This window comes from Oryza sativa, chromosome 11, assembly GCF_034140825.1.
Source record: "Oryza sativa Japonica Group chromosome 11, ASM3414082v1".
Classification (NCBI taxonomy): Eukaryota; Viridiplantae; Streptophyta; class Magnoliopsida; order Poales; family Poaceae; genus Oryza; species Oryza sativa.
The window spans coordinates 18,910,821-19,026,566 of record NC_089045.1 but is presented as its reverse complement, the minus strand read 5'-3'; the positions used below and the strand labels follow the sequence as shown (position 1 = coordinate 19,026,566).

The 115,746-nt window shown below is 41.5% G+C and overlaps 9 protein-coding genes and 2 long non-coding RNA genes across 15 annotated transcripts; 5 read left to right on the top strand and 6 right to left on the bottom strand.

The window, feature by feature from the left end:
* The first annotated feature begins 2,940 nt into the window (after window positions 1-2,940).
* On the top strand, window positions 2,941-4,719 carry LOC107279483 (uncharacterized). Its single transcript, XR_001541346.3, has 3 exons — window positions 2,941-3,187; window positions 4,368-4,408; window positions 4,507-4,719. It is a non-coding gene; the product is annotated as an uncharacterized lncRNA (long non-coding RNA).
* Window positions 4,720-7,493: 2,774 nt separating this feature from the next.
* Window positions 7,494-9,805, top strand: LOC4350529 (uncharacterized). The gene is made up of 6 exons (XM_015761298.2): window positions 7,494-7,635; window positions 8,191-8,242; window positions 8,341-8,533; window positions 8,606-8,980; window positions 9,061-9,171; window positions 9,479-9,805. The coding sequence occupies exons 2-6, from the start codon at window positions 8,202-8,204 to the stop codon at window positions 9,569-9,571; spliced, it is 813 nt and encodes a 270-aa protein (XP_015616784.1). The 5' UTR covers window positions 7,494-7,635; window positions 8,191-8,201; the 3' UTR covers window positions 9,572-9,805.
* A 16,267-nt stretch (window positions 9,806-26,072) lies between these two features.
* Window positions 26,073-27,516, top strand: LOC107277424 (uncharacterized). The gene is made up of 2 exons (XM_015761186.3): window positions 26,073-26,495; window positions 27,287-27,516. Exons 1-2 carry the CDS (start codon window positions 26,147-26,149, stop codon window positions 27,313-27,315), a joined length of 378 nt encoding a protein of 125 aa, XP_015616672.1. The 5' UTR covers window positions 26,073-26,146; the 3' UTR covers window positions 27,316-27,516.
* Window positions 27,517-32,149: 4,633 nt separating this feature from the next.
* Window positions 32,150-41,637, bottom strand: LOC107279510 (uncharacterized). 3 transcript variants are annotated; one of them, XR_010737382.1, is made up of 6 exons: window positions 39,317-41,637; window positions 39,125-39,184; window positions 36,927-37,014; window positions 33,432-33,877; window positions 32,876-33,357; window positions 32,150-32,588 (listed from the first exon to the last, which is right to left on the bottom strand). It is a non-coding gene; the product is annotated as an uncharacterized lncRNA (long non-coding RNA). The 3 variants fall into 3 exon arrangements; XR_003239551.2 differs by lacking the exons at window positions 39,125-39,184; window positions 39,317-41,637 and having other exon boundaries at window positions 33,432-34,127; window positions 36,927-39,105; XR_010737383.1 differs by lacking the exons at window positions 36,927-37,014; window positions 39,125-39,184; window positions 39,317-41,637 and having other exon boundaries at window positions 32,876-33,094; window positions 33,432-36,915.
* On the bottom strand, window positions 41,255-43,144 carry LOC4350528 (6-phosphogluconate dehydrogenase, decarboxylating 2, chloroplastic-like). The gene has a single exon (NM_001404464.2). The coding sequence runs from the start codon at window positions 43,071-43,073 to the stop codon at window positions 41,547-41,549; it is 1,527 nt and encodes a 508-aa protein (NP_001391393.1). The 5' UTR covers window positions 43,074-43,144; the 3' UTR covers window positions 41,255-41,546.
* A 3,115-nt stretch (window positions 43,145-46,259) lies between these two features.
* On the bottom strand, window positions 46,260-53,515 carry LOC4350527 (bifunctional dihydrofolate reductase-thymidylate synthase). 2 transcript variants are annotated; one of them, XM_066305489.1, is made up of 13 exons: window positions 53,249-53,515; window positions 52,203-52,275; window positions 51,315-51,841; window positions 50,812-51,211; window positions 50,661-50,705; window positions 49,818-49,883; window positions 49,134-49,195; window positions 48,961-49,035; window positions 48,701-48,866; window positions 48,350-48,473; window positions 47,241-47,347; window positions 46,978-47,092; window positions 46,260-46,679 (listed from the first exon to the last, which is right to left on the bottom strand). In XM_066305489.1, the coding sequence occupies exons 2-12, from the start codon at window positions 52,266-52,268 to the stop codon at window positions 46,982-46,984; spliced, it is 1,749 nt and encodes a 582-aa protein (XP_066161586.1). In that variant the 5' UTR covers window positions 52,269-52,275; window positions 53,249-53,515; the 3' UTR covers window positions 46,260-46,679; window positions 46,978-46,981. The 2 variants fall into 2 exon arrangements, with proteins under 2 accessions (XP_066161586.1, XP_015615085.1); XM_015759599.3 differs by lacking the exon at window positions 52,203-52,275.
* A 1,109-nt stretch (window positions 53,516-54,624) lies between these two features.
* Window positions 54,625-60,590, bottom strand: LOC4350526 (DNA replication licensing factor MCM2-like). The gene is made up of 18 exons (NM_001423386.1): window positions 60,505-60,590; window positions 60,173-60,420; window positions 59,272-59,459; window positions 58,595-58,791; window positions 58,316-58,505; window positions 58,000-58,219; window positions 57,708-57,915; window positions 57,442-57,576; window positions 57,168-57,359; window positions 56,913-57,085; window positions 56,630-56,818; window positions 56,429-56,545; window positions 56,266-56,350; window positions 56,032-56,184; window positions 55,824-55,949; window positions 55,511-55,693; window positions 55,100-55,261; window positions 54,625-54,986 (listed from the first exon to the last, which is right to left on the bottom strand). The coding sequence occupies exons 1-18, from the start codon at window positions 60,505-60,507 to the stop codon at window positions 54,870-54,872; spliced, it is 2,886 nt and encodes a 961-aa protein (NP_001410315.1). The 5' UTR covers window positions 60,508-60,590; the 3' UTR covers window positions 54,625-54,869.
* A 2,853-nt stretch (window positions 60,591-63,443) lies between these two features.
* On the top strand, window positions 63,444-70,722 carry LOC4350524 (probable bifunctional methylthioribulose-1-phosphate dehydratase/enolase-phosphatase E1). Its single transcript, NM_001423380.1, has 12 exons — window positions 63,444-63,758; window positions 65,520-65,656; window positions 65,740-65,835; window positions 66,887-67,006; window positions 67,520-67,609; window positions 68,445-68,606; window positions 68,808-68,963; window positions 69,304-69,453; window positions 69,539-69,640; window positions 69,877-69,986; window positions 70,072-70,190; window positions 70,382-70,722. The coding sequence occupies exons 1-12, from the start codon at window positions 63,536-63,538 to the stop codon at window positions 70,471-70,473; spliced, it is 1,557 nt and encodes a 518-aa protein (NP_001410309.1). The 5' UTR covers window positions 63,444-63,535; the 3' UTR covers window positions 70,474-70,722.
* Window positions 70,723-73,376: 2,654 nt separating this feature from the next.
* LOC9268243 (pentatricopeptide repeat-containing protein At5g66520) lies at window positions 73,377-75,331 on the top strand. Its single transcript, XM_015762449.3, has one exon. The coding sequence runs from the start codon at window positions 73,424-73,426 to the stop codon at window positions 74,858-74,860; it is 1,437 nt and encodes a 478-aa protein (XP_015617935.1). The 5' UTR covers window positions 73,377-73,423; the 3' UTR covers window positions 74,861-75,331.
* Window positions 75,007-79,407, bottom strand: LOC4350523 (uncharacterized). 2 transcript variants are annotated; one of them, XM_015762450.3, is made up of 9 exons: window positions 79,067-79,407; window positions 77,096-77,205; window positions 76,644-76,712; window positions 76,203-76,318; window positions 76,055-76,109; window positions 75,832-75,952; window positions 75,704-75,751; window positions 75,523-75,617; window positions 75,007-75,430 (listed from the first exon to the last, which is right to left on the bottom strand). In XM_015762450.3, exons 1-9 carry the CDS (start codon window positions 79,209-79,211, stop codon window positions 75,332-75,334), a joined length of 858 nt encoding a protein of 285 aa, XP_015617936.1. In that variant the 5' UTR covers window positions 79,212-79,407; the 3' UTR covers window positions 75,007-75,331. The 2 variants fall into 2 exon arrangements, with proteins under 2 accessions (XP_015617936.1, XP_015617937.1); XM_015762451.3 differs by lacking the exon at window positions 79,067-79,407 and adding an exon at window positions 77,465-77,755.
* A 12,262-nt stretch (window positions 79,408-91,669) lies between these two features.
* Window positions 91,670-97,526, bottom strand: LOC4350522 (protein LOWER TEMPERATURE 1). The gene is made up of 7 exons (XM_015759724.2): window positions 97,300-97,526; window positions 96,905-97,147; window positions 96,715-96,760; window positions 95,676-95,817; window positions 93,599-93,678; window positions 92,788-92,891; window positions 91,670-92,044 (listed from the first exon to the last, which is right to left on the bottom strand). The coding sequence occupies exons 1-7, from the start codon at window positions 97,447-97,449 to the stop codon at window positions 92,006-92,008; spliced, it is 804 nt and encodes a 267-aa protein (XP_015615210.1). The 5' UTR covers window positions 97,450-97,526; the 3' UTR covers window positions 91,670-92,005.
* Window positions 97,527-115,746: the final 18,220 nt, after the last annotated feature.

The window sequence follows — 115,746 nt, the reverse complement described above, 5'->3', positions numbered from 1 at the left end:
ATTATGAGAACAGGATAAAAAATAAATTAGAAACAGAAAACTCTAAATTCTTATAAGCTCGCTAACAATTCCTCGTAATCTTAAACTCCCATATTGAACCAAAGGCCGTCCAATATGCACCACGAGTTGTGGAAAAGTTCACCTTAGGTCCCTTATTTGTCCGTGAGTTCCAAAGTCTTCTCTGAACCTAAAAATATAATCCATCCGCTAACTTTTAAAATTGGGTCATTTTGAGTTCTAAGGTACTTTGTTCCCGGTTTTAGCTGACGTGATGGCTGAGTCAGCGTGAGACCTACATTTTCAGTGCATTTTAAATGAAAAAATAAAAATTAGTGAACACCACATGTCAATATGACACAAACTCTCCTACTTCTCCCTTTGTTTCACTTTCCCCTTTCCCTTTTCAATGCTGCAGAGAGGTAGCCCCGGCAGGAGTGGAGGAGGCCCACAGGCGGTGAGGCGCCACCACCCTCATCGATGACATGGAGAGCACGACTCCAGAGAGCGAGGTTGATGCGGGCGAAGCGGCGCCTGTCCCCGGCGTGAAAAGAAGCCATTCCCTAGATGGACTTGTCATTCTCCCACGCTAGTGACAAGGACGATGGCGTAGGCGGAGGCGCCATTGACACAGCAGCCAGGGTGGGCGCGTGGCGAAGCAGGAATCTTGCATGGAAAAGGTGCCCAACATTGACGGACTTGCTGGTGGGGATGGTTGCGTGTGATGGCGCGGTGCTCGAAGAAGTTGCCCGTGAGGCCGAAGCAGCCAAGGCCGCCATGGATCGCGGCACTGCGGAGCCATCGTAGGCGGAACGGACGAGATACCAAGACACTGAGAAGCCATAGTAGCAATAGTGGGATCTCGCTCTCACATCACATCCTGCTCGATGAGCAGGCGACACGGCATCAGATGCTCGATCTCATGTGTAGGCCGCCGAATCCCCCGCCACCGTCCTCACCGCCACATCCCAGCCACTGTCCTTGTCGCCGCATCTCAAGAGGCCACCGTATCCCCCGTCACCTGTCCCTGCTACCGCATCCCAAGCACCTCGGCTTGAGGGTGTCCTGGAGTGGAAGATCCGGTGCTGGATCCACGTGGCATCTTTGTGAGCGAACGCTGCCTCTGCTTCCTCATCTTTGATCGGCTCAGCATCGTTGTCTTCGCCAGCGAGCACCGCTGCCGCCAGTGAGTGCCACTGCCGACCGCTGCACGCCTCTCCCGCCGAGCGCCACCCTCCTCCGGTTATCTCCTTCGGTCGCTGGCCACCTGGAATCTTGGATTGAGATGGGAAGAGAGGGGATAGAGGTGGAAGATTGAGGTGCTAACATGTGGGAGCCACATAGGTCTCACGCTGACTCAACCGTCACGCTAGCCAAAATTAACCGGGAACAATACCGTCTTAGTATCTAAAGTGATCCAGTTTTGTAAGTTAAGGGATAAGTTGTGTCTAATTTTTTAGTTCATGGACGATCTTGTAACTCGGCGACGACATGAGAGACCTCTAGTGAACTTTTTCCTACGCTTGTACATGGATACGCTCGGCCCAGCCAAAGCAGCGGGCATGTGCATAGATGTCTACCCGGGCCGGGCCTGCGAACCCCGAGGCCGAATTCCCTTTTATATCTTTTTGGAATAAGTTCACCGGAGGTCCCTCAACTTAACAGCGGGATTTTTTTGAGGTCCCTCAACCAGAAATGTTCGGCCCTAAACTCATTTAAACCGTTCACAGAAGGTCCCTTGGAAGTATAGGTGGGTGGTTTCGCTTACGTGGCATCCTAGTCAGCAAAAAAAAAAATAAAAAAATTTCATGGGGCCCACATGTCAGCTGCACTTTATTTTTTCTTCTCTTTTCTCTCCTCTTCTCTTTCCTCTCCTCCCTCTTTGCCGGCGGCGGGCGGCGATGGGCGAGCGCACGACTGGAGTAGGTGGAGGGGCGGCGTCAGCGCGCTAGAGCAGGCGGAGCGGCGGTGTCTCTGGGTGAGTGCGGCTGCGGCGACGGCAAGCGGCGGGTGAGCGTGATGGCGGGCAAGCGGCGGCTCCGAGTGTGGGCGGTGTGCGGCCGGAGCAGGTGGAGCGGCGGCGAGGTGTCGCCTCTTTCCCCCTCTCCCGTCGGCCTCATCTCCCCTAACTTTGTCCGCTCCCGCCGTTGCGGCGCGCCACCACGCCGGGCTCCTCCGATAAGTGCGACAGCGGCGGCGGGAACCAGCGGCAAGAACAACGTGCTCATTCGCTCTGTCCGCTTTGCGCGCCGCTCTCGCCACTGCCGACGACGCGAATGGCGGAGTAGGCCGCCACGCTCCTCCTTCGGCCACCTCCGCCATTGCGGCCCCTCATCCGCCTGAAGTGCTCATCTGCTCGCCCGACGCCCGCCGTCCGCTTTGCCCGCCGCCGTCCAACGCCGCTCCGCGTGCCGCCGCGCCGCCCGCCTCCGTTCTGCCCACAGACCCCGCTCGGTGGACAGCGGGCTCAAGGATGACCTCGTGTTCGGGGACCCTAACGCGCCGCGGTTCCGCCGCCACCTCCGGATCCCGCCCCCACCTCCCACCGCGGTTGCCCGCAGTCCGCCGCTGCTCTTGCCAGCCGTCGCCCCGCTCCTGCCTGCTTCGCCTACCGCGGCCACGCTCGCTCTCCGTCTCCGCTGCTGCTCTCGCTGGCCGTCGCCCTGCTCCTGCCTGCTTCGCCTGCCGCGGCTGCGCTCACCTTCCGCCGCCGCCGCCGCCGCTCTCGCCGGCCGTCACCCTGCCCGTCTCGGCTTGTCGAAGAAGACGAGAGGAGAGAAGAAAGGGGAAAAAGGAAGGGATGTGGGCCCGCACCGTTTTCTCACTTACATGTGGTCCCCACGTACTTTATTTATTTATTTTTGCTTACTAGGATACCACGTCAGCAAAACCACCCACCTATACTGCCAAGGGACCTCATGTGAACGGTTTGAATGAATTTAGGGGCGAACATTTCTGGTTTTGTGGTTGAGAGACCTCAAAAAATCTCGCAGTTAAGTTGAGGGACCTCCGGTGAACTTATTCCTATCTTTTTCGCTTGAAACGGACATTGCTCTCGGCGCGCGTATCATCATCGGGCTCCAGTGCTCCAAGGCCCGGCCACGCGTGCATCCCAACGCCATCTCCCGTGCGCGCGCGCGTCGTCGCAGCAGCCTTTGGTTCTGGATCGCTTGCCGACGTCCCGTCCCCGGTAAGTACCTGCACCACCGGTGATTGATCACTTGTTTAACTCGATCCTAGCAATCAGGCTAGGCACCGAAGCAGTCAACTGGACACCGAATTTGTTGCCCTTTTGTTTTTTTTTTAATTGACGCACACCAAATGTTCGATCTTTTGCCAAAGAGTAGTTAACAGGTAACCCTGAAAGAGGCATTTCGTTGGATTGCAAACAGCTGCAACATGACTAAGTGATTGATTAATTAGTAGCTATCACTCCTTCCTGGTGTAGTGGTGTCATATTATACTTTTCTGCTAAATCTGGTTCTGTGACTCATTGAATTAACTAATCATTGATCAATTCCAAAGTTGGATGGTTCATCGATCTCTGCTGGTCCTTAAATTGGTCCATTTGGATTTGTGCGGTACAATCTGTACTGTTAATTTTGGTTTCATAAGTTGTTAAACATGTAGCATGGCCCAAAGCCTATCATCTCTTAGGATTATGTAACACTAGCCTCAAATGTATACGGGGGCCATCATAATCAAACAAGGCCAACTACACAACGATTGACTTAAATGTTCACTTAATATTCTATACTACATTGCCATCTAAACTCGTTAATGGTTGACATTGCTGCACCTTAATTATGCAAGAAAATAGCTATGAAATTGGGAAGAACATTAAGGTAGTAGTGATGTGCACATTGCAAATGGATAGTTGGTATGGTGCTGATTGGTTAATTTAAGAAATTTCCGGAACTACTGGATAATCACTTAATTTTTCTTATTGAGACCAGATTGGTGGAATTGCACAATGAAGGAGATAGTACATGGCTGAACTTTGTGATGGTCTTGTATGCATTGTGGGATGATAGGACAAAGCTAGTGCCTTGTCACGGATGACCACATATGTGATAGGTTGAACTGGATGTTGTTACAGATGAGGCCTTGGGCCGAGGCCCATCGTAGGTGACTCCCTACCTAAAATGTGCACCCAACAAAAGGTCCTTTGTAAGGCGTACATGGTGCCCATTACAAGATGACTTTTCACCTGTGACAGGTACCAAGGTAGCTAGCAACCCATTAAAGATGACTAATACTCATTTCAGACCGATTTATCCACTTACCCATTAGAGGTGTCTTACCCCCTATATATACCTCTATCATATAACTGTTTGTCATTCCAACCCTCTGCATTGTTCACATTTTAGGTGCAAGGACTATGGGGCGTTTCTTCGTTGAAAATTTGGAGGTATAAAGAAAAAGATACCTTTGATAATTGCTATCTTGTCTTATACTTTTATAATGTATTTTGTATTTTTCTGATAATTACTATCTTATTAATTGTAGATGGATTGAAGTTGGATATACGTGTATTTCTCGTTGGAGCCCAAAAGTATAGGAATAATGGGGTTGCTGAATTCCTGAATGTCGCGGAGAATGATAAGAGAACTAGAATGAGTGAATATTATGGGCCTCCTATTTTTAACATGGGAAACTCTACATGTTACAACACCATTCTCTGTAATAATAGATGATAAACATGGGCAGATTACAGTATAATGGCCAGCGTCAGGCGATACTGATGACTTTCGGCTAAAACTATAGCGAAACTGCTTATCCATATATTAGAACACCATGATCTAAGTATAATTAGCATATTATGACACCGATAGACACGTTATGACACCAACAAATCGATTTTCTAGATCCATCACTGATGGTAAACATATGATTGACTGCATGTAAAATATAGTTGCATATCATATACTTCATCCGTTTAACAATGTAAGTCATTCTAGCATTTCCCACATTCATATTGATGTTAATGAATCTAGATAGATATATATGTCTAGATTCATTAACATCAATATCAATATAGAAAATGATAGAATGACTTACATTGTGAAATGGAGGGAGTAGCTGACATTGTTATAAAGGTACATATTGTAAATATTCTCTATAATTTTAGCATGGAAAATATTAAGGCCGTATATATTGTATATGACAATAGACTGCATGTAAATATAGTTGCAGTCAATTGTCACGTACAATATATACAACCTTTTATTTTCCATGCTAAAATTAAGCTTAGTGTTTTAATATTATTGTTACATTAATATAGTTGATACCTCCTCTTAGGGCCGTACATACATAAATAAGAAGCCCCAACGCCAGCTTAACCTATAATGAGACATGCATTGTTCTCAGGAAATGTCATTAAACAAAAGAATATATTTCACTTTAGACTAAGACCAGAGGCTTTGCTTAGTTCACTTCAAACTTTCAATTTTTCCGTTACATCAATTGCGAGATGAATCTTTTGATTACGCCATGATTTAACAATGTGGTACTACAGTAAACATTTGCTAATAACGGATTAATTAGACCTAATAGATTCGTATCGTAGTTTACATGCGGAATATATAATTTGTTTTATTATTAGTATATGTTTAATACTTTAAATGTGTGTCCGTATACTTCATAAAAAATTTGAAAAGTACTTAACTAAACACGACCAGAGTTCCATAAGAAACTACAATAACTGGCTATAAACCTTTCATATCAACTAGAAGCTACAATAACTGGTTATAAACCTTTCATATCAACTATAGCAGTGACGTGGAGGTGAGAGAAAGCACCATTGAGCAGAGTTCCATATTATCGCCAGCGCTTTGTGTGCTCCTATGCAGATGAGCAACTCACTGCCAATCAAGTCAGGAGAGATAATATAATGTGACAAAAAAGTATTTTTAAAGAACAATGCATAGATCGAGTAGTTTATAAATTATATTTAAACAATAGTTTTTGCTGTTGTGTTTGTTTTAGAGTAAGCAGTTAGCTCTAAGAGCATCTCCAATAGCCTCTCCATTTCACTCTCTAAGCCAAAATTTAACCATTCTAGCCAAAAGAAACGTCCTCCAACATTCTCTCCAACCGAATGGCTAAGAGCATCTCCAACAGTCTCTCCAAATCTCACTCTCCAAATGTCTATTTGGCCAACTCTCTATCTAATTTGTCAAGTTAAATTCGTTGTTTACTCCAACATCCTCTCCATTCACCCCCACTACTAGAATCCTAAGATTTGCCAAGCGTCCAAGCAAAAAATCCTACAGACCGTCAGGAAGATTTAGGTGGCCGACCATTTGAAATTTTAATGAGGATAGTTACGAGAACATTCGGCTATTTAGCATGTGGCTGACGGGATATATCAGTGAGTGAGAGTTATAAGATACCACTCGGAAATGGTTATAAGTGGCCGACAGGGTATATTAGTAACCGAGGGGTTTAATTTAACTCTCGGAAATTATTATTAGTGGCCGACGGGGTATATTAATAACCGAGGGGTTTAATTTAACTCTCGGAAATTATTATTAGTGGCCGACAGGGTATATTAGTAACCGAGGGGTTTAATCTAACTCTCGGAAATGATTACTAGTGGCCGATGGGGTATATTAGTAACCGAGGGGTTTAATATAACTCTCGGAAATTATTATTAGTGACCGACGGGGTATATTAGTAACCGAGGGGTATATTAATGGACTCTCTAGTCTTTACCATATTAACCACATAGTTGTTATCTTCAATTTGATTGGTTTCATATATAAGACATCTTGTGCTTAGCATCAAAGATAGTATATATGCTTATCCATCTTATTCTCATATATCCTCTTCGTGCGAGTTATTCTCATAGTCAATTTTCTCCTTTTTCATTTCATTCTTCTCGGCCCCCTGCCCAGTGTATGTACCCGCTTCATGGCACCTTTGTAGTTGCGACCCAATCTCATAAATTATTATCTCGTTTCTTTACAAATGCAATGGTATAAGATTATTTTTCACATGATTAAACCATGCATGCTCATGTATGTTTGCATTAAAAGAGTTTATAACTTTGACCAGATAAGTAGTTTATGAAACGGCATGCATATACGTCAAATTGAAGAGAACATTATTCAATAGTATTAAAATTGTGCCAAAAAAAATCAACAGCATAAAAATGTGGCCATATTTTATTAATATTATCTACTATTTTGTAAGCATGATGTAATATATACAATCCAAAATTTTAAAAAATATATGTCAAATCTTGGGTTTGAACTCAAGACCTCCAACACATAAATAATGGTTCCAAACCATCTAAGCTCAGCCTTGTACAATGAACAAAGAGGCACCAAAATATTAAAGAACGCGTTAGCGACCTAAAAATTTCCAATTCGCAGAGTGTGGCCGACAGTTTCCTTTTTCGCGACCACTTCCGATCTCCTAAAATAATACGCGCGCAAATTAGCCGCCCACGCGATAAGTATATACTCCTACTCTTGCGTCTTTTCTCCTTCGAAATAGTTGGAAGCAAAACTGATTCATTAGATTGAATCTGTGAATTCCCTTCCTCTCCGTACGTCATCGCTGGTTCCTCTCCTCTCCCCACCGGCGGAATTTGTTCGCCGGGCACACGCGAGGGCACCACTCCACGTCAAGGTATGGTCATCTCTCCCTCCCTCAAAGTTTTCTTCCTGCAATGGCCTTATTCTCTACATTAATCTGATTTTCGATTTTTGTTGAGTGCATTTTTCTAGCAACGATCTGTAGTGGATGAACAACTATGTGTTAAATTCAGATAATTAGCAAAGATCTGTAGTGGATGCTGTTGTCCTGTGGCCTCTGCCCTTCGCCTAGGTGGCCCAGTGCTTGCTCTATCCTAAAAATTCTGAATTTACTCCTCTTCTCAAATCTCCCAATCCACTTCCCCCTTTTATCTAGGGATATAGCGAACTTCCTCTTCACTTCACAGTATCCCCATATTACTTGCACACTGGCTGGCACACTGTAGAATTCTTCAAGACATGTACTTTTTTTTCATTTAGTTTACTTCCCTTGCAGATTGTCCATTTTTTTTCTGTTCGGAATCTATACACTGTCATTCTTCGCTGCACAATCATGCCCATGGCTGTTGAATCTAGAAAACTCCCATATATACTTATTTTTTAACTTCTGGATTAATATAGTATATAAAATTTTGAATGACACTCTCAGGCAACCTGCTAATGGAGGAGGATGATCGTCCTAGAATAGTCCCAGCTGGCGAGTAAGTTTTAAATAAATTTCATTTTGACTTCTTCAAGTGTATGCTTAACAAAAAGCTTTATTTGTGGATATACTAATAATTTACTTTTCTGTTTGTAGCGCTTTTGAAGTGTATCCTCATATCTCATCTCGTAGACCATCGACAGTGCAAGGTGCACTGTTGCATAGGTTCTATCCTGGTGCTATTGGTCTCCCAGAATGCAGGACACCTGCACTTACTTGGAGGGACTACAAGAGGTCTACAAATGAAAGAATGATGTCACCAGCTGACCGAGTTCTTAAAGGATTTTGGGTAAGATTTCCTCAGATTTGTGATAGTCTCAACAGTGTGGAAAAATAATATTATTCTTGCTTGATTTGGCAGTATTGTTTTAAATGTGATCCCACTGACAAAGTGGAAGCTGATAAAGTCTTGGAGCAAAATTTCAAGAAGAATGTGCCACAAATGTTGTTCGAAGAGAAGAAAAGAGCTACTAATAAGTTATATAAAAAATGCAAAGTACCAGCAGAGGATGTTGATGAGGATGGTAACCATTGGCCTACTGTGCAAGCTTTGGTTTCTGCTAAACCAAATGATTTTTCAGTTACTGAAGAGGGTTGGCATTTACTTTGTGAGCACTGGAGTACACCTGAATTTAGGAAGAAATCTTTATATAGGAAGAGAAACAGGTTTGCTGGAGGTGATACTGTATACCAATGCGGCGGGTCGCGAGGCTTGGTTGCCACGAAGCAGTCCCTAGTACTTTGTTAATTTGTAGCAATCCATAGAGCTTGTTCCTATATAAAAAAGTTGCATATACTAATTTATTTGTAATGTAGCAACATAAAAAAGGTGGGCAACAAGGACTTGCTGCTGCTTGGCAGCACACACACAGAATGCAACAAGGAAATAATGAACAGCTATGCAACCAGAGGGCAGAAGAAGCTTGGGTAAGCTCTGTAATTTTACTTTTTAAAGACTGCTGCTTAATTATGAGAGCCAAATCCTCGGCAATGTTGAACCTCTAATGATAAATTACTAGCTTAAGTTTGGACTTAGACATAGATGCTACTTGCCTCCTAGATTTGGAAATTTTCATCAGGAACTCCCCCATGTGTGCCAATTTAGAAACCCTCCAAAATAAGTTTCTTTCAAAGTATTCTTGTGATAGCGAATACAAGTTTGCTCTAGTGCAGTACCTAACATTATCTAAATAAAGTGCAATACCTAATGTGTAAGATACAATCATATATGCAGAGTGATTTTGATCAAGAGGGAGGAAATCAGATTGATGATGATGAAGGCAATGATTTTGATCTTGAGGAAGGAAATGAGATTCCTGAAGAATAGGGCAATAGAAGATGGACCACCCTTGTAGTTTAGAGATTTTTCTTCTCAATCTATCTTATTTTAAATGTTACAGACTTGTTTCAATTAAAGTCTTTCATGCAAGACATGTCATGAATTACTTAGTTTTGCTATGGTGATGGATGATAAATATTTTGAACAATTTGGTTATTTATATCTATGGTTGAACTTCCCGTGGATCTGTTTATAGATTAATTAAGCTGAAATTTGTTATGATGTGACTATGTGCAGTAAGTTACTTTTATAAGATTAATTAAAAATGGGTACAATTTAAATTTGCATTTTTTTTTTCAGAAAATATCAAATTACCGAGGGTTTTATTTACTTTTCCAAGTACCTAAATAACCTCTCAGCTATACTATTTCCGAGGGTAATGAATGGATGACGGTATATAAAAACCTATGGCAAATACTATTTCCGAAGGGTAATGAATGGATGACGGTATATAAAAACCTCTCGGTGAGAATAAGAATAACCGACGGTATACGCTCGGGAAATGTGGTCGGCAAGAAAGAACCATGCGTGGTCTCTGAAAAAAAGACCGACCATAAACCCTCGGGACGAAACCCTCGGGTACATGGTTACCGAGGTACCCTCGGTAATATGATCAATTACCGACCACATGTGGCTGAAAGGGATTTGCCGACGGTACCCACTCAGTAATATGTAAGGCCGACAGTTTTAATAAGTGGCCGACGGTTTAAACCCCCTTGGTAAAAGTTAGGAATCTTGTAGTCCTCCCTACTAGGAGTCTACGACAGTAGTACCCACATGTCAGCCTCTGCAATCCTTTCTTCTTCCTCATATTTCTTCCTTTTCCCTACGCTTCATCCTCTCATGCGGAACAAAATATGGCGATGGCGACGATGGATCCGTTCCTCGCCGGCCTCCTCCTCCCCGACAGGCGTGCCTCGTCGAGCCTCCCTCGCCGCCGCGCCCTCCTTACAGCACCGAACAGGAAAATTTAGATAATCATCTTTTACCCTCTTAATTTAACTACAAGGTTGCATATCCACTTTAAGCCCCATTTGGAACACAGGAATTTCACGACATCTTTTTGCAGAAATTTCAATTGGAAACAGTTTGAATAGCAGGAACAAAAGAATGTCCGGGTTCGAAATAAGTCCCTATGCTGAATATGTGATTGAACTATTGAAGTTTGTGAAACAACTTTTTAAAATTATCGTATCAATCGAAGATTGCTTCAGATTTGTCGAAACAAGATTTCGGCAATACTAAAAGGGGGTGGCTATCAAGCTGGAAAAGTGGATGGGTTGAGAGATAATGAATTTTATACAGGTTCAGGCCTTCTTAACAAGTAGTAATACCCTACTCCTGTCCGAGGATTAATCCGCCGAGTATGTTATTGATCGTATGATTTGGGAGAAAATCGTGCCCCAAGAGGCACCCGGACCCCTCCTTATATAGAGGAAGGAGTCCGTATTACAAAGTACAACCCATATCCCTAACGGAATAGGTAGTTATAGATATGATGTAATCGTAACCGACTAGGATCCTGGGTATTTCCTTGACATACAAGTTTGGAATTTAACCCGAGTCCCTTTTAAGATATTCTATCTATACATGGCACCCCATACTCAATCGGATATATATGCCGTGTAGGTATGGGGTACCATAATCTCCACAGTAGCCCCTGAGACCTTTACAGTCGACAAAATAGTCTTCTCTCATAATTCAAAACAATAATCCGAGTACTTCAACTTACTCTGCCTCGATCTCCCGAGTACCAAATTCAAAGACTGTGAAGGGCTGAAAATAGAGAAAATCAGGTGCATCGAATTCATCTGAGTGGTTTTACAACCGAATCGTCCAAGGTATCATATAGCTAAGCATATGCGACATTTAATAAAACATTCAGTCGACTACTTTAGCTTTAATACACAAAAAAGGAGATATAAAAAGGCCCGAGTGAGAAACACTCCAAAGGTCTATAAATCAACACATATGATAAGAATCCGAGTAAAAACTCTGAAAAAGATCCATCAAATGTGGTATAAAGCATGACAAACGATGAGTCTAAATAGCCTAAGCTATGACTCACGCCACGATCAAAATAAGCATATAACATGCTAAGAGAATGACTATTCAAAAACCAGTCATCTCAACAAAACCCGAACAGCTTTGTAGCCTAAAAAGGCCTATAAAATTAGTATAACACTTTTCTGTTGGGCACCTTTTTATGTGCATTGTAGTAATCCCAAAGAATTATCTAACTGCGTCAAAAAGGATTTTAACAGCATTGAGCTATACTGTCGTGAGCAAGTGTTGCCAAAGCAAAAACAAATGCCTAAGTTCCTAAGGATCACAACTAGCCACGCCGATAGCAAAATTGGGTTGAAGTACTATTTAGGCCCAGGCCCATTAGTACTCTCGATACCCTAGCGAAATAAACGCCGAGAACAAACCGTCGTTTCGTCTTCCCCGCCGAAACTCTTGCCACTTTCCCCACTCTCTGCTATAGTATGAAGCCACACCGGCGAAAGCTAGGGTTCACAAATCCACTCCAATCCGTCCTCCAGAGCTCCACTAAAATCTTCCGCGCAACCACCGCATCGATCTCCCATCCATTCCCGGCCAATTTCACACCAAATCGCATCATCCAATTCGTATCCATGGCGGAGGAGAGAGAAAGCTTCGAGAGTCAATGGGCGCCTTCTGATGTTACAGAGGAAAATTTGAAGGAGATGGTGGCGCACGGTGTTCTTCCGGCGAAGGAGATCATCGAGTAGCATCCGGCATGCGGCGAAGCGTTTCCGACCCCTGACACACATGAAGTCATGGTATTCTCTCATTTCTTATACGGTGGGTTTTCTCTCCCAACCTCGAGATTCTTCCAAGGGATTCTGGAGTTTTATGGTATCAGTTTGCATCACCTAAACCCCAATTCCATAGTCCATATTGCAAACTTCATCCATGCTTGCGAAGCTTTCGTGGGCATCAGACCACATTTTGCTCTATTCCGCCGCATCTTCTTCCTCAAGCCCCAGCCGAACAAGAGTAAACCGTGCGTTGTTGGGGGAGCCAGTTTTCAACTAAGGGGAACTTTAAGCCAAAAGTACTTCTCCATGCCTTTCAAAACCTCGAACAAGGGTTGGCATGCAAATTGGTTCTATGTGCAAAACCCCGAGCCCGCACTTCCCGAGTACTCCTGTCTTTCTCCAGTTTATCAGGACACCTGGAACTCGCTTCCCATGGGAGATGAGGCTGCTCAAGCACTTGCCCTGATGGATCATATGCTGAAGCTCAAAGAACAGGGGCTTCAAGGGGAACAGATCACCCGACATTTTATCAAGAGCCGGCTAGCACCAATTAAGGAGAGATCTCGCACAGCCTTCGAATTTGATGGCAAGCATGACCCTAACCGTGAAGATCCAGAATATCTTGAATTCAAAATCATGAAGGAGAGTGTATAAAATCTTCTCAAATGCTATCGTAGTCAGCTACTCGCACTTGCTGCCAGTTGTGCCATACAACGCTTTCAACCCTTCTCCACCGGTATGTACCATACATCTCAGCCTTCCTCAAAAACATGCTTTTATCTTCTACAAGGTTGATTGAAAACTTGGAATATCATGCACAGGAATTTGCCTTGATGAAGTCAGATCCTCCGATTGCTCAACGCCGCTCACCCTGTCGGCAAACCGGTCAGGCTAGTGGAGGCCAAAAATCCGGTCCGATACTCAACCTAACACCTCACAGTCAACTAACCAGTCAGACTCCCGTAAGAGGAAATTGATTCTGAGTGACGATGCTGAAAAGGCTGGCAAGAAAGGGGTGACTGGGAAACAGCCAAGACAAGCTAACCTGAAGAAGAAAACGTCCAGTCGTCCTATACCAAAAATTAGGAAGTCATCCAGGTACAAGTCATTTAGCAATTTCCCCTGTTTCGCTGGTCACTCACTATTGAAGTAGTGTTGATAGCATATTTCAAATTTGCAGGAAGCCATCTGACATCGATCCTTCTGGAAAAGACCTTGAGCCGACTGGCGTGGAGACTGGTCCTACAACGGAAATCGGGCTGACTGCCGAAGATCGCCCGAGTAGTAATCAACCAGCAACCGACAATGTAGAGGCCAGCAACGAACCCCCGACTGGAAACCAGTCAGCCGAAGTTGGAGTCGGTGCTGATTAGGAGCCCCCGACTGGAAACCAATCGGGTACAGAACAAAATGAAGACATCCCGGAAGTGGAGGCTCAAACTAGCAGCCCTCCTCAAAAGGATGCCAGCACCGATCCGGGATCGAGCTCTCCTGTTAGGGTGGAAGGGCCTGCTCGTCCCCAACCAGAAGTCATAACAGGTAAGCAATTCTTCTAAATCCACTCTGATCCAACAAACTTTCTTCAATTGCTTCATCATTGTTCATGAATGTATAAGGCCCAATGGTTGGTGATGAAGAAGAAGTCCTCCGGATACGGTCGGCTGAAGATTCTCGCCCACCCATATTAGTTAAATGGTGGGATGACGAAATGCAACCACAAGGAATTGTGATAAATAAACAAAAGGAAGACGAGGAAGTATGTCTGCTGAAGAAGACACTCAGTCAGGCCACTCGTCTTGTAAATGTATGTCTCTTCACACACAGCCTCAATCATCTTGTCGGCCACTTTACTTAAGCAAAGATAAATTTGTGGTGCAGAGAATCCATCTTAGGAATGAGGCAAAGACTGAAACTCTCGAGAGATTGGTCCCCCATCTTGGAACCCTGGAAGCAACCAGAGACCAACTTCGTGAAGCTAAGGAGCTTGCCAGAAAGACTGAGTATGAACTTAGGGACCGGATTGCCGAGCTTCAAGACTCCAACTTTGAGCTGAGTGGTTCATCCAAAGGTAACTCTTATTCTTGTCTGACTTGTTTCGCGCTGCTATCCATATGTGATTAATCAGTGGAAAGCAATACAGTGCAAGCTGCCAAGATATCCGAGCTAGAAAAGCGAATCAAGGCTCTGGAGAAAGACAAGGGCGAACTGACGAAGCAAAGGGACTCGGTTCTGAAAGATGTCGAAGGTACTTGTAGCTGAAACTTTGAAACCATTCTCATCTTCTTGCTCATTCGTTGATGTGAATCTATTTGTGCAAATCGCAAAATCAAATCCCAGTCTCAATTCGACGTCTTGGTCAGCAAAATCAAGAGGCTTGAAGGAGCTAGAGATGAAGTCGCCAATGCTACTACACCACTCGTCCAAGCCATGTTTTTCAATAACAATGGTCCAAGTTCATTTGATGCTGCCGAAATCTTTGACAAGCTGAGAATTGCTCCGGATACATATTTTAAGAACATCAAAGAAGCTGGAAGTATGGGAGCGAGTCTGGCGTTGGCGATGACCAAGTCCTTGTACCCGAAGATTGACATTGATGCTGTTGATGGCTTTGCAGACGGGACAAGTGAAGAAGCCGCCCTTGACCTCATCAATGATGCGCAAAAAGCTGCTGACAAGATAGCCGTTGATGTAGTTGAGAGGTTCCAGGACAACGACCTAAGGCCGATTGGGTCTGATAACTCTGATGATGAAAAAACTGAAACTGATTGATTTTGTATTCTGATGATGATAATGGAGGCACAATTTGTACAATACTGATGAATTTATGCTGTGCTTGATGATTTAAACTCAGCTCCTGATTTCTTAGAAGTTTTATCAAACCTTATTGAGCCTAAAAACCACAAAAGTTCTTAAAAACTTTCAGTCCTCACTGACTAAGCCAAAAAATCGAACAGAGCAATGATAGATCCAGTAAGCAAATTGAATTGATAAAAATCACACTCCATTATTATTATAGTAGCCCCCGACTGATAACTCAAGGAGTAACTTGATGTTAGCATTCAAAGAGGAAGATACAAAAGTAATGCCTAAGCATAAAAACGATGAAGGTGTTCAATATTCCACGAGTTGTTAATATGAGTACCGTCTTCACGCTTAAGTCAGTAAGAACCTGGCCAAGTAACTTCAGAAATTATGAACGGTCCTTCCCACAAGGGAGATAACTTGTGCTGATCTCATGTAGTTTGAATTTTCCTCAAAACCAGGTCTCCGACTAAAAATGCTCGTGATCGAACATTGCGGTTGTGATAACGTCGCATCCCTTGTAAATACCGAGCCGACTGGATTAAGGCTGCTTCACGGGCTTCCTCCAGTCGGTTGAGATCATCCACTCGGTCTTCCTCGTAGCGCTCCTCCCTGAAGTTACGAAATCGCAAAGATTCGAATTCTACCTCACTTGGCAACATTGCTTCCGCGCCATAGACCAGAAAAAACGGTGACTGGCCCGTAGCCCGACTGGGTGTTGTGCGCAGGGACCAAAGTACAGATGGCAGCTGATCTACCCATTTGCCAGCATAGGGATGCAGTCGGTCGAAAACTCGTGCTTTTATTCATTGAAGTACCATATCATTGGCGCGTTCGACTTGTCTATTGCTCATAGGATGCGCTACGGAGACATAACAAATTTTGATGCCGAAGTCTTTACAGAAATCTTTAAATACTCCGCTAGTGAATTGAGTGCCATTATCAGTGACGGCTTAAAATATGAACAGCATCTTCGGCTTTTTTGGCTTTTGCAGTGATAGCATCTTCGGCTTTTGCGTACTCATTGGCTTTTTCAAACATCTGCTTGACCGTCCTGGGAGGCTTACGGCCAAATTTGCCGACTAAGAGATCATGGCGAATGCCCTTGGTGAAGGCGGCGATGATGACGTCGTCGGTGATGTCGGAGATCTTGTTGCGTTGCTCGGAAAAACGTCGGATGTAATCTCGAAGGGATTCTCCGGACTACTAGACAACGTTGTAGAGATCAAATTGGGTGCCAGGACATTCAAAGGTGCCCTGGAAGTTGGCGATGAAGTGGTCGCAAAGCTCTGCCCAAGATCCGATTGTGCCACGGGGTAATCTGTGAAGCCAGGACCGGGTAGAATCCGCTAAGGCCACAGGCAGATAGTTTGCCATGGCTTTGCTGTCTCCTCCTGCTGCGCGGATTGCAACACTGTAGACGGTAAGCCAAGACTCAGGGTTTGTCGTGCCGTCATACTTCTCGATTCTAGTCGGCTTGAAGCCGGCCGGCCAATCCACTCGACGCAGGTCGCTTGTGAAGGCAGCAACTCCATCCACATCGTCGTCGTAACGATCTGGTGAATGGTGGGGGATGTAGCCTCTTGCCGCGCGACGCTGGTTGATAGTTTCGCGAAGATCGACGGGACGCCTGCGATGTGGGGAGTGGGGATGTTCGGCTCGATGCTCCCTGCGTCGGTCAGGAGGCGAGTGGACAGATCGTTCACCGTGATCCCTGCTCCTGTGATTGGATCCTGCGCCGACGACACTGACGCTTGGTTGGTGATAGTCTTGAGATCGAAGAGGCGGAACTCGGCTGCCAGTCGGCGTATGGACGCTTGCGGGGTTGACCGGGACCGAAGCGGCGATCATGGTCTTAGTCTGGTTCAAGATGTTGACGACGTGATTGGCCTGATTGAGTGCGTCTTCCTTGAGAAGGGTGTCGAGAAGGGTGATCGCTGCAACCGCGTTCTGCTGGGGGGTGCGAAAAACCGCCGTCCCCTCGACGTCTTGTTGGCCGATGAGTTCTCGTGCTCGTCGCCCGGCCTCCAAGGCGCGCTGTCGCCGGTCCTCGGCCTCCTTTGCAGCCCGTTCGCGCTCCTGTTGCTCACGCTACAGTCGTTCTCGCTCTTGTGTTTGACGCTCCTCCTCCAGTCGGCGACGTTCAGCTTCTTGTCGCACGCGCTATTCTTCTGCTTCTCAGGCTTGGCGTTGTTCTTCCGTCTCGTTGTCGGCCATGAAAATGCCGAAGTAGAGAGGCATGTAGTTATCTTTGTAGCCTTCGTCGAAGTCGTCGAGGTTGCGGTAGTCGTAGCGGTAGCCGAAGTCGTCGTACTCTACGATCTTTGTCGGTCGGGAGTCGACACCGGGGGAGCTGAGGTAGCCGTCCAATTGTTCCGTCGAAACCGTGCCGAGAGGCTGGAGTATGACGCCGACTTCCCTGGAGCTAGACTGGATCGGGGCCGAGGCCAGATCCCGCCTAGGCCTCGGGGAGAGGACGCCCTTGTGGTGAAGACGGCAGCCAAGTCATCGGGGAGTTTCATTAGGATTAAGGGATAAGCTCTATTGTCTTGATCGGGTCGTGTTGGAGTAGATTGGATCTCGTCCGAGTGGTTTGGAGCTAACTCGGTTGAGATGATCGCGGAGTAGATCTCGGCCGAGTTCGGGATACCGAACGGGGCGGAAACCTGGCCTCTTCCCGACTGGTTCGAATCCGAGTCGAGGAGAGAAATCTTGCCGAAGTTGTTGGTGATGAAGTCGAGGCTGCCGAACCGGAACGCCTGCCCGGGAGGGAAGACAAAGTTGTCGATGCCGGAGACGAAACCCATCGCACTAATCAATGAAGAACTTGACGCTACCCCTACTTGGCGCGCCAACTGTTGAAACAAGATTTCGGCAATACTAAAAGGGGGTGGCTATCAAGCTAGAAAAGTGGATGGGTTGAGAGACAAGGAATTTTATACAGGTTCAGGCCTTGTTAACAAGAAGTAATACCCTACTCCTGTCCGGGGATTGATCCGCCGAGTATGTTATTGATCGTATGATCTGGGAGAAAATCGTGCCCCAAGAGGCACCCGGACCCCTCCTTATATAGGGGAAGGAGTCCGTATTACAAAGTACAGCCCATATCTCTAACGGAATAGGTAGTTACAGATATGATGTAATCGTAACCGACTAGGATCCCGGGTATTTCCTTGACATACAAGTTTGGAATTTAACCCGAGTCCCTTTTAAGATATTCTATCTATACATGGCACCACATACTCAATCGGATGTACATGCTGTGTAGGTATGGGGTACCCATAATCTCCACAAGATTAGGAGTATAGCACAACGAGGAAAACAATCTTTGTTTTTATTATAAATTCTCCACTTGATTGAATAAAATATGCTCTGCTCCCAGTATGTTTAGTAATTAGTACTTTTGTTGTTTGAATGTCACTGTAGCCTTCCTCGCCAGCGCCGTCGCTGGAGCGCGGGGACGGGACGGGCGGCTGCTTCCAGATGGCCGGCGACAACGCCGGGCATGGCGAGCTGCCCCTCACTCTTCTCAGGAAGAACTCGAGCAGGAAGCAGCCGTCGAGCACCAGCATCTCGGCGAACTCGTCGGCGCCCATGGAGTAGAGGGATTGGGAGGAGGCGCGCGGCGGTCACACTCTTCACTGCTGGTCTCCCATCCCGCCGCCGACGAAGCAGAGGCACTCCTTCCGTGGCGGCGGCAGGCACGGGTGAGGAAGGAGGGGCGCAGCAGCAATAGGCTGAGGGAGGGAGAGCACGAGCAGGGGATGTGCGGATGGTGGGGAAAGAGAAGGGAAAAAGATAGTCGGGCCCACATATGGCTAGTTGCTGAGGATGGCTAACGGCTTGCCAAATTTGACTAGCTTGAGCCCATCTTTGGCCATTGCTATTTTTTGGCTAGGGGATAGTCATTCTGTTGGAGTGCATTTTTTATCCAAAGTTGCTAAAATTTGGCTTGGAGGGTGGGATGGAGAGGCTGTTGGAGATGCTCTAAGCCATCTAGCTTGTCAAAATCTTCCCTCCACTAGCCAAACTTGGCCAACCGTGGGCCCCACACACATTTTTCTCCCCATCTCCTCTAGTTGGTGATGGACTTGCAAGTTTGTGTTGCAGTAATCCTAACTCCTCCCCATCTCCGGCGGCTTACCCCGCTGGATCGGCCGAGGCTCCTAACCACTCCATCAATGCCATCCACAGCCGCCCACTGGCTGTCCTCGAGGGCTCGTGCACGCCGGGCTGGAGCTCATGCTGCGGCGGCGGCGGCGTGCCTTGGGCAGAGGACGAGGAGACGCGCCGCCTCAGGGAGACCATACACCGACGAGATCCTGCAGTACATGGGCAGGTCGTGCAAGCAGGAGCACGAGCTCACCTCGCCGCAGGCCAGCGGCGGCGGCAGCAGCAGGCCGGCGTCAAGGTATCTCCGGCCAATCGACATCGTGCTCGACGGCCACGGCTTGATGAAACTGCCGCCACTCGAGAGCCCGTCGGCGGCCACAACGCTCTCGTCTACTCCAAGCACGGCTGCGATGCGGCCTCGTCGACCACCGCCGCCGACCACCTGCTGCTCCACTACCACCACCACACGGACTGGGCCATGATGGACCGCCTCGTCGCGTCGCACACCTCAACGGCTACCCCGACGCTCTTGACGACCAGGTCTGCTTCGACGCCGCCGCCGCCGCCACCGATGCCTCAGCAGCCGACGGCCTCGCTTACTACTCCGCCACTGCCACGAGGCTGCTCGGCGGTGCCATCGGCGGCGACGACGACCTGTGGAGCTTCGCACGGTCGGCTGCACCGCTGCTGCCGCCATCGGTGGCCACGCCAGAGCACCTCAGCCACATCAGTGGCACACCATGGGCGGAGGACGCAGAGAGACGGCGTCAAATGGAAAATGCGACGGAGTGGCATGGATCCAATTTCCTAAAATTGCAGTGGCACGTGAATAATAGTGATATTTTTTTAATTTGGCATATTTGTAGTGGCATGGATCCAATTGATTGAATGATGGTTGGAATAGTAAATATGATATGATATCTTGATTGTATTATTGTCCAATTGACTACCTGATTAATTAGATAGCATTTAGATGGGGTGGTGATTAATGGCGTTGTTTAATTGGTGAGGAAGTAGAGGGGACTTTTATCTAACGGCTAATACTCGAAAGAATTATCAATCTAACGGTTGAAACTATTTTTGATGACGTGGCTAAACGTGGTGTCTGTTTGTGGTCTCACTTATATAGAAAGCATAGATGAAGAAAAACATGTTTGTTTAGCGAGATTTAGTGAAGGAGTAGTAGTAGCGGAAGTAAACAAAATGATAAGAATGTCATCAAACATACCAAAACACACATTCCGTTGGAATTGAAAACTAAAATATATATGAGGGCCCTGTCCATCTACGGGCCTGCCCTCTCTTCTCTTTTTAGGTCAGTGTTCGGCCAGATCGATCAGCCGGCAGCTAGCTTGGGGAATGCAATGATCCCTTGGTCTGTTGATCAGCTCCATTTGCATGACGAATTCAAAGTACGTACCTACGGTACGGTCGATCAAATTAATTACTACCTCTATATTTAAATATATGACGCCGTTGACTTTTTTTCAACGTTTGACCATTCGTCTTATTCAAAAAATTTATGTAATTATCATTTATTTTATTGTGGCTTGATTCGTCATCAAATATTTTTTAAGCATGACATAAATATTTTGGTATTTACATAAAAATTTTGAATAAAACGAATAGTCAAACGTTGGTTGAAAAGTCAACGGCGTTATACATTAAAATACGGAGGGAGTATATCCGAGAGTGATCTGATAGTAGCTAGATCTGGAGCTAATTAATTAATTTGTAATTTAGAGCCAATTAGCTCTTTGCATATTGCGCATGTGCGCACCGACTCTGCATATTGCATGCAGCTGATGCATGGACGTACGCACGCAATTACGTATACGTAGCACCCGGTTTCCGCTAATTCCACGCGCTCAATTGCAATTTGCAAACGCAAATGCATGCATGCTACACGCCGATCGATCGAACACAGCGCTTGATTTTGACGAGAAATTTGTGTGTTAAGTTCAAGATCCGGTTTGTTCCTTGGTTAACTGACCAGATTCATCACCTCACTGTACGGTCGATGCTGGTTGTCCGGCTGTAAGTGGTGCATCCTCTGATTTGGTTAAGTTTTGTTTTTGGACATGAGGAGGTGCGGTGGCCGAGTCACGCACATATAGAAGAGGTGTATAGGGTTACAATTTGTCTGACCATTTCAATGGTACGATAGATTGACAAATGGCCAGCTAATTTGTATGCACTATATTAGAGAAAAAGGGTTTTTTTTCCATATGGTTAGATCATATTTTCGCAGGCGGAGGTGGCAACCGCCGGCGCCCAGTGGCTGCGAAAACCATATTTTTGCATGCGGGTAGAGCAACCCATATGAAAATTCAATTTCCGCATGTGGACACTTAAGCCATCCGATAACGAAAAGGAAAAAATGCAAAAAAAAATCGGAAAACAAAAACCTATCCCCGAAACCCTAACCCTAGAATCCAGAAGCCACCAGCGCCACTGCCGTCGTTGTCGTCCTTGTCGCTCGAAGCCGCCGACAGATCCTCACGCAAGGCGGGGTGGAGAGGCGCCGGGATCCGCGAGGGAAGGGGAGGGGGCGCTGGATCCGACTCTCCCATTGCCGCCGCCGGCGAGATCCCTCTTGCTCGAGCCCGCAGCCTCTACTCTAACTTGAGCCCGCCGTTGAAGCCTGTTGCTCTCACCCTCAATAACCGCCCTCGCTCGTAGTTGGGAAGAGAGGGAGTATAAGGAGACAGGAGATGAGTGGTGAAGTTGGAGAGGGAGTGTTAAGAGTGGGGAGATGATTGAGTGTGAGGAGTGGGGAGAGTGAACGAGTGGGATGGATGGGAAACACTGCTGGAGAAACCGTTTCTACTCCTGGTTGGTAACACTCTTTAGTCCCGGGTTTCCAACCAGAGCTAGGAATCCAGGACTAAAGATGCCCATCTTTAGTCCCGATTGAAATAACCGTGACTAAAGATCCATCTTTAGTCCTGGTTGGTAACACCAACCGAAACTAAAAAGAGGGTATCTTTAGTACCAACTGGGACTAAAGAGAGGGTAGCAGCGGTCCTAGTTGGTGCCCTTTTCTTTTTTTTTCATTGTTTCTTTGGCCAGAGTTAATCCCTGTATTTTCTCCCAAATCGAGTGCTATGCATATCCCCAAATCAAAGTAACATCCCAAAACATTCACATCACAAATCTTAAGTTAATTATACACACAAATCAAATACATTACAAATACTAAAAAAAATTACACACAAATCAAGTACTACTACATCACATATTATACATCTCAATGAATCACAAATTATCAAAAAAAAAGAGAGAGAAAGGACGCCGGCAGAGGAGAGGGTGCTTGGCTGTCGCCTGCCGCCGCTCGCCACTCGCCCCATGCGCGGCCCCGCCGGCCGCCTGCTGCCGCTCGCCACGGCCGGCGCCTGCGGCCCCGTGCGCGGCCCCGCTGGCCACCACCGCGCATGGCCCCACCGGATAGGAAGGGAGGAAAGGGGAGGAGGAGGGGGAGGAGGGGGAGGAGAGGGAGGAGGAGGAGGGGAGGAGGAAGGGGATATGTGAGGAAGTGGCTGCGATTGTGGAGGAGAGGATAAGTGCGAGGGATATTATATCAATCAGGACTAAAGATCTAGATCATCTTTAGTCTACCAACCGGGACTAAAGTGATGATCTCTGAAGATCCTTGGCACCCTGACAGGCCACTGACAAGGGATGAACCGAGAGTAAACACCGTAGAATGGCTGTGGGGTTTTCAACCAGGGCTAAAGATCATTTTTTGTCTCGGTTCATTTTGGAACCAGGACTATTGTGGTTTTGGGTCGACCCAGCAAAGATCAGTTCTCTAGTAGTGAGAGGATGTAGTGGGAGATAGAGAGGAGGGGAGAAAAAAAATTGAGAAGAGAGAGAGAGAGGGGTGGTATTTTCGCACACAGGCCTGTTAAGAGACCAGCTTGTGAAAATAGATTTTTGTACGTGGTCCCTGAATTGCGCATGGGGGATCAATTTTTGCAGGTGTGAGCAGTTATGGTCCTCCTGCAATCTAAAGGGGTCTCGTCCGGAAAAATCCATTTTGTAGTAGTGTTACATGGGTGATAGTAGCTAGGGTTGTTCCTTAAGACTCGACTTGACACACATATGCTTGTTAATATTAATGAATTAATAGCCAAATTTAGTTTGTACTGGGTTAAGCTTGTTAACGAGCACTATCTTGAATAAATTCAATTTGATGAAAAACTTAGCTTAGACCGCTATGTTATTTAAATACTTGGACTATATTCAATTTAATGATCTTTATTCACTTAACTGTTTATAGAAGAAATTATTTGCTATATTTGAATCACCATGTCCATCAAGAAGTCCACCTCGCCTTATATTGTGATAGATAAAGATATGTTCATCAGTCTTAATGACAAGGTGAAACCGATGATGATTTCCAATCAAGAAAGGGACAATGATGACTAGCTCGGATATGACCATGGCTACCTTATGTATTCATCAACCAAATATGCATGTTTTCTATGTAAGATTTATATATTACTCCCTCCGTATTTTAATGTATGACGCCGTTGACTTTTCGACCAACGTTTGACCATTCGTTTTACTCAAAATTTTTGTGTAAATATCAAAATATTTATGTCATGCTTAAAGAATATTTGATGACGAATCAAGCCACAATAAAATAAATAATAATTACATAAATTTTTTGAATAAGACAAATGGTCAAACGTTGAACAAAAAGTCAACGGCGTCGTACATTTAAATATGGAGGTAGTATATATTTGAACAAACGTTACTACACTATGAGTTTTGTGTGTTCTTGTTTGAAGATATACTTGTTTGGGTGAAGGGAAAGAGATCGAGCACAAGGATTGCATGGATGATCAATGAAGTTTATTTGGGACCATGTGAAGTCCTTCCCCAAGTGTAACACCCCAGCCCGTTTGAAGCCTAGTAGTGTGTGTTTGGCCCATGTGGTGTTTGGCCCATATGGCCCTGAAGTGGATGTGTAGTGGTGGTTTAGTACCACCTTGGAAGTTTAGGTGGGTGAGGGCCTGCTTATAAGCCTTGGTGCTCCAACCATGGTATCCCCGGGTTAACCCTTTTACACGAAGCGAGGACGAAAGTGTAAGCGGGATACCATGCGTACGTGGGTCCGCTCAACGTGTAGAGCGGACTAATGCGGATTTTGGAGGCATGGTGTTACAGTTGGTATCAGAGCATAAACCTCCGCTGTATGATGTATGTGCTTTGGGCCATGGTCTGCACCGGAGGGGGTTCTGGGCCTCTGCCGTGTAAACGGTGAGCTGCCGGGGCGTCAGCCCTTAAGGGGGGGTGAATGTAACACCCCAGCCCGTTTGAAGCCTAGTAGTGTGTGTTTGGCCCATGTGGCCTAGAAGTGGATGTGTAGTGGTGGTTTAGTACCACCTTGGAAGTTTAGGTGGGTGAGGGCCTGCTTATAAGCCTTGGTGCTCCAACCATGGTATCCCCGGGTTATCCTTTTTACACGAGGCGAGGACGAAAGTGTAAGCGGGATACCATGCGAACGTGGGTCCGCTCAACGTGTAGAGCGGACTAATGCGGATTTTGGAGGCAAGGTGTTACACCAAGTTTACTGCTAGAAGTCAAGAGATGAAGTTTTGCATGTTTTGAATTTGAATTTGAATTTGGACCTCATAACAACATCAACTTCAAATGAATCTGGCCGCTGATCTAGAAGGGCTTTTGGGCCCATGAGTACTAGTTGGAAAGGTAATGGATTCTATTTTAAGATGATACTAGTTCCACATAAAAACTCATTCTTAGCAGTCAGAGATCACAAGTCACGTATATCTTTTAGTTCGAGTCTGATTTGGATCTTGAGCCTTGTTATTGTGCCGTGTACTAAGCCCAAGGAGGTGAGCGCCCTAGGCCTAACCCTAGGATGTTACTACCCATATTTATTCAGTAGTCATCATCGTTTAGAGCTGAACTTTGCTTAGATTATTTCTGTCATTGTAGTTTCGCCGCTAGCTAGATCGTTTTGTGGAACCCCCAACTTTGAGTTCTTAATAATTTATCTACAATTGTCTTCTAATCTTTCTTGTTCTTGTTTGTATTCTTCGATGGGCATGGAGGGGTTAGCCTTCTCGGCGAGGTCAATCGAGTTTTGGCATGGTTGAGAACCAGAGGAAACATGTTACTGTGGTTGCAGAGTTTGGATCGTGTTGATTGAAAGCTGGACCGTGTGTCTCAGGTGTCCGCCAAATTAATAGTTATCTTCACCTGACGGACGATCGTGCACCCCCATTGCCATCAAACTGTGGCTAGAAAAAGGGACTATCACTAGCTGAACCAAAACATAAAGAAAGTGTGGCACGTAGAAGTTGTAAGAACAAACCAAACATTAGCAACATTTGGTTAGACTCATCTACTTCATCCCATAACATAAGGAATTATGTTTATCCTATAATATAAGAGATTTTATGATCCCAAGATCATACTTTATGTCTCATATATAAACTCTTGTACTATTTATAGCATAATCCCTTATATTATAAGATGGAGTATCTCAAGTGTGGTAAAACGTGGCACCAACCAAACAAGCTCGAAATACATCATGTGATTTTAAGGAACGCCTAAACAATTAATTGCTGTAGGACAGAGCTAGTAACATGCCATATCAAACATGGATTAATTAATTAAATCAGTTTACTAGAAGTGGGTAGGCATTGAACAAACTAATTTAACTAGTCAGTTAATTATCAAGGAAGACGCATATGCATGGAGAGGCAACTTGCACAAAACTTCCATGCTAATCTCTCCATAAATACAGCCCCCATTCGGCCATTCCAAAGCACTCACAAACACCACTCAGCAACCAAATCTTGCTTAACTAGCTAATTTCCTTTCAGCCATGGCGAGGCTAATTGCATCATCGTCTTCATCAGCTGCCGTGTGCTTCGTCGTCCTCCTGATCATCGCCATGGCCATGGCGGCGGCGGCGACGGTGTCGCCGTCGGCGGCGGACAAGTGCGAGAAGGACCTGGACCTGCTGATGGGGAGCTGCGAGGGGTACCTGCGGTTCCCGGCGGAGGCGAAGGCGGCGCCGTCGAGGGCGTGCTGCGGCGCGGTGAGGAGGGTGGACGTGGGGTGCCTGTGCGGAATGGTGACGCCGGAGGTGGAGCAGTACGTGTGCATGGACAAGGCCGTCTACGTCGCCGCCTACTGCCACCGCCCACTCCTCCCTGGCTCCTACTGCGGCAGTAAGCTTGTGTGACATGCATTGCACAATATATACTTCTATATATATATATATCAGAGTAAATGTTCGATTTCTTTTAAAAAAATTTCGTGGCATTTGTTAACTGGTGTGCACGCGAATCTTGTGCACATATATATGATATGTTCCATGTATCAGTTGTTACATACGTAATTAGGTCAGGAGACACTTGAAGAAAAAAACATCGGCAACACCCATATTTATTTTTACAGATGGACCACAAAAGAGCCATATGTAGAAACACACCGTGGGTGCTGATGATGATATTCAGATAAGGTCACTTAATTAGGTTAATCGTATGTAAAAATCGATTCCTATATGCGATAGTGTATCCACCATATATAGAAGTTTAGATCCAGATGATGTCAGCTGAAAAATAGTTTTTGTGGTAGTGAAAATTAATCAACAACTATGCATGCCCCAAAAACATATGTTGTATACATGTTCCGTGCTTAATTAGTTGGATCTCGATAATATATTTTTGGTTCGAAGCCACATTTGTAATCTGTAAAACAAAGATAAGAGAAACATATTTTTCCTAGATTTCGAGAGAGAAAAAAAAAATGTCTGCAAATATTGTGTAAGCTTTAGTAAATATTGGCAACAAACTAAGTGTCTGCAAATGCTATCTAATTAAGTTGCCAACTATTTGGTAGGGCAGGCATCAAATTAGCCAAAACCGCCCATAGTATTCATTTCCTATATATACAGATCTTCTCTTTCTGGAAATTTCTGTTGATCAGTTGTAATGCGTACGTTATTATTATTTTTCAGGTTATCACGTTCCCGGTCCGGTCGTGTAAAATCAATAAAGATGCGTTCATTGCTGCTGATGATCGAAGATCGAGCATGAAAATGCTGTTTGGGAGCCCGTCAATTTCGAATTTCATCATCCAATTGATATTTCGTTCTGATTAGTTTGTTTCATCTCAATTGTCGTTGTTGAATAATCCTCCGTCCATGCTTATGAGTACGGCTCCATGTATGTTTTTAATAAATAAAAAGGATGGCTCCCCATATATTGATTAAAGAGTAAAGTGCAATGCCCGTCCCTAAACATGTTCAACCGTGTCATACAGCACCCCCAAACACTTAAATTGCATTTTCGATCCTCGAACTTGTCTAAATATGATATTCCGGTTTCAAACGGCCACAACTCCGAGATCATACGTGGAGCTCACGTGGTATGTCACATGGATGCTGACTCATTTTCTTTTGTTACTCCCCTATTTCTTCTGTTATTTGTTTCCGTCGGTGTGAGAAAAAGAAAAAAAAGGAAAACGTAGAGGGGAAGAAAAAGAAAATATGGGACTGGAATGTTTATGTGGCGTGTCACTTTAGTGTCCACGTAACATGCCACGTAAATGGCCATGGCAATATGAAACCGGAATAATCAATAAGTTTAGAGATATGAGAGTTTGGCAATCTAGATGACATAAACGAACAAGTTAAATTAAGGAACCGCAGCAATACACTTTACTCTTGATTAAATAAGAATAACTACGCCTGCAATTTTAGAATAACACTAATGCTCTCCATCAGTTGTTTAATTCGCCTTCAAATTTCTCATCCGATTCTAATGAGTTAATAGCCCTTTTATCATTTGAATTGATCGTACCGTAAATGTACTTGAGTTGCTTTTTTAATTTCCTTATCACGTAACGTTGTATGGGACAATATGTAATATGAACCTATGACTATAGGCAAATTTTGCTACATAACATCGCGACTCTATGGTTTTAGCTATAGGATACCATAAACTCACTCTTGGGGAAAACTTTCTCTAAACGTGGTTATTTGCTGCTAGACACCGCACACATTAAAATATTAATTTCCAGTTGAATATGAGAGATAAAGAGCATGAAAGGTCAAAAATATCCCTCGACCCACTTGTCATATTCTCTTGTTCCTCCTTATTTCCCCTTTCTAATGTCATGGCCGCGGCTGCTCGGCTTCTAGATGCCGCCAGTGGTGATGAACTCTCTGGTGAAGGCAGCGCTCCATCGCGTCGTGGGTGCGCTCCGGCGCGGCGGCATTCGGCGGAGACAACGCTCGGCGGCATCTGCGAGTGGCAGCACTGGCATGAGGAGACAGAGGCGGACTCATGGCGTGGCACCGAGCTCCGAAACGGTGGGAAGGCGGCGCTCGACGACGGGCGGCATCTGTCGGAGTTGAGGAAGAGAGAGAGAGGGGGGGGGGAAGCGACAACGCGAAAAGAGAAGGCTTCTGCCTCGGAGCTCACCGGTGGCGGCGGCCGCGCGGGAAGGACGTGGCGGCGATGACGTCGCAGCTCGAGGTGATGGCATGAAGTAGTAGCGGCGTGGCTTGCTTGTGCTGAGGTATTATGCATGAAAAAATGTTTTTGAGAATGTAGGCTATGTTTGGATAATTGGAAATGAGAGGTGGGATTGGAATTGGAAAATAAATGTAGGGTTAGGATTAAATGAAAGAGGGAGAATGAATGGTTAATTAGGATTTAAAGATGTTTTGGTGGGTGGAAAATCATTTCCCTAACCCATTAGCCAAACAAATGCTTATGGTTACAAACAGTTTTGTGTTTGGATATAGCTTCCATGCGTAGTATATTTCTCTAGTGTTATTTGCTTTGGAAGTAAAATTTACTTTTGGTATATATGTATGCAAGTCTTTTTCTTACTTTTTAAAGGTAGATCGTAGCAGATACCGCACCGACTGTAAGTTATCCATGATTTCTTATCGACTAAGTCGCCTCTTGATTTTATTTAACCTTGTCATTTCATTCAGTTTTGAAATAGAAAAATGGATATTGGGTACTACAGATGACCTAAATGACCAATTTTCATATCAACACACTGTATTGTTTAGTTGAAGGATGCATGTGCGTATCTTATATGTAATTAAACATTAATTAGTAATTAACTGCTGCTATTTCATGGTTGACACAGCATGTTTTCTATAGGTTGCTGCTTAATTATGTAGAGGGTCCTTGGAGGATTTGAGAGAAAGGTGATTACAACAATGTGGGCTATGGCCATATGGTAATAAAATGATGAGGTTGTACACATAAGGGAGCATCATGACAACTGACAAGAGGATACCAGGCTGCTTGAGCTGTGGGCAGAACAGAGTATGCTGTCACATAGAACCCCCAACTAGAAGTGGTGGAATTAATAGCTAGCTAGAGTGAGGTTGAATCATAGTTCTCATGTTTTTTTAAAAAAAACTTTTTGGCACCCTTTTTGAGTTAAAAGTTGGTTTTTCAATATTTTTTTATTTTATTGTTATAATATAATATTATAAACTTTAGTGAATTTATAAAATTGATGGTCAGAGTTTTAAAACTTTGAGTGAATACTATCATAGATATCAAATATTTATAATTAGAGAAGGGACAGATAAGTTATGCGCTTTCAATTTACCCTACTAGTTGCCGATAGTCCAGTCATTACGTGCCAATAATTGGCCGATGTTAGAAGTGCGGTATTGCCACATGAAAGATAATGAAATTATTTTTTTTTCTTTTTGCTAATATGATTATGATATTACCTTTATACAGCTAAAGATACATGGATGAGAACCACAAAAGAGGTGAAGCACATCAGAGTCGACAACCCTGTTACAGCACTGTAAGTTGCTGCTCCAACTTGGTTAAATTTGTCCGCTACTGATAATGTTGACCTCAAGACATGCAACTTACATTAGCTGATGGAAACCTTTGGCATCCATGCAAGGGGTCAACTGTGATCAATTCCCCACTGTTGTGCACAACCGCTACCTCCACATATAAATGTACACAATTTTATATTAGGAAGTGATTTTGTAGGTTTAGAGTTTTTACAGGTATATTCTAACAGGCATTTTGTAATAAAAAATGGTACTCCCTCCGTTCCATAATATAATAAGTTTTAGAGTTAGACATGGTTACTAAGAAAGTATGTAGAAGTGAAAGGTGTAGGATTATGATTAGATTAGTGAAGGTAAGTGGGAAAAGTGAATGGTCAACGGTTATGATTGGTTGGGAAGAGAATATTGGTAAAGAAGTTATATTTTGGGATAAATCCTTAGAGCTAAATGTAGTTATATTTTGGGACGGAGTGAGTACTTTTTCGTTCTCATAAGAACCGTTGGCACGAAGTGACGGTCCATATACTATTCCATTTGTTGACAGTGGCAGAGATAAGCATAGGGTAATTAGATCTGGTCTCCTTAAACCCTTTCAAATTATGTAATAAGTCTATGAAACATTGAAGACATAACAGAGAGCTTGAGTTCAGCATTACGCGTAGTCAATTTTCATGGCTCTCGGCTGACTCGGCCCTGATTGTTAGGGATGGTTTTACAAAAGTCAAGTTCTAACAAAAGGAATTAGTATGTCCATGTAAATGAATGATCTCACTAAAAGAATTGTTATACTCAACCGCTCTATGCTCATTCTCAATGTCTTTTGGACCAGCAAACAATGGCTCAAGACTCAGCATAAAAGCAACAAACATTTTTGAGTTTCTTTTTTTAAGAATTAAGCATGCTTTCTCAACTTGCCTTTTGGCAAAGATTAAAAGCCGCCTTGCCACTGCAAGCCAATCCATACAAATTCTTTTTTTCGTCTCCTTTGGAACAAATGGTTTATGAAGTGAACTTGCAGAATTTAAATCCTAGGAAAAAAATGTTTCCTATTTAGTCCTTGAAACAGGAGATTGTATCTACAAAATTGTATAAACTTCCTTTGGATTGACTAATTAATGTAATGGAAACGTTGGAGGAAAGTTAGCATTGAATCCAATCTTTTGAAATTTTCCCTCGAGTCTCTTTCTCTCATCTAATTCCATGGTTTCCTTACATTATGCTTATTTTTTTCTTATGTTTTAAGATCCAATATCCCGTATATACATTCAGAACAAAATCATGTGTATTTCTTATCCTTATGTTTTATCGTTCCTGCCTTTCAAAGGTTTTTTTTTAATGTAGGTTTGGACATCAGTTGTTTTATTTTTCAGGGAGCTCACTTAATTCTCAAAAGAGTAAACTTTATTTAAAAAAAAACTAAGTTTTAGAGCATCCATGATACAAAATATCTGGTTTTGCAATTTATTTCAAAGAAAATAGGTAGCAACTCTAAAATGTTCCATAAAACCATATACTTTTATAGCATTCATTTGGCACTTAGGGTAAAAACAAAATGTCTACAGCCGTGTCTTTTAATTTCTGTTCGTTCACTTCAAAGTTTTATTTGGTCTCGGACTGTCCATGTACATAAAAAGATCAAAATCACAAAGTTGTATGGAAATTTAAAAACGATGTACAAAATTCCAAAAAGAAAACTATAACATCATTCAAGTTTTGAAACACTTTGTATGTAATCCCAGACAGACATACATGTAGGGATGAAAACATGACAGAAATTTTCCAACCATACTGCTATCATTTCCGTAAAGAAAATAAAAAAAAATTGTTTCCAATTGCTTCTAACTGTAAAAATTTAGTATTTCTAATTGCTATCTGCACCTTATTAAAGTTGCCACTAAGAAGGTAAATTCATAAATATGAAAAAAAATAACCGTATCAATACCGTTTCAATAAAAATAATAAGAATACTAGGCATATCGTTTCCATTCCAACCGTTTTCATCCCTACACATGTACTTCCACACAAAGTAGCCCATAGAACCTCAGAATATCTAGAGATTTTTCAACAATAAGCTAGCTAGTCATCCATGAAAAACCAAGGATGGCAACATACAAGCCAGGCTTATAGTCCAGGACAAGCCAATAAGTTTTTATACATAAGCAACTTAATACATAGGCCTGACTAGAGCGAGGGATCTAAGATGAAGCCGAAGCTCCTAACAAAACGGCCAATTAATATTGTATAAATATGTTGTCGTGTAATGTAGGCTGTATTGTCTAAAAACCATGACATATTCAACCTAGAAAGGCTATTAGAAAATATAGAGTGCTGCCAATGATCAAACCAATTGAAACCTAACATCAAAATCAGAGCATTTTTTCAAACCTAGAAAACAATTTTCAGCAGAAATGTTCCCTACGGTTGCACTTGCACTGCACCCACCAGGCCACCATGCTTGAAATGCTTGTCCATTCTGGCAGGGGACAAAGAAAAAGGATCAGGAAGGAATAGCAAGACATCAGTGGTACGCTAATATATTAGTGAATTATTATGCAAAGTTGCTGAAAAATCACATGGTTATTATGGCCAAAAATCGCATGCACGCGCGGCACAAAAAGCGGATCAAGAAAAGCTCTAGTTAGTAGGTTAATAGTCAATAGAGCGTGGAAAAGGACCCATCACCCACTACCACCATCACATCTTAGAGCTCCAGGGGACTGCATTTGCAGCAGACACCATCTATCAACCAGGTTTACTCACCAGATTTATCGGTAATCCGGCCTCGGATTTGCTGGGTCGGCCATTACAGTCATGATTAAGGCCCATAAGCATGAAAAAAAACAGTGTGCCACTCCTCCTAGGCGCCCAGCGCGACGAACTCACGGTCGACATCAGAGGCCCCTGGATAAGGTTCAGCCGCTGGCAGAATACAGCTCATTGCCCAATCTCCGTGGTGAAAAATGCCTCCCTTGGTTGCATCTACACAAAGTCACCGAAGGTACATCAGTTCTTGTCACTTGTATCGTTTCATTTCAAAGAAAGCAGGATTAGCACTGATGGTACTTGCATGACAGAAACAGTTAGGCTAATATCAATCTTATGGAGAATTTGTATCATAGTCCAGCACGACTCCGAGTTCATCATAGAGGTCAACGATTATCCCATGCACCGTAAATTAATAATGAGTGCAGGAGATTTTTTTTTTCGCAGCTCTAAATTGTAATTAGATCCAATGGATCCCCCTGCAAAGGAAAATTTTCAGTTTCATCGAGTATTGTCTTCAATAATTGACATTTCATTAACATGAGTGGATTACCTGTTCCTGATCTTGGTTCCAGTCCATTTCCTCGGAGTACAATTTGATCATGAGTGGCATGATGAGATTCACACCAGTGACTGTAGGCAGAAGCACAAACAACCAAGTGCAGCCACCTTTGGCATGTATGATCCATCTTCTCAACCAAAACAAGATGGTGTATCCTTGACTAAATCTTGCACCTTGATTGCAGAAAACACTACAGCAGAGGGGAATGATTCAGCTTTCCAGCAGCACCAGTAGCAGGTCTTGAGACAAAGGTTTGAAAAGGCAAGGACCAAAGGTTGTGAAGATTGTGGCTCAAGTCCTCCTGGTCTTCACAGTGTGGAAATTCCCAGGAGCAATTTCAGTGCGCCGAGTCCCTTTCTGGTAGCCGGGTGTCGCGGTCCTTGTAATGCCCAGCTGCTGTCTTGATTCATGAAGGTCGTCCAATTCGAAATTTGCACCTGTGTCATGAAATGACTGCATCAAAGCTGCGTTAACGGCACGCCTCCATGGAAAATCAACAGGGATAGGAATTCCCGACGGAGATTGACTTGCATGGTAGATAACAAAAGCTCACTCCGGAATCTGGTGTCCAGATTATCCTTCAGAAAACCATGGTAACAAACCAAACCTGGGTTTCACTCCAGTTCTATCTAGAATCAACATGTAGCAGACTGCTTGGCCTGGATCCATCAGATTTAAGAATGTACTCTGTTTTACAATATTGAGTTATGGATTTGTCAAAATGTCAGATAACATTCAAGTATTCAACACACATTGGTCACAAAACATAAATTGATGATGCAAACTGAGGACATCCAAAAGGTAGTTAGCACAACAGCACTACTAAGCAATGCCCACCTAATAAAATCTGATCAAAGACTTCTTTTTTTCCAAAAATTAAAAATCTCAACAATCGAGACATTGTACAGAGTGATATTGGCTGCAAGTAGCAGGATGTAACCATCAGATGGCCACAAAAAAAGTATCTACTTCATTATCATCTAGGTGTCCAGCGCTGACATTCATGGATGCATGCTTGATGTGACCTATCAATATCAAGGTTATGAATACCGGTTTTGGCAAAAATATCAGAAGCATTGCCAGTGAGGTTACTGGCCGGTTACCGGTTTTTACCAGAAAAGTGTTCAAATCCAAATTTTTAATTCAAAAACTCATGGTCGCCTGGCTGGTGGCTACTGGCTAGAAGAATTGGGCACGGCTAAAGCGCAATTTTTCATAGATCTGAATGGATATAACACATAAGTCATTAATATATCACAAATTGATCAATATAATCATCCACAGAGTAGGGGGATAACAACAAAGAATATGGGCTGAATGGAATAATCCGAGGAGAGTTTGTTTTTCTTTTTTTACTTATTTTCTGAAGTGCCAGAGAGTAGATATAATGCAATTTACAAGTTCAAATTTAAACTATACTGGCCAGGAACCACCAGGTTCTAAACACTGGCCAAGATAGACACATGTAGGATACGAGAAACGGATGGTGACTAGCTGCCACCAGTAACAGCTTGTTTTATTATACTGGTTAGACTGGAGTGCGCTATGCCAGATTGCATCATCATATACTTCACACGAATAAAGAATATAAACCCCCATATGAAAAGCAAGCACGATGATTTCACTGATAGCAATCCTGATAGTGGTCTGATGGACTTCAGCCAACTCCTACTGATCTATATACACTAGGTTAGACTAATTTTGCTCAAGTTTGTGTTGGTCTGTCACACAGGTAAAGTTGTTAGTTGACTGTGTTATACTGTTATGTATTCAAGGATAAAAGGAAAACAAGAAATCATGAAAATACTAATAAGATCAAGGCCAGTACCACTACCAGATGTTGGTCAGTGATCATCGTGCCTGGCTTTTACGATATCCCAATTTGATGTTAATAATTAGTAGTTTCTACCTGTACTTGGTTGCCAATATTGATGGTTTTCAGAATAAAGCTTCAGCTCTCTTTCTTTCCAGAAGAAAAGAATACCTTTGTTACTGAGAAATAACAACCAGTGCTGAGAACTCTAAAACAACAGCAAATGAGGCCTTGAATACCAAATTGATATTGACTGCTAATTCAGAAGTCAGAACTTTGTGCTAAAATACCACAATTCAAACTGCACTGTTTAACTTCCAAATATTTTGTCAAAACTAAATTCCGTCTACCTCAATGGTGTTCTGCCAAGCATTTTCGCTTCGAAGCTTAACACCAAAAAAACATGTCAGTATAGATAAGCTTTGCTGTGTGCAATTTATCATGCTCTAACTATTATAGGGGTTTTCATGACTTGTTTGTGTGTAATAGTAATAGTGCAAGAGTAGCTTGTCAAGTATTAGTATTTCAATCCAATTAACAGTCTCCAAAGCCTCAAGTAGGGAAAGACAGTGATCTCCTATCCTCAATTAATTTGCTTGACGAATTATACTTCCCAACAAATAAAAACTATTATGTTTTTTTTTAAATCAGAGAATAAATCTTGTAACTAATTGGTGTTCAGATCATTATGCTACAATTTGGAAAACATTTTTGTGTGCATCTCTGTACAGGATATCTGAAACCATTGCGGGGCTGCCGTGTTGTAAGAAGCTGCATTAAGTAGATTGAATACAAGTAAACCTAACCCTCCATGAGAAAAGGCGTGCCCTAGCTAGTGTGGATATTTGCAAAAACAGTAGCCGTCATTAGTAACACACGGATGTTCATCTCTTGATCAATCTTTAATCCAAAAATAAAAGAAACACAATGGATGTTCACATCAAAGAGTAATCTGGACCAAAATATAACAAAATTGTTCCAGTAACTTCCTTTGGAGTCCATATCACCTCACAGTAAAAGTCAAGGACTCGAGGTTGATTTCTTATGGAACTTAAAAGAATCATTAGAGATAATGGCGAGCATGAAAAAGTATGTGCACACGCTTGCTTGACGAATCAATTGTGCAGGCCAAAAGAAACTTTAATCAATCATCATCGTACAAGCCAACGAATTAGTACAAACCTAATTGGTTCTTCTGTCCTCCATTTATTTCATCTTCCACAAGGTGCAAAAGTTGCTTCTCTTTTGCACATAAAAAATATATATATCAAGTAAGATAATTACAAGTATGGTTTATATATGGACCTAAGAAAGCTAGCTTCTTAGACTCAGAGTGGGAAGTGATGATCTCTAGCTCTTTATGAGCACAGACCCACTCAACAAATGGCTTCCTGTTCTTTTATGTTAAAGTCTGTTGATGAGATTCACTTCCACTAATAGAAAAGTCTAGCCAACTAAGGCCTGTGTGGCTGATACTCTTCCACCACCACATCACATTATAAGAATAAACAGAAGAAGAATCCAGTGAAAGGACAAACCTTAAAAAATAAATCTACCGTATAATACAGCGTTACCACGACATTGTACTAAAGGTGAACTAACACCAAGCAGCATCAGAAGGAACTGAATAATAATCATATCATAATGTAATAGTGACCAGCAGTCGATGTTACCTTTGTTTCCAGCAAGACGCTGATCATCTGGGGCCCTCACCGACAAGTGATTCACGAGGTCACTGCCACTGCACTCCCACGTGTGAATCTGAAAGGGAAAGAACCAGCTCCACCATTGTGAGGACCACCAACAAAAGGAGATTCTAGGTGTAAATGGATATCCTTTTCCTTTCAAAGGGCTAGGTAGCCCTGCTGTCTCTTGATCAGGCTGTAGCTGACTAGCTGTGGTTGTTGAGTTCAGCATAGCAAGAATGTAAACATGCACACCAGCAACTGAGAGAAGAATTATGTACATGTCGTGGGAGTACAGTGCTCTACTGCTGTTGGTCAATGAACAAATAGGAATGATCTAGTGGTCACTCATCCTGTGAGACATGGAAAATGTGATGCAGCTTGAGACATAATTATGCAAGCACAGACACAATCAATGTTCATATAACTACTATACTGAGGGCTGAGGCAAATAAGAATTACTTAGTGACACATCCTGCTCTATCCATTTATCATCACAATAATAATTCGTCTAGTATTGATTAAGTCACTCTCAGATAGCATGGCATGGTGACAATAGAGATGATCCCCTTTTTGTTCTTAAACATACAACACATTGCAGAATAACTTGTTCATAGCAACAACCTTACTAGCTCAGATCAGTAATTTGTGATAAGTAGAAACAAGATCACCTAACCGTAACACCAAAATTTTCCTCGTTCAAAGCAGTTAATGACTGTAAGAAAACAAGATGCAGTTAATAACCCGCTGATTGAAATCTATCCACAGATTCCCAAACCCTGCCAACAGATATAGCGATAAATAAATAAATGCGCTAATGTACTATAATTGTTTTTGTGGTCACATCCCAGGCACAGTACCAGATAACTCAAAACTAAGCAAGAAGCCAAACTCCTAATATAATGGTAGAGATGGCACGCATTGAATAAAGTATGAGACTCAAACCAAAACTCAAAACCACACTATTGATAAGCAACTAAAATTATGTACTGTTTAGATTATACAAAATTTGGAGGTCCGAAGACAATAAACCTAAGGGTCAAACAGTTAGTTATGTGGTATGCATCGGTATAGAGGCCTCACCATAGTAATTTACTGATAGAAAAAAGAAAACGAATTAAGATAGAACACCAACCAAAAAAGGAAAAAAATAAACAGACCATAAATGCATAATAATAGATCACAGGAAAGAATTAGGAAAGCCAAATTTGCAAGGATATAAGAAAGGATTCAATCTTACAAAAATGTGAATCATTTGTTAAAAATATATGTATGCCAATATGTGCATTGCAAACTGTGAATGCCTTGTATTAGATCCAAAAACTTGTAGAAGCACGATGCAGAGAACCTCTGGTTGAAAACCTCCGAATATTCAGGAAGGATGAAGGACAACCAACTCTAAGGAAACAATAATAAAAAGTTCTCTTAAAAATTATGTGTTTCAGGCAGTTTTGTGAACCCATCTCACCCGGATTGGGAGCCAATGTTTGGCTACTGATCTTACAAAAGGAAACAAAAACAAATGAAAATAGTTTTGAGTAAAAATGGCTGTCATGCAAAAGCAAGATTATGCATTCTAATTGGTCTCCACCACTTTCTCCACATCGATTGACTCCATTAGCCATTTCAAGAGTCCCATAGGATCATGTGCCTTTCATTCTTTTAGAAACCAAACCATCCAATAGTGACTTTTCTGGTATCAACAGAATGTTACCATGCCTAAAAACTATCCTATAAAATCATCAAATGAAGAGCCATCATTAATGGTGCATGAAGTAGTCTACAATCTGGTCAGGAACAAAACACTAGTGATAGAAAAGGAAACATAACCTAACTATCCAATATAGCTTTACTGTTTTGACCAAGAACCTGAAACCAATCCACTCCACAGCCAACCAAACTTCAGACACACAAGCCCATGCTCACCCCGGGACAAAGATAAAAAACCAACCCCCTCTCCCCAAGGCCTAGAGTCCCACAGTCCACAGACCTCTCCCACCCAATCCTACCATTACTTCTTTTTTTTGGCACTGACGATCCTACCATTAGATAAGCCATCATGCCTTCCACAATCATAAAATAATCATTTCGAACAGTTTAACAAATGGCAAATGCTTTCATTTATTTATTTATTTTTTGAAAAGATAAATCTTGAGAAAAAGCATAAGTGGGTTATCAGTTATCACCTGCTTATGGGAAATACAAGTAAACCAGACTCCATGTGTTTTTGTCAACATCTCCACAGGCTAAAGTAAATGAATGGATGCGTTAGCTGTTACATCCCCAAAATCATATCTTTCAGAGGCAAACCAAATCACGACAATTAGCCTTTCTTTTGATCATATCATACAAAGTGAAAAAAAAAAAAGTTGCAGCACCTCCATAATTGGACTGCAGTAGTTAGCTCCATACCATTAAAGCCACTGAAATCAGAATAAACAATCTCTGTTGTGTATTACTGTATTCCAATTCAATTGGAGTCATACAATTGACAATATTGTGTAGCTCCTCCTGGAGAGAAAAGAGCGATTAGATAATCTGTCATCATCAGTACACAAACCATGTGGAAACCACATGATAACAAAATAAAAGTGCAGCAGAGATTTGAGAACTTATCTTTGCCTCTGTGGTACCATATAATCCTATTATTAGCATTCAAGAATGTTGACCATGTTGCAGCACTAGAATCAAAATAAGAGTTGAGACCAAAATAAACTGCAAAAGAAAATTTTCTTATTGATTGTTTCGTCATCTAGAAAGGAAAAAAAAAAGGAAAACAATAAACTGAGAATCATGCAAGCTTCATATTTCCATGTAAGAATCATGCAAATGTGGAGTGCTATAGGCCCATTAGCCCAACTAGGTTCTTTATCTGGCACATCCTTATATATGTTGCACAACAGTGGGCTGGCCAATTTCATCATGTGACACGAGGACCAATTTGAGGCCCAAATCTAACCCAAGGTTTCAATTTCATCTGTACTTAATTAACATCGCACTCAACTTCTATATCCTAATATACTCAAGTTCAGTCTTATATGAAATGCACGATGTTAACCAGAAGATAAATGATAATATTACAATATCATGTCAACCTGTGCATCAAATGGAGTTGGAGCAACAATACGAGATTAAAGAAAAAAAATACAGTCAAAATCTTAATGGCAATAAAAAAATGACAACAAATTGACTAGCCAGAAACTGTAAGCAATGATTGAAGCAAGCTTTGCGTGACAGCTATGCTAGTGCTAACCACGGTTCTCAATGAGCAGAAAAGGTCAACCTAACCTCGAATTGGAACTTCTAAAGTTCTAATATGAAAAATGTGCAAAGGACTTTGTTCGACGCATTTTGTTGATTTTGTATCACTTAGTTTGCAGAACTATGGCATTAGGGAATGTTTCAATCACTTGCTGATTGATGCAAGAATTTAGCCTAACATTCATTAACTCCGCTCCTGGAAAACTGAAATGAGCTTACTGTTAGTTTTGCATCAGGGAATGCCATAAACACCATGTTGTCTCCACACCATTTTCTGTGTTAACCAGTTATACAATACAAATGGCAACAATAGCTCTAAATAGGTTCACCATAATGCTGCTGGAGGTGACCATGCAAATGAATTTGTTAAGAGTACAATTTCAACCATACGATAGAGAAAACTGACATGAGAACTTAGCTAGCTCAAGATTGCATGAACCAATTTGACCAAACCACCCTGATGGAAAAACTAGGCAATATTATCCAGGTTCATTAAGGAAAGCACTAAAACCTGACAGCATGACATGATGAACCCTATTCCACACAACCCATTGACAGCTCTAGTATAAATGAGTATGTCATTTCATTCATGAGGAGTGCTTCTACTTTACAGGGAGTACAAAACAGATCACGGCAGGGTTACCAACCAACCAATAAAGAGGAAAAATATCAGGCTCAATGTAAAAAAAATAACTTACCACTGAGACCAAGAACTTAACGTCACAAATTAACAATTAGATCTCCTACAGATGACATAAATGCTTATATACATATATAAGTCAGCACTACTAATAATCAAAGATATGTGTTCAATACCAGGAACAGTGCAGGAAAGCATATAAATGTATCACCCTTTGGCTTCACGTCACTCATATTTTTGTACAGAAAGTGAGAAAATAAATAAGCGCAGAACATTGATTTAGAGAGAGATTCCATCATGCCCAAGCAATCCGGTATTCAGGTCTTCCACTGCTACTTTCTGGAGAGACGCTGTTTGACTTATCATGCAATTTTTGAGGTATACCTTCAACATTCTACCACAGATTCATAAAGGTGGCCAAACATCACGTGTCTTACTAGCTATAATGACACATGCCAGATCAAAATTACAGGGATTTGATAAGAGGGTAAAACCATTGCATTCCAAATTTATGAGAAAACTGAATGGGTGCACCTAGACCATATAAAAGCACAAGCTACATGAATGTTCCTTCCATGCATACCGCACATGACACTTCATTATTCAAAGTACAGAATTCAGACCTAGAATCATAAAGACAACAGTAGTGAATTCAAAGAGAACCCACAAAGAGACACCACACAGAGTTACTGATACCATTCAAGTCCTCAAATGGCCGCACCATTACTCTTTCTCGCCAGCTTAGTCCACTCTGTGTGGAACGAACCTGGACGGTCAATGCGCTCATAGGTGTGTGCCCCAAACAAGTCTCTCTGTGCTTGGATCAGATTTGCAGGCAGCCGACTACACCTGTAGGTGTCAAAGTATGAAAGGCTAGCAGACATCCCTGGAGTGCTAATCCCAGCCTCCACAGCACGAGCCACAACCCACCGCCATGCATTCTGCCGCTGAACCATCTCCCTTGCAAACTCCCTGTCCACGATCAGATTGGCCAGCTCAGGGTTCCTGTCATACGCCTTCTTGATCCTATCAAGAAACTTCGCCCGGATAATGCACCCGCCCTTCCAAATCCTTGCAAGCTCTGCGAGGTTAAGATTCCACCCCTTCTCCACACTCTTTGCTCGCAGAAGGTTCATCCCCTGCGCGTAGCTGCAAATCTTTGACGCATACAGAGCTTGCCTCACCCTGTCAACTAGCATCTTCTTATCAACATTAATCGTCTCGAGTAGCCCTGATGGCATCCCCTCCGCCTCTAGAACCCCTGCGGCCGCCACACGCTCGTCCTTCAACCCAGACAAGTACCTCCCATCCAGTGATGCTGCAATCGTGGGCGCAGCAATCGCAAGCTCTGCTGCCTGCTGCACCGTCCACTTCCCGGTTCCCTTCATCCCCGTCTTGTCAAGAATCTTGTCCACCAGCCCACCGCCGCCGCTGCCATCAAGCGGGTCGGCCACCGTGAATATATCGGCAGTAATCTCAACCAAGAAACTCTCCAATTCCCCCCGGTTCCACTCCGCGAAGACGTCAGCGATCTCCGAGTTGGACAGGCCGCCGACGCGGCGGAGCACGTCGTAGGCCTCGGCGATGAGCTGCATGTCGCCGTACTCGATCCCGTTGTGCACCATCTTAACGAAGTTGCCCGCGCCGCCGGGGCCGACGAAGGTGACGCACGCCCCATCCTCCGTCTGCGCGGCGGCCTTCTCGAGGATGTCCCTGATGTTGTTGTAGGCGTCGATGTGGCCCCCCGGCATCAGCGAGGGCCCGTTCCGCGCGCCCTCCTCGCCGCCGGAGACCCCCATCCCGAGGTAGAGTATCCCCCTCGCGGCGGCCTCCTCGATCCGCCGCTCCGTGTTCTGGTACCACTCGTTCCCGCCGTCGACGATGGCGTCCCCGGCGTCGAGGTAGGGGACGAGCGCGTCGATGGTGGCGTCGACGGCGCGCCCGGCCTGGACGAGCAGCACGACGGTGCGGGGCCTGGAGAGGGAGAGGACGAAGCCCCGCGGGTCGCGGTGGCCGAGCACCGGGAGCGCGCCCTCGGCCTCGGCGCGGGACACGGTGGCGTCGACCTTGGCGGCGGTGCGGTTGTAGACGGAGATCGGGAAGCCCTTCTCGGCGATGTTGAGGGCGAGGTTCTGGCCCATGGTGGCGAGCCCCGCGAGGCCGATGCGCGGCGGCGGGGCGGACCCCGCCGCGGAGGAGGAGGCCGCGGGCGGCGCCGGCGCCGGGGAGGCCATCGGGTTCGGCGGCGGCGGAGGAGGAGGAGGTGGAGATGGGGGGGGGGGGGGGTTGAGAATGGTGAAGAGATAGAGGAGAGAGAGAGGTTGAGGGGATATAGAAATATGGTTTGGGGTTTTGGATGGGGTCCCTTGAGTTTTAGGTAATTTTGAAAATGGACCTTTGTGCAAAATTATTTTTGAAGAAAACCTTTGTGCAAACTTTATGGTTCCATCGGTTGGCGTAATAATCTAAAGCAAAAGCTAAAATTTAAATTTTGAAACTTAATTTTAATGTTGATTTTAAGATATTTTAATGTGGTTTCTTTTTCAATATTAACTTTTAAATCCCTAAAAATAAATATATAAAAGTCTTATCTAATTATTAGGGTATATGAGCAACCGATGAAGACATTAATCGGGAGGAGCGATTCGTGGTATTCATCGAAACAATTATGTTTGGATTTAAACTAGAGATTTAGCTATGACGATAGTGGTAAAATGAGTAAAATGTGCGGTTGTTTTTTTACGAAGACGAGGACTTGATACTCGAGCCATTTGGTTGGGAAATAGAATGATAAAGGCGTGCATTCCGTTGTGAAACATATGGTGCTGAGTGCTCATCTTGAATCCAACAACTAACAACCATCCTCTAACATATACTAATAGCGACGAAGAAATATCCCGTTGAAATTCCGATGAATCAAATGAGACTAAAGTATCCCAGGTGAAGTTCCTCGTGCATTTTCAAAACAAGTTCTTACACACTGCAATAAAAAGGTCTCGCAAACAATAATAACACAAAGTTGCTCTTGGGACTTTTAGAGCTACGGTTACATTGATTTTTCAGAGAGAGAACCTAGGTCGAGAGGCTAAGAGTGTGTTAGAGAAGGAGGGGATTGAGGATATTGATAAGATACGTAAAACGAAGTGAGCTATTAGCACATGATTAATTGAGTATTAATTATTTTAAACTTTAAAAATGGATTAATATGATTTTTTAAAGCAATTTTCCTATAAAATTTTTTTGCAAAAAGAACATAGTTTAATACTTCGGGAAGCGTGCGCGTGGAAAACGAAACAATCTTTCTCTCTTTCTCCTGCGCTCGAACGCAGCCTAAAAGTAGAGAAACCAGAGAACTCCAGGGGGGTCTCCGCAAAAAACGTCTTGCCTCGTCGGTTTTGCCCGCTGGCTGCTGGCTGGCCGCTCCGTGACGGGACGGGGCGGACTCGTCGAGGCGGCCAAAGGGTGAGGGGTTATTTAGCACTCCAGCCCCTCAAAAACTTTAATATTATAATTTGTTAAGAGGAGAGGCTCTCCCTGGCTCCCTGCTGTCCTGGCCGCTCGGTTTGTCCAAGAGCCGGCGGCCGTTGGATCCAATCGAGTGGATCAGTCTCTACTCTCTAGTCTCAAGTAATTTGCCCTCCGGCTCCAACAAGAGGTCAGAGCAATCAGCAAGCATGTATTTATGTTCTGCCTCTCCAGCCAACAAGGGGCGGTTGCAAAATAGGAGTTGACACCTCCTCCCTCCTACTAGTGGTTCTCCCAACGTTTCAAAATAAGTACAATTTTGACACTGTTTATATCCAATGTTTGATCGTTCGTCTTATTTTAAAAAAAATATGATTAGTATTTTTATTGTTATTACATAATAAAACATGAATAATATTTTATGTGTGACTATTTTTTTAATTTTTTTATAAATTTTTCAAATAATACGAACGGTCAAAACGCTAAACGCGGATATCTATAGCTGCACTTTTTTTTGGGATGGAGGTAGTAGTATATATCTGGAATTCTGGATCCTTGGACAGTCCTACCGACCACATTCAGGCCTTGTTCAGGTAATAATAAGGCCATGTTTAGTTTTAGGGGTCACATCGAATATACGGATATATATATTTAAAGTATTAAACGTAGACTAATAATAAAATAAATTATAGATTTCGTCTGTAAGCTGCGAGATAAATTTATTAAGCCTAATTAATTTGTCATTAGCAAATGTTTGCTGTAGCATCACATTGTCAAATTATAGAGCAATTAGGCCTAAAAGATTCGTCTCGCAATTTACATGCAATCTATGTCCAAAACATTCGATGTGACACGATGAAAAGTTTTTGCATGGAAAACATGGCCTAATACCTTTTACCTTTAGCATGAAGATTGAGGTTATGTTTGTTTGGACATGATGGTTGGGGACTTCTTTCCCTCGAAAAAAAATGGGATAGCTCGTCAACACATGATTAATTAAATATTAATTTAAAAGAAGTTTAAAGAATACATGTTAATATGATGTTTTAAAGCAATATTTTTGTAGCAATTCTTTTCTTAAAAAAAAGCATGTCGTTTAGTAATTTGTGAAGCGTACAGACAAAAAAAAAAGGGTAATAGGAGTTGAGGTCAGAGTAAAGAACATTTTGAGATAATAAAGATATGGAATTAATCGTCCTCAATTTCTTTCTTTCCGTTGGGAATCAACCCAATAAGTTCTCAAATGAAAACATGGTAGTCCGTCGTCCAGCCATGAGTGTTCAGAATGTGATTTCGACCATTACTGTTTGTTGCTACTCCATCCGTTTCACAATGTAAGTCATTTTAGCATTTTTCATATTCATATTGATGTAAATGAATCTAGACATATATATATATATATATATATATATATATATATATATATATATATATATATCTATTTAGATTCATTAACATCAATATAAATATGAGAAATGCTAAAATGACTTATATTGTGAAACGGAGAAAGTACATTTTATTTTTATTACACGATATAATTCAAAATATCTACTGTGTATATGATTTTCCATGCATCTGATTAAAGATATGGGATGTGTTCGGAAAGCCACACTGGTTGTTTTATCTGCCGCTTGCGGCACTGTTGCCGTTGGCTGCGCCAAAGTCGCAGACCGCAGGTCTGTTCTCTATAGAACACCGTTGGCTTGCCTTCACTTGCAGCCTGGCAACGTGGACCGTGGTTGCCCCGATTTTTTTTTTAAGAAAAAAAAACAAGGTTAACGTCAATGTCAAAAGATCTCATTTTCAGTCCTTGCTGCAAGCGCCGCCACCAAGCGCAATTTCCAAGCACGCAACACAACTCATTTCACAAACATCAGAAAAAGTGCCAACATATGCTGAACAACTCCAAATCCACAGGTCAGCATCATCACCCATCATCTGGTGTTCCAAACATGTGGAAAGAAAAATCTCAGATGGAGACAATTAGTAGGTGTCGTCCAGCAACACCAGAGGCACTCCGAAGCTTCACCAAAATGACCAAAATGTGTGTCGCAGTCAGGGTACATGACATCCATCGCCGAGCTACACATAACGCCCGGTTGGCCTCTTCCAACATGGTGTCAACTCGAAACAAGCTCTAACATCATTCACTGGGTCCAAATAAAAGGGGGAGCCAGTGACCGGTGTTTTCGTAGGGTTTAGATCGGCGACCGAGATAAAAGTACAATCGCGGATAAATGGAGAACATAGGTCCAAATGAACATCCAGCACCACCACTAAAAAAAAAAAAGTAAGCTAGTGCGATGTTCGCATAAGGTTTTCCTGCTTAAGTTTCTCCAAGCTCACATAGTGACTGGGGGTCCCAGCTTAGCCACCTGCAAAATTATGGACACGAGTCAGAGGGAAAGCAATATTATGCACAAAAACCCCACTTGTCATCCGTTGCAGCTCAGTAATCATATGTTTATCTAGTTAGCATGGACATAAAAGAGAGCAGTATTGCAACAGAAAGGTTGTATCATGGACACCAGAACAATGTTGAAAACTGATGGGCGAGCTCTATCAACAGTACAGCGTGCATCATAAGTACTGGTACCATAATCTTCTATCAGACAGCAAGCAAATATTGAAACATGAAAAGCGTCAGTACGAGTATAAATGCTAGAGGAATACCAAATTATATTGCCATTTTCATTTCAATCTTCTGGTGAGGATCATAACCGACCAGCTTGAAGTCTGATGCCACGAAAGAATCTATATCCTTCTTCAAAGGGTTAATCTTCAAAACCTGCACATAGTATTCATATAATTAAACGGATTTATAGACATCACCATTGATAAGTAAGGTGAATCATCACAAAACTCAGGAGTGCTGTTTCATATCTGAATGTTCCATGCTTTTGAATGAAATAAATTTAAATTATTGAGTTGCTTACTGGAAATGGTTTAGGTAGCTTCTGGATTTGCTCCTCCAGAGCTCGCACATGTGTTCTATAGACATGGGCATCACCAATAACATGGACAAACTCTCCAGGAGAAAGACCTGAATTTAGACAAACGATTGATATGCCTCAGGAGTCATGTCAGAATGGAAAAGGATGTTCAGCATCTTCAAATTAATGATGGTACTGTTCCATAATGGAGATATTTCTAACTACTGATTAACTGAAAAGTACTGTATGAACTGAAGGGCATTAATTTCTTGCATCAAATAAATGTTCCCATAATACATTCTAGATAATCACAAGGCACAGCCAATTTATTTTACAGTACAGGAAACAGCATGGTTCATGAAGATTTATGTGTAACTGCATAAAAAAAGAAGAGTAAAGTACACGGCCGGTCCTTAAAGTTGGAGCGAGGTGTCACTTAGGTCCATGATCTAGGAAAATCGTCATTCGGGTCCGCGATCTTGTTTAAGTGAATCATTTAGGTCCAAAGCGCCTCTGACTGGGTTGACTGGCTTACGTGGCCGTCCATGGTGGCAGTATATTTGCATTTTAGCCCCCCCATCTTGGCTTCCCCTTGTCTCTATCTCATTTCTCTATCTCCACATGCTGCTAGCTACTGACCATCACCCGTGCATGCATGAGCCATGCATGGGGCGGCGGGCAAGCAGCTCGCACCACCTTACCAAGAACCGTCGCCGCCATTGTTGCTACCGTTGCCAAGATGTGGGGGGGCTAAAATGCAAATATGCTGCCACCGTGGACGGCCACGTAAGCCAGTCAACCCGGTCAGAGACGCTTTGGACCTAAATGATTCACTTAAATAAGATCGCGGACCCGAATGACGATTTTCCTAGATCATGGATCTAAGTGACACCTCGCTCCAACTTTAAGGACCGGCAATGTATTTTACTCAAAAAAGAATAATGGGAAGTCCTCGGAGAAATGTTTCCTGGCACTTTTTCTGAGTGACAGAATTTTAGCAAATTGTCATTCAATACAACATCAACAACAAACAGTCTTACGCTGAACAATACATCAATAAGGTTAGACCTTTGGGATTATCCAGTCACATAGCAGGGTAGAAGATAACATACCGCAAACATGAGCAATCATGTATGTCAGAAGAGAATATGATGCAATGTTGAATGGAACACCAAGTCCCATATCAGCAGAGCGTTGATACATCTGGCACGATAGCTCCCCGCTCTCAACATAAAACTGGAAGAAGAAAATTATTGTAAGCAAGAAACTATCTACAAGAAAATATTTGTATATCATTTTACTGTAATTCTACACATGGAGAGAGAGAGAGAGAGAAAGGCTCCAAAGTTCAACTATGCAATGAGGATGCATTATATTATATTGTATTATATCAAGTAAAAGGTTCCAATAGCAAGACAATTATTCTCAAATTTTGTTAAAAAAAATAGAGGCACTATACTAACTTGTGCAAACATGTGGCAAGGAGGAAGGGCCATCTTCTTGAGATCTGAAGGATTCCACGCAGATAGGATAATTCGCCTATCGTCAGGATTATTCTTGATCTTGTCAATCACATCCATTAGCTGATCAAAGCCTTTACCAGTATAGTCAGCATGCATGTCGGTATATCTGTTACAAATAGTTAGTCCTTAGTCCTTAGAGACCTAGATGGACAGATAGATTGGTACATCGATAGGTATGTAGGGGCGAGAGAAAAACTTACTCAGCACCAAAGTGTCGCCATTGAAATCCATAAACTGGACCTAGATCACCTTCTTCCCTATGTGCTAAGCCAACACTAGAACACAGTAAAATTTTGCCAAATGGATCAGAGCACGAGAACCAAGAACAGCAATATCCATTGTTTCTCGACTAGTGTGGATCCAAGATAAATACCTGTCAAGATACTCTCTCGAAGCATTGCCATCCCAAATATGAATGCCTTTCTCTTGTAAAACCTGAAGGTAGAAAAATGTATCATTGTACCAAAGTGGTAAGCATGGGAGCTCATGTGAAGAAACTAAAATCTAACAATATTCACTTATGCCTCATCTGCTGCAATAGTTAATGGATACACCCAACATAACTGATGCAGAAAGTAGTTACATAACAGAAAAAGAAAAGAAAACTGTGATTTAAGTATGGTCAACGCTCAAAAAATTGAAAAGAAAAGTTTTCCACCCCACAGAAAATATTCATATATCTAGGGACAACATAAACTTCCATCAGGCTTTTGCCAAGCTTGTAATTGAGGCCCTTCTGAATAAATAGACCAGACTGCACAGGTAAATAAATATCGCACTGAATTTGAACAATCGGTCATATGAGATTTTCCTGGTGTAAAATTACTCTAAGATTGTTAGAGCTGCAAAATTACATGTTGGAGTTGCTATAGACAAGATAACATCATGGGCTTTATTTGTGCATGGACATATGATGAAAAAGAACACGAGGATCCAGTTTTAGGCTGATAAGCATTCATGGCTCGTCTGGATAAGTAATTTAAAGCATCGAGACAGTATATAGATTGCGTATGGATATAACATTTCCAATGAAATATTAAATTTTAAGCAGAAGCACCTTTGCACTTGTCGAGCCACTGATGAACCACAGGAGTTCTTCAACAACACCCCTCCAAAATACCTTCTGTTAAAGAGCATCATGTTATTATATTTCAATAATAAAGAAAAGGAAACCCAACACTCACATTATACAGCTTAAGAGGGGCTAGTTTCTACATATACATTTTTCAAGAAGTTGCGTTACAAAATTGTACTATGCTTCTACAAAATGTGGCACTAAATCTCCAAATCATATACGAACATCAGTAAAATAGACTGGTAGGGAAAAAAAAGAAGGCAGTAACCCAGGACACAATGATACAATTAATAGTATGATCCGGAGGTGTGGAAACTCAGTAGAAAATGAATATTTTTTTTCTCCCATGTACAGAAGAATGTCCCAATTTTTTTCTACTGTGTACAGAAGAATGTCCCAAGTTACAAGTATGAACTCAGCACCAACATCACACTGAGCATCTTATTTTTGCCTTAGTAAAGATGATAGCCAGTTACAAAGACTGTACTATTCAGACCATGCAACAATTAGCTATTTAGTTACAAATAATAGGCAAAGAAAAGGGCATGTGTGATGAAAAAAGATTGAAAGTAAACCAATAAGACACAATAGCAGCCAATTTGACATGTATTGAAAACTAATTGGTCTGAAGCACTATGAAGATATCCAAACCAGAGAAACATAAGTTTCATAACCACATTTCCCCCCGCATGCTTCTTTTCTGTTAAATCCATCTTTTTATTTAAGGAAAACCCATTTCTCATTTCCACAGAATTGTTTGTTCATCATTATCAAAATAAATCAATTAGATGCAAACTGATGTGCTTTAGTGCAAAACATGCATACCTTTGTTGTCAACAATGGGAAGCTATTCCTTAAGTTGAACCGCATCTGATGAGCAAAAGAAAGACATGTTATATTTTCTGTTTATTCAAGTTAAAGACAGGTTATTTCTGGTTATTCAAATTAATTATTCACAACATTAAAGAGAAAATACCTGACAACCAAATTTCGATAATGTCCCTGTTCCTGTTCTGTCATTTTTCTGAGCACCACTCCTTATAATATCTTCAACAAGATTGAGATAGTGATACTCCTCATGGCGGTCAAATATCAACTTAGGGAGAAAAGAGAAATTCTCGGTTTCAAATTTGTCACTCTTGATACCATCATTAGCTGATTCCTTGCCATTTGAGTCATGTGTTTCTGCCATTGTTTTTCTAACCCGAACATAGGTCACAAACGAATGCCTAATGTTGCTCTCTACCACAGGCAAAGATGAATACCATGGTTGGAACACCGATAAGTCAATCGGAGGAATAAAGGTGTCACACTCAATGCTTGACTGAATGTCAGTTAAATGGACTGCCTCACATGAAGGTCCATTAAGAGATTCCCTACAGTGAAATTTTACAGATAAAGGTGAATAGAGTTGAGGTGGAGTATACAGAAACAACACAATTTACATACTAGATGCTTTGGCAAAAGTTAACAGCTCACCTTAGTACTTGTCCACCCCCTATAACAAAAACTTTCTCAATGGATAAACAGTATGGAGTTGATGATAGTAGTTCCAATGCAGAGTTCATGCTTCCACAGATAACAACATTTTCGACTGTTGCAAACTCAAAACTACCAGACCTAGTCAATATGATGTTCAAACGGCCAGGCAATGGCCTAGCCTTAAGGGGTAAACTCTCCCATGTTTTCCTCCCCATTATAACAGCATTTTTCTTCACAGGATCAGCTGTAGTCACTGTAAGCTCCTTGAAAAATTTAAGGTCGCCAAGGAGCTTCCATGGCAAGACCCCATCCTTTCCAATGCCCATGTCGCGAGTAGCAGCAACAACTACCTGATAGTTCCTCTGAGGGCCATTCTGTGAAACACCATTGGAGAGAGTTGTAGCCATGGCTATCAGTCGGGTTTGAATAAAGCAGCAAGACCTTAGTTTTCTGCTGCCCTCCAGAGATTGAGGTCTTCTGAATTGAGAAATGGGTGCACAGCTAATGCCCGAAAATCTTGCAACCTGAATTCCAGAAAGCAACATATTAGATGAAAATTCGCTCAGATATTAGAAAATAAATTAATTATAAAAAAAGGGTAAGCAGGCTTATAATCGCAGTGAGTGCTATAACTTATAAATGAACAGGCGTTAAGTTTTATAATAAAGAACTAAACAGAAATAAAAATAAATAAATAAGTAGAGAGGATCCCATGTCAAGGAAAATCATAAAAACAGAACTATGAAGCGATTTTCTCCTACAATTTTGTTCCAGAAATTATACATAGTACCCCTCTCTCAAGGCAAGTAACTGTACTTTAATGCAGGGAAAAGCATTGACAAGTAAATTTCTGTCCCTATAAAGAGTTTCGGTAGCAGTATATACTTGGCATGCATGTCGCGAAAATCTAGAGATGTATGCTCCTGCTCTGAACACCTCTGCAACTAACATCTGGATCCTGAGCTAAGAATAACAAAAATTACCATAGTTGATGACACTACTTAAGGAGCACAAAACATTGGACTGGTTAAAGTTATGAAGAGAGATAAAGCGAAGAGCAAGATGTGGTGTTACCCAAATGCCAGAACTAAACTATTGCCTGTACGAACTCTTTATGCTTTTTATCAAAAGCTGGGCGGCTGCCTTTTTCTAAAAAAAAAAAAAAAACTATTGCTAGTTTACTCTACTGGTGAAATACATGCAGTTGAGCCTCTCAGTGGATATTATCCTGTCATTCCAGCATAAGTGAACACATACTCTACTGGAATCAAAGATACAGTGAAGGAGTCTAATTTCATACAAAAGCCATTATCATAAATAAATATCTATAAGATTACCACTGCATTCTTAATGTAGAGATGCATGACCTTGCATAAATATATATATACTTCAAATGCACGAAAACATAACTTAGATATGCATGACCTTGCACCTAACACCTTTTATCCCCCTAACAATCTAACATCTGAACTAACGATAACACCTGCAATGGGTCGTTATCATCCCTTGAGCAATCGAACACGTATGAACAAGTAAAATTGTTCGCTGAAGCAAGGCAAACGCTCTGAAATCCGAAGTGCACGGATTTCTACGTTCTACTCCAGTAGTATAAAGTGATTACGGACAAGGGAAAGCTAAGAAATTATCCTACATTTTCCCACAATGATAAATCCCCGCCACTGCCACTCCACAACAAGCTTCACCATTAATCGGTACATGTGAGTTCATCTGAACCCCCAAACCTCAATGAAATAAACGAACTGATATTAGCACCGCAACCACGCGCACGAAACCAAAAAAAAAAAAATCCGGAAGGGTTTATCTAACCAACCCAACTCAAAAGGCAATCCACGCCGCGCACGGCCTCACGAAGCGGCGGCGCCGCCGGAGGATTGAGAGGGAGGGCTAGGGGGGGGAGACGAGCGGCGTACCTTCGGTTGGATTCGAGCCGCCGAGATGGAATGGAGGCCGCGCGGATGAACCGAGACGGGGGTCGGGGGTCGGGGGTCGGGGGTTGGGGGGTGAGGAAGGAGAGGAAGAGAGGGAGGGTGGTGCTGGTGTCCGTCCCACGCCGTGCGCCTCCCGGCCGAGTTCGCCGGAGGGCGGCGGCGGCGGCGGCGGTGTCTCTCTCTCCTCCGCCGCTGCAGATCGGGAACTGAGACGGGGGAGAGTAGAGGTTAGTGTGAAAAGGGGGGTTTTCTTTCCTTTTTTTTTTGAGGGATTTTGTACGAATTGAAAGTAGTGAAGGAAGTAAGTAATACCTCTTATTGGGCCACGTCATCCAATAAACATAGGCCGTCCGATTTCGGATCCAGATGGTCTAGGCCGTAGGATCCTTTGATTGGATAAATATTTTAGTGATCCTTTACAAAACTTCTACTCCCTCCATCCCTAAATACTAAGAGAATCTATTCTGTAAGTTTATTTGAGTTCAATGGTTTGCCATCAACATTGTCATTTTCTATAATATACCGGCAACTTTATCAATCAATTGTTCTACAATACGTAATTGGGTTGGGACTTCTTTTCAAAAATACCCAAAATACCCTTATGGACATACAATGTTAATTATTGATTTATCTCATTTATGTGGCCTTCTTATATAACATGGAAATTTATATAAAAGTTTCAGGTTTTTTACATTTTTATTTTTTTTAAAAAAAATGTAACTTGTATGTGATATGATATATAAAATACTTCTTTATTGTTGTTTTTAATATAAATCATCTTTCATACACTACAGATATTTCTGTGCTATTATCTTTTGTATAAGCAAATTCTTTTGCATATACCACATAGAAATATTTTTTTTATAAAAACTAAATATACCAGGTCGCCAGTATATTATAAAAAGAGACAATGTCGATAGCAAATTGTTGAACTCGAATAAAGTCAGTGGTATAGAATATATTATCTTTTAAATATTTGACGCCGTTGACTTTTTAAATATGTCTGACGTTCGTCTTATTCAAAAAATTTAAGTAATTATTAATTATTTTCCTATCATTTGATTCATTATTAAATAAATATACTTTTATGTATACATATAGTTTTACATATACATATGTTAATTAGGGAGCTAGTGTTACCGTAGCTGCTGTAGCTGACTTATTTTTACCATGTTAATATCAAGGGATTCGTTTTGGTGGAGTTATGTTAATTAGGGAGCTAGTGTTACCGTAGCTGCTGTAGCTGACTTATTTTTACCATGTTAATCGCAGTGATGAAGATGCCTACCATGTCATGTCCATCCCAGCAAAGTTATATCATGTGCAAAATTATAGCTTCATCGGATGAGGAAAAAAATGAAAACAATAATGCAAAACAATGATACATTGATTGACACAGATTTATCATTTTCTACCATACTTGCAGAATTACAATGTTAAGAAAGTACACACGGTACACCCTATCCAAATGCAGCTGGATAACATGCAACAGTCTCTAAAAAGCACAAAGGAGTTGCCATTTGATGATTACACTATGTCTGATAATCCCATGAGGTAGCTCAAATTGTTCATTGTCAGATGGGTCACAGATGATCTTCTGTAGTTAGGCAGCAAGAGGGTGCCTGATGATCCCCCGCCCTTCGTCGAGGACGAAGTTGTTGTCCCTGAAGTGGGCGCTGGAGAAGAACGGTCTCAGGTCATAGATTTCGTACTCCTGGGCCTGCATCAGACAGATGTACCGGAATCAAGAGCGAAATCTGGATGACGAAGCATTTTTGCGCAATAAGCTTGGTTAGAAAGGCGTGTGGGTGAGGCGGAGATCTTGGCTCATACCTTGTTCTTCAGGTCCTCTACTTTAACCTCGATGTGAGTCAGGCGCGTCGTTGGTCCTGAAACGATTTCTTCGAAGTGCAGCACATCCTTGACCAGGGTGCGCAGAAGAAGCAAGAGCAGCTCATTGTAATCCTTCTTATAGGTCATGTATTTCCTGAAATTCTGTAGAGGCAGAAGAAACATACTTTAAAATTTGCAGAAATGGTGAGGAACTACAGTTACATTGGTGAAAACAAAGAAAGGAAGGGGCATAGGTTTGAGCTCGGAATGAGTTCAGCAAGTAATAGACCGCATAATGCAAGTAACATTTGCTAAAAAACTAAGGCAGCTTACAACAGTTCAAACTCATGCTAGGTATGCATCAGTTGGAAGATGATAGAATAGCAATACAACAGCAAAATCAAAATTTACCTTTTGAAGTGCTTTCTGTACACCAAACTTCTGAGTTGAAATAAATGAGTCAAGCAGGACGCGGATAGCCATGTCGACATCTTCCTGAGACACGTAGCTCCTCAAATGCATCCTTGCATGTGCCTCTGACATCCGAATAATGGATTCGATATGCCTTACGGCAATAGGGACTCCTTGACCATGCTGAAACAAGAAAATAGGTTGGATATCATGTTGGTTTCCAGTTTTCATAGGTATCAATATCCAATTCGGCAAGATATTTAAGTATTTGATAAGATGCATTTGATATGGACAAGAAACAAGGATATCTTACAGATGACTCACGACGAAGTTCTGCGTAAACATGGCTAATCTTGTCCAGGTCAGCATCATGAATTTTGGGAAACACGTTCAACTTGGCATAAGTTATGTACTTCTTCAGCATGTCTTGAGAAAGGATCTAAAAAATATAGGATTTTGTTAAAAACAATGAAATTTAGTAAAAAAATGTTTCTGTTGTGCGAAGTACAAAGGGTTCGTACATCTGGGTCAGCTTGTCTGGCAGCAGCCAATGGATCATCCTCAACATCAGTTGGAACCCTATCTTCAAGGTTAGCACCCTTGGGTTGAGATCTTGCATGACTATCTACAACAAACCTTGCAAGCATTTCATCTGTAAATGGGTCAACAATGTCCTGCATTTGCACCAGAAAAAATCAGTACAGATAGATACCAGGACTGCAAAAATATATTACACAGCAAAATCAGCTCCAAACCTTCACAACACAAAGGACATCAAAACGTGAAATAATTGGATCCGTCAGTTCAACATTCTGGGTGAATGTCTTCGATGAATCATATCTGCAATAACATGATAAAATTAAGTATATTGCTCAAAACAATTGTTTGAAAACATCCTGAGCAAGTAGATCACATCACCTTCCTCCTATTGGGTTTGCTGCAGCAATAACACTGCACCGAGCTTGAAGGGATGTGACAATTCCGGCCTTTGATATACTGATACTTTGTTGCTCCATGGCCTCATGAATACTCACCCTGAAACAATAAGAGAAAGATATCTTAGGGCAATAGAACATAAATGCTTAAAAGCACACATTATCCAAATGGTATTACACATACCTATCTTGATCGTTCATCTTATCAAATTCATCAATAAGGCATATGCCTCTATCAGCAAGCACTAGTGCACCACCCTCAAGTGTCCATTCCCGTGTTACTGGATCCTTGTGAACTGCTGCGGTGAGTCCAACAGCAGAAGCTCCTTTTCCAGTTGTGTACACTGCTCTGTGTCCAGTTTTCTCAACATACCTACAAAACAGTGAGTTAATTTTTTAGATAATGAAATATTGAGTTAATGGAGCAATAAAAAGAGAGATGATGAAACTGATTGCCTATTCCTTACTTGAGAAATTGGGATTTTGCAGTGCCTGGATCACCTAAGAGGAGTACATTGATATCTCCTCTCAAGCGATGCTTTCCCTTGACATTCTTCTCTTGCCCCCCAAACATAGCTAGTGCAATGGCAGTCTTGATATCTTCATGACCATATATGGATGGTGCAATTGATTTGACAATCTGTAAACAATAAGTCATTTGTCAGACAATACTGATTAGCTTATTATAATTGAGTCAAGGGGCTTAAGGATTAAGCACAAACCCTTTCACCGATCCGTGGATCTTTTGCCAACTTCTCAATCTCCGCCTTGTCCTCATCAGTTAATTTGTAAGCAGAGAACAGATCCTGTTTTTTTGCCACATAGTTTGCCTCCACTACTGTGGCAAAAACTGGGAAACCATTCTTTGTATTCAAAGACAAGTCAAAATTGTTGGTGTATATCCCAGTGACCTCCTGAACATGGGCAGATAGTCAATTAGAACATGCTTTCTACAATAAGATGTAGAAATAAAAAAGGTACATGCAGAAGACTTACAATTTCCTCTCCTGGTCGAGCACAGTCAATCAAATCATTCAGAAGTATCACTTCCTTGTATCTTGGAAGCCTGCCAGCAGGAACAATTCCTGGGCTTTCCTGAAGAGTGAGTTTCTGGTAGTTCCTATATATGGTCTGTGAGACAAATAAATCAACTGTTATTAAAAGAGAACAGTTTGAATATTAGAACCAAAAACATGTTCATGCATTAAGACAGAGAAGAAAGCCCAAATGTATCAGAACTACCATCGTCCCAGGCAACTTACTTGCTCAACATTGATGGTGAATGGCCCTTTGGATTGGCACTCAGGGCAGGATCCAACCTTGACTTCAGTGTAAGAGTTCTGGAAGAAGGGGCCCAGGACAGTCCCACATTTGCTGCAGTCAAACTTGACCTGTTGTAGCTGAGGAAAAACACCTGATCTCCGAGTAACAACACCACCAATTCGAATCATTGTGTTCAGATGGATTTGCCTGAAATTTGGCAAGTAGCATATAAGCACAGACAATCAATCAATTTGACTTCTAAATACCATACTAAAGAAAGCATGTACTGACCTGATATTGCGTATTTGGTCGTAGACAGGAAGATTGGTTATTCGGACATAGATTTTTTGATGAATGTTCCTATAGTTCTTATGGAGATCAAAAACAACATTTTTGGCAACTTCCTCCATAACTTCTAGCACCGATTGAGGTGCATCAGCCAACCATATAGCAATGTTTGGATGTATATAAATAAATTGCTTGTAATCTATCTCTAAGCTGCATTTGTTAGCTGCAAAGAGGAGAGGAAACATTAGGTAAGCAAGCATTTCTTACAATGCCAACAAATGTGGCCTTTTTTCATGCAAAAAGGAAAAGAGAATCATACCTAGAACCATCTCATTGATTAGTCGAACATACTCAAACTCTCCTTGTTCATTCTTTGGGTTTACATATGTTAGAAGGAATTCTTTGAACTTCTTTGCGATAAAGCGGCGGACTTCATCTCTTGTGACCCACTCTCTAAGAGTTCCTTGTACACGGTACATGTTCATCTCATCTTCTTCATCAAATTCATCCTGCATATAAAATATGCTCAGCAAATAGGACGGCGACCAATTGGAAAATCTAAAGGAACTTAAGGTAATTTTAGTTCAAACATCAATACCTCATATGGATCATCATCAGTCTGGTCAGTCATAGGTACATCCCCTCCAGAATACATTCCACGCTGAGATCTTCCAGGTGAACTAGGCGTGGCACCATCACCGTCATCATCACTTCTTGGTGTTCTTGGTTCCCTTGGTGGTCTAAAATTAGCTCTGTGCCTTTTAGGACGCCTGAAGCTCATATCCTCATCTGTGTCTGCACCATAAAAGAAACACTATCTTCAACTTACAATTACCAAGACCAACTGACCAGAAAGAATATCTCATAGAAAGAATAAACAAGTTTCAAGCAAACTAATTTTAGTAAATATAGAAAGGATTACTACTGCAAGTTCACAACCATACCACAATGTCAAACTCAGATAATATATTCAGTAATGTGATGCTCCATATTGAATATTTAAGAAAAAATCATCACTGAAGTCCAAAACTCAAAATTCACAACCACACTACGGGTTGAATCAGACTTAAAAGAAGCAAATGCAAATGGAGTATACAACCTCAGTTACATATAGTTGACCCAAGAAGCATTAAAACATAGCATTCGACTAAAGCTAACCATATCAAATTAACATATCTCAAATTCTCAAGTAACAAGAATATAAAGTACAACAGCAGAAAGGTGGGGTTCAGTTCTAATATCTCATGGAAATGCAATTTTTCACAATGCCATTACCTTGATCATGTAGCATCCGTGGCAATTTCCTATCAGGTGCTGCACCAGTCCTCACATCCCTTGCATCAAGTTCTGCTTCAGCAGCCCTTCTATCTGCCATGATCTCATCCAGGTTCCTTTCATCCTCTATCGAGTCATCTAACCCAACCGATTCATACTGGTCCTGCTCATCCATCCTCCGGTAATCACTATAAAAGGAGGGAAAAGATGCAATATGTTAATCAAAACTGTGGAATTTAACAATAACTTGCAACATCTGACGAGTTTGCATTGACTTGAGAGTTTTATAATGTTTCATGGATTTATAAAGACAGGTAGTCCCTTTGTACTGAACTGCTAAAAGAAACTGTGTAGCAAGAGGACCGTTAATTCAAACAATATCAATTAGGCAAATTAACAGCCAAATGTATTGTATCCGTTTATTGTGCCAACTACATAACTTAACAGAATAAGCATCAAGGCAACAGGCGAAGTGATCAACAAATCCCTCAACTAATTTACACATGTAAACCAAAATTAACAAACCTATAGGTAATTAAACAGAGCAAGAGATTATCTAATCAAAATGAAAGAACTTCGTGGACATTTCACTGTGACAGAACACAGTAGGCTAAGAGTTGTTTGCTTCTACACCATCGAAGTATCTGTAGCACCACTACAGTAAAAAATCGTACTTAAAATTCTTTGACCAAAAAGTACACAATTTAGTCAAGTAATTGGTCAATCCCTCTTATATGAGCCAGTCAACGGCCAAATTTGCCAATCCCTAAAGCAAATATTTAACATAAACACTAAAACTTCTAATTCTCCCACTAAGCCACAAAAACAAACTTCTAATCAAACCAGATCTCACTTGTCAACCGAACTAGAATGAACATCAGATCTGGGAATTCTCGCTTACTCGAGGTAGTTGTCGTTGAAGAGGTCCTCCCCGTCCTCCTCCTCCTCGGCGGCGACGACGCCGTCGTCCTCGGGGAGCACGTTGGGGTCGACCTCCGCCTCCTCCGCGCCAACCACGTCGTCGTCGTCGTCGTCCGAGTAGGAGGACGGGTCGGTGGCGCCGCGGCTGGTGGTGGTGTTCGGCGGCAGCCTGTCTGTGCTGAACCCCGGCGACCCCGGCGTCGACGGCGCGTTGTTCTCCGAGTCATCCTACCCAAAAAAGAAAAAAAAACACGGCGAGGCGTCAGATCCGGCCGCCGCCGCCGCGCTGAAGGAAGAGGAAGGGGAGCTTACCATCTCGGCGGGGGAGCGGGAGAAGGTTCTGGAAGGTTCGGGGGAGTGGAAGCGGGGGGGAGTAAGGTGGGGAGGAGTGGCTGCTAGGGTTGGGGGAGGAGGAGGAGGTGGGGTTAAGAGGGAGGCGGCGCGGGGGGCGAAATGGCGGGAAAAATTGGCGCCAACGAGCAACGGTTTCCCGCGCAGAGGAGGTGGGGGTGGCAGGCGAGGTGGGCCCTGGTGAGTTCGGGGGGGAAGCCCAAAACTGGATGGAAATGTCTTTGGGCCTCGGCCCGGCCCATTTACGTTAGTCTGGCCCAGTTCAATGGACTCGCGTTGTGGTTGGGAGTGGTTTGGAATAAGTTCACCGGAGATCCCTCAACTTAACCATAAAACCAGAAATCTTTACCCCTAAACTATACAAAACTGTCTAATTTAGGTCCCAAGGCAGTATTGATGACTGGTAGGTGGGGCCCACATGTCAGTTACGTTGCCGCACGCCGCCGCGGCCTCCCCTGCTCCCACCGCGCGCTGATGCCGTCACCGCCGCTCCCACCTCGAGTCGACGCCTCTGCCGCTCCCGCCGTCGCGGCCCGCCACGCGCTGCCACGGCCACCGCTGCTCCCGCCGCGGGCCGACTCCTCCCCGCTCCTACCGTCACCCATGTTCCCCGTCGTCGCCGAGGCCACTGCTGCTCCGACCGCACGTTGCCACGGCCGCCGTTCCCCTCCCCCCCCCAGGGCCGCCGCTCCCACCACGCGCCGCCACGACCGCCGCTGCTCCCACCGCATGCCGATGCCATCGCTGCCGCTCCCACTTTTGCCCATTCTCCCCGCTGTTACAGAGGCAAAAAAGGTAGGAGCACAGTGAGAAATTTGTGTCGGCGAGATCCTCCAACGCGGCGCTTATTGCCGGGTTGCTCAAGATGTTCTCCGTTTCCTGCAGCAGCGACAGTATATCGCTCACTCTCATCACTCGCCTTCTGATCTGGAGGCAGTCCTACTTGTTTCTCTAAACCGTCCCCACCGCATGCTTGATCTTCAGAGCCATCTCCGTGATATGCTTCACGCTACTCACTGGATCCACCATCTTAATTCTCAAACACAACAGAATCAATCGTTTATAGACAAGTAGTTATATATATATATATATATATATATATATATATATATATATATATATATATATATATATATATATATATATATATATATATATATATATATATATATATATATATATATAAATTGTGAGGCAGCAGCCACGTTGGATTAGAACTCCGACGAGGAGCTCTCCGTCTCCGGAGGCGGCGGCTAGTGAAGCTTATTGAAGTATTCTTCTCCGTCGCCGACTACCTCGTCGGCCGCTCGCCCGCCACTTGCCGCCGCCGCACTGCTCCGGCCGCGCCCGGAGCCGGCGCTCGCCCACCGCCACAGCCGCGCTCGACCGTTGACACCGCCTGCTCCGGCTGCGCGCTGCCCGCGCCCGGAGCCGGTGCAGCTCCCGCCTCCGGATGGGGAGAGGCGACGCCGGCCGCCGCTCCTGCCGTTGCGGCCTCACGGGCGGTCGCGCCGGCCGCCTCTTTCCCCTTCTCTGGCGTCGGCCGCCTCCTCTCTCCCCTCTCCTGCTTCTTCCCAGCGCGCCGCCGTCGGCCGCCATTTGCTCGCCTGCGCATGCGAACCGAGAAGTTGAGAAGAGCAGAGAAAAAGAAAAGAAAAAAGAGATGTGGGGCCACATCATTTTCTCTCACTGACGTATGGGCCCCCACATATTTATTTTATTATTTTTACTGACAAGGATACCACGTCATCAAAACCAGCCATCTATACTGCCTTAGGACCCAAATTAGACGGTTTTGTATAGTTTAAGGGTAAAGATTTCTGGTTTTATGGTTAAAGGACCTTAAAAAATCTCGCTGTTAAATTGAGGGACCTCTAGTGAACTTATTTCGAGTGGTTTCGATTATGAGATCCAAAAGTTTATTTGAATTTATTGGAATTTTGTTTTGGGATTACTTTTGGAGGTTTTCTTTCCCGTCGTTTTTGTTATCTGGCTCCATTTTAAAGATCATTGAAAAGATAAATGAAATATCCACATAAAATTATTTTTGGAAACATATGAAAGTACTCCTTTTTTCAAAATATAAGTCGCTTTGATTTTTTTAAGTCAATTTTTTTAGAAAGTTTGACAAAATTTATAGAAAAATATAGCAACAACTGTAGCACCAAATTATTTTCATTATATCTAACATTGAACATATTTTGATAATTTATTTGTTTTGTGTTGAAAATATTGTTATATTTTTCTACAAACTTAATCAAATCTAAAAAAGTTTGATTTATAAAAAAGTTAAAACGGGAAACATAGGTAGTTATCTTTTATTAACTATTCTAAAAATTCAGTAAATATTATTTCTAACTATATTTTAAAGCATTGTTGGTAAATCCCTTTCAAAAAAGAAGGGAATTTAAATAGAATTTATTCCACAGCTGCCAAATTCATCCTCTTCAGTACTCCCAGTTTGAACCTTTCTCATGGAGATAAACCCGAATAAATTCACTTGTGCACGACATCAAAACTTGTCTCTGAATACGACAAGAGAAAAATACAAAAAAAAAAATCAGATGCTATGCCATCACGAAATATGCCGTTCACGACTCACCTGGCCGCCCCGTGACCCCGACCTCCTCTCACAGCTACGCCATGAACGCCTTACCCGCATGAGATCCCCTCACTGACATGTGGGACCCACAACGATCACTGGCCCTACCTGCTGATACACGTGTTAGCGAGCTCGCTCACACACCAGTGAGAAAAAGGACTAGTACTAGTAACAATTATTCTCTGCTTTCCGCGATTCCCTCCAAACACGTCACTGACATGCCGGTCCCACATAAAAAAATTAGTTAATCAGAATCGCGCGATTAATTAGGAGGCACTAATCGAGCCGCCCTACTGCTACTCTCACTCTTCCTACTACAAAAAACCAAACCATCACCACAAAAAGCATCAAGGCGAGCTCGAATCCCGGCGGCGGCGGCGGAGGAGAGCCATGGCGTGCTGCGGCGGCGGAAGGGGGGAGGGGGCGGCGGCGACGGAGTCGGAGGCGTACCTGGAGGGAGAGGCGGTGAGGGAGGCGCGGGAGCTGGTGGCGGAGCTGTGCCGCCACTTCTACGGCCAAGGGTGGGTCACCGGAACGGGGGGCAGCATCACCGTCAAGGCCAACGACCCGGCGCTCCCCCTCGCCGATCAGCTCATCGTCATGTCCCCCTCCGGTATCCTCCTCCTCCTCCGCCTTCCTCAGCCTCACACCCTCCCTCCACCTGTTCGATGAATTGCCACGGCGGCAGGGGATGTTATTCCGGGATCGACGAGGGTGGGTGGGTGGGTGGGTAGGAACGTAGTCTGCTGCGTGGAGTTCGGTTAAATTAACAATTTCGATGGCATTGACTTGCCTGTGTCTCATCACTCTTGTGCTGCTACTACGTATCTAGAGCAGTCGAGCTTTGTATTGTTTAATTTGGTTTACTCATGCGTTGTGTTGCTCTGTGGCAATACAAAGTGGAGTCAGGAACAGGAAGGACCACCTCTCTCCTGTACTATCTTGCACTGCTCTGCTCCTGCTGGACGAACTGACTGATGTGATTTTGCATATGGGGATTGCTCGTTGGCATGCACAGTTGAAGATTGTGCTCTGCTGCTCATGTTAGTTATTGTGATCTGTATTAACGTACAAGATTGTGGGGGTGTAAGGCCCTGTTTCTTTCAGCTTGGGATTATTATAATCCAGATTATTGGGAGTAAGCTGAAAGAAACAGACAACTTATTGAAGTAGCTTATTATAATCTGAAGCCCAGCTTATTATAATCTGATAAGCTCATTTAGGTGAGCTTTTTCCAGATTATTGGGTAAAAAATTACCCACCATGCCACCCCACTCCCTCTTTAGATTTGCAAACCCAATAATCTAGGCTCTATTAATCTAGGAAAGAAACAACTAACCGCTTATTCTACTACAGATTATAACAATCTAGCTTATAGTAATCTAACTCAATAATCTAGATTATAATAATCTTAAGCTGAAAGAAACAGGGCCTAAGTATCAGATAAGCTTAGTTGGGTGTTGATTTGGGCTTGTTACTAAAAAAATTGGAACTACGGTTGCTTTATTATTCTTATGTAGGCTGCTTGTCCAGACAGTTGGAATAGACTTAAGCATTTAGGAGGCTAGGTGCTTATTTCATATTGATATGGCCCACCCCTCGTATGTTTGACTGATTGCAGTTTTTGTGAAATGGCTCAGCAAGCACTGCAGTAGCGGTTGAACACTGTGGTCAACTTTATTTATCCGAGTGTGGTTAATAGTCTGGAACGTTCTCAGATATTTCACTGTTAAGTCAGAAACTGGCCAAGAAGAATTAACAGTTTGAATTATGGGAGCTGGAAAACCAAGTGATTTCTGTACAAAGTCAGACTAGAATAAAACATGCAATAATAATTGTACACTACTAAGGAAAAAAAATTCTTGTTATGTTAATAATTTCTATGACAAAGATAAGTTGCTAAGGAGCCAAGATCAATTTTATTTACAAACTAGTAACTTAAAATATTTCTAGCTTTCAAGTGTGAACTATTATGCTTATTAGCTTATGTCTCAATGCAGTTGAGCATCAGTGCATGATGCATGTGAAGTGTTACTATTACAGTTTTTACTTTAAAAATACTTGTGTAAACCTGTGCGTAGTTGTAATGTCCAGTATTGGACCACCTTGAGCATTTCATTATCTAGGCCTGCTATAAAGATACAATGTTATCCTCTTTTGATGAAAACATGATTTTGCAATTTTGGACATGCCTATTGATGTGGAAAGAGGTTTGTCTAGCGCCACAAATCAATCATGGGGATGAAACAAAGCTGAAAACCTGAATCACTAAACAGAACGTGATTTTCTACCAGTCGACCATAACTTCTGTGAGCACTAAGGTTGCGATTTGAACCAAAAGAAACGATATAAGAAATTTTAATCACATTCTCAGGTGTGCAGAAGGAGAGGATGGTGGCAGAGGACATGTATGTGCTGTCAGCAGATGGGAAGGTGCTCTCCTCACCTGTATCAAAGCCATGGCCAAACAAGCCTCCAAAATGTACTGACTGTGCTCCTCTGTTCATGAAGGTTATCAGTGCTATCCTTTGCTTAATTTGTCCGCTTCAACTTGTTTTAGTCTAAATTGTCTAATTTTCATTGGTATTTTGCAGGCTTATCTGATGAGAGGAGCTGGGGCTGTTATTCATAGCCATGGGATGGAAACTTGCATTGCAACCATGCTTGATCCTGGTGCAAAAGAGTTTAGGGTGAACCCACTTGTCTCTTTTCCCCATGAATCTTAGCTAATGTTCCAGTTCTGCTTTATATTTCTCATGAAGTTAGCTGTGATGTTTACAAAAATGTGGTAGTACTAAGAAAATACACCATTTCTCATGTAGTGTACCACATTATGGACATTTTTCTGTCTGATCTAATGTGTCAAATTGAAAAATGGATAATTGTTCATATTTTTAGATTTCCGCTTACTTTTCCATTACAAGAACTTCCATGGTATTAACAATTAAGTGCTAACCTTCTAGATGATGCACTATTCAATAAATTGGAGATTATGTTTGCTCCATTTGTTTTTCATTTCATGGCAGACATTATTACATATGTACTAAAAAGAGTGGTGAACATTTTTTAAAAGATTTGATCGATTATTGATTTCACACAGACATGCATCAGCTATCAGGACCAGTTGGAATAATGTCATACATATTTTCTAAATTTGGTACACTGTTGATTCCAATATTTAGAGAAGTGCACGATGCATACATTGGTCGGGATGTCATGATACTAGAATGTACTCCCTCTGTCCCTAAATATAAGGGATTTTGGTTGGATGTGACACATTCTAGTACAACGAATCTGGACATAAAGCCTGTCCAGATTCGTTGTACTAGGATAAGTCACATCCAACCAAAATCCCTTATATTTAGGGACAGAGAGAGTATTAAATTTAAACATGAAGTTTACCATCCCCACATATTGCTTAGCATATCCAAGACATCAGTGCTATTCCAACACTATTCTATTGGCTAATTAATTCGAAAGCAAACTCAGAAAAATCCAAAATATCATATGTATCCACTATTTCAATAAGGTTGGTAATTTGTTCATTGTGTTTGTAGTAGGCAAAGCTAATAGCAGAAACTATTTGCTGTTTGCATATGGCCAGGGTTTTCAGTCAGTAGAACTTATGATAGTCATAGTATTATCTCATTTGATTGATTTTTTTTAGTCGTAGATCCACCTCTAAAGTGACTGTGATATGGAAATCTTTATTTGACCATATACTGCTATTCTATCTTACAGATGACACATATGGAAATGATTAAAGGAATTAAAGGCCATGGTTACCGTGACGAATTGGTGGTTCCTATAATTGAGAACACTCCTTATGAGTATGAGCTCACTGACTCACTGGCTGAGGCGGTATGTTACTATTGTCCTTCTTTGGAGTTTCAGTTTCTCAATCTTCGCAAAAAAACAAATATTATATTTGTAGTCTGTTGTTCTCATAACTTCGTGTGGATAAAATAGATATTGTTCTAACAACGGGATTGGCCAACCTGTAGGCAATGAAGCAATCGTTACAACCATCTCGTTCATCTGTCATTTAGGATTTAACTTACAAAACTTATTAAATTGATGTTGATTATGAGGAGGTTATTCTCAATATTACCTCCATTCTCAATATGTCATTTTGGATTATGTACATTACTGCAGTCAAACCTTTAAACTTAAGCTTACTACTATGCGCAAAACAATGTAAGCTCGTCACTCATAGAAATGATATTAACAGATATATAATTTTTATATACAATTGAAAAGTAGTGATCAAAACTGTGTATTGGAGACTATGTTAATGACCAAAACAACAAATAACAAAGAACAAATAGAATATTTTGGATGGATCTAGAGAACTGATGTGAAAATATATAACAGATTGCAGCATACCCTAAGGCAACTGCAGTCCTTGTACGGAACCATGGAATTTATGTATGGGGTGATTCCTGGATCAATGCCAAGACACAGGTATGTTTTTCTAACCTCTCATTTTTACTTTGTTTATTTCTTCATTTTAGATTGTCAGCTCTTTCAACAATCAAATAGTAATCTCCTTACACTATGCCCTTGTTCATCAATATCTTCAAGACTACCTAGGTCGTGGGTATACATTAATTATATGACTATCTGTTAGATGCACTTCAATAATATTTATATCAAGCCTGCTATTTGATAATAGTTTTGTGATAAATATAAGGGTATATTGTGTTGGCGCTTTGGCGGTATATAAACTTGTTAGGTGGGTGCAATTTAGTACACAAACTTGTAAAATACTCATTATGGTGCATGAACTTATCTAGAGCGTGCGTGCTAGTCCAAAACTTGTGACTATTCATGTTGAGTTCGTCTGATTATAGAATGTCAGGCGCACACGTGAGGGTATGAGATATGTCGTATGTGTAAATAATTTAACCTTGTTCTTCATTTATTTCGTATCCATTGCATACTCCCTTTATGTATAATTAACATGACTTATTGTATGTTTGATTGACTATATGCATATTTACGTAACATCATATTGACATGTGAGCCTACATAACATCCTAATCAGTGCTCAACTTAGTGAAATTAGTTACAACATATTGTTTTGGCTCTAGTTTGCACGTATTAGACAAGTTTATGCACTGAAATGAGCGATTTACATATGCATGTACTAAATCGCATCCACCTTGTAAGTTCATGTACCAACTGTGCAATTTACTCTAAATATAACTGTGGTCATGCACACATTGTGAGGGATAATGGTTCCTGGACTTTATGCCATGACATATATTTACTTAATTGCTATGCCTGTGCTTTTCAGGCTGAATGCTATCATTACCTTTTTGATGCTGCCATCAAGCTCTATCAATTGGGTATTGATTGGACAACTCCTGAGCATGGTCCAATAAACAGTGCCAAAAGACCACGCAGTGTTCTAAGCTCTAGTATTCCAAATGGATGCCCTGATTCCAAATCATCAAAGGTCTGTTCTTTGTTCTGAGTATTTGCAAAATCTACCTTCTAAATGATTTTTTTAGATCTTATAGTGTACCGTTTTGCAGCAGTGAGTACTAGGTGTTATTGTTTGTGTACTTTCTTAACTTTGTGGTTGCTACATCTGGTCAACTCATCCATATAATATGTTTCTGGAATACAAATAGCTAACCTTTGTGTTCTCTTGCAGCATTGTGTTGTTCTTGACATTGAGGGAACAACTACTCCAATATCATTTGTGACTGATGTGATGTTTCCCTATGCCCGTGATAATGTGCGAAAGCATCTGACTTCAACATATAGTTCTGATGAAACCAAAGAGGACATCAAACTATTGCGCATCCAAGTAAGTTATGATAAATCAATTTTGCACATCCCATGAAGCTGTTGATCCTGTAAGGCTGCAAGCTTGTACCATCTAAGTATTTGTCGATGGTATTTAAGTCATACTATTTGATTAGCCCTGTGAAAATTATTTTGTTTTGAATTGTTAGATTTGATCTAAGTTACCATACCAATTTTGGTTCCTCAACTTCCTATTTGTGGACGTAGTTAACTGTTTTACCACCATGGTGGAAAGTGGCTGGAGTCCTCACCACCAGAACCATGAGTTTTACCACTAGGCCACGTGAATGTGCCCATCTCTGTTTTATGCAAGATATAACATATTAGCATTCATTATTCAGGTTGAAGAAGACCTGAAAAATGGAATTGTTGGGTCTGTTCCAATTCCACCTGACGATGCTGACAAAGAAGAGGTTATCAATGCATTAGTTGCTAATGTTGAATCGATGATTAAAGCAGACAGGAAGATTACGTCGTTGAAACAACTCCAGGTAGATTAGTCCACATTCTTTTTCGGTGCTGCAAGCATATTCCTGTTTCTTTGATGGATTTCAGCATTTTTAATGCAAATTCCAGGGCCACATATGGAGGACTGGTTTTGAAAGTAAAGAACTGCAAGGAGTTGTTTTCGATGATGTCCCCGAGGCGCTAAAGCACTGGCATGCTAGTGGCATGAAGGTATCTCTTTAGTCAAATTCGTGTGGAAGTGTGAACTTTAAACTTTTCATGGCTCCTAATATGTTTTCATGGTTTACTATAGTTATTACTAGCTGCCAACTTGGGTCAAGAACGTTGACCCTAGATAGTGCTAAACAATATCAATTTCAAATTTTTGAATCATCCATTGCAAAAAATACAAAAAAAGGTGTATTAGTATTAGATGACATGATAACAAATAATATACCTGCAAATAGGTCTACATATACTCAAGTGGCAGCCGGGAGGCGCAAAGGCTATTATTTGGCAATACGGCCTATGGTGATCTGCGACAATACCTCTGTGGTTTCTTTGACACCACAACCGGGTATGATTTCTTGTTCCATTTCTATTTCTCTGCATATACTGAAAAATGGTAGTGAAATTATGATTCCATCTCGCATAAACCGCAGTAACAAAAGAGAAACAAGGAGCTACTTTGAGATTTCGCAATCACTTGGGGTGGACAGTCCTGCTCAGATCTTATTTATCACCGATGTCTTCCAAGAAGCTGTTGCTGCAAAAAGTGCAGGTAATGACTAGTTCTGGTCAAATATTCATGGGAATGTTCATGCTTTTATTTGGTGGATAAGATGCTTTAGCTTTAACCAGTCGACCTCTCTGGGTGCCATTCCTAATCATGTGATCATTTCAAGCTATCATTCGTTTCCTTGGGTCAAGATTTCATATTATATTTTTCTTTCCCGACATTTTCTTTTTCAGGTTTTGAGGTAATAATCTCCATTCGCCCGGGAAATGCACCGCTCCCTGAGAATCATGGTTTCCGGACTATCAAGTCGTTTAGTGAGATCTGAAGAAGGTACGCAAAGACAATGTCAGGAGTGCTTTGATGGCGAGCTACCTAGCATATGTAAGAACAATGCAAATAATAAATGGAAAATCCGGAATGGTGGCAAAATAAATAAATTTGTAAATGTGGGCATATTGTTGCATTATTGTGCCATCCGTCGACGGTTTTGTAGCTCTTTTTTAGCAAAGAGGAATAATAAAATTGTTGTTGCGAAAGTTGTTACTTATTTTGTTTACTGTCTACTAACCCTACATTTCTGTTTGCAAACACCTGAAACCGACATCATGCATAGTACTGGAAAACAATTATTTCAGTAAATCCTGCTTCCAATGGTTGTAAAGGCGTTAAGGCGAGGTAAGATGGCCCTACACGCCTTAGAGCATCTCCAACAGTCTCTTTAAATCGGACGCCAAATATCTATTTAGTTAACTCTCCATTTAATTTGGCTAGTCAATTCATCCTTAGAGCATCTCCAACCATCTCTCCATTCATCCTCTCTATTCAGAGTCTATGACAGCGGGACCTACGCGTCAGCCTCTATACCACTTCTTTCTTCCTCACCTTGCTCCCCCTATTCCCTAAGCCTGTTTTTGCTTGCGGCAGATGTAGTTTGTGTGCAGCGACGGGCGGCGGTTGGCGGTGGCCGTGCACGGCGATGACGGGGCGGCAGTGGCCCTTCTTGTTTGCGCCTCTCGTTTTCTCTTTCAAGCAACTTCTTGTTTCTTTCTCTCTTCTCTTTCGAGCAATTGGGGATCTTGGTTTTGGGGGATTTTCGATGGGTTGAAGCAGGTGATGAAAGCAAGACAGGGACATCAACACCCTCTCTATATTTCAGAGATGGGAATGATCGACTGAAGTCATGAGCGGCGACGGCGAGACATTCCCAAGCTCCTCCCCACCCCTCTCCCTTTGCTGCGGCGGCGACGTCCACGCAATGGCGGACGGCAAGGGCAGGCGGCTGACTAACGGCGAGGGGAGGCGGTGACGTCCACGCGACGGTGGATGGCGAGGGTAGGTGGCTGACCGACGACGAGTGCAGGGAGCGTTGATTTTCTGCGAGATTGGGATGGAGCGGTGAAAAAGGGTGGGGCCCACCTTTGGCAAGCTGGGGTGGCTAGCTAGAGGCTGGCCAGATTTGGCCAGGGAGAGGCGTATTTTGGCCAGTTGGATAACTTGGAGAGGCAGTTAGAGAGGCTGTTGGAGGGCATTTTTTCCTACATTTGTTAAAATACGGCTTGGAGAGTGGTTTGGCAAGTCTGTTCGGAGGTAAGGCTTTGTTCGGAGGCACTTGCTCCTGCTACCGCAGCGACTGTGATAGTTTAAAACGGCTGTTAGCTACAGCCATTCACAACAGCTGTAGCCGCAGCCGCTATGGCAGCTAGCCCAGCCGAAAGCAGCCTATAATCGTAATAATATAATATGACAACAAAAATATAGTGTAATATAACTACATTTTAACAACACTTTATATACCTTGTTGCTGCAAATTGTTGAGCCCTGATAGTAGTACATACCCTCTCTGTTTCAAAATAAACTAATCTAGTATGGGATGTAACACATCCTAATACTATGAATTGTCTTTGAAAAACCTCCTATCCAGATTCATAGTATTATAACATGTTACACCCATAGTACTATAATATGTCACATCCAGTACTAAATTTGTTTATTTTGGGATATAATGAGTATTTTAAGTGTTAGATGGGTATAATAATTTAGCATTTTAATAACCAATAACATCAACAGTATTCTATGTACTACATCAAATGCACATGAAGCAAATAGTTAAGGAAGCGGGAGGAACTAGGAAGCCAAGAGTAGTTAGGGAGAGGGGGGAAGCCAAGAGCAGCGAGGGAGAGCACCAGAGCAACGGAGGGCCCAAGAAATGAGCATTGAGGAAGAGAAGAGCATAGAAATAAGAACAGAAAGGAGTAGCTCAGCAGATGATGAAGGGGGAGAGGAGATAGTACTCGTTGAGGGGAGAGTCTCCACCATCGAAAGAGATGGGTACGTCGTTGCCAGATGCAAAGAGCGCTACTGTCAGATGTGAAGGGGAGGGAGCAAAGTCACCAAATGTCATATTGCTTTGCTAGATGCCCCTCTCTATGTTTCCTATAGTGCATGGGCTCGTTTTCACTTAAACTTCTTTTCACGAAAGCTAATTTTTTCACTAGCGATATAGAGCGCGAGACTCCCAGGTGTCGCCTCAAGCTGTCTTACCTTGGTGCGATGCCTTAGAGCCTCAGAGATAACTTGGAGTATATCCTAAAGCGACACTTTACAGTCTCAAGGACATCAAGTCGACACCTTAGGAACGCCTTAACCTCCATACTGCCTCCTACCCAACTAGATTTGCTGGCTTCCTCTAGGAGATGAAGGATTTTATCAATTTGAACACAAATTAAATGGATTTATATGGACGTTTTACAAAATTACAGTAAAATCCATCAGTTATAAATGGATGCCTAATATTCATGATCTATCTAAATTCATAAAATCATATTACTTGTTGTTTAAAATCTGATACTATGGTTGTGTTTAGTTCGTGTGCCAATTTTTTTTTAAGTATACGGTCATACACTTGAAGTATTAAACGTAGACTAATAACAAAACAAATTACAGATTCTGCATGTAAACTCCGAGACAAATTCATTAAGCCTAATTAATCTGTCATTAGCAAATATTTATTGTAGCATCACATTGTCAAATCATAGCGTAATTAAGCTCAAAAGATTCGTCTCGCAATTTATATGTAAACTGTGTAATTGGTTTTTTTCATCCACATTTAATGTTCTATGCATATATCCAAACATTTGATGTGACGGAGTCGGAAAAGTTGGAACTTTAACGAAAATTTTTTTAATCTAAACACGCCCTATATACGTATTTTTTTGGGAAGAGGGCGACGCAGAGAGGAGGATTCCGTGTACAGTGTGGCGACGCACGCGACGCCAATGGCCGCCGCCGCCGCCGCCGCCGTGGGCGCCCGCGGCGGCATCCGGCGCCGGCCGAACCTGTCCCTCCTGGCCGACCGCTGCGCGACCCCGCGCGCGCTCGCCGCCGTCCACGCGGCCATGCTCGTCTCCGGCCGCCTCGCCGACGACGCCTTCGCGGCGTCCCGCCTCCTCGCCGCCCACGCCGCGCTCTCCCCTCCGGGAGCCGTGCTCCGCCTCCTCGCCTCCCTCCCCTGCGCCCCAAACTCCTTCATGCTCAACATCACGCTCCGCGCCCTCGCCTCCTCCCCCGACCCGGCCTCCGCCCTCCGCTTCTTCTCCCTCCTCCGCCGCGGCAGCGGCGGCGGCGGCGGCTCGTACTCTCCCGGCAGGCACACCTTCACTTTCCTCCTCAAGGCATCCGCCCGCCTCCCCCTCCGCGCCTCCGAGCAGCTCCACGCGCTCGCCGTCAGGCACGGGCTGGAGCGCGACGCCTACGTCGCCAACGGCCTCGTCCGGGCGTACTCGCTCGCGGGCCTCGTCCCCCTCGCGCGCAGGGTGTTCGACGGATTGCCCGAGCGGAGCGCGGTGGTGTGCACCACCATGGTGTCCGGGTACGCGCAAAACGGGATGCACGAGGACGCCATGCGGTCGTTCGAGGAGATGGTCGGCGACGGGATCGAGCCCCACGGCGCAGCGCTGGCGTCCGTGCTGTCGTCGTGCGCGCGGTCGGGGTCGCGCGGGCTCGAGATGGGGCGGCGCGTGCACGAGCTCATGGAGTCGAGGCGGGTGACGGCGCCCGTGGTGGGGGCCATCCTCGGGACGGCGCTGGTCGACATGTACGCCAAGACCGGCGCCATGGAGGAGGCGACGGCGGTGTTTGACCGGATGCCCGAGCGGCAAACGGCGACGTGGAACGCCCTGATCACCGGGCTGGCGCACCACGGCCACGGCGAGGTCGCCCTTGCTACGTTCCACCGGATGAGGCGGGACGGCGTGCCGCCGAACGGTGCCACGCTCGTCGGCGTCCTGTCGGCCTACGGCTGCACGGGGCGTCTCGACGAGGCCCGCCGCGTGTTCGCGTCCATGGAGAAGGACTTCGCGGTGGCGCCGACCATCCAGCACTACGGCTGCATGGTCGACCTCCTCGGCCGGAGCGGCCTCCTCACGGAAGCCGAGGAGATGATCCGTGGCATGACGACCTGCGACGCCGACACGGTGATCTGGGGAGCCCTGCTGAACGCCTGCAAGAACCACGGCGACATCGACGTCGCCGAGAGGGCGGTGCAGGAGATGCTCAAGCTGGATCCCGGCAACCATGGCGTCTACGTGGTGCTCTCCAACATGTACGCCGAGGCCGGGAGGTGGCAGGACGTGGACAGGCTGAGGAAGGTGATGAAGCGGGCGCGGCTTTCCAAGATCCCCGGCTCCAGCACGGTGGCCGGCGACGACAGCTGACGTCGGCATTGGAAGAATAAACGACAATTTCATAGCATGTCAGAACTGATCAGCATTTGGCAATTTCATAGTAGCTGATTTTCTGTTCATGAACAGAGGATTGTTGACAAGGCTGACATCATATCGGAAAAGTTTGACAAGTTAAGTAAGGAAATGAGGATTCATTGAACACCATTCACCAGAGGTTGCAAGTTGATTTTACCCACTCGTTGATTCTGTTGTTACATCCATGGGGTAAAATATGACAGATTAACACCAGCTTTGACATTGGATGCTAGCAATTCTAATTCATTGTGGTGATGCCCAGATGAGTTGTTTACAGTGGGACAAGTTCAGCATGACAATAGGAGGCCATTGCTCTACATGCCATCAAAAATTCCCTTCCCTGGAATCAACAAAAGGGAGGGGGCTATACACTCAGAGGTCAGAACCATTGACTCAATCATGATTGTTCAACCAGTATGGCCACTACTAGCAGAGCAGGCTGTATGACGGCATGTCTTCGATCCGCATCACATCATCCAGCAGAAGCTCCCTCTCCAGCTGTGTCCGTGTCGACTTCAGTATCTCCTGAATCACAACAGAATCGCAAGATCGGTCAAAACAATGCAATCTGATGAGTTACGGAGAAAATATGGCATGTACATTGACAGGAAAATTACATTGAAGTCCATGTAGGAGGCGTTCTTGTCGAGCCACTGCTTGTCCATAACAACGAACGCGACGCAGTAGAGGAGATCAAATGCCCACTCATCCTCTGGGGGAACAAAGCAAGGACAAATTCGTTTCAAAATGTTGGTATATTGTATGATGCAGGAAAGGTATTTACTTAACTGGCCCTACCTGACAGCATTTGGATAAAAACAGCTCGAACAAACGTTCTTGGCTTAGCTGCATACAATATTATTGTCTAATTAGTACAACTGCGGTCCACAGACTGGATTTACTGGCAGAATTGGGTCAGTGCTTACTAGATTGGAGATCCAGCATCTGCATGATCATGAATGTGATATTTACACCAGCAACTGCAAATGGGTACTCCCAAGTAGCTCGATTGCCACATTGTTTCTTTAGCAGCCTCTGAAATGAGGCCTACAGGGATTAACCAACCAAAGAAGATCAGTATTAAACAAGAGGGCGATCTTCAGTCTACAGTGTTTCAGATAATGAAAGCAATGATGAAGAATTGCTTACAGAGAATGTCTTCGCGAAGAATAGAAGATTCTCCAGAGATATGAATCCTGCGCCTCTGCACCATGTAGTGCATTTTCACTTAACTTCACACCAGCTGAACATATTTTTGGAGCTAATCTGTCAGGTGGCAAGTTTTAGTTTGGAGTACCTGAAGTCAGTTGATGGGTCTCTTCCTTGCCATCCCATGTCCTTCCACTGTTCAGAAATCAAACCTTGTAGTTCTTGGTCAGGATATGTTGCATGCCAAAGAGCTTTCAATGCTTCCTATCATCATAATTTGCTATTTATCAGGATTCAGGTGATATCAATACAAAGAAACTTACATCAAAGTATACGAGTACATGTTACTACCATGTAACTCTGTGGTACTCTAGTCAAATCAGTGTCATCAATACCAAAACTGAGGAGTTCACTGATTGTTATGCATGATTTTATCTGCTGATCATGTTCAGTGCCAAAATAATTATCTACAGCTACAGCATTGGATAGTGTGTGATAGCAAGTCTACATCTACACTGCAGTTAGACAGAGGGAAATGTAACATATTGTATGAATTCATTTATTGGCTTATTGCTAGTACAAGATTTACCTGATGATCTCGTCTAGAAGGATCAAAATAAACCTTCATACGGTGCCTCAGCCTCTGAAGCCTCTCTTCCTGTAAATTGGAAGAGATGATTGTTTTAACTATCTGTATTAGTGATATATATGAAGAGATAAAGTTTCAAAGGAAGTTCTGAAATGTAAATTTTCTGATGTCAGTGGTCAGACCACATACTGAAATTGAAAAAAAAACTAATATCCATGAATAAAGAAAAACAATAACTTAAAGCCAAAGCTTAAACAATCCCTTTTGAGTGGTCACTGCGAGTCTGCGATTAAGCGATGTGATCTTTACTCAAAAGCAGGCCCGCTTATCTATTGATTGATTTGATCTGCAGATAAATCCTTTTCTGACAGCAGAAAAAGGCCCTGTCTGTGCACATTGGCATAAAAGCATTGCAAATCTTTGCACAGTAAAGATATCTCGCAAGCCCATACCTGCACTGGTGTAAGGTTCATGCATATTCTCTCATAGGCTCCTTTTCTCTTGATGCATACGCAAGAGAGGCTCTTCCCTATCCATCTTGGTGACCCACAGGATGCTTCATCTGCACAAGAACAGGTACATTCCCTCATAAGATTCACCAAAAAAAAAATCCCTTTTATGTATCAGATTACACCACACATATTCACCAAAGAAGAGAAGAGAATGGCAAACTTTTCAAAACTATCAAGGCAAAAATCACCAATATAATAATATTAATATACACTACCAAACCATAATTAACATCTGCATTCCGAATGCAACAAAAAGAAAAAAAAGAGAGGCAAGATTAAACCATTGAAAAAAAACAAGGATTACTGAACTGGCAATCTTGGACCACAGTGCAAGCTGCCCCAGCACCATCCCAGAGCCAAAACTGATGGAGCTAGCTAGGCCTAGTGACTCTGACACACACAAACCTTTGCTTATGCCATCTTAAACAAGCTTACAAATGCCTTATTTATATTTATAAGCCAGTGGATCTATCACCAGAGGATAAGACAGACATGGCAAAAGCATTTTTGCAGCCGACCAAACTGATACCTCCCACATGGTGTTAGGCGACAACGTTCTTAACCCAGAGATATATCATTATCATATATGCCCCTCTCTCTGCAGCTTTCTCATCGGTCACTACTCAAGTTGCCCAACAAATATGCCATCACAGCCAATATTTCTCACCAAATTAGAGCAGCTAAGCTGCCTCCAACCGATAAGATTAGGCGCATATGAACCCAACCAAAACTCAGCTTAAAAGCAAAAGCAACAGTTGGGTTGCCACCATCATCAATAAGCTAATGGTCCAGCATTTTTTTTGATGTTGCAACTGTACAATCAACATCGGTTGATGATGTGGTTTAGTCATATCATATCAATATATATCAATCTTTTGGAGCCAAGATAAGAACACAGAGGAAAGGTGCCATCATTTAGTACCGAAATTAGCACAAAAAAGGAGGTGAAGGACAGCAAGTGAATCTACTAACCAGCTACTTAAGTGCTGATAATTATTGAAGCAGATAATTAGTCCCTTGTTGCGATACTATTATCAATGAAGCGCGACATTATTAGATACTATCGAAACATTTTCGGGCGCCTGAAATCTAGCGAATACCGAAAAGAAGAGTAATTGCACAGAAGTTAGCAATGTGGCACCCAAAAGGATAAAAGGACAAGATCAATGATTAGCTTCCTTGTGTGATTATGCCACAACTTTCTCTCTGAGCCACCACAAACAAGTATGTGGCCAAAAGCGGTAGCAAGTACAGAAATTGACAATACCAAGAGCTTTTTTTTTTATAAGATTCCTCTTGGGTCTCCAGTGCTGACTTCTTGTCAATGAAAAAAGAAAAAAAAATAAAAATTTGAGATATTCAGGTAACATCACAAAAATCATCAGAATACACCAGTGGCCAAAGATACTGGAACTGTTCTAAGAAAGGTGAAAAAGGGAAAGGAAAATGTATAGTATAAAATACAAGAATGCTGGATTAGAACGGCAGGAGCAGAGGAAAGCAGCATCAATCGAAAGAAAAATGTTCAAGAGCACAGTAGATTAAGAACAGCACCAATGGAAGGTAAAACCAAAAAAAAAAAAAAAAAAAACTCCAGCAAGAACAGCACAACATTTGGAACAGTGCAAAAATCTCCCCATAATTCTGACGCACAAATAAACCCCCCCAAAAAGAAATCCTAGAATGCATCAAACTTCCCTTTTCTGAGTAAAAAAAACAAAAATTCGGAGAGAGAGAGAGAGAGAGAAAAAAAAACTAAGAAACTTCAACCGCCAGCCACACGAGCAATAACACAAGCAGGTGGGAGGCGACCAAAACCGTCGTACTACTACATCGCAACCGAAGAAAAAAAAAACCAGAGAAGCCAATGGAAGCACAAGCGAGCGCAGCAGGAGAGAGAGACAGCCTCACCAGAAGATCCACCCATCGCCGCCGCGCCGCCCCCGCCGCCGCCGCCGAGCGAGCACCTCGGCACCGGCGCCCTGACGGCCAGGCACCCGTGTAGATTGTGGTGGTGCGCCTCCGCCGCCGCAGCAGCCGCAGCCGCCGCCTCCATCCGGCCGCTCCCCAACACCAGCGAGTACTACGGCGGCGGTAGTACCGTAGTAGTACACTGCGTACAGAGGAGGGAGGGAGGAGAGGCGAGAGATCGCGGCGGAGGCGGCGGTCGTCGTCGGCGGCGGCGGCGGTGGCGGAGGAGCACGTCGGGGGTGGGGTTGCGGCTTTGGCTTGTCGCCAACTAATAAAACCGTAGTGGCTGGACCCTTTTTCCGGATTTAAATACCAATCACGACACAACACAAACACAGCTCTTGTCTCTCTCTATTTTTTTTCCATACCTTTTTATAAATGTTTGTAAGGAGTATAGGAGTATTTATTTATTTATTTATTTTTGGTATGGATCTAGCGTAAGCTATGGCTTATATCTGGCAGCTTTATATTTGTCATGACTAGTTTTATTTATTTATTTCGTGTTTGAATGCTGAGAGCTGGGCACATTAGGATGTACTCCTTCCTTATATAATAGATTAAGTGATAATTTACTGTATTAGCTAAAAAACTTATATATATATATATATATATATATATATATATATATATATATATATATATATATATATATATATATATATATATATATATATATATATATATATATATATATATATATATATGACGCCGTTGACTTTTTGTCCAACGTTTGACCATTCGTCTTATTAAAAAAATTATGTAATTATCATTTATTTTATTATGACTTGATTTGTCATCAAATATTCTTTAAGCATGACATAAATATTTTCATATTGGCAAAAAATTTTTTGAACAAAACAAATGGTTAAATATTGGTCGAAAAGTCAACGGTGTCATACATTAAAATACGGAGGGAGTATCTCTTTTCTTTTTCTCCTGGGAATGAATTAATGTACATGGAGCAGTTCTAATGTGTCAACCTTTGCTCAGACGACAGACGTGGCGCGTGAGGACGTGTTTTTTTTTTTTTGCGGTCTTTTTGAGGTTTTTTTTTTTTTTTTTTTTTTTTTTTTTTTTTTTTTTTTTTTGCGTGAGGACGTGTTTAGCGTGGTTTGTGTGTATGCGCAATCTATGTTTCTATATATATGCAAACTTTCTGCAAAGGTTTTATATACAATTTTTTGACACCGAAAGTTTGAAGCTGAATCGGAATCACACACGTCGATGCTCGCGTGGCCTGAAATCTTATTTCGAAAAAGTTCACGTGTATAAATTAAGCTTTTGTATGGGAAAGGCTCAATTTACAAAGTTTCTATAATAAAAACTGGAGCCAACATATTTGCTCCGATAAAGAACTAGAATTATTATGTAAATACAAAACGCATCGCTACCATATAAAATACGTATGTAGGTTTCGGAATATAATGATTACTATAAATATAAATAAAAGACAATGCTAGTATACAGTAAAAGAATCAGACTCCGAGAGTAGATTGACCTTCACGCATACTCCCTCCGTTTCTAAATGTTTGACACCGTTAACTTTTTAGCATATGTTTGACCGTTCGTATTATTAAAATTTTTTTGTGAAATAAGTAAAACTATATATATACATGAAAGTATATTTAATAATGAATCAAATGATATGAAAAGAATTAATAATTACTTAACTTTTTTGAATAAAACGAATGGTCAAATATGTTCAAAAAAGTGGCATCAAATATTTAAAAACGGAAGGAGTATTATGCACGATCAAATTGAAATAAACTAGGCGTCCATGTCATTGGACACGTAGGCGAGATGTTTGGCACTCTCCTTTATCAACATCTACTTTCTCCTTTTTTTTATATACACATGCTTCGCGAACTACTAAGCGTGTTCAAGAATTTTCTATAGAGAAATTATTTATGTATTATATTAATCTTTTTTTATATTTTAGGCTAATATTAATTAATTATACACTAACAATAGTAAGTTATTTTATGTGCCTCAAGTAGTTACCAAACCGAAATACCAAACACACAGCCTTAATTATGCATGTATAGCGTTTCTATACAAGTGGACACAAATGTTGTCAACTTGCTAAGTCATCAACATATATAAAATACATATATGCACAATAGATAAATAATACTCTATCTGTCTCAAAATATTTACTTTGATCGGATATGACATGTCTTAATATGTTTTAATATGTTTAGAGTCTGTTCAGACTTGTAGTACTAAAATGTGTCACATCCGATACTCCATATAATTATTTAAGTATTAGCTAAAAACATAAAAAAAGATTAATAAGATATTTTAATAACTTTTTTATAGAAAGTTTTACACACTATTTAGTAGTTCGCAAAGCGTACACGTGAAAAACAAGAGAATAGAGGTCGTGAAAGGAGAGTGCTGAACATACACTACTATAGGAATCAAATTTTTAATACGGTCAAAACCAATTTTCGCAAGCGGCTAGGTGACCCGCCTACACCAAGATGCCTACGAAAATCAATATTTTTGCATGTGGTTGGCGCAACTGCTTGCGAAAAAAAATACAATTTTCGTAGGCAGGTGCTTAAGCCATCAATCTACAAAAATAATTTTGACAAAAAAAATAAAAATTGCAAAACCCAAAAATACAAAAACCATAGATCCAAAACCCAAAACCCTAGCCACCATCACACCGGATCCCCTGCATCGTCATCGTGTTGAAGCCGCCACCGCCATCACGTCAGGATCCACCACCATCACACTTGAGGCTACTGTCGTTGTCGTCATGGTCGCTCGAAGTCGTTGGATCCATGCAGGAGGAGTAGGGGCCGCCGGATCCGCCCATCCATCGCTGCTGCTAGTGGATCTGTGCCGTAGGGGGAGGGGGTGAGGGAGGGTGAGACCTGCCACAACGAGGAGGTTGAGCTTCTCGAGGCCCACTAGCAGAGGTCCCATGCGCCTGAGGCCATGCGTATGCTCGGTTGGCAAGGACAATACATAGATGAGCCGTATGTGGGTTAGGAATGGCAATGGGGTCGGTCGGGGCTGGGTTGGGCAAGAACGACCCTGCCCTAACCCTTGACTTCATCCCCCGGCCCCAGCCCCGAAGAGGAACTTGGGTACAAAATGCTACCTGACCGGGGCCCCGCTGGAGGTCACTCACTCTGCCATTGGAAGAAGAAGACTTAGTTGGGAGAGGAACAAGAGGAGCGAGGAGGTATGTGGCACAAAGAGGAAAAGGTGGCCGGCGTCATGAGGAGGAAGGAGAGGCCGGCGATGCAAGGAGAAGGGAGAGGCCGGTGATGCGAAGAGGAGCGGGATGTCGGCGACGCGAGGAGTAGTGAGATATCAGCAGCGCGAGGAGGAGCAAGATGCCGGCGATGCGAGGAGGTGCAGGCATCTGGCGCTGCGCCGCAATCGCGAGAAGAGGACCTCTGTGAGTCAACACCACAACCTTCATGCGTTTAGAAGTCTGAACGAGTGCTCGCGTTTGCATGTGTGGGGGCTGGATGGGATTGGGAATTCGCGTTTATCATCCCCTACATGGACTAGATGGGCTTTTCTGGTTGGCCTTATCTTAATTTCGGGCCCCACAGGGACTAGCGGGGTGGGTGGAACCCTTTATCCGGCCCCGCCCCCGCAAATGTGGTGGGTCCTGTCCCCAGCCAACCCACGGGTGGAAAACCAGCCCCGTCCCGTCCCCGTAGGGGCGGGTACCTACCTCCAATAGGGAAATTGCCATCCTAACATGGGCACGACCTCCTGAGATGGACACATATTCTTCTCCTGAAAGTGTTAAACCAGAGTGATCCGTGTATTAATTCAAGAACATCAATTGAAAGACCGGCAAAAGTTACTCTCTGCAAGTAGTATATAAGCAATACGAGTATAAAATGTGGAGAGACGAAATGGTATGTTCTACTCCCTCTGTCCCAGAATATAAAAAGTTTTAGAGTTGGACATGATTATTAAGAAAATAGGTAGAAGTGAATGGTAGAGGGTTGTGATTGGATGGGGAGTGTGGAGGTAGATAGGAAAAGTGAATGGTGGAGGGTTGTGATTGGTTGGGAAGAGAATGTTGGTGGAAAAGTTGTTAATATTTTGGGATAAATTCTGAGGGCTAAAAATTATTATATTTTAGGACGGATAGTGTATTTGCAGAAAAAGACTAGAACACCCCTATTTTAATCAAATCCCAATACAACTATTGATCACTTTATCTACTCCAAATATAATTATTCTGTAATTTTAAAAGTTCTTCAATAATTAAAAAAATAAATTTATTTTAAGATAAATGAAAGAAGCTAAAAATAAATTTAATATAAAATAAAAAAATAATACTTAATTAATCATATGATAACGAGTTTCTTTTGTTTGGAGTGCGAGAAAATTTCCCTCAAGTTCAAGGCAACGAACGCAGCCACTCCTATCCGAGACATGCCTTGTGTCTGTCTGTCCAGGGCACACGCGTAGGATACACAGTAGTAGCTGTAGCCAGTTGTGGTGATGGAAGCGTATACCGTACACGTATCCGTCAGTCCTAAAAGAAAAGCACGCATGACACAGATGCCGTGTCAAATCAAAGCCATGATTGTTACTCTGCAAACCTGAATGCCTAGCTAATTGCTAGCTACACAATGGCTGCAATGCTCAAGTGAGACAAGATATAATGGTCCGTGTCTTCATGTCCTTCTTTTCCAATTCACCTTCATTGTTTTTCTTTTAAAATTATTAAATAATGCTTTTTTACAAAATTTTTTATATGAGAATTACTTTAAAAAATTATATCAATCCATTTACTCCAAAATGCAATGGCCAGTTACTCTACTACGCAATGAGCACGGCAGCTAGCTGTGTTTCTCTTCGCTTGCATTGATGTCCTAAGTAATGCCCAGTTGCATATTGATGACCAAAATGCAATAGCTGTTTTGATAGATGATACTGTTGATTTCTTTACATAAGTTGGTCATTTCGTTTTATTTAATTTTTTTATTGAAAATGTAAGTCATATTTTCTTTAATGATAAATCAAATCACGACAAAATAAATACTAATAGTTATGTAATTTTTAATAAGATGAATGATCAAATGTGTATCAAGAAGTTAATAGCATCAATCATCTATCCTCACGCCAGTAGTGGAAGCTCGAGATCCCGCCGCCTCTATGCTAGATCCATCTCGGGGTGCAAACTTTACTGTGGATCCTATGTGTCCAAGGCTGGAAAGAGCGGTCCTCTTTTCTTTTCTTTTTTTTTTTTTTTTTTTTGCAAGATATAGGCTCACTGTTCGAAAGAATTTGGAGTACTCTGGCAAACTAGATGAGTGGTAACCTTCAAATTAATCTTAGAAACAGTTGAAACACAATGAAAAAATGATGGTTGAGTATAACATATAAATGTTTGTCTAATTGTCTCTATAAAAAAAAACCCCAACATGTACGATAAACTTACCATAAATCTGTAATATGCTAGGAGCTATATGGAAAAACAATATAAGGACCTTCCTACATATTGCTATTGCCTAGCCAGCGGGTGCTAATTAAGAAATAGTTTTCATTTTCTAGGAAATAAAGGTAAATAACGATGCGATGGTTTTTTTTCATAACTTATTGATAAATAATGATAATTGACTCTATTATTAGACATACCCTAACTTTGTTGGTGTACTAGGTATAATTAGTTCCCTCATGTTTTTTTTTTCTTGGAACCTTTTTGTCCCCAAATAAAGTAGCACTAAAAAATGGCAGGCTTGTTCATCACAAAGAAAAAAAAAATCATATGATGGTTTCTTGTTGCACTCGGATATACTCCGTCCGTCTCATAATATAAGGGGTTTTGAGTTTTTGCTTACACTGTTTGACCACTCGTCTTATTCAAAAAATTTTGGAATTATTATTATTTTTTTGACTTACTTTATTATCCAAAGTATTTTAAGCACAACTGTTCGTTTTTTTATATTTGCACAATCTTTTTGAATAATATGACTGATCAAACAATGTAAAAAAAACTTAAAATCCTTTATATTATGTGATGGAGGGAGTATATAATGGCCGCATGTGAACCAGCATGCAATCATAATATGCATGTAGCATGTACTTACGTACTATGATTTTGCCGTGCCATGCAGCACCCTTATTCATAGCGTGGAAGGAACCTTGTCGCCGCTAGCTGTTCAGCTATTGTGGACTTTGGTTTTTGACCTATCCATGTTTGCAGTTTGCAGTACAGACATGGCTCATTTATCCCTACAAATAAAAACTGATGAATGAATCGAATTAATTAGCTAGATAGCTAGAGAAATAATCCCTCGATCTGTTCCACAAATACTTCAAACCTAAATTCCCAAAATGGACGACCCAAATACCCCTAATTAATTATAAACTTATATTAATGCATGGGTGGATAGGTAAAGGGTATTGAAGAAATAATTTTTTTTATTTGTAGACCAATGGTAGGTAAGAATGTAGAAGTTGATTTATTTTGAAAAAAAATAAACTCTATAAGATGATTTATTTTAGGACGGAGGAAATATGTCAGTCAAAAAGCAAGGTTTTTCTATATTAAACAAAGAGTTTGAACTTTGGATTATACTACTCCCTCCGGACTAATAATACTTATCATTTTGAACAAGGACACAGTTTCAAAAAATAAATTTGATAACTATTTTTTATTACTCTATATATATATATATATATATATATAGAAATATCAATAAGTATATAATTTTATCAGAGCACTTTTTAAGATCAACCTATACATATGGGAGCCATATTTATTTGACAAATGTTTTAAATATTATTTATAGTCAAAGTTTTTTAGTTTAACAATAGCCTTGTCTAAAACGACAAGGATTATCAGCCTAAAGGAAATACTACACAATGCACTGGCCATCGAGATGTACATGCATGTACTAGTTTCATTATTTTTTTTAAAAAAGTGGACTTTACAAAACTATAATTGTTTGATGAAAACTATCATTTTGCTATAATTTTAAGGGAATGTATTTTACAAAACCGCAACAATAGTGGACGATTTTATTACAAAACTATAATTTTATCTCCTATGTGTGTATGTCATGTGGGATGCAAGAGCACAAGTATTTCAGGAGACCCAAACTTGTCAAAGATGTAAAGATGAGGTTTTCTAATAAAATTATATAATATTATTGTCGTTCTCTAAAATGTCTAGCTAAATTTTCAGCATACTAACATTTTTGATAAAATAGTTATAGTTTTATGAAGTTCACTCTTAAAAAAAAAAAGGTTGTGCATTTGATAGTGATATCAACGCGCCTTACAGTTTATTTTCATAGTGGTAAGAAACCCTTTTGATTAGATAAAACAGGGCACAACATCATACACCTATATATAAAAAGAGAAAATTCAGTTCCTGATCTTCATTTAAATTTGTGTGGCCATCAAACCAAGATGAAGCATGTAAGAGCGGTTTACAGCAACGAACAATGGCACTCGTTGGTGCTGAGTCAGCCGGCCACCCTCCTAATCCAAGATGTGGTTCAACATACTGCCTCTTCTAGATATAATGTACAAAAATTTTCTCCGTTTGTTCGTGTGGCATCTATGCCTGTATAGCCACCTGATTTATCTTACTAAGTGTGAACTTTTGATAATACTAAAAAAAAAAGTGAACAATCTTATTTTACAAATCTTTTAGCTTACAACATGGTATGTTGTGGTTAAGAGCTGCCAACTCATATACTATCTTACACATGACACTTAGCAACCTATAATGAAGTTCGTATTTATCCCCAGTATCTTGAATCTCAGGCCTATTTTAGATTTCGAAAAACTATTTTCCAAACCTGTGAAAAAATAAATTGGTGAAAAACCCTATAAAACCACTAGAAAAATGATAGTCCTACTCTTGGAGAGAAGACTCTTCCACCCCCACCCACCCACACTAAGAGCAAGTTTAATAGTATAGCCAACTACTAGCTCCAATTTATCTATAGCCAATTCATACAATAGTTCTTACTATATTATTAATGTCTGGTCCTACCTGTCATACACGCATTACGTTTTGGAGTCCGTGCTGCAGTTGGCTACAGATTTGTAGCCCGCTGCTCTTCTCTATCTTCTTTTATCTCTTTAAAATATGTTTATAACTTGCTTATAGCCTGCTATTGTACCTGCTCTAACACATGGGCCTTCATATATCAGCATTAAAAGATTCCCTTAGCATATGACCGATGAACAAGCATAAAAAACAAAGAGACACACACAGCAACAGCAACAGAGCAGAAGAGGGGACCTGGAAAAATCTGAAATGCACTTGCTAGCTTCCCATGCCGGGACATGCCATCACCACGGTACAACCAGTGGTCGTCGCCGGCCGTCCGGTGGTCCACCGCAACGCTGCAGCTAGCTGCATCTTTCCTGATCAATTCGGCCAAAAGCTCCCCCCTCCTGAATTCCTGATCCAAGAGGGAAGAACTGTCCCAGTAAATCCAAGCCAAGAATGGCCCACAGCCCAGGCTCTGTTTGTTTAGTTTTAGTTTTATCATCTAATCCCCAGCCTCTCTTATGGAGTGTACTTTTCGCTCTGGACGATGCGCGCACACAACCACACACGCACCGTGTTCGTAGTAGCCGCGTGCATATTTTTATACACGTGTCTTGAAATTGGTGTAAACTGTTACCAACGAGGGTTTATGATGTCGCGAGATCTCACTCGAGTCTCGTGGATTTTGGACGTCCCCAGCCAGTTCGAGATGAGAGTTTCAGGTGTTTCGGATGGTTCGTTCGGAATGTGTTACAATTTCTTTGGAAAAATACATCAAATTTAGGACTTAAATCCTGATAAGCTGAATATATAACCAATGGCTCATTTATTATGATAAGCTCTTATTTTTATTATGTGTAAGTAGGTTGCTATGTGTATGGGTGGCTTTTCTCCCGCTGGGTTTGGCTGGATCGTCCTAGGCCCCACCTGTGAGTGACTGTTCACGGCCTTTTTTTTTTTCGCCTGTGCAAGTAAGGACTGACCACTCCTAAAAACTGAAATGGAAGCTCACGAGTACCAATGAGGGTTTATAATCTCGCTTGAGCCAGCTCGAGATGAGAGTTCTAGGTGTGTTGTTTCAGATGATTCGTTCGGAAAGTGTTAGAATTTCTTTTGAAAAATGCACTGAATTTAGGACTTAAACCCTGGTAAGCTGAATATGTAATTTCTAGTCATGTCTTATCTTATTATGATAAGCTCTTATTTTTATGTGTAAGTAGGCTGCTATATCTATGGGTGGCTTTCCTCATGCTGGGTTTGGCTGGTTGGTCCTAGGCGGCTAGGCCCCACCTGTGAGTGACCATTCACGGTCTTTTTTTTTTTCTGTGCAAGCCAGGACTGACCACTCCTAAAAACTGAAATGGCAGCACAAGATGAAGATATACAGTGTTTGTGTTGGATGGATTGATGCAGTCAAAACTGCAAAATGCACATGGGAGAGCATATGTAGATGTTGCCAGTTTTTTCGTTTGCACTTGTCGTGATCTCATTGGTCAGAGAAATACAATGCCAAATAGTGTGGATGATCAGGAATGTTCACGGAGTAACATGGAATGGAATGCATGAAACAAGAAGTACATGAGGGAAATTTGCAGATTGAAATGTTCTCTTTCTTCTTCTTTTTTTGATTCTAAAACGTTTTCTTATATTGACTTCACTTGAGATTCATATATATATATATATATATACGTATATACGTATATATGTATATATATATATACGTATATATATATACGTATGTATATATATACGTATATATATACGTATATACGTATATATACGTATATACGTATGTATATATATATATATAGGACACCCATATGGGGCACCATGGTATAAAATATAAAAATTCACTTAAATTTTTCAAAATTTTTAAATTATGAGTATATACCTAGTTATAAGAATTCGATTCATACCTATACCTATAAACAAAGCAACTCAAATTTAACTTTATTTCACAATCCATGATTACATACCCAACTAATTATATGATTGGATCCTATATACCTAGAATCAAAATCTAACAAAAACAAGTTTAAATTTAGTTTAAACTTGTTTTGAACTAGTTAGTAAAGTAGTTAATGTTAATACCTAAACATTTTAAAAATTTCATACTCATTTGAATTGAGTATATACCCAATTTGAATCATGTAGCCCGGGCACCATAGAGCACCAAATAAATTATATATATATATATATATATATATATATATATATATATATATATATATATATATATATATATATATATATATATATATATATATATATATATATATATATATATATATATATATATATATATATATATATATATATATATATATATATATATATATATATATATTCACTGCTTGCAGAATGATCAGTCAAATACATTATTTGGAATAACTTTAAGCTTGGGGGCCTTACTTATTGGATTGTGTTCTCTGGCCAAGTTTTCATGATTGTTCAATTATTTAGAGTCAGACTGCTAGAGTACAAACACGGTACTCCCTCAATTTCAAATTATTTATCGTCCTAGGATTGTTTTTATTTTAAGTAACATTTTAATCTTTGACCATAGATTTCTATAAACTTATATAGTTTAACATCATAAAATTTATACTTTTAGATTTATTATTAGAAATATTTTCATAATATATAATTCACATGTTAAACACATTCATCAGCAGTCAATAACTAGTCATTAACATTTAACATGTAAATAATTTTTATTTTACTTTCCTAGTTGGCTTTGAACAATGATCTGTTTACACGGTCCATCTGTACCCAAAAACAATTTTTAGAAAAGAAGAAACATATTTTGAGCAGATCCCGAAGCGAGGCATCACCATTAGTCAAAATCTTTTCTAATATTAAAATAGCCCCTTCATCCAAGTGCAAGCAAAATACACTAATCATATATTATAAAGTATCATACAGCTAGCATGTTTTACTTCAATTGGGTGTCTTCTTTTGACCTGAATGGAATACTTAATAGATGAATGATTCGAGAGGTACAAACGGATAAATTAACTATTATAAAGTTAAAAAATAGATTTAAAATAATAACTTTAAGAAATATATATGTAGAAAGTTTTTTAAGAAAAATATAGCATTTAGTAGCTAGAAGAAGTGTACTCCCTTCGTCCCATAAAAAACCAACACAGTACCGATTTATAATATTAGGATATGTTACATCCGATTCTAGATCTAGATGGAAAAGAACAGGCACAGCTGCAGTGTAGCAGTCAGTGATGCCAATTGATTGAAACTTTCAATGGCACAGAAGCAACACAAATTCTGCCAACTGCGACAGCTTTATGTTTGTGCAAAGCGTTTGCATAGATAACAAATATAAGAAGTAATCAATAATCACAACACAAAAGAAAAAGGTGACAAACTTGACTGACAGGGAGTTGAACAGTTGATAATGCCAAAAGCTATACACCACCAATGAGAAGGAGACCTTTTATTCCCAACTGTCATTTACTGATAATATGCTAGTTTATAATTACAACTATCTCCATCCTAAAATAAGTTAAATCTTTCAACGGTCTCACACATACCAATACAAACACTAAAAAAACTATAATGCTCCTACTTTATCAAATCCCAATATAATTATTCCCCACTTTATTTACATTCAATTTAATTATTCCCTACTTTCACAAACTCCAATGCGATGATTACTAAGAATGAGAGTAACCAAAAGTGAACTTAATATGGGATAGAGGGAGTAAAACCCAATTTTATTTTGATTGTACTGTCTTTTGTCTAATTTTCTGTTGAAACTATTCCATTTGTCATAGAAAAAAAATACAAAGATAATCAGCAAAAGATTTATAAGTGATGACAATTGACAGATGACATTTAAAATCAGAAAAAAAATATCAGCAAAAAATTTAAAATCTGAGAGGATGACAATTGACAGATGACCACTACTTTGGACCATCTCTACGACTGTTTGCTTCTAGTTTACTGAGGCTCCTTTGTATTCCATATTTTCTATCTCGCAGCAAAGCATATACTTCCTTCGTTTCACAATTTAAGTCATTCTAGCATTTTATACATTAATATTGATATTAATGAATCTAGATAGATATATATGAATGTGAAAAATACTAGAATGACTTACATTGTGAAACGGAGGGAGTAAGAAATAAAGGGGCAAACATAGGAAGAAACGGCCTCTGTAATGCTGTTCTTTCAGGGTTATAAGTTGGAAGATAAGTAGTAAATTGCAATTTGCAGCCACCCAATAAAACAGCTCGAGTTGCAGGAAGCATTAGGTTAAAGAAGTGATGTTTGCACCTAACACAATGTAGAATTGAGATCACACACACAAAAAGAATTTATCTGCTCAAGACTGCGATATTTCCTAAAGCAATCGATACGAGTAATCAGCACATTTCCTGCTGATTTTCCAATTTGTATGCCTTTGTTTCGCTCCATTTTTTTCCATTTCCAAGTCTATTCTTTTTTGCTATCTGCCATTCACTTCTGAGCTGGGTTCACGCCTATGCTTTCTTCCATAGCTCAATTGGTCAAACATGGTACGATTAGCTTTTAACTATGCTTGTAAATTAGCATGGTAACTCCTCCAGTATGAGACAAAAGGTTACAAACACTGCCAGATTAGCCTTCTACATGTACCAAGTAAAGCACTGGATAAGCCCTAACAAACAGGGAACCCAAGCCCAAATTTCTGACAAGCTAATGCAATTAGGCACAAGTTCTCAAGGCCCAACCTAAGTGACTACATCTCCTAGAGCCTTAACATCCAGCCAACAGATGAAGCCTGGTTCTCATTCTGCTCCCAGCAAAGCTTGACATAGCAAATCAGGAAACACATTGCATCAACCTACAAAGAGAGTACGGCACGAGCTTTCTCTAGATCAGTCCTGTGATTCTCTTAAGCGAGCGATGAGTTCATCCTGCAGTAGGAAGGACATCATACATCAAAAAATTGAATACACTTCTCGCACAAAAGATTATGGCCTAGGTAGATCAATGTAGGCATGATCAATTATGTGAAAATAATTCTTATTTGGGAACCTGTGTTATTTTCTAATGTGCAAGAATGAAGACTGTCAATGCTTTATTAACAAGAAAGTTCATTTACTAATGCCACATCCGCGGCGTCAAAATCAAATAGTGTAAATATAACAAAAACCATAATGTGCTGCCACTGAAAGAAAAAAGCAACAGCCTACTGACAACACAAGCATCTCTAGAAGAAGCTTGTTTTGGGAACTTCTATATTTTGTTCTTAAAATAATCTATTAGGCACAATACTGCAGTTACATGACAAAGCTCAGGCTCTTATCATCCCATTCATTTTATTTTGTAAAGCCAACTTTCACTAAAAAATTATGAAGCTTCTACAGAAACAAAATCCTACCATATGCCATGCAACGAATAAGTCCTGAGGGAACATTTGGAATACTAATGGACAAATTCTGTAACTGACTAAGCTTCCTAGGAAAATATCAGGTGTCAGACACTACAGAATCATCCAAACGTTCAAAAATGGTGGATATCCAGTCATCTTAGCTGACATTCTACTAAAATAAATTCTACAAGCAAAAATTCAAATACATATACTAGTGACAGAATTAAAAGCATGAAACCACTTAAATTTAGAACAAGAGAACTTGGAACGACAATTTTTGCTTGCCTTTTTCCCTTTGGTCATGAGGCCCCTCTGTCGCAGAAGTGCACGCAACCTCTCAACTGTGAATGTCTGTAGTGTGTGACCTGAAAATCCAGGTGCCGCTTCTTCTGCAATATGAAAGTTTATTAAAGTTATTAGAGGAATTGTGAGACTGTACATGAGCATGTTTTTGTCTTCTTTTAAAATGCTAAAGCATGCATCAGCATATTACTGATCTTAAATTCAGGCCTAGTTCTTTTCTTCAACTCCAAACTACAACTTCCTTGTTTTCCATCAGCACACTTTTCAAACTATTAAATGGCGCGTTTTTGCAAAAACTTTTTATAGAAAAGTTTTTTTTAAAAAAAATCAAATAAATCCATTTTTCAAGTTTATAATAGTTAATACTTAATTAATCATGTGCTAATGGGCTTTCTCATTTCACAGCGGCTGAAAAGCTCCTCCAAACTAAGCAAACGAATGGGGCCTTAAAATAGAAAGACAGTTAGTGGCTTAACATGTAAAGTTGTAAACCTAGAACAAGGCAAAGCATTCCTCCTGGTTGGGCACTTCACAAATTCAAGTGGACAGTCGTGGCAAAAAGTTCAATGGAAGGTGGTAACTCTGGCCACTTTCTTTCTTTTTTCTTTTTGGGTAGAAGCTTGAAAAAGGGTTGGCTTCAGGTAAATCTGGACAATTGATATCCTTTACTCTCTTTTTCCTCAACAAAATGCTAATAAATGAAACATTATTCTCTCTATTCGTATCTTAGCATTATCAAGTATCAGACATTCACAAATGCCCAAACTGGAAGACTAAGACTTAGACAACTTACCAGCAGAAGACAGCCCAGAGGAGCTACCCAAATTGGGCCTTTTAGATGAACTTTGGCCATCCAAACTTCTGGGAGCAACTCTAGTCAAACAAAAAAGGAAAAATAATTACTTCCAGACCTAATTTATATAGTCATATCATCCCAAGTAATAAGCAACCAAGAAGGATAAACAGTTTCATGAGGACAAGTAGGTATGACTCAAAGAACTTGTATTAATCCTGGATCACTGAATGGCCAAGCTATTCGTCAGCATCAGCATAGAAGTATGAAAGAAATCACTCCAATAAATCGCTTAGAGCGTATGTGGCTTCATAGCATGATACAAACAGTAACATGATCTGTAATGGATAAATGGAAGATTCATATGTTTTATTAGGTTCCCACAAATTTAATGCTGCATGGTGGGAGATTACCTCTATGGTTAGGGTTGTACTTGGTTGTTCTGTAGGCCACTACAGTGGGTACCTTCTACTAAAGGATTTAATCCTGTAAAGAGTCTGAAGAAATAAAAACTATCTGTTGTTCTTCTCACAAATGTACAAGATACTAATTTATTCAAAATGACAAAATAGTTGGGGTTGTGAGGTCGCTGCCCCAGGTGCTTAGTTGGGGTTTTGGTGGTGTCTTTTGTGTGACGTGTTTGGGTGGAGGATCCTTTCCGTCTCTCTCCTGTGTAAATTTCCTTTTCTTCTTAATGAAATGAAGCCTATTCCTCCTAATTTTTCGAGAAAAAAAAAGATCAATAGATATACTAGAAGAGTTTGGATAATTTGCTCTTTGTGTGGTTTTTCAGGATAATTCAAGAGGCTGTGGAAAAGAATGTTATAATTCAACTAAATTAAACACTATATGGATTAACCTAATCTAGCCAGCTTTCTAAGTCGTGGAACGCAACATATAACTTGTTAGTGAAGAGCAACAATTCACCAGCTGTAACTCTTCCTTTATTTGTAAACTTGTAATCTAGTATTGTTTGTGCACCAAGTTGACATGACAGATTCCAAATAAAACTACATATTTGTATATACATCAGAAATGAATAAAACCAAGTTACAATTCATCCTATAATAACAAAATGAGAAATTCTCTGCAAAAAGGATCAAAAGGAAAAAGCAAAAAAAGTGGCAGGTGCTTCTACTTACTGTTAATAGGAACTTATCTCATCTTTTCCTTTTAAACAATTTGAGTTTAGACTTGGTATTTTTAAAGGGTGCTAGGCCTAAAACATTCCATAAAGAATTATTAGTACCCAGAATGGAGCCAAATTGTATGGTTACACCATAAAGGCTGAACAACCTAATTTAGTGCCATGCTCACCAATCATATGTAACCCGGTAAGAAAAATACCATGTTCATAAATCCATATATTACTTTTGGCAGTGGATTCAAATCATTGTGAACTAATCAGATTTATGGAATTCAAATCCAGTCAATGCCGATAATGTAAAAAACAAGTGAAATTGTCAGGGGAAAAGGCTCGGTCTCATAAACTTTTTTTTTCATATATGACTAGAAATGTAGAATAGTAGAGCCTGCTTTGCCCCAATAAGCACATGACATTGAAGTAGGGTCAAGCTAGACAGGTCAAATTTGGCCATTCAATAATTATGGCAGCTGCTCTTCAATCTCCACCAATGGTAAAGTCATTCACAAATATGAGACTTAGTTGAAAACTGATGTAGGTATGCAAACCAACTAAACTAATAAAGCATGGTATGCTGAAAATCCATAGAGCTTTCTTAAGCACAGAAAATTCCAACAGCAACTGCTCATTAATTTACTGAAACTCCATGGGACTTACCCAGGAATTAGGGCAAGGATGTTACATTATGCTTCAAGATCAAATGGGTGTTGTAAGACCCCTAAATACATGGCCTAAAAATTAATGAATCACATAATACCCATAGAAAAAGACCAGAACAAAATAAAATAGAAAGGTGCTGCAAGGGATGAGCCATCTCATATGTAACAAGAGTACCATAGTCCATATAAAGCATGGAATGACATGGTAATTAGTAATAAAAGGATGCTCCAATAAGGCACTGTAAAACACATACTGTCAATTTGGCAGATTTACCTTTTCCATTTGACGGTTTCCCCTTGGTTCCTAGAACCTGCATCTCTGGCCTCTTTGGCTTCTTTGGCATCCATCTCCTTTTTCTTTAGCTGGAGATGTCTGATCAAAATATTTGTTGTATCGGTCTCTATAACTTGTCCCTCTAAACAGAAAAGAGATTAAACAGTTAAAATTTTAATGAATCTGCCAGCAAATTATAGCCACAAAACATATGAAGCAGGTGAACAACCCATCAAGGTGATATTCTCCACCAACTCCTATCCCCAAGACCTACTGCCAATGCAGAGCTCCATTTCAATTTGTTTTGACTAGAACACAGTAAAATAGGAGAGCTGCGAGTTTCCATGATTTCTAACATTAAAGCCTAAATTGTGCATTGGTACAGCGTATAACAGAAACAACAGTCCCTTGGGAAGAACCTTTTCTATGGAAGAAATTTCTGCAGTAACCATCTACTGTAGTTTCATCTAGAAACATCATAGATTTACAACTAAATTACCAAAACTTAACCTAAAAGAATGAATGAAAATTGAAAGGAAGAAACTGCATTAACTCCAAGAACCAAAGTTCCGTCATACTGGCTGCATTGAGTGCAACGAATCGCGATGAAAAACTAAAATTCATGTGCATTGAGGCACATAATCTAAGAGCAACTCAGCACAGATTCTCAGTGCAGACATTTTAAATAAACAGCGACACTAGATTCGCTACAAATCCTAAACAGTGAAAACAACACTTGTACATGCTTTTTAGCACACTAGAATTTACTCATCGGTCTTACTTTATACTTTAAGCAAAATACACATAAACCCTAGAAGAAGAAGAAGAAAAAAAACTTATAATTCCACAGATACTAGTGGACATGTGGAATCCTAAAGACAGCTTCCATCAATCGAAGCCTCCACACACAAAACACCACAACCACTACATGAAAAACCTAAAACATTAACCTAAGAAGCTAGCAAAATAGAGCATTCTGAGTTAACAGAAATACAACATACTACTACAAAATCTCTACAAGAATGAATCTCCCACTGACCTGGAGGATCCGTGTCATGCTCGCAGACGTAAACCCTGAGCCGTCCCTGCGCAGATCACAGCCAAAGAAATTCATCTCAGAATCCTCTCACCCTCCATGAGAATTCAACAAGAATCTTAACGCCAAAAGGGAAATTAAAAAAAAAGTACATCATTTGTGGGGGTTTTAGTCAGGGATTGGGCGTGCGTACGAGAGTGGAAGAGGCGGAGATCGAGGAGAAATTGCCGCGCGACGGCAAGCCAGACAGGAACTTGGCCGCGCCGCCCTCCGATGACATCCCCAGCCAGGAGGCTTTCCGGCCGCCGCCGCCGCCGCGGCTGGAACCCTCGGCCGCCATGGAAAGGCACCTCCTTTCTTTCCCCTTTCTCGCACCGCTTCTTTGATTTTCTTCTGTTTTCTTTTCTCGGTTCGTTCCTTCGAGAGTTGGAGTCTCCTTTTATTTATAATAAAATCGTGGTAGAAATTAATAAGCTTTTAAATTTTGCGTCTAAAAGAGAAAAGAGAAGTTAATGCTATATGAAAGATTTAGGGAATGATTTCCATTTAATTTATTCGTATGGATGTTTATGGAACGGAATTACTAACCTTTCGTCGATAAAAAATCCATCCCCAAATATTACCTAATTTAGGCCATCGGATGAGTTTTGTGGCTCGTACTCTAAACCCTTGTTGTTCAACTCCAACAACCTTCTCTTCTTCTTCTCCGGAGACACCATGAATTCCGAAGAAGGACATATGGATTATGGTCCTGATTTAGAGATCGGAGTAAGAAGAAGGAAAGAGAATGAGTTCGCAGCCTTTAGATGGACACAAGAGTGAGAGGTGGTGGCTTGATGATGGGCGGCGGAGTAGGCGGACTGCGAGGCACAGGTGTCGGCGCCAAAGCCACAAGGTTGGTAGCAGGTGGTGGACTGATGTTGATAACGGTTGTAGGTGATAGATCCGATGACCCTCGTCGGAGACAAGAAAGACGCTAAGGATGGGAGTACCTCGCTGCCGTCGGCTTGAGGAGGAGAAGAGGGAGGAAAGGGGAAGGAGGAAGGGGGGAGGGGCCAAATGACACTGTTTGTGCGTTTCGGCAGCTGGCGGTGGAACTGGAGGCAGGGAGTGTGTGCTTATCGTCGTGCATTGGCGGCGTAGAGGGAGGAAGAAGGATAAGAGGGAGGAGGTTAGGGCTAGGGAGTGTGCGTAAATCTTAAATCAATCGAATGGTCCAAAATTTACGAGATTTGACTGTGTTTTCTGTTATCAGTCCATTGATAAAATTCATTAAAATGCCACGCATATATAACAGATTATTTTTAATGTGCAGTTTTAATTTATGCATAGCATGTGGTAAACGGTGAATCTTTTGAGAGGGATTATGTAAAGATGGTAAAAGTGATGCTACTGATATGTGCCAAGATACAAAATAGGCTCACCGCTGACATCTAAGAACAAGTTTTATAAGTAAAGGTAATATAATCATCTCCAGTTTTATCCACATTATCTACTCATTAGTTAATTAAGAAGTGACACGCTCAACATATTATCTCAAGCAATTTGTCCTAATAGACTACAATATTTTTTTCCTTCTTTATCTTTCAATTTATTGACCTTCTTCTTTGATCTTTTTTGAAGTTTATATATTGAGATTACCCTTTACATAATGGACGATTTCTTCTCTCTCCTCTAACTTATTGTTTGAGTTTATATGACAGTTTAAAGGTTTTATAGCAATTGCTCTAAGATGGTGTGATAGAGAGCATCAACTGGATATATGCAACCTTTTTAAATTAGGAACCCAATCTGAAATTCGCTCCTATGGAGATTTGAACTCAAGACTTTTAGGTGCTACTCAAGTCACTGCAACCACTAGGCTACACTGCCCATTACAGTAATGGAATTGATTTATTACAAATGAATTAACTATTTAAGTCTTCATGGAGGGGGTTGAGAGGGAGAAATCGGTATATGTGCCATCAAAAATAGCTGGCTTCGCTAAAATGCTTCGATAAGTGCCATGGTTGAACGGAGGGTGTTCTTGCTAGAATGCATCGTGGATGGTATTGCCCTTGGATCTTCATCTTCCTTCTTCCACTTCCTTCCAACGTTGACCATTCCTCTCTATGTCATGTCATCGTCCGATGACGGAGCCCGCCATCTTGGCCGCCACCGCCGCCGTCCTCCGTCAAGCATAGGACGAGCCAGCGTCCCCTGCCAACCTGCTCTCCATCAACCCATTTGTAATACGCCTTGCCCTAAACCTTTAGCTCATCGTCGACGAGGCGACTAGAAGTCCAGAACTCGTTCCTGTTGAGTTGTGATCCAAATTCATTTTCACATATATAAAGGCCAGCTTCTGCCGGAGCGAAGTGGAGGCCTGTCGCCGGAGGGTTTCACCTTCATATATACTTCTTGTAAGCCGCTGTTCGGTGTTGTAACCTCACCCCGATATAGTGAAGATATTTTTCTAGCTGGCGCCCGTGATTTTTTCTCTCCTGCTTTGGGAGGGTTTTCCACGTTAAATCTCATGTCTTCTGTGATTGATCTATTTTCTTTATCGTTTATTTGCCTATCGTTTCCTAACAAGTGGTATCAGAGCTTGTTCTCACACGAGGGTTCCGCGATGGCATCGATGAAGTATGATCTACCGCTGCTAGACTACAAGACAAGATTCTCACTGTGGCAAGTTAAGATGCGGGCTGTTCTGGTGCAATCTTCGGATCTTGATGAGGCGCTGGAAAGCTTCGGGAAGAAGAAGAAGGATGAATGGACCGCTGAGAAGAAGCGGAAAGATTGTAAGGTTCTGTCGTTGATTCAACTTCATCTATGTAATGATATTTTGCAAGAAGTGTTGCAGGAACGAACTGCTGTAGAACTTTGGCTCAAACTAGAATCGATCTATGGATCTAAGGATCTAACCAGTAAGAGGCATATGAAGATGAAGTTATTCTCGCAGAAGTTACAGAAGACTGGTTTAGTGTTGAACCACATATCGGTCTTCAAGGAGATTGTTGCCAACCTAGTGTCGATGGAGGTACAGTTTGATGATGAAGATTTAGGTCTTCTCCTGTTATGCTAACTGCCTAGTTTATATGCAAATTTCTGTGACACCATACTATTAAGCCGTGACGAACTAACCCTTTCGGAAGTTTATAAGGCACTCTAGAATAGGGAAAAGATGAAAGGTATGGTTCAGTCTGACGTGTTGTCCTCCAAGGGCGAAGCATTGCAGGTCAGAGGCAGATCTGAGCAGAGAACCTACAACGACATCAACGATCATGACAAGAGCTAGAATGATAGAGGTCATTCAAAGTCCAGAGGTAAGAAGTTCTGTAAGTACTGCAAGAAGAAAAATCACTTCACTGAAGAATATTGGAAACTGCAGAATAAGGAGAAAAGGAAATCCGATGATAAGGCCTCTGTCGTCTCGGGTGCTGAAAACTCTGATTCAAGGGACTGTCTTGTCGTTTTTGCTGGTTGTTGTTGACGGTCCTTAAATCATAATATCTGACCGTCAATACCTACATATAATGAAATAAAACATGGTATCCAACTTAGTGGTAGGTATTATTACTAATGATTTCCACTAGTGTTGGTGAAATATGTGTATGCAGGTATTTTGAGAAGAAAACACATCCGTCAAGTGACAAACTGCACCTCCGCGCATTCAGGACACATTTACACGGATTGGAGGCCTCGTAAGTCAATTAAACAACTCCAAATGGGCCCAACTATCATGCCAATGGGCTGAGGGCCTCAAAATTAGTGTCCACGACAAAAAACGGGCCGAACGGAGCCGTCCCTGGTTCGGCCGAACCCTTTTGGTGGCCGTTGATCGCCAAATTTGATGTGGACGGCCCTGATTACTTCCTGATGGCGGTTCCGGGGTAGTTTGGTCATTTCGCATAGGCTGTAACCGTCATACCTGCCTATAAAAGGAGGAGCTCACTCTCATTTCCAACACACAATTTTGAGATGAATTACAAGAGGCTCTATTGTATCTTTTGTACACTAGAATAAGGTATAGAGTGAGGGGAAGCTCTAGAGGAGTGCCCGGAAGTTTGGCGCTCATCCGACTTCTACCTCGACGAGTGTAGCTTCCTAGGAGGAATTCTGGAGGAGTACCGGAGCTGTCGGTACACTCTGCTCCGGGTTCGGAGAACTTCTTCTGTTAAGTAAGCATTCGTGATCCTTTCTTATGTTATTTAATTATTTGGTCTGAGTAAGATATATTTCCATCTTTGCGAGTTCATTGTTTAGTATTCGTACTAAGCGCTCTAGTTCTAGGACTCTGGATAGAAAAGGAAGTTCCTGAGCAAATATTAGAGTAGTAATTAATAACTTAGATGTGGTGTCTAGGTTAGAGATTACCTTTGTTTGTTGTGTATCCCACGGATTTGTCAGAGGTAGGCGGCAGGTGGTGACAGCCCTGAATCTCATCCCAGTAATCCTCCACGTACGGATACATCATAGAGCTATAGCCGGAACCACGCTGGCAGACCAGCAGGGGTCGGTGCCCGAAGCAACAGATAGGAAATTACCTTCAACTTAGCTTAGGTAAATAAAACACATAGGAAGACCTCTCTAGCCTGCCTATCATCAGTTGTTGTCCTTGGATAGTCTTAGCCTTAGCTAAATTACACACGTTCCCTGAGTTCGATATCCTTTTGGGGTCACCCGAAGGTGAAGTGCTACAGCGGTATTCCGTGCGCTTGCGGATTTATCTGTGGACGTAAGAAATACCAACAGTTGTGTTGCTGATCATGATGAATGGATACTTGATACCACTTGTTCGTTTCGTATATGCATTAACAGAGATTGGTTCAGTTCTTACAAGTCTGTTGTTGACGGTCGTTAGCGATTAGTTTTGACCGTCAATACTACCAAAATAAAGGAGAACTAGTAATGCTTGCAATGCATATTTATGTTTAATAATAAATATTCCACTAGCACTAGGATTACTAACCTCTTGCAGGGAATAAACATAAAATGGAGGGGAATCGACATCAAAACAGGCGATCAATCAATCGAACGATGTCGAGAATCAGACTTATCAATAAATGGGACAAGAACTCATAAATGACATGATCAATTGGGCCAAAATTCACAAGTCTGCAAAGAGAAGAAGTCCAGGTGGCCGCCGGCCAAAAATGGGCTAGATTGGACCAGCCCATGGTTCGGCCGAACCCCCATCTCCATCGTTGAGGCCAGAGTTCGGCGTGTACATCCAGGATTGCATCCCAATGACGGTTGGAAGGCATTTCCGACCATTCCAACTATCACAACCGTCATTAGGAGGCTATAAAAGGACTTCACTCTCTCCATTTCTCCACACACCTCAAGCAAGAAGCTTCATACATTTCTTAAGTTTAGTATAGTCTGTAGAGTATAGTGGAATAGAAATAGAAATAGAATCTTCAGTCCTCGGAGTCTTAGGAAGAATTCGGGTATGGCTCTAGTAGCTTTTACTTCTTTTGTAAGACTTGTACTTTTATTAGAATATTCTTTTTTATACTATTGCGGTATTATATTACTTTCCGAGTATATGAATACCAACTTTATTATATGTCCAAGTTATATTTATTACGATGCTAGCTTATCTGGGAGATGCAATGGTGTGGGTATAATGATCGTATTTACGATGACTCTATGTCATGACGATGATATTAGAGTAGTATTTGGTAATTTAAGCGTGGTGTTTAGATTACTGGATATCATTATTTAGGGTTATATGCTATGGAAGCGAGGTGGGCCGCTGATGGTGACAGCTTAGTACGGGTATTCCTCCGCGCGTGTATATAGTCCTAAGTTAATTTCCTGGGGAGGGTACTCCTCCGTATTTAGCCCCGGTTGGATGTTCATGACGGATTGTCGTAAGAAACTCGGCAATCAGGGGTGGCTTCTCGAAGCACCAGGAGGGCATCGGAAAGAGGGTATTAGCTAAGTAATGCTATAACTAGGATGTATGTATAATATGTATGTATAATATGAAGTATAGGAATAAGATATTTCTATATTTTTTCCACTTAACTTATATAATTGTGAATGAGTGTATGAATGCTTCTGCTTAGTGTCACTATACTCTCTGAATTACATTAACCCCTGCTTAGACTTTGGTTGTAACAAGTAATATATAAATTAGACTTTAGTACGATTATCTCTATTATAATCTTCCCACGGGATTAAACAAATATGATACCCTTGGAATACTCTCGGGTGAAATGCTACAATGGTATATCCGTGCGCTTGCGGATGAACTCTGTAACCGCAATATACCAGAAGTTTTTCTGCGCCATTGCTGGGAATTATATTTCTAGTAATATCGTTAAGAAATACCAACATCTGTGCAGAATGGAGATGTCGTGCATATGGGAGATGACAACCCGCGTTAGATCGTGGACGCATGATGGCATGGCACACATGATGAAAGTTGTGAGACACATACTAGGGATGGCGAGAAATCTCATCTCTCTTACCAGACTTGATGCAGAAGGATACAAATACTCCGGTTCAGGTGGAGTTGTAAAGGTATCAAAAGGTTCTCTTGTTTATATGATAGGTGATCTGAATTCTGCAAAGTTATATGTCCTTAGAGGAAGTACATTACATGGTTCTGTTTCCGCTGCTATTGTTTCTAATAATGAACCTAGTAATACTAACCTATGGCATATGCGTCTTGGACATATGAGTGAATTTGGTATGGCAAAATTGATGAAGAGGAACCTGCTGGATGGTTGTACTCAGGGTAACATGAAGTTATGTGAGCACTGTGTTTTTGGTAAGGACAAGAGGGTAAAATTCAATACCTCTGTTCATCGCACCAAAGGTATACTTGATTATTTGCATGCTGATTTGTGGGGGCCTTCTCGTAAGCCCTCTAATGGTTGTGCTCGTTATATGCTTACCATTATCGATGATTACTCTAGAAAAGTGTGGACTTATTTCCTGAAAAATAAAGATGATACTTTTGTTGCTTTTAAAGAGTGGAAAGTTATGATAAAAAGACAAATTGAAAAGGAGGTAAAAGTACTTCGCATTGACAATGGTGGTGAATTCTGTTCGGATGCTTTTGATGATTACTGCAGGAAAGAAGGCATCGTTAGGCATCACACCATCCCGTACACTCCGCAACAGAATGGTGTGGCCGAGTGCATGAATAGAACCATCATCTCGATGGCTCGTTGTATGCTGTCCAATGCTCATATGAACAAGTGTTTTTGGGCAGAGGCTGCTAACACCGCCTGCTACTTGATCAACAGGTTGCCTTCTATCCCACTTAATAAGAAAACTCCCATTGAGGTATGGTCTGGTATGCCTGCTGATTATTCACAGTTGAGAGTTTTTGGCTGCACTGCTTATGCTCATGTTGATAATGGAAAATTAGAGCCTAAAACTATTAAGTGTTTGTTTCTTGGTTATGGTTCAAAACAGTGGCGGATCTAGAAATAAATAGCAGTGGGGTCTGAGCAAACTAGATAGAGTTACAGTCCACCCTCCCATTTACATATGGTAAAAAATTTTAGTGGGGTCTTCGTGGGGTCTCTCATAGTCTTCACGCCAGTAGTGGGGGCTCGAGACCCCGCCACCCCCATGCTGGATCCGCCACTGGTTCAAGAGTAAAAGGATATAAGTTATGGAATCCTGAAAATAAAAGGACTTTCTTGAGTAGGAGTGTTGTTTTCAATGAATATGTTATGTTTAATGATAGCTTGTCCACAGATGTTATACCAGGTGGTTCTAATGAGGAGCAGCAATATGTCAACGTGCAGGTGGAGCACATGGATGATCAGGAAACTGAAATTGTTGATAATGATGTTCATGATACTGTTCAGCACTCACCCCCTGTTTTGCAGCCACAAGATCAACCTATTGCACATCGTAGAACAAAGAGGAGTTGTGGAGCTCTAGTCCGTCTGATTGAGGAATGTGATATGGTTTATTATGCTTTTAATTGTGCTAAGCAGGTGAAGAACACTCATGAGCCGGCTGCATACACTGAAGCTGTTGTTTCTGGTGATCGTGAAAAGTGGATCTCAACTATGCAGGAGGAGATGCAATCTCTCGAGAAGAATGACACATGGGAGCTTGTGCGCTTGCCAAAACAGAAGAAGACTGTCCGTTGCAAATGGATCTTCAAGAGAAAGGAGGGTTTATCTCTCAGTGAGCCTCCAAGGTTTAAGGCAAGGTTAGTAGCAAAAGGCTTCAGTTAGATTACTAGTGTGATTATAGTAATGTGTTCTCTCCAGTTGTAAAGCATAATTCAATTTGTACATTCTTCAGTATTGTTACTATGCATGATCTTGAGCTTGAGCAGTTAGATATGAAGACATAATTTTTACATGGAGAGCTTGCGGAGGAGATATACATAGACCAGCCAAGAGGGTTCATAGTACCTGGTAAGGAGGATTATATTTGCAATTTGAAAATATCCTTATATGGTTTGAAACAGTCTCCTCGTTAATGGTATAAAAGGTTTGATTCATTTATGTTGTCACATGGCTTTAAGAGGTCTGAATATGATACCTGTGTGTACATTAAATTTATTAATGGATCACCTATATACTTACTGTCATATGTTGATGATATGCTGATTGCTGTCAAGAGCAAGGAAGAAATCACTACATTGTAGAAGCAGTTGAGTAGTGAGTTTGAGTTGAAGGATCTTGGCGCTGTGAAGAAAATTTTAGGTATGGAAATTACTAGAGACCGATATTCTGGTTTGTTATTTCTTAGTTAGCAAAGTTACATTAAGAAGGTTCTTCAACGTTTCAACATGCATGATGCAAAGCCTGTTAGTACCCCTATTGCACCTTATTTTAAATTATCAGCCTTATAATGTGCTAGTACTGATAAGGAGGTAGAATACATGCCAAGGGTTCCATATTCTAGTGCTGTTGGTTCTTTGATGTATGCTATGGTTTGCTCTCGTCCAGATTTATCTCATGCTATGAGTTTGGTTAGTAGATACATGGCTCATCCTAGCAAAGAACACTGGAAGGCTGTTTAGTGGATTTTCAGGTACCTTGGAGGCACGACAGATGCTTGCTTGAAGTTTGGCAGGACTGATAAGGGACTTGTTGGCTATGTGGATTCAAATTTTCTTTCTGATTTGGATAAGCGAAGATCACTCACAGGTAATGTGTTTACTATTGGTAGTTGTGCTGTGAGTTGGAAGGCAACATTGCAGCCTGTTGTTGCCCAGTCTACCACTGAAGCAAAATACATGGTTATTGCTGAAGCATGTAAGGAATCAGTTTGGCTGAAAGGATTGTTTGCTGAGCTTTGTGGAGTTGATTCTTGCATTAACCTGTTTTGTGACAGTCAAAGTGCCATATACCTCACTAAAGATCAGATGTTCCATGAGAGGAAAAAGCACATTGATATCAAGTACCATTATGTTCGTTGGAGGCATGTCGCGAGGGCCTTTGCCCAAACCTGCCGAAACTATTAAGGAACGGCAAAGCGGCCAGAAGCCAAGTCTGGATGAAGGCAGAGCCCGTGGCGAAGCATGAAGGCGGAACCCATGGCAAAGCATAGCCCATGGTGAAGCCCATTGGCGGGGTACAATGGCCAAGCCCATGGCGAAGCAGGGATGCAGCTTCGCACGAGCCTGGCCCAAGAAGGTTGTTCGCCACTTTCATGGTCCGGCCCAAGAAGACTGTTAGGAGGTCCACAACTCAATAGGAATTGGTTACCCCTGTAAATGTCATCATCATAAGGGCATTTATGTAATATCCCCGGTAAACAATAAACCCTAGAGGGTAACAGCTTGTACTAGGGCTATAAATAGCCCCCTAGGGCCATGTAACGGGGGATCCCAAAAATTTTATTAAGTCAATACTACTTTTCCATCCAAATTCCACGTTCTTCGACGTGACGCAGTTGTCATTCGACAACAATGTTCGTGATGTAGTCGCACAAGGTAAGCTAAAGGTATAAGATAAGCACTCAAGATAATCCTGCTGATATGATGACAAAGCCAGTTCCTGTTGCTAAGGTTGAGCTTTGCTCAAGCTTAGTTTGTATAGTGGTTTAGCCCAAGAGGCTATTTGACGCCGGAAGTGTTTTTTCTTTGTTGTGTTCAGGGTGAAGGATTGATTTATACTACAAGAAGGAATTTGTCTCAAGGTGGAGTTTGTTGAGTTGTGATCCAAATTCATTTGCACATCTTTAAAGGTTAGCTTTTGCCGGAGTGAAGCGGAGGCCCGTCGCCGGAAACTTGTAATATATTTTTATACATGTAATAATTTTTCTATATAAAATAGCTCTTACAAACCGGAAACCTCTTAAGGCATCTACAATGTGAAAATATAGAGGGTATTAAGCTTATCAAGTAGTCTTTACACATTGTGCAAGTAGTCATCATAGGTATTGTTTGGATGAGTCATCCTTATAGCTAATGCCTGCCCATATGGAATAACAAACTCATTATTTCTCTCTCATGGAACTCTCCTCTTTCTCTCTCTCTAACCAATCTATTGCTTGCCGTGCCACCGGGAATGAGAGGAGGGCACCCACGGGAGGAGACCGCCAGAGATCCGCCCACAATAGCCACAGTCTCCCATGCCACCGGAGGACTACTGGATAGCGCCATCGCAGTCCGCAGCCACTGTCGTGGATTCGTGCGAGCCGCTGCCACAGCCTCCTCGCGCAGGTCGACGCCGCCGTCGCCTTCTCCCGCGAGGGGAGTTCTGCCCATGAGCCATTGGTGTGGGCGCCGCTGCCGCTGCCTCCTCCCGCGGTCGCTACCTCCGCCTCCACCCGTGGGCGCCGCCGCGAACCTCCTCTTCCTCCCACGGGCGTCGCTGCTGTTGCCGGATCCACCATGCCCGTGAGTGCCGAGTCCCGCCGCCGGATCCAGCCACGCCCACGAGCGCCGCCACCACCGGAGCCGACCTCGCCCGTGAGTCCACCGCCCAGGATGTGAGAGAAGAAAGGGATCAGATGAGGAGGAGGAGGAGGGGGAGAAGAAAGGAAGTGGCAGTTGAAAAGTGGTACGATTTTTTATTTAGATGGGACCAACCGTAATGCCTCCTTTGCTCTGTACACATTATAGAAAGTGTTATTAGCTACAAAGACTGGACCCACGTGGGCCCACCTTATGGCACTAGTGGGCATTATTCACTGCCGATGCCATTAGGCTGTGTTATTCAATTCTCTCCCTTTCCCAATTCACCTCCCTCGTTTTTCGCGTGCATGTTTTTCGAACGGTTAAACGGTGTGTTTTTTTGTAAAATATTTTAATATGAAAGTTGCTTTAAAAAAATCATATTAATCCCTTTTATAAAAAATAGCTGATAATTAATTATACGCTAATGAGTCGCTCCGTTTTGCGAGTTAGAGGGATTAGTTTCCAACCACGTCGAGGTAACACAGTCTTAACTTCATCATCATGCCACGGCGATGAATGGTGCGGAAAATCTTAGCATCCCTGATATAAAAATCCTGACTTCGCCCCTGCATATATATATATATATATATATATATATATATATATATACACACACACACACACACACACACACACACACACATAATATGTGGGGTAGGAGAATTCGTTCCCGATCGAGCTTGTCCGCGGCTGAGGCGACGACGAGGCAGCCGTGGAGGTACAGCCTACAGGACGAGGACGAGGTACGGGCAGAAGCTTCTGGCCCAGCTGGCCGGCTTGCTTCTTCCTGTCCTAGCTCCTGGCTGAAGTTGTGAGGTAGCTAGCTAGCTAGCCTTGTTGCTGGAGCCCGTGCAGTGGGTGTTCATCGGAGATGGTGGTGGGCGGCGTGAGCTGCAGCCGGAGCCGACGGCGACCAATGGCCAGCTAGCGTTGGAGGGGGGAGGAAGCATATACAAGGGCAATACTGTCCACAATGGCATTTCAAGCTAGCGAATACCCTTCGTTTGATCGAGATATTTTATCGAAGCACATTTGACATGGTATGGTAGTGAAATCAACGTTTTTTTTTTTTTCCGATGGCATATATATATATACGAATTTCTCGGTTGATAAGGACAACACCGAAACAATTTGGACGTTTTTTTTGGTGATAAGTGGCAAAAAAAAAGGAGGTCCGTATGATGATTTGGAGACAAAATGGTAAGATGTGAAATGCACATGGGCACTCGGCTTTGTTTCAGAGGCCCGCCTATTCACGAGGATGGGCCATGATTTTGGGCCTTCGAATATTATGCCTTACAACATTAATTTTGTGATTATGGCGTGTTAGGAAGTAAATAAAAACCATTATTTCAATAATGCCCCCTAAGCTGTGGATTCAATCCACATAACCCATTGATAGTAAAATTGTAAGAAATACCTCTTAAACTATGAAAATATGAAAATATGTAGTACAAACCACATATTTAGTGGAAATCTAGAAACTACCGCTGGATCGAAAAATAGATGTCTGAAATTCGTCCACATCATCATGAGTAAAAATTTTACTTCCAATAAAATTTCTATTTATGAGTAAACCTATGAGAATATTTTTTACTTGTGCTACGAGAAAATTTTTTACTCGTGATGACGTGGACGAATTTACGATGTCCATCTATTCAATCCAACGTTAGTTTCTAGGATTTTTCCATATATTTTCCCATCTATCACCAGTAACCTATTATGCAACTGGATGTAAGTGTGATCGACGAAGCTTCCTCAAGATGGATTGAAATGTGCTAAATGTGTTAGTTAGCAAAGCGAAGGAAAATCTAGTCCATATGAAATCACAAATAGATTTTTACCTTTTAATTTGTGCAAAAAGACAAGCATACACAGAAGATCAGAAATAAGATATTTATACCCTATACTATAATCAGATCTTTAGGATTATCAAATCGATCTTTCTCGTATTCAACGCCTTTTTTATTCATTTTATCTCAATAATAGCATAGACATTAAATATTTCTTCTTGCAAGCTCAAGTGCTCTATGACGAAAGATTATCTTAATTTTTTTTTAAATTTTTGTCCCAAAATCAAATACATAAAGGGTATTCTTCTTCACAACCTTGATCCATTATTTACCTTGATCCTAATAGCGGGTTGTGCAACAAAACTAGACTGATGTAAGAGCATTTTAAGATAATGCAATTGATGCTGAGATTGTTGGTGGACAGCATGCTACCAAAAAACTGTTCATCCCACTTATCCCTTTGTCTCCCTCAGACGATATATCTCTTCCTTTCAACTTCAAGATGAAGCAGTTTCCAATACGTTTCAGTTTCACAACGGTCATTAATAAATCATAAGGATAAACCATTCCAAATGTTGCGATCTATCTTCTAGATCCCGTTTTTTCACATGGTCAGTTGTCTGTCACATTGTCAAGAGGTGTGGGAAGGCAACCATTAAGAATTTTGGCGAAGCCAAAGAAACAAGTATACCCCACAGGGAAGAGCACTAGGAATATCGTTTATAAAAACGTTCATGACCATGAGCAAAGGCAGGTTCACCAACATCCTCTTATTTTACTCACCAACATCCTCTTATTTTAGATAGCAAGTCATCACCTTTCAGGTGAAATATTGTGTGATTATCTTCTAGATACCATCTTGTGCTACATACGTCAGTTTGCACCGAGTTGATAACAAGACTGTATGTTAACACGTACGTCTATCTAAATATGGACTTTTATAATCGATAATTTTTAGTAGTCGTATCATGTAGATCTTGAAAGAAGACGTTAACGAGATAACCAACAATTGCTATCTTGTTATATATGGTGAAACTATTCATTTGACATCTGCTTCATATCAACTACTAATTATTTGGCTTAATATTCACGCCCTCATACTATGTGCTCAGTGAGCAGTGGCCGACGTATGCCTTGTGTGACAAATAGAAAAATCAAGTTTTTTTATATACATAAGCCAAATGAAAAATCAATATAATTGACCTAAGAGAACATCCAAATTCGTAACATGCAGAAATTATATTTTCTTGGACTCTTTATAGTTGCGGGAATATACTCAATTTTCTATGTATTGTACTTGTGAAAGATGATGGCACATCTGAATAATGAAAATCGATGCTATTAATTTTTCCTGAGGTAGTATTGTATTGTGTTTTATTTATAAATTTCATTTGAGGTCAAATATCAGTAAGGCTGTGTTCGTTTATTGAGGTTCCGAACCTCCAGTGTCTCATTTTCCGCTACATTTCCCAAACTATTATACGTGACATTTTTTTAACAATATATATATATATATATATATATATATATATATATATATATATATATATATATATATATATATATATATATATATATATATATATATATATATATATATATATATATATATATATATATATATATATATATATATATATATATATATATATATATATATATATATATATATATATATATATAAGTTGCTTTAAAATCATATTAATCTATTTGTAAGTTTTTTAGGTTATACTTAATTAATGTGTAAATTCATTGTTCTGTTTTGTACGTGGAGGGGAGGGGTTTCTTTTGGAGAACACGATCTAGAGAACAGCCTAAATATACCGGAGAAAAAATGGAAGCCGAACAGATAGGGAGGAAAATATTAGGAAGAAAAAAAATTAAAGATGAGCTGACAGTGAGGAAAAAAAAAAGGAAGGTAAGCCGACATGGTGCACAGATTATAGAAAATATTTTTTTTGCTAATGTGAAAATTTAAAATTATTAAAGACAATAGAATTGTACAGTAGCATTTAGCACGGGCATATTACTAATTTCAATATCCCCCCTAAGCTGTGGATTCAATCCAGATAACCAATTGATACTAAAATTGTAAGAAGAACCCCTTAACTATCTATCTAGAAAAAATATGGAGTGAAAACCACATATTTTATGGAAACCTAAAAACTACTGTTAGATCGAAAAATGGATGTTTGAAATTTGTCCACATCACCATGAGTAAAAGTTTTACTGTCATGAGTAAAACTACGAGTAAAAATAATTTTTGTTCGTGATGACGTGGACAAATCTCATACGCCTATTCACTGGTGGAGAAACCATCTTTACTCCCAGTTTGTAACCCCCTGTAGTCCAAGTTTTCCAACCAGGACTACGAATCCAAGACTAAATATCGCTATCTTTAGTCCCGTGTGAAATAACCGGGAGTAAAGATCGATCTTTAGTCCCGGTTGGTGTTTCCAACCGGGACTAAAGAGAGGGATCTTTAGTCCATTTTCTTTTTATTTTCTCCCAAATCGAGTGGGATGTATATACCCAAATCAAACACCAAATGCCCAAATCGAGTGCCATGCATATACCCAAATCAAACCCCAAATCCCCAAATCAAACTAACATCCCAAATCATTCACATCACAAATACAAATCCTAAATTACTTACACATAAATCAAATACATCATAAATCTTACAAAATTACACACAAATCAAATGCATCACAGATCGATTATACATCTCAGATCCATGTAATAAATCACAAATTCTAAAAAAAAATTATACATCTCTCAATCACAAATTATAAAAAAAACCGGAGAGGAGAACTGGCGCGCTGCTGCCTTCCATGGCCGCCGCCTGCCGCCGCTCGCCACGGCCGGCGCCTACCGCCCCGTGCGCGGCCCCGCCGGCCGCCGCCGCGCGCTGCGCATGCTGCCACGCCGCCGCATGTGAGGAAGAGAGGGGAGGAGGAGGAAGGGGAGGAGAGGGGAGGGGAGAAGGAGGAAGAAGATCTGAGGGATAGGAAGAGAGGGGATGATCCGATCTTATCTAAGTATCTCGTGAGGAGGAAGTTTCGTTTGGGACTTAACCGATCAGAGATGGGAGAGAAATATTTACTCCCGGTTGGTAACTCCAATCGGGACTAAAGATAGATTTTTAGTCTCGGTTGGTAATACCAATTAGGATTACCAACAGGACTAAAAATGATCTAAAGATCAAAATAAGAACCGGGACTATTGTGGAAAACAGCCGACCCAGCGAAAATCACTTTTCCAGGAGTGATTTTTACAATGCGACGCCAGTTTTCAGGTTTTCCATATATTTTCCCATCTATCAGTAACCTATTATGCAACTGGATGTAGGTGTGATCGAGGAAGCTTCCTCAAGATGGATCCAAATGTGCTAAACGTGTTAGTTAGCAAAGCGAAGGAAAATCTAGTCCATGTGAGAACACAAATAGATTTTTACCTTTAATTTGTGCTCTTTCACCCAGTTTGTTATATATCTCAGGCGGAGTCGAATGAAAAAGGACAAGCATAAGCAGAAATTTTTTTTTTATTCTTTCTCCTTTTTTTTACATTTTTGCCCCAAAATCAGATACATAAGGATATTTATAACAAATTACACTAAATGGGGTATCTCCAGTCACACGATAATAGCTCAGCGCATGTTTCTTGATAGAAATCAGAGCAATATTTCTCTAAAAATGACACTCAATAGTGTCTTTATAAAAAAATCATCAACGAAAATGAGTGTATCTCAACGTATCTCATGCATTTAGGTTAATTTTTCTTTCAGTGCTAAGCGGTATACCTGGTCCTTAGACAGTGAAATACGTCTGTAGTGATATCGTCAATTTTATATAGGTCTAACATTTGAAGGGGTTTATAGAGAGACGGTATGCGTGTGGGGTTTATAAAGATGAGTATATGCATGTTTATATAAGCATCATATTGTACTATTTTGAGGAAAAAAAAGGTCATCTGCACGTATCCGAGATCCATCACAACACGCGAGTGCTCTATTTAGAATTGGGAGAAACACATGGAAACGTGGGCTCATCAAACTTGTCACATACAACATACAGGGCATACAGCCACCAACCTAATTTGCACTAGAAAATGCTAAGGTTCTCTCTTTTTTCTCTTAGCTCCTAGTCAAGGTCGTCTTCTTTGGCAAGGGAGCAGTATAAATCAGCATATATTCAATGATGGCCTAATGATATATATAATGGAGCAGCACACCAGACGATGCTACACATGTTCTTTAACTTTAATTTATTCCACTTTCAAATACACAGAAAAACTTTCACGCGCACACACCACACTCACACGCACACTCAGAATCAATGCCTATCTTCAACATATGCCCAAGAGATGGATATCTCCTAACAATTAAACCGAAGACCTACCAAAATCAAATCAAACAAATCTTCGTTGAAAAGAAACGCCTTGAAACTCAACTCAATATATGATGCACTGGTGGAGAAACCCTTATTTGTCCCGGTTTGCAACCCCCTACAGTCCCGGATTGCAAACCGGGACAAAAAAAAAATCTAGGACTAAAGATCTCATCTTTAGTCTCGGTTGAAATAACAAATTTTCTCTCTTATCATTTTCCACCATAAACCTTGTTGGAGACAATATTGTTTAGAAACAAAGCTATAAATGTAATATGCCAAGAATACATCATTAGATAATGGAGTTGCTAACCTTTTCGATCCCTACAATTTGTATATTATCACTAAAACACTTTCACCAAAAATTTTGGCAGCACCTCCCTCCCTTACACCTTCAATTTATAGCAATGGCTCAGGCTGGAGGAGGAAGAAGAAGTATAAAAAGGTGGCAATCTTTAGTCCCAGTTGGTAACATCAACCGGGATTAAAGATCTAAATAATATTTAGTCCCGTGTAATATTACCAACTGGGACTAAAGTGGGGATCTTTAGTCCCGGTTTGTGTTACCAACTGGGACTAAAGATCTCCGGCCTCCTGACAGGCCCTTGACAGGCCAGGGGATGAACCGGGACTAAATGTCAAGATAATCTTTAGTCCTGGTTTGTAACACCATCCGAAACTAAAGATCACATAGTTCTGTTAGTGTTTTAAACCAGGACTAGGAAACATTTTTAGTTCCGGTTCTTATTGGAACCGAAGCTAATGTAGTTTTCGGCCGACCCAACAAAGATAGGTTCTCCAGTAGCGAAGAGACCGCTTCGACATAATAATAAGACATAAAAATACTTATATTTACAATGAAAAATGGCTTTTTATAGTATTTAGCTCGAACTTGGGCGTACTCTAAACTAGTTTTCAATCTTTTAAGTGGAAAGAGTAATCAAAAATCAAAACTTGAGCTATGATGCATCCACAATTAATTAACCACCATTTTGCTTGTAGCATGCGTTGCTCGGTGCACATAGCAGTTTACAATATATTTAACAGGCACTTCCCTAGATGCAAATTTAATTTGTTATTCCACCCAAGGTACAGCCATGTGGTTTAGATTTTGACCAGCATTTGTTGTGACTATTTTATATACCCGGTGCTAGAGAGATTATGGACAACGTGCGGTTCCTTAATCTCACTTTTTGTTTCCTTGCTGACAAGTCATAATTAAATTTTCTTTCTAGAGAGAAATTAATTAGAGCAAATGTCACTTTAGTTGCGATCATATATGAGTTAGAATTTTGGAACTTGTGAGTGATGATTGGTGCCGTCTCACATAAGCAAAACCAACAACATGTTTCTTTCATATAAAAGGAAAGAGAGTAAGATGAAAAAAACTCTCTTCTCTGTCCAATAAAAACACTACTAGAAAACTAATCTTTGCTGGATGGTGAAAAAAGCAGCACGAAACTTTTGTTACTAACTAGAACTAAAGATCATTTTTAGTCCCAGTTTAAAAAATCGTCAGGCCATGTTAGCAACCAGGACTAATGATAATGGGAGCCTGACATGACCTGACGACTTTTTAAATCGGGCTTAAAGACTGAAAAGAAAAATGCAGCCGCACGCCACCCATCCCTCATCCTTATCTCCTCGAGGCGCACACGCGGAACCCCCCTATCTCTCACGTGCTCTCTCCCGCCCCCTCCCTCTCACATCCCCCACGAGAAAATGGACATTTAGCCACTTTCAAAAAGCGGTTTCGCTAGAATGCCATTCCGAAAACGCGTTTCGCTAAAATGCCAATATGAAGCGTGCACTCACCACCACTTTGCCATTTTGGCCATTTTGTGCATTTTCAATTGCATTTTCGCTGGAATGTGGCTTGATGGGACCAAATTGCCCTTGCTCACCGGCTAAGAGGGGATCGATCCAGTTCATGGGAGGAAGAGGACGAGCGCGGCGAGGTGGTCCGCGTGGCCGA

Bases quoted from the DNA above. Each gene is read 5' to 3' on its own strand.
- LOC4350526 (NM_001423386.1), bottom strand. The intron at 57,360-57,441 runs GTAAGTCTTCTG...GCCCATGTTCAG, and splicing joins CTCGACCAGGAGAGGAAATT to GAGGTCACTGGGATATACAC. The intron at 56,351-56,428 runs GTGATGTGATCT...ATGTTATTGCAG, and splicing joins GCAAACCCAATAGGAGGAAG to ATATGATTCATCGAAGACAT.
- LOC4350524 (NM_001423380.1), top strand. From the start codon at position 63,536: ATGGCGTGCTGCGGCGGCGGAAGGGGGGAGGGGGCGGCGGCGACGGAG. The intron at 63,759-65,519 runs GTATCCTCCTCC...TCACATTCTCAG, and splicing joins CATCGTCATGTCCCCCTCCG to GTGTGCAGAAGGAGAGGATG. The intron at 65,836-66,886 runs GTGAACCCACTT...TCTATCTTACAG, and splicing joins CTGGTGCAAAAGAGTTTAGG to ATGACACATATGGAAATGAT.
- LOC4350523 (XM_015762450.3), bottom strand. From the start codon at position 79,211: ATGGAGGCGGCGGCTGCGGCTGCTGCGGCGGCGGAGGCGCACCACCAC. The intron at 76,110-76,202 runs GTACTCCAAACT...TACATGGTGCAG, and splicing joins GACCCATCAACTGACTTCAG to AGGCGCAGGATTCATATCTC. The intron at 75,752-75,831 runs GTAAGCACTGAC...TATTGTATGCAG, and splicing joins GATGCTGGATCTCCAATCTA to CTAAGCCAAGAACGTTTGTT.
- LOC9268243 (XM_015762449.3), top strand. From the start codon at position 73,424: ATGGCCGCCGCCGCCGCCGCCGCCGTGGGCGCCCGCGGCGGCATCCGG.
- LOC4350529 (XM_015761298.2), top strand. From the start codon at position 8,202: ATGGAGGAGGATGATCGTCCTAGAATAGTCCCAGCTGGCGA. The intron at 8,534-8,605 runs GTAAGATTTCCT...TTGATTTGGCAG, and splicing joins GAGTTCTTAAAGGATTTTGG to TATTGTTTTAAATGTGATCC. The intron at 9,172-9,478 runs GTAAGCTCTGTA...TCATATATGCAG, and splicing joins AGAGGGCAGAAGAAGCTTGG to AGTGATTTTGATCAAGAGGG.
- LOC4350522 (XM_015759724.2), bottom strand. From the start codon at position 97,449: ATGTCCTTCTTCGGAATTCATGGTGTCTCCGGAGAAGAAGAAGAGAAG. The intron at 95,818-96,714 runs GTCAGTGGGAGA...TTTTCTGTTTAG, and splicing joins GCATGACACGGATCCTCCAG to AGGGACAAGTTATAGAGACC. The intron at 93,679-95,675 runs GTAAATCTGCCA...TTGTTTGACTAG, and splicing joins GAAACCGTCAAATGGAAAAG to AGTTGCTCCCAGAAGTTTGG.
- LOC107277424 (XM_015761186.3), top strand. From the start codon at position 26,147: ATGGCGAGGCTAATTGCATCATCGTCTTCATCAGCTGCCGTGTGCTTC. The intron at 26,496-27,286 runs GTAAGCTTGTGT...ATTATTTTTCAG, and splicing joins CCCTGGCTCCTACTGCGGCA to GTTATCACGTTCCCGGTCCG.
- LOC4350528 (NM_001404464.2), bottom strand. From the start codon at position 43,073: ATGGCCTCCCCGGCGCCGGCGCCGCCCGCGGCCTCCTCCTCCGCGGCG.
- LOC4350527 (XM_066305489.1), bottom strand. From the start codon at position 52,268: ATGTTAGTTGCAGAGGTGTTCAGAGCAGGAGCATACATCTCTAGATTT. The intron at 49,036-49,133 runs GTATTTATCTTG...ACTGTGTTCTAG, and splicing joins TCGAGAGAGTATCTTGACAG to TGTTGGCTTAGCACATAGGG. The intron at 47,093-47,240 runs GTAAGCAACTCA...TACTATGTGCAG, and splicing joins AGCTACCTAAACCATTTCCA to GTTTTGAAGATTAACCCTTT.